General features: G+C 39.0%; 1 protein-coding gene, 5 long non-coding RNA genes, 1 other non-coding gene and 2 pseudogenes across 8 annotated transcripts; 1 reads left to right on the top strand and 8 right to left on the bottom strand.

Annotated features, from left to right (window-relative positions):
- The first annotated feature begins 26,124 nt into the window (after positions 1–26,124).
- Positions 26,125–36,788, top strand: LOC148874449 (uncharacterized). Its single transcript, XM_088961374.1, has 2 exons — positions 26,125–26,286; positions 36,321–36,788. The coding sequence occupies exons 1-2, from the start codon at positions 26,125–26,127 to the stop codon at positions 36,786–36,788; spliced, it is 630 nt and encodes a 209-aa protein (XP_088817500.1).
- A 1,675-nt stretch (positions 36,789–38,463) lies between these two features.
- LOC148874448 (potassium transporter 5-like) lies at positions 38,464–53,779 on the bottom strand (annotated as a pseudogene).
- Positions 53,780–76,629: 22,850 nt separating this feature from the next.
- LOC148874447 (uncharacterized) lies at positions 76,630–78,059 on the bottom strand. Of its 2 annotated transcripts, none has more exons than XR_016101967.1 (3): positions 77,697–78,059; positions 77,102–77,575; positions 76,630–76,911 (listed from the first exon to the last, which is right to left on the bottom strand). It is a non-coding gene; the product is annotated as an uncharacterized LOC148874447 (long non-coding RNA). The 2 variants fall into 2 exon arrangements; XR_016101968.1 differs by having other exon boundaries at positions 76,630–76,908.
- Positions 78,060–79,410: 1,351 nt separating this feature from the next.
- LOC148874446 (uncharacterized) lies at positions 79,411–87,947 on the bottom strand. The gene is made up of 3 exons (XR_016101050.1): positions 82,773–87,947; positions 80,547–82,599; positions 79,411–80,448 (listed from the first exon to the last, which is right to left on the bottom strand). It is a non-coding gene; the product is annotated as an uncharacterized LOC148874446 (long non-coding RNA).
- Positions 87,948–89,296: 1,349 nt separating this feature from the next.
- LOC148874445 (auxin-responsive protein SAUR36 pseudogene) lies at positions 89,297–90,044 on the bottom strand (annotated as a pseudogene).
- Positions 90,045–90,683: 639 nt separating this feature from the next.
- LOC148874444 (uncharacterized) lies at positions 90,684–93,403 on the bottom strand. The gene is made up of 2 exons (XR_016101966.1): positions 92,854–93,403; positions 90,684–90,873 (listed from the first exon to the last, which is right to left on the bottom strand). It is a non-coding gene; the product is annotated as an uncharacterized LOC148874444 (long non-coding RNA).
- Positions 93,404–110,204: 16,801 nt separating this feature from the next.
- On the bottom strand, positions 110,205–112,372 carry LOC148874443 (uncharacterized). Its single transcript, XR_016101924.1, has 2 exons — positions 111,879–112,372; positions 110,205–110,399 (listed from the first exon to the last, which is right to left on the bottom strand). It is a non-coding gene; the product is annotated as an uncharacterized LOC148874443 (long non-coding RNA).
- Positions 112,373–116,713: 4,341 nt separating this feature from the next.
- On the bottom strand, positions 116,714–117,561 carry LOC148874442 (uncharacterized). The gene is made up of 3 exons (XR_016105167.1): positions 117,204–117,561; positions 117,041–117,073; positions 116,714–116,950 (listed from the first exon to the last, which is right to left on the bottom strand). It is a non-coding gene; the product is annotated as an uncharacterized LOC148874442 (long non-coding RNA).
- A 2,780-nt stretch (positions 117,562–120,341) lies between these two features.
- Positions 120,342–120,415, bottom strand: TRNAV-AAC (transfer RNA valine (anticodon AAC)). The gene has a single exon. It is a non-coding gene; the product is annotated as a tRNA-Val (tRNA).
- Positions 120,416–144,179: the final 23,764 nt, after the last annotated feature.

Genomic DNA, 144,179 nt, shown 5'->3' with positions numbered 1-144,179 from the left:
CTTGAGTTCAGACTTATTTCAAACCTAATTGCATCATAATTCAGATTTATTGATGTTAGGTTTTTTTTGTAAGACTGTTCTCAAAAGCTAAGACTTCAGGTCTGATTCTATTAAGAGCCTGAAGAGCAGCCTAAAGATACTAAATTCAGCAATTGATTTTAGATCTGATTATAGTAGATGTTAGATATGTTTACTTCTATTTAGTCTAGAATAGTGTGTAATAATATCTATTGCTAATTTAGCTAGCTTTCTTTTTCATTAATGATCTACTTCACACTTGAATGCTGGTTTTCAGTAATGGAGCTCTGTTTTTCTTGTTTATAAAAAAAGAGAGAGAGAGAGAGAGAGAGAGAGAAAAAGAGTGAAGCAAATGACTTTGGTTTGTCTTATTAATTACTTGGCTTTGTAAATTTTTCTTGTATAGCTAGTAGATTAGGATTACTTACATTCTTTTGAATTGTGAATAGTAGTCTTTTTTTTTATTATTTGGTTTAAATTATTTTTAGTTAGAACAAAACTTCTGATCTCTGTTGCAAGTAAATTCTAGCAGAAGAGGCTCCCACCAAAAGAACTCTTGCATATCTGGAAATTAATCTTCAGGAAATCCTCTTTACCCTTCTCTTTACTTGGTATTTCTCTTGTTGGTTTTATTGTGATCCCCTAACAGTAGGAACATTGAGGACAATGTTCATCTTAAGTGTGGGGGAGTGAGCCCGAGGCTAGGGTATGAGGGCTGAAACCATGCACCCCAACACACATATGCAGGCAATGACATAACCAAAAAAAAAGACTGGAACCCCTCAATTTCATTACTATTTATTTGATGATTTTTTTTTTTAAGAAGGAATTCAATGAGTTGAGGGAGACTGATGTACTTATTAAGTTTTTATTCTTGTGAATAACCCAGTTTGATATATGCATGAGAAAAGGAGAGCTGAATATGCCTTTCAGCATGACTAGCCCTAACTTCCTTCATGTGTATGGAAGCCCTTGATTTCATTGTTAATGGTCAAGAAAGCTAGTGCACATCTGAAGTGTTGATTCTTGAGGTTCAATATTTGCAAAGAAAGACAAAAGCCCGAATTGACTCCGCTATTTTGAGTTGAATAGTAAAACTAGCAGCTCAGAACATGAGTCCTACCACAAGTAAGTGACCAGTGTGAGATGGAGCATAAGATGCACTCACACCAAAAAAAAAAAAAAAAAAAAAAAAAAGAAGAAAAGAAAAGAGAGAGAAAAGTGTGTGAGATGGAGCATAAAATGCACTCACACCGAAAAAAAAAAAAAAAAAAAAAGGGTGAGATGGAGCATAAGATGCACTCACCCTTAGAAAAAAGTAATTGTGGTGACAACCGAGGTTCAAAGGGGCACTCTAAAGTTGAACTCTCATTGAGATTTAGTTACAGATGTGAAACTTAGTGAAATTTGATTATTAACCTTGACAATTAAGGAGCTGATTTATATATCAATTAGGAGTGAAGGCTAGACTATGATGAAATTCATATTCTCCTTTCCTCGGATCTGATACATATCTTAAATGGTAATTTACAAGAATAAGAGTTGAGCACTTACAAAAGTTCCCCGACTACTCAATGCATTTCTATCTTAAAAAGTTCACCAGGTAAATGGTGAGAACAGAAGGGGGGAATGTTAAGTTTATGGCTGATGTCTTTGCTTGAGGACAAGCAAAAGCTTAAATGTGGGGGTATTTGATGAACTTACAATTTATCTATAATTTTTGAGGACTTTAGCATGGATTTTTATGCCGGTTTTATTAATTTTTGCCTTAATTTAGCTTAATGCTAAGAATAAGTTCAGGGATAATCAATCCAAGAAAAGGAAGGAAAAAGGCAAGAAAAAAAGGTTCAAAAAGACCAATTTCAGTCCAGCCCGGTCATGGAAGCAAGAGAGAGCACTTCGGCCCAAAAAGAGCAAGTGAATTCCTTGAGAAAACCCAAGAAAATAAAGCCTAGCTATGAGGAGAATTCGGCCCAGCAAGGAAGGAGCATTTTTAGCCCAAATAACAGCATAGAGTGTAGCCCACATGAGCTCAAAAGCAAGCTAAGTTGTAGCCCAAATAGCAGCCCAAAGGGAGCTAGGGGCGGCAACTTCTAGGAGTTTCTTGAAGAGAAGGAGGGAGCACTCTAGAAGGTTCATGAGGGGTGTAATACACCCCATTCTAGAGGCTTCAAGAAGGGGCAAGAGCCCCCTTGAAAAACTATATAAGGAGGCCTCTAGGAGGGGAGAAAGTTGTTCAATTGCTTGAGAGAAAGGCTCTCCCACTCTTAGAGGTTCAGCCACCTTGAGAGAAGAGAAGAGAAGAAGGCTAGGCGCAAGGAAGAAGAAGAAGAAGGGCTGAAGGAAGTTCAAGACAAGCAAGCTAGAAGAAGAAGGTGAGTTCGAATTGAGGGATTGTGATTCAAAGATTTTTTGTAATAAATCATTTGTAGTTTCATTCTCTTTTGATTTGAATTCAGTTTCTTAGTTATATGTTCTTTCTTCTTTCTCCTTGTTTCCATTCTTCCTTGATGTATTTCAGCTTGTAAAATTTCAGTTCAGCAATCTAATTCTTTTTGATTCATTCAAATGATCATGCATTGTACTTGAAGTTTCTTGAATAAGGGTGTGATTGCAGATCAATTCGGCCAACTAACCTTCAAAACTCAGATCTGAATTCTCAGATCTGAGATTGCAAGATCTGAATTGCTTGAAAGAGAATTCAGATCTGCAAATTTCAGATTGGGCGAATTAATCTACAGCTTGGAATTTCTAGAGTGCTTGAGAGAGACTCTAGGAATTCAGATCTACTATTCAAGAACTGAATTGAGTGCAAGGTTAGAGATAACTTGCACAATTCAGTTGGTGATCAATTCAGATTTGAATTGATGCCTTAGAAGTGTTTGAAGAAATGCATGCATGGGGATTAGATTCTTGCTAGAGATAGAAGAACCGTCACTCATGCATAGGATGAACATGCGCTTGAGAGAGGCTGTTCATGACCTTGGGGTTTCACCAAACCAAGGCTCAATCATGATTCATTCGAATGATCCAAATTGATAGATTGCTGAATTCTGAGATTGACATTTACTGCTTACTCTTCTAACCTGAATTGAAGGCAATTGGATCAATGATTTAGATAGATTTTAATTTAGGATTTCTTAGCTTTCATTAGAGTTTTGATTTATTTGTTGATCAGATAAGAAATGTTCAATTTAGTATTGGTAATTGTTTCCTAAATCCTCGTGGGAACGATACTTCACTCACTACTTTATTACTTGAACGGCTAGTGCACTTGCTAGTGTCACAATGAGCCACACATCAAGTTTTTGGCGCCGTTGCCGGGGATTTGGAGAAACAATATTAGGAAATATTGATCATTCTTAATCTGATCTCATTCAGCATTGCATTCATAGTTGGGTTAATTTGCTAACTTTTTCATTTCAGCTTGGACTGCAACTGCTGTACTCATGTAGTTATGTTTCTTCTTTCTTAAGTAGATTACTTTCTTTTTTTTTGGTTTCAGTTTCATTTTAATAAAGGCATTTTTGATTTCTATTCAATCTTGGTGTTGTTCCCTTCAAAAAGAAAAAAAAAAAAAAGAAAAAAGTTCACATAAACATGAGTGTTGCAGATCTGAGTTGCATTTGGCACTCAGATCAGCAGATTTCAGATCTGCAGCACTCAGCCGAAAAGAGTTGCTTGTGTTTCAGACTTTATTTTTTTTTTTCTTTCTTTCTTTCATTACAAAAAGAAAAAAACAAATGAAAAAAAAAGGGGAGATCTTTTGAACAACAAGAGGAGCAATTGAGAATTCGGATCAGAATTCAGATTTGAATTCACATCTGAATTCTGCTATTGCAGATCTGCAACAGTTCAGATCTAAGTTCCTCTGAACTCAGACCTGAACTGATGAAATTTTGAGGGGAATTGGGTGTCATCACCACCCCAATTCACCCTAGGGTACTTCTACTATTCCCCAAAAACAATTTGGTAGAAATAACTGAAGGTAAGGCAATTGAGATTTCAGATCCGAACTCAGACTTGAGTTCAGACCTGAACTCTGCTATAGCAGAACTGCAATACTCAAAAAAAAAAAAAAATCTGTTCTCAGCCCTTTATTATTATTTTCTTTCATTACAAAAAGAAAAAAATATATATTTAGATAGTGAAAAAAAAAAAAGAAAGAGAAAGAACCATGGAAACCAAGGATTCGGATCAGAACTCAGATCTGAGTTCAGATCTGAGTTCTGCTGTAGCAGATCTGCAACAGTTCAGATCTGAGTTCTCTTGAACTCAGACCTGAACTGATGTAAATTCAAAGGGTAATTGGGGGTTATCTTCACCCCAATACACCCTACAAAAAAATCTGCTATCTCCCAAAAACAATTGGATAGTCATGGTTAAAAAAAAATTCGAATCTGCAATCACCTAGATCTGAACTGGGGTTGTGAACAGAGCAGGATACAGGGCATACTTTGCTGTATTAAATAACTTGTACTCCAACCTATCTGAGCTGATTTGGTTGAAGAAAAGCATATTTAATCTGAGAATTTTTTTTTTTATGCCTCAATAGTTTTAATGCGATGCAGCACCTCCACACAATTCTCTATTTCAGACTTCTCTTCTGATATTGCAGATCTGCAACATTTCAGATCTGAGTTCATCAGAACTCAGACCTGAACCGATGCAATCATGAGGTGAATTGGGAGCCATAATCACCCCAATTCACCCTATTATACATCTTCCAGCCCCCAAAATTAGTTGGATAGCAAAGAAGGGCAATTGAGATCAGAACTCAGATCTGAATTCAGTTATTAATAGTACCAAAAATTGCAATATGTCACATTGCAATCTGATGCATCAGATCTGATTTATGATTGCAGTATATTTCATTGATGCTTCATTGATGTGGACTTGTAGCAGTATACCAAAAATGTGTAAAAATCAGATCTGCATCATTGATGAAATAGTAGCAATGTGTGATGATATCAGAGTGCACTTGATTTCTACTGTGGACTGACTGATGACATGAGGCAATATGTGGACTGATGTTTTTATCCTTTAAATTACTTTCATCCGATCTGATTGATTGTTTGTCTGTGGACTGATGTTTGTGTTATATCTGTAGGCTGATAATCATATATGTGGACTGATTTTACTAGCTTTAAACCACTTGCACCAGATCTGAACTGGATGAGTGTAATATACTGGCATTCAGGGCTGCTTATAGTATATAGTTAGCAGACTTGATTTCAGGTTTCTGCAACTACTTAATTTGAGCCATCATGATTTCAGGTTTCTGCTTTGAACCTCTTGCACATAGTCTTGGATGTCCATTAGTAAAATCAAAGTTTTAGATGACCAGCTCCGATTGCTTTGAGATCTGATCTGAAATTGGACTCAATTCTGTTCTGCAACACTGCTAAATTGCAGCAGTAACAATGCCAAACAGTGCAGACCTGATTTCAGGTTTCTGTAAATTTGTGGACTGAACAGCTTAATATATTTGAGCTAGACAGATTTGGGCTGATATGGACTGATAGAGGCTGATATGAGATCTGAAACAAAACATGGGCTGAACTAACTGTGTGCTGAATTTACAGGTTGTATGCATTGCAGACCTGTTTTCAGGTCACAGAAGTCTTCAAGATTATGAAGCCATACACTTGCATAGCTTACAAACCTGAATCCAAACCTGGCTCAGGTCTGGTTGTAGCCCAATTTAAGCCCTCTGAAGGCACATTGACAATTCAGCTCTGAATAGCAGCCCACAGTATAGCAGATGTAAGTGGTGATGTGCAATAGTTTCAATAAGTATATTCAATTCAGACTCCAATTTTTATGGTTTGTTAATTGCATATTTGAACTCACATAAATTGTATCTGAATTTAGATGCTATAATTAAGGAATGTAAATAAGATTGCTGGTTTGGATTCCCTTTTTAATAATCAAAATCATTTATGATCTAAAATCAGTGGTTATTTGAATGCTAGTAACCACTGATTTCAGTATAAATGACTACTGTAATTTCAGATCTAAACTCAGATCCAAAGGTGACTGTTCTCAGTAGGTAAGTTTGCAGATCTAATTTCAAGTCTCTGCAATTTATTGACGCATACAAGACATATAAGTTGGGACTTGAAATAAGAAGTCTTAAACTCTTGAGTTCAGACTTATTTCAAACCTAATTGCATCATAATTCAGATTTATTGATGTTAGGTTTTTTTTGTAAGACTGTTCTCAAAAGCTAAGACTTCAGGTCTGATTCTATTAAGAGCCTGAAGAGCAGCCTAAAGATACTAAATTCAGCAATTGATTTTAGATCTGATTATAGTAGATGTTAGATATGTTTACTTCTATTTAGTCTAGAATAGTGTGTAATAATATCTATTGCTAATTTAGCTAGCTTTCTTTTTCATTAATGATCTACTTCACACTTGAATGCTGGTTTTCAGTAATGGAGCTCTGTTTTTCTTGTTTATAAAAAAAGAGAGAGAGAGAGAGAGAGAGAGAGAAAAAGAGTGAAGCAAATGACTTTGGTTTGTCTTATTAATTACTTGGCTTTGTAAATTTTTCTTGTATAGCTAGTAGATTAGGATTACTTACATTCTTTTGAATTGTGAATAGTAGTCTTTTTTTTTATTATTTGGTTTAAATTATTTTTAGTTAGAACAAAACTTCTGATCTCTGTTGCAAGTAAATTCTAGCAGAAGAGGCTCCCACCAAAAGAACTCTTGCATATCTGGAAATTAATCTTCAGGAAATCCTCTTTACCCTTCTCTTTACTTGGTATTTCTCTTGTTGGTTTTATTGTGATCCCCTAACAGTAGGAACATTGAGGACAATGTTCATCTTAAGTGTGGGGGAGTGAGCCCGAGGCTAGGGTATGAGGGCTGAAACCATGCACCCCAACACACATATGCAGGCAATGACATAACCAAAAAAAAAGACTGGAACCCCTCAATTTCATTACTATTTATTTGATGATTTTTTTTTTTAAGAAGGAATTCAATGAGTTGAGGGAGACTGATGTACTTATTAAGTTTTTATTCTTGTGAATAACCCAGTTTGATATATGCATGAGAAAAGGAGAGCTGAATATGCCTTTCAGCATGACTAGCCCTAACTTCCTTCATGTGTATGGAAGCCCTTGATTTCATTGTTAATGGTCAAGAAAGCTAGTGCACATCTGAAGTGTTGATTCTTGAGGTTCAATATTTGCAAAGAAAGACAAAAGCCCGAATTGACTCCGCTATTTTGAGTTGAATAGTAAAACTAGCAGCTCAGAACATGAGTCCTACCACAAGTAAGTGACCAGTGTGAGATGGAGCATAAGATGCACTCACACCAAAAAAAAAAAAAAAAAAAAAAAAAAAAGAAGAAAAGAAAAGAGAGAGAAAAGTGTGTGAGATGGAGCATAAAATGCACTCACACCGAAAAAAAAAAAAAAAAAAAAGGGTGAGATGGAGCATAAGATGCACTCACCCTTAGAAAAAAGTAATTGTGGTGACAACCGAGGTTCAAAGGGGCACTCTAAAGTTGAACTCTCATTGAGATTTAGTTACAGATGTGAAACTTAGTGAAATTTGATTATTAACCTTGACAATTAAGGAGCTGATTTATATATCAATTAGGAGTGAAGGCTAGACTATGATGAAATTCATATTCTCCTTTCCTCGGATCTGATACATATCTTAAATGGTAATTTACAAGAATAAGAGTTGAGCACTTACAAAAGTTCCCCGACTACTCAATGCATTTCTATCTTAAAAAGTTCACCAGGTAAATGGTGAGAACAGAAGGGGGGAATGTTAAGTTTATGGCTGATGTCTTTGCTTGAGGACAAGCAAAAGCTTAAATGTGGGGGTATTTGATGAACTTACAATTTATCTATAATTTTTGAGGACTTTAGCATGGATTTTTATGCCGGTTTTATTAATTTTTGCCTTAATTTAGCTTAATGCTAAGAATAAGTTCAGGGATAATCAATCCAAGAAAAGGAAGGAAAAAGGCAAGAAAAAAAGGTTCAAAAAGACCAATTTCAGTCCAGCCCGGTCATGGAAGCAAGAGAGAGCACTTCGGCCCAAAAAGAGCAAGTGAATTCCTTGAGAAAACCCAAGAAAATAAAGCCTAGCTATGAGGAGAATTCGGCCCAGCAAGGAAGGAGCATTTTTAGCCCAAATAACAGCATAGAGTGTAGCCCACATGAGCTCAAAAGCAAGCTAAGTTGTAGCCCAAATAGCAGCCCAAAGGGAGCTAGGGGCGGCAACTTCTAGGAGTTTCTTGAAGAGAAGGAGGGAGCACTCTAGAAGGTTCATGAGGGGTGTAATACACCCCATTCTAGAGGCTTCAAGAAGGGGCAAGAGCCCCCTTGAAAAACTATATAAGGAGGCCTCTAGGAGGGGAGAAAGTTGTTCAATTGCTTGAGAGAAAGGCTCTCCCACTCTTAGAGGTTCAGCCACCTTGAGAGAAGAGAAGAGAAGAAGGCTAGGCGCAAGGAAGAAGAAGAAGAAGGGCTGAAGGAAGTTCAAGACAAGCAAGCTAGAAGAAGAAGGTGAGTTCGAATTGAGGGATTGTGATTCAAAGATTTTTTGTAATAAATCATTTGTAGTTTCATTCTCTTTTGATTTGAATTCAGTTTCTTAGTTATATGTTCTTTCTTCTTTCTCCTTGTTTCCATTCTTCCTTGATGTATTTCAGCTTGTAAAATTTCAGTTCAGCAATCTAATTCTTTTTGATTCATTCAAATGATCATGCATTGTACTTGAAGTTTCTTGAATAAGGGTGTGATTGCAGATCAATTCGGCCAACTAACCTTCAAAACTCAGATCTGAATTCTCAGATCTGAGATTGCAAGATCTGAATTGCTTGAAAGAGAATTCAGATCTGCAAATTTCAGATTGGGCGAATTAATCTACAGCTTGGAATTTCTAGAGTGCTTGAGAGAGACTCTAGGAATTCAGATCTACTATTCAAGAACTGAATTGAGTGCAAGGTTAGAGATAACTTGCACAATTCAGTTGGTGATCAATTCAGATTTGAATTGATGCCTTAGAAGTGTTTGAAGAAATGCATGCATGGGGATTAGATTCTTGCTAGAGATAGAAGAACCGTCACTCATGCATAGGATGAACATGCGCTTGAGAGAGGCTGTTCATGACCTTGGGGTTTCACCAAACCAAGGCTCAATCATGATTCATTCGAATGATCCAAATTGATAGATTGCTGAATTCTGAGATTGACATTTACTGCTTACTCTTCTAACCTGAATTGAAGGCAATTGGATCAATGATTTAGATAGATTTTAATTTAGGATTTCTTAGCTTTCATTAGAGTTTTGATTTATTTGTTGATCAGATAAGAAATGTTCAATTTAGTATTGGTAATTGTTTCCTAAATCCTCGTGGGAACGATACTTCACTCACTACTTTATTACTTGAACGGCTAGTGCACTTGCTAGTGTCACAATGAGCCACACATCAAGTTTTTGGCGCCGTTGCCGGGGATTTGGAGAAACAATATTAGGAAATATTGATCATTCTTAATCTGATCTCATTCAGCATTGCATTCATAGTTGGGTTAATTTGCTAACTTTTTCATTTCAGCTTGGACTGCAACTGCTGTACTCATGTAGTTATGTTTCTTCTTTCTTAAGTAGATTACTTTCTTTTTTTTTGGTTTCAGTTTCATTTTAATAAAGGCATTTTTGATTTCTATTCAATCTTGGTGTTGTTCCCTTCAAAAAGAAAAAAAAAAAAAGAAAAAAGTTCACATAAACATGAGTGTTGCAGATCTGAGTTGCATTTGGCACTCAGATCAGCAGATTTCAGATCTGCAGCACTCAGCCGAAAAGAGTTGCTTGTGTTTCAGACTTTATTTTTTTTTTTCTTTCTTTCTTTCATTACAAAAAGAAAAAAACAAATGAAAAAAAAAGGGGAGATCTTTTGAACAACAAGAGGAGCAATTGAGAATTCGGATCAGAATTCAGATTTGAATTCACATCTGAATTCTGCTATTGCAGATCTGCAACAGTTCAGATCTAAGTTCCTCTGAACTCAGACCTGAACTGATGAAATTTTGAGGGGAATTGGGTGTCATCACCACCCCAATTCACCCTAGGGTACTTCTACTATTCCCCAAAAACAATTTGGTAGAAATAACTGAAGGTAAGGCAATTGAGATTTCAGATCCGAACTCAGACTTGAGTTCAGACCTGAACTCTGCTATAGCAGAACTGCAATACTCAAAAAAAAAAAAAAATCTGTTCTCAGCCCTTTATTATTATTTTCTTTCATTACAAAAAGAAAAAAATATATATTTAGATAGTGAAAAAAAAAAAAGAAAGAGAAAGAACCATGGAAACCAAGGATTCGGATCAGAACTCAGATCTGAGTTCAGATCTGAGTTCTGCTGTAGCAGATCTGCAACAGTTCAGATCTGAGTTCTCTTGAACTCAGACCTGAACTGATGTAAATTCAAAGGGTAATTGGGGGTTATCTTCACCCCAATACACCCTACAAAAAAATCTGCTATCTCCCAAAAACAATTGGATAGTCATGGTTAAAAAAAAATTCGAATCTGCAATCACCTAGATCTGAACTGGGGTTGTGAACAGAGCAGGATACAGGGCATACTTTGCTGTATTAAATAACTTGTACTCCAACCTATCTGAGCTGATTTGGTTGAAGAAAAGCATATTTAATCTGAGAATTTTTTTTTTTATGCCTCAATAGTTTTAATGCGATGCAGCACCTCCACACAATTCTCTATTTCAGACTTCTCTTCTGATATTGCAGATCTGCAACATTTCAGATCTGAGTTCATCAGAACTCAGACCTGAACCGATGCAATCATGAGGTGAATTGGGAGCCATAATCACCCCAATTCACCCTATTATACATCTTCCAGCCCCCAAAATTAGTTGGATAGCAAAGAAGGGCAATTGAGATCAGAACTCAGATCTGAATTCAGTTATTAATAGTACCAAAAATTGCAATATGTCACATTGCAATCTGATGCATCAGATCTGATTTATGATTGCAGTATATTTCATTGATGCTTCATTGATGTGGACTTGTAGCAGTATACCAAAAATGTGTAAAAATCAGATCTGCATCATTGATGAAATAGTAGCAATGTGTGATGATATCAGAGTGCACTTGATTTCTACTGTGGACTGACTGATGACATGAGGCAATATGTGGACTGATGTTTTTATCCTTTAAATTACTTTCATCCGATCTGATTGATTGTTTGTCTGTGGACTGATGTTTGTGTTATATCTGTAGGCTGATAATCATATATGTGGACTGATTTTACTAGCTTTAAACCACTTGCACCAGATCTGAACTGGATGAGTGTAATATACTGGCATTCAGGGCTGCTTATAGTATATAGTTAGCAGACTTGATTTCAGGTTTCTGCAACTACTTAATTTGAGCCATCATGATTTCAGGTTTCTGCTTTGAACCTCTTGCACATAGTCTTGGATGTCCATTAGTAAAATCAAAGTTTTAGATGACCAGCTCCGATTGCTTTGAGATCTGATCTGAAATTGGACTCAATTCTGTTCTGCAACACTGCTAAATTGCAGCAGTAACAATGCCAAACAGTGCAGACCTGATTTCAGGTTTCTGTAAATTTGTGGACTGAACAGCTTAATATATTTGAGCTAGACAGATTTGGGCTGATATGGACTGATAGAGGCTGATATGAGATCTGAAACAAAACATGGGCTGAACTAACTGTGTGCTGAATTTACAGGTTGTATGCATTGCAGACCTGTTTTCAGGTCACAGAAGTCTTCAAGATTATGAAGCCATACACTTGCATAGCTTACAAACCTGAATCCAAACCTGGCTCAGGTCTGGTTGTAGCCCAATTTAAGCCCTCTGAAGGCACATTGACAATTCAGCTCTGAATAGCAGCCCACAGTATAGCAGATGTAAGTGGTGATGTGCAATAGTTTCAATAAGTATATTCAATTCAGACTCCAATTTTTATGGTTTGTTAATTGCATATTTGAACTCACATAAATTGTATCTGAATTTAGATGCTATAATTAAGGAATGTAAATAAGATTGCTGGTTTGGATTCCCTTTTTAATAATCAAAATCATTTATGATCTAAAATCAGTGGTTATTTGAATGCTAGTAACCACTGATTTCAGTATAAATGACTACTGTAATTTCAGATCTAAACTCAGATCCAAAGGTGACTGTTCTCAGTAGGTAAGTTTGCAGATCTAATTTCAAGTCTCTGCAATTTATTGACGCATACAAGACATATAAGTTGGGACTTGAAATAAGAAGTCTTAAACTCTTGAGTTCAGACTTATTTCAAACCTAATTGCATCATAATTCAGATTTATTGATGTTAGGTTTTTTTTGTAAGACTGTTCTCAAAAGCTAAGACTTCAGGTCTGATTCTATTAAGAGCCTGAAGAGCAGCCTAAAGATACTAAATTCAGCAATTGATTTTAGATCTGATTATAGTAGATGTTAGATATGTTTACTTCTATTTAGTCTAGAATAGTGTGTAATAATATCTATTGCTAATTTAGCTAGCTTTCTTTTTCATTAATGATCTACTTCACACTTGAATGCTGGTTTTCAGTAATGGAGCTCTGTTTTTCTTGTTTATAAAAAAAGAGAGAGAGAGAGAGAGAGAGAGAGAAAAAGAGTGAAGCAAATGACTTTGGTTTGTCTTATTAATTACTTGGCTTTGTAAATTTTTCTTGTATAGCTAGTAGATTAGGATTACTTACATTCTTTTGAATTGTGAATAGTAGTCTTTTTTTTTATTATTTGGTTTAAATTATTTTTAGTTAGAACAAAACTTCTGATCTCTGTTGCAAGTAAATTCTAGCAGAAGAGGCTCCCACCAAAAGAACTCTTGCATATCTGGAAATTAATCTTCAGGAAATCCTCTTTACCCTTCTCTTTACTTGGTATTTCTCTTGTTGGTTTTATTGTGATCCCCTAACAGTAGGAACATTGAGGACAATGTTCATCTTAAGTGTGGGGGAGTGAGCCCGAGGCTAGGGTATGAGGGCTGAAACCATGCACCCCAACACACATATGCAGGCAATGACATAACCAAAAAAAAAGACTGGAACCCCTCAATTTCATTACTATTTATTTGATGATTTTTTTTTTTAAGAAGGAATTCAATGAGTTGAGGGAGACTGATGTACTTATTAAGTTTTTATTCTTGTGAATAACCCAGTTTGATATATGCATGAGAAAAGGAGAGCTGAATATGCCTTTCAGCATGACTAGCCCTAACTTCCTTCATGTGTATGGAAGCCCTTGATTTCATTGTTAATGGTCAAGAAAGCTAGTGCACATCTGAAGTGTTGATTCTTGAGGTTCAATATTTGCAAAGAAAGACAAAAGCCCGAATTGACTCCGCTATTTTGAGTTGAATAGTAAAACTAGCAGCTCAGAACATGAGTCCTACCACAAGTAAGTGACCAGTGTGAGATGGAGCATAAGATGCACTCACACCAAAAAAAAAAAAAAAAAAAAAAAAAAAGAAGAAAAGAAAAGAGAGAGAAAAGTGTGTGAGATGGAGCATAAAATGCACTCACACCGAAAAAAAAAAAAAAAAAAAAGGGTGAGATGGAGCATAAGATGCACTCACCCTTAGAAAAAAGTAATTGTGGTGACAACCGAGGTTCAAAGGGGCACTCTAAAGTTGAACTCTCATTGAGATTTAGTTACAGATGTGAAACTTAGTGAAATTTGATTATTAACCTTGACAATTAAGGAGCTGATTTATATATCAATTAGGAGTGAAGGCTAGACTATGATGAAATTCATATTCTCCTTTCCTCGGATCTGATACATATCTTAAATGGTAATTTACAAGAATAAGAGTTGAGCACTTACAAAAGTTCCCCGACTACTCAATGCATTTCTATCTTAAAAAGTTCACCAGGTAAATGGTGAGAACAGAAGGGGGGAATGTTAAGTTTATGGCTGATGTCTTTGCTTGAGGACAAGCAAAAGCTTAAATGTGGGGGTATTTGATGAACTTACAATTTATCTATAATTTTTGAGGACTTTAGCATGGATTTTTATGCCGGTTTTATTAATTTTTGCCTTAATTTAGCTTAATGCTAAGAATAAGTTCAGGGATAATCAATCCAAGAAAAGGAAGGAAAAAGGCAAGAAAAAAAGGTTCAAAAAGACCAATTTCAGTCCAGCCCGGTCATGGAAGCAAGAGAGAGCACTTCGGCCCAAAAAGAGCAAGTGAATTCCTTGAGAAAACCCAAGAAAATAAAGCCTAGCTATGAGGAGAATTCGGCCCAGCAAGGAAGGAGCATTTTTAGCCCAAATAACAGCATAGAGTGTAGCCCACATGAGCTCAAAAGCAAGCTAAGTTGTAGCCCAAATAGCAGCCCAAAGGGAGCTAGGGGCGGCAACTTCTAGGAGTTTCTTGAAGAGAAGGAGGGAGCACTCTAGAAGGTTCATGAGGGGTGTAATACACCCCATTCTAGAGGCTTCAAGAAGGGGCAAGAGCCCCCTTGAAAAACTATATAAGGAGGCCTCTAGGAGGGGAGAAAGTTGTTCAATTGCTTGAGAGAAAGGCTCTCCCACTCTTAGAGGTTCAGCCACCTTGAGAGAAGAGAAGAGAAGAAGGCTAGGCGCAAGGAAGAAGAAGAAGAAGGGCTGAAGGAAGTTCAAGACAAGCAAGCTAGAAGAAGAAGGTGAGTTCGAATTGAGGGATTGTGATTCAAAGATTTTTTGTAATAAATCATTTGTAGTTTCATTCTCTTTTGATTTGAATTCAGTTTCTTAGTTATATGTTCTTTCTTCTTTCTCCTTGTTTCCATTCTTCCTTGATGTATTTCAGCTTGTAAAATTTCAGTTCAGCAATCTAATTCTTTTTGATTCATTCAAATGATCATGCATTGTACTTGAAGTTTCTTGAATAAGGGTGTGATTGCAGATCAATTCGGCCAACTAACCTTCAAAACTCAGATCTGAATTCTCAGATCTGAGATTGCAAGATCTGAATTGCTTGAAAGAGAATTCAGATCTGCAAATTTCAGATTGGGCGAATTAATCTACAGCTTGGAATTTCTAGAGTGCTTGAGAGAGACTCTAGGAATTCAGATCTACTATTCAAGAACTGAATTGAGTGCAAGGTTAGAGATAACTTGCACAATTCAGTTGGTGATCAATTCAGATTTGAATTGATGCCTTAGAAGTGTTTGAAGAAATGCATGCATGGGGATTAGATTCTTGCTAGAGATAGAAGAACCGTCACTCATGCATAGGATGAACATGCGCTTGAGAGAGGCTGTTCATGACCTTGGGGTTTCACCAAACCAAGGCTCAATCATGATTCATTCGAATGATCCAAATTGATAGATTGCTGAATTCTGAGATTGACATTTACTGCTTACTCTTCTAACCTGAATTGAAGGCAATTGGATCAATGATTTAGATAGATTTTAATTTAGGATTTCTTAGCTTTCATTAGAGTTTTGATTTATTTGTTGATCAGATAAGAAATGTTCAATTTAGTATTGGTAATTGTTTCCTAAATCCTCGTGGGAACGATACTTCACTCACTACTTTATTACTTGAACGGCTAGTGCACTTGCTAGTGTCACAATGTCCCATAATGATCAAACACTGCCTGACAAGAGAGGACCTCTCCCTCAGCTGCAAGGTACAGTGTTGCACTCTCTGCTCACATGGATCCTGGGAATTAAAACCTTTTACAAACATTTTGTGAAACCATAATATATGTGTATATCTTAGTATAAATATATTTTGCAAAAACAAATCTCAAAAAGTTTGAAATCAACTGCCAGTAGTTTAGGTTTCCATTAGAGAGTGCATTCCCTGATCATTCACTTTATCCAATAAAGGGGCTGATTCTGTCACTATGATCACCCACTCAGGTGAATTCTCAAACTGCCTCAACATACCCAGATTTTGATCCCCACTAAGGATCTCATTGATTGACATATCAAAGACAACACAATCCAACACATAGTGCAATACCATAATTGAGTCTAGGGGTTAGGTGTAACTTTCTAGTTTTGCCTATTTGTCTTCAAGGTACAGGGCATAATTGAAAAAAATGGTCCGGTTCAGGGTTTTAAGGAAACCCACACTACATGTGCTTCAGGTCTCATCTTGGCAGTCGAGATAAGCCACCCTAACTGACTTGGTAGCAGATTAGTGTCAGATTTGGCAGGATAAGTCTCCTCAAGTCTATCCAATGGCTCTGAAGATTCTAAACTAACATGAACCTTTTAAGTTTTCAGCTTAAGGGTATTACACAGAAACACAACATAATAACATGAATCAATTATGCACTTTATTCATTTACAATAAATGTCAAAGAGTACATCAATCTGATTGGAGCTAAGGGCATATACTGTCTAACACCTGCAATGAGTTCTTCCATGAATGTTAATATCATGAACCTTCAACGCACCAAGTGGCTCACTAAGGAGTATGTCTGGAAAAAGGCAATTTCGGGGAAGTTGATCGAAGAAGGAATCCAAGAAAGTCCGATCGCCTATGTCCCTCCTTGGACCCTTTTTTGTGATACTTCACGAGAAGTGAAGTTCCCTTACACACTGGAGCAGCTATGAGTGCCACAATGACAAAGTCCAAAGATGCATGTGTTGCTTGAGTTGTATGACCGGTCACCATCCTATGAAAACTGGAATTCTTCCTTCCAAAAGATTGGGCTGATATCCATGTCCCCACCATTGGACTTGACACCCATGTCGCTTAACATCTCATCACTCAGACTTTTGGATTCCTACTCGGTCAATTATGTGGTCACATCTATGCACCAGTTACAGGTTAGTAAGATCTCCACAACTCCATTGAAATCCCTGTATAAAACTTATGAAGATTCATCCCGTGCAAATAGTTTGTTCACGAGGTCTATCTTAGTCTCTGGCTCTCTGCCTCTCATGACTTTCTAATTATTAGTAGTGAGAACGAGAACACATCAGGTATGCCTGAGATGGTGAACGAAATAAGATTGCTTCACTCTTGTCACATGAAAAGACTCGAGGGGAAGTATCAACGGTGACATTGTATCAGAGCCTGGCATGGAACCCGGTTTTGAGCGCATGCTTTCTCGACTACATTCAAAGGTTTGATTGTTGGTTGTTGGACAAGAGGAAATGATGGAATGTTTCAAACAGATGTTTGATTCCCTCATGGTTCATTTTGATCAATTGGAAGCTGTCTTCGACAAAGAAGAAGAAAGCATTGTGGTGGTTGATTCTTTAGATAAGTCAATGGAAGATGGAAAAGTGACAATAGAAGTCCCTACAACCTTGGCGGAACCAGAGAGGAAAGAGAAAGATGGTGATAGCAATAACCCTAGAAGCAATTATTTCTGCAAGTTAGAGAACATTGCTTGGGTCTCAACAGATCAATCCTGCAGAGGTACTAGCACTAATGGCGTTTCAACTGATTTAGACATCACTAAGAACTATTTGGGAAATCAAGACATTGATTTTCAACAAGAGCTTATCAGATTCCTAAATGTCCGATTCATTATTGGAGATGAAGATGAGAACATGTACAGATTTGACGCGATCATCTCCAAAGCCATGTTTCAAAACTCAAAAGCAGGGGAGGTGGTGAAGATTGAAAAAGCTTCAAATGATGAAAAGAAAATTGCCTTCAAGATTGAAACTTGCATGTGTTTTGTAGATAAGATGATGAAGGAAGGGGCCATTCTCTAGAACCCACCTTGGACAATGGGAAATGGTTCAATCTCTGTTCAGTTGTACACCGGTTTCCTCCATGACACCATTGACATTGTACTTGATGGCATCTCAGAGAGTGAGTGAGAAACAAGTATTTACTTTTGGTGTGTTGATACTTGGAATGGCCGAGGACAACACTATCAATTCACTCCTAAGATGAAGTTAGACCAAGGTATCTCAAGTGTCCAAGGTTTGAGGTGGCCGAGGACTAGTAAATTTGTCCTACGAGGAGGCAAATGTCAGAGGCCCCGAGTGGAAACCTGAGGTGGAGACTCCGACCATCAAGTTAGTATTGGGAGATGTAGGGTGGACGAGGTCCAAAGTGTGAATGCCCAGACGAGGCTAGAAGAGAGAATAGGAGATATCAAGTGCTTGCTAGAGAGCTTAAGTTCCAATTCCTTACCTTGTGGGGGTCATCTCCTATTTATACTTGAAGTCTCTTGGAAGTAGGTAAGTTTGGACGGTTGGGATGCAGTCCATACATGGGGAGTGTGGCCATCCGAGGCCATTAGGTGACTCCATGCTATTGGCTCATCGAAACCCATCGAGATCTGTCGCGTTCACACCTTAATTGGTTCCGCTCTGAGCTTTGCCACCCAACGCGTGTAGGCCCATGATTGGACAAGACCATCTACACCTACGTCATTTGCCCCCCCTCCCGAGGCTGTGGTGGAGGTCTGAGCTGAGGTCCTCAGGTTTGGACGAAAGGAGTGCATCTGTTGTATTGGGAGGTGTCAATGTGTCATGGCCTGTAGTGGTGTTGACTTATTTTTGTTCTTTGTGGGTTGCCCTAGAGGCTCCTTCAGCCAGGAGGCCTCGGCTTCGGCTTTGAGGTTACCATCATAAGTGAGTGAGGGGAGGCCTTGCCCCCTACCCTGTCTTCGTGGTGGTGTGGAGGCGAGTCCGTGGAGGCCTTGGTCTCGGCTAAATATTCTGAGGGAAGGGCACTTGGGTGCCCGATCTGGTAACTTAGCTGCTTGCGTTGATGGAGTTCATCCTTCTTGGGTTGCGAGCCATGGAGGAGACGAATCTTGGTTCCAGGTCTGGGTCATGTGCGACGTGAGTCTCTAAAATAGTGAGTCAGGGCCATGCCTACGATGGGTTGTTGTGCCGCTATTGTAGGGGAGACGAGATTCGGGCGAACTGGGCCATGTACTCATTGGGTTAGCATGGTTGGATGGATCATCAAGTTGCGATGAGAAGACTAGCGGGTTTGCTCAACATCATTTTGTCTTTCCGAGGCGAGCGATGCATATCAGTCTGCGGATGGGGCTGTAGAGGCGGTTGCTACGTGGCCGTTGGATTTGGTGCGATTTGGACTATCCATTTCTCTTTAAATAGGGGCCTTGGTCGCACATTTCCTCACCGTTTGCTCTCGAGTGCCTTTGCCTTCAAGAGACCCTTGCTTCTTAGAGCCTTCAACTTACTTGCTATCCTTAGAGCTTTCTGATCTTCAGACCCTAGCCCTAGTGATACGAGCTCCTAGATCCCTCGAAAGCAAGCTCCTACCGAACCCCAAACGCAGTCAGCTCCGACCGAGGCTCATCGGTAGCTGAGATCCCAGCCCAACGCCAAGAGGTCGAGGTGCTGGGGGAGAGGGTTTCCCTCGAGGATGTCAAGTGCAGCCGGAGGGGTGAATACTCTCCCTGTGAGAGCATCATGTCATGGCAGCAAGGGAGGCCGAGGGGGAACCTGTTCCCAAGCCTAGCCCGAGGACAGTGGCCGAGTACGCCGCCCGAGGGGTGCACATAGAGCATCTACCCCGCTTGAAGCATGACAAAATCTTAGATTACGACTAGGTGAAGTCCCTAGCTAAGAAGTACTATATCCCTCGGTCCTACAGATTGAGGGTCCCCGACGTTGGTGATTGGCCATGGGTGCTGGAGGAGGGGGAGATTTGCGTCTACCAACATTTACTAGAGCTTGGCCTTAGATTTCCCCTTCATCCATTGATCTCCTAGCTGTTGAAATGGTACGGGATTACCCTTATCCATTTAATGCCCTTAGAACCATTAGTGCCATGCTGGTGGTGGCTCAACTTCGGGATGTAGATTTGACACCGAAGATGTTCCAGGCTATGTTTGTGCCGAGGGCACATGCTACTGAGGACAATGTGTATTACTTCCAGCCTTAGAGAGGTCAACGCCTAGATAACCCTTCGTCTGTTCACAACTGGAAGAGCAAATTTTTCTTTGTTTCCTCTCTTAAGGGTTGGTCATTTAAGTCGGGTTGAGGGGAGATGTACCTAACTGTTGAGAAGTCCAAGCTTGTACTTTGGGATGATGAAGCTGTCGTGATAAGCCACCTAATTGTGTGGGGGACGCTCCGGGCCAAGCCCTTGGTGGAGGCAGAGCTTCCCATGGTTTTTGGGGGGCTCAACTCTGCTCCCCTCGGCAGTAGAAGTCCTCCTATTGGCTCTTTGACACGTCGGCTTTCACTTTACTTGGAGGTGTTGACTCTTTGTTTTTTTCTTGTAGAGATGCCACTTGGCCCGAAGAGGATGCTGTTGGAGAGCGCTCTAGCAAAGAAGAAGACTTTGGACGAGGGGACATTGGGAGGGCAGACGCCGAGGGGGCCTACGGAAGTGATGCCTATGCGCATGAAGAGGGGGTCCGCACCTGATGGGGGGTCACCTCGGCCACAAGCCCCCACTGGTGAAGGGGGTGACCGAGGGAAGAGGCCGATGGAAGGGAATCAGCTGAAGGAGATCAGTAGGAAGAGGCCACCCAAGGCATCACATGCACCTTCGACGAAGAAGCTGGCACACAAGGACCATCCTGTTAACGGCTATGAGCATGGAAAGAGCTCCCTGCTGCTCTGAGGAGGCCTTCTACAAAGGGGCCTGCAATCGGGCCTTCATCCACCCCTCCTTCATTGGAGCTAGCCGAGGAGGGGGAATGCCTTACACGAGTGTTTTGCCCCAAGTGGAACATTCGTGAGGGGGATTCGATTGATGCTGAGGGGGTTGGTAGAGCCTTGATCAAGGGGATGATCCCTCAAGGGGATTGCCTTGGCATGATGCAGACTGATCCCCTTGTCTTCTGGGACTAGAGGTTGGACTTCCTAGTCGAGGTAAGCTTTGTTGATATTTTAGTTTGCTATTTGTTTTCTTTTATTTAGTTTGCTGACGGAGGCGTGTCTGTTGCAGGTCTACCGGCACTACGTCAGCCTAGGGGGCTAGGTCAACCTATCCTTGACCGTGTACACCGGGTCGAGAAGAAGAACAAGTAGCTCTAGGTGCGGGTTGCTTTAGTAGAGAGTAGCCGAGATGAGACCCTCTTGGCTCTAGAAGAAGATAACCAACTCTTCCAGACGTTGAAGGTTGATCTGAAGGCAGAGCAGGCTCGGCTCGACAGGCTTCAAGAGCAGCTAAAGTCTGAGTTGGAGTGTGCTCGCCTCGATGGGGTCGCGTTGGAGGCCTAGAAATGGGCTGCGGAGATTAAGGCTCGGGCAGCGGAGGCCGAGGCACAGGCAATGGAAGCCGAGGTGAACTACCGGGATGCCGTCCTCGTTTGGAGGCAGACGCCGAAGTACCAAAAGTGCTTGGCCGACTATGCGGCAGAAGCCTACCTTGGGGGGATTGAGGAGCCCAAGATGGTGCTGCTGAAGCTAGTTTCAAATTTTCAAGTGGATTTGCTGAGGGTGCTTCCCGACTCCCTCCCAAGGTCATTGCTGATGCTACTGTCGCCTAGGATTCTGTTGCCCCTCCTGCCAAGGGTGGTGCATAGGCGATTGGGTCTCCTGAAGTGATTTTGTACATCTTCTTTTGTAATGGGCTTGTCCTCCTCGTCTGAGGCCACAACTTTTGTAATTGCTGAATATTGAATATTAATGGAATATATTTTTTCATATGGCTTTGTACAAAAAATTATATATATATATATATATATATATATATATATAATATTACCAAGGGGTTTATGCCCCTCCCTTTGAGAGGTCACAAGTAGGCAAAATAAGTTATTTGAAGTGTTTCATTACTTAGACGCTCGCTTTAGGAAGTTAAGGGGCACTGGTCGAGGCCAAGCTCCGCCTCCGATGTGCTCGGGGCCCCTTTTCTCTTCGTGGGGGGGGGGGGTTACCATCAGCTCTCCTGGCTTGCTTTAATCCCTTAAGGGTTGGTTACGCGAGGCCAAGGTGAACCGCCGAGGTGGTTAGGGTTGCATCCCTTTTGACTTGGTCGCACTAAGTGTTGTGGAGCTGAGGTGGCTGACTGTCGCCGAAGGTTGGGGTGAGGGGTGTAATGCCTCGGCTGACCTGGCTCGTCTCTTCTTGGTGAGGTACTTAGGTTTAATTTGTGTGTTTTTTCGTTATAGGCCGAGGGTGCTGGCTGATGCTTGTAGCCGAGGCCCCTGTCTATCCCTGCCTCAATCACGGAGGCTAGGCGGATGTTTGGTTCGTGAAGAACCGTGTGTCCTGGCCGCAACCTAGTTTGAGTGTGGGGGCCATTTAGAATAAGAACATATACACCAAAATATTAAGCCGAGGAGAAACTTTTCACTAGTATTCACTTTTAAGCCAATAGGAGTTACATTCATTGATAGTACATCCAGAGATTTTCTGAGTTCCATGTTTGAGGGAGATTTTGGAATGTCTTTGGCACTTGTCACATTTTGACACTAGCTCGGTTGCATCTTCCAGCACAGTCAACTAGAAATACCCTTGCCTTAATGCTTTTTGGGCCAAGGCTTTGCTCCCGAGGTGGTTACCGCAGATGCCTTCGTGAATATCTCAGAGTACGTACTCACCCTCCTTTTGATGGAGGCATTGGAGGTAGGGCAAGGTAAATGACCTTTGGTACAACTTTCCTTCGAGCAAAGTGTAGTGTGTGTCCTAATGTCGGATTTGCTTGGCCTTGTTCCTATCATCGAGCAATTGCTCGGTTATGAGGAAGTTGACGATGGGATTCATCCGCGATGGAGGGCCGAGCTAATTTCTCCACGTAGACCGTGTGGCTGAGGGTTGCTCTCGAGGTGCTCACCAGCTTGGATCGAGCGTTGGCTCTCATGTTCTTGAACCGTGAGACTTGCTGCAAAGAGAAGTGTTGGAAGTGGCGAGCTTGTTCTTGCACTTTGGCGAGGTACTTGGCCATGCTTTGTTCCTTGGCCTCGTACTCACTGTTGACTTGGTTTACCACCAGGTGGGAGTCGTTGAAGACTTCAAGGTGTTGTGAGCCTAGGTCCTTTGCGAGTTGTAAACCGGCGAGGAGGTGTACTCGCTTCATTGTTGGATGCCGAAAAGTCAAACCTTAGCGCATATTCCACCTTGGCATTGTCTAGAGTGAGGAGTATGAGGCTGACTCTACTTCCTTTGGATTTGGAAGATCCATCAATGAACAACTTCCAGGTGGGCTGAGCTTGTTCCGTCGACTGAGGTCCTTCTTAAGGTTTGTCTTCGAGGGCTTGGCGGAGAGCTCGACTGAATGTCCACTTTGTGACAAAATCCGCTAAGGCCTGGACTTTGATTGTAGGCCTTTGTTGGAACTGGAGGTTGAACTCAGACAGCTCGATAGCCCATTTTGTGAGTTGTCCTGAGGTCTCGTGCTTGGTGAAGACAACTTTGAGGGTTTGGCTTGTTAGGACCGTCATTGTGTGGGCTTGAATGTACGACTTGATCTTCCTGGCCGAGACCACCAAGGTGAAGGCCAACTTCTCCACCTTGGGGTATCGGGTCTCGACGTCGTAGATAAGCTTGCTGACATAGTAGATCGGTCTCTGCATTCTATTTTCTCTAATCAGTATTGAGTTGATGGCCTCATCCTCGGTTGATAGATATAGGTACAAGATGACTCTTGGGAGGGGCCGAGTGAGGAGGAGAGGTGAGGCGAGGTAGGACTTCAATTCCTCAAAGGCTTGCTGACATTCCACCGTCCATTGGAAGTCTTTTAGTTTCTTGATGGCTTAGAAGAAGGGTAGGTAGTAGTCGGCTGACTTTGATAGGAAGCGGTTGCGGTCGACATACAGCTTGGATCTTCTCTAGGTTGGCCTCTATGCCTTGTTGAGTGACGATGAAGCCTAAAAACTTGCCCAACGTGATGCTGAAGGCACACTTGCTGGGGTTGAGCTTCATGTTGTACCTCCGCCAGGTGTCAAAGGTCTTGGCTAGGTCCGAGGTGTGCTAGTCGGCTTTTAGGCTCTTCACCACCATGTTATCCACGTAGGGTTCGACGTTCATCTCCATCTGGTGCTTAAAAACTTTGTTGACAAGGCACTGATAGGTGGCCCCAATGTTCTTGAGGCCGAAGGGCATGACTTTATAGCATTATGTAGCATGCTCAGTGATGAAAGAGGTCTTCTCCTCGTCTTCAGGGTACATCTTGATTTGGTTGTATCCGGAGAAGGCATCCATTAAGTTGAGTAGCTAGTACCCTGTAGTGGCGATTACAAGGTGGTCTATCATCGACAAAGGAAAACTGTCTTTGGGCAAGCTCGGTTGAGGTTTATGAAGTCAATATAGATCCGCCACTTCCGATTAGCTTTTTTACCATAACCACATTTGACAACCAGTTAGGGTAGTGTACCTCTTGGATGAAGCCGACATCGAATAGTTTGTGAACTTCCTCTTCTATAGCCTTCCAATGCTTTGGTGCAAAGTTTCTCTTTCTTTGTTGAATTGGCCTAGAGCTTGGGTCCACACTCAGCCTGTGAATAATGACTGAAGGGTCAATTTTGGTAATGTCAACGGCAGATCAAGCAAAGACGTCAGCATTAGTTCTGAGGAAACTTACCATTTTGGATAGACTTTGTGGGGCTAGGTTGGACCCAACGCAGACTGTTTTCTCGGGCTCGGCCTCGTCTTGGGGAACCGAGACGAGGTCCTCGGCCGGCTAGCCTCGGCTCGTTGGCTCTTCCCTAAGGTTGAGACCCTCGACTGGTAGTGCTTCATTGTTCTTGTCCTTCAATGCTGCCACATAACATTGGCGGGCCACTTGCTGATCCCCCTGAATGGCTTCGACGCCATGCTTGATGGGGAACTTGACGGCGAGGTGGTAAGAGGAGATGGCTGCCATGAGTGTGTGGACGTTTGGCCTCCCAATGATGGCTTTGTAAAGGGAGATGATCCTCACAACTAGGAACTTGTTCATCCTCGTCACTTGCTGAGGCTCTGTCCCTACCATGACAAGTAGGGTGATTTTTCCTTATGACCTGACCACACTGCTGAAGAAGCTGACGATGGGACATCGGCGGGCTGAAGGTGCTTGGGTGGAAACTTCATCTTCTCGAAATCCTTGTAGAAGAGGATGTCGGCCGAAGATCTACTGTCTACCAGGATCCTCTTTACCATGAAATTTTCTACGACGGCCAAGATCACGAGCGCGTCGTCATGGAGGCTGTGACCCCCTTCAAGTCCTCATTTGTAAATGCAAGGGCTTCTTATTGTCTCGGCTTCTTGGGGGCCAACCCCTACATGTTCAATTGCCTGACGTAGGCCTTGCAAGTCGAGGCCGTGCCCTCGGGTATGACGCTGATGATGCTGGTGAGTTGTTGTTGATGTTGCTACTGTTGCTACTGGGAGGACAAGGCCCCGACCTATTCTTTGACATATTGCTTGAGGTAGCCACGATGGGTGAGGGACTGTATCTCATTTTTCAACTCGTAGCAGTCCTCGATGTCGTGGTCGATGCTGCAGTGGTACTTGTAATAGTTTTTGGATTTCCCCTCTTGGGGTTCCTCTTCATCTTCTCTGGCCACTTCACATATTCCTCCTTCTCGACCTACATCAGGATCTGAGTTCGGGTGGAGTTGATTGGCATGTACTGAATGTAAGCGAGGGCCGATGCCAGTGGTTTTTTGTTGTCCTTGTTGTTGTTGCCACTGCCATGGTGGTCTCCGTTCTTCCTCTTCTTCTCTGGGCCTCCGTGATGGCGGTCGACCACTCCCTCTTAGCGGTCACTAGCCAAGGCCTCCTCATCTGCGATTTACTTCTGTGCCTTCTTAAGAAATTCTACCTTAGACTTCGCGGGGTCCTGACTACCGAGCACTTGAGGGCTGAGCCGAGAAGGAGGCCATTGATGGCGGCGTGTATGGAGACCATAGGATTGAGGTATTGGACCTCAAGTTCTTCTTTCTTGAAGCAGTCGATGTAGGATGCAGGCTCTCACCGCGCTTCTGCTTGATGGACATCAAGGAAACAACGCTCTTCTGGCACCGTTTGTTGCTAATGAAGTGGGCGAGGAAGAGACTGGCGAATTGCTCCTTTCCGGGTTATGGTTGAGCTAGTTTTGGATGCCACATGACCGCCCTATTTCCTTGACCACATCAGTGCTTTGTCACTTCACGACCCAGCTTGACTTTGTGGCTACATCAGCATCGCGTCACCTCCGTGGCCCCACCTTATCCCTTTAACCACGACGACACCACGCGATGAGGATAAGAACGACCAAGATAGGAGAGCAGATGGGGATAACTCCACTGGGGATTAGGTCTTATCCTGAAACTCAACGGTTAACCTCATCTCGACAACCCCAGAAGCCTTATCCAACTTGGACATGGATTTCCGGCTATAAAAGGTATCTCTCGCTCAAGGTAAAGGACCCAACTCTGAACTCCCATACCGTTACTTTGTTCGGATCAACACTGCTCTAATTGCTTAGCCTGACCACCCACTTGCTTTCGACTGACTTGAGCGTCAGAGTGCCTACCCGGGGATAACTCCTCGGGCCTCTAACTTCATTCTTGATTCCAAATCTCATTGCGCGGCTTCATCCTTCAACCTCGGCTCCGCCCAACTGGCAAGGATTATCTTACTATGATCTCGGTTCTTGCACCACCTAGGATTGAGAAACATCATCTCCCATGAATCGACTGATTGAGGAGGGAGCTCGGAGAACCAGTGTTAGGCTACCCCCTTGAAGGTTGCTTGGAAAGCCCGACATGTCAGGGCATTGGAGTATCTGTAAAGGAGCATGAGCACCTTGAAACTTTCTAGGTGGTCATCAGGTCGGTCATCCCATCATACATTTCCAACGTCGGTGCTTTAAAGTGCGGGGGGAGAGGCTCAGAGATGATGCCCGTAGTGGAGGCATCAATCCTCCCAGACAGATGGCTCTGACTAGCCGAGGCTTCAACTCGGCTTTCTTTGACTTGGCGAAGCTCGTCCTTGATGACTCCGAGTTGGGTTTGTAGGTCAACGATTTGTTGGACGAGGGGGGATTGTGCCCCATTTCGGTCTTCTCGGACTCGATGGGGGTTGGCCTGAACCCCCGAGTATTCAAATGTGGGGCCACGTCCATTCCTTCAGGCCCGTCAATGGTTGAAAAGGTCTTGAAGGTCCAAAACTTGTGAGGGAGAGGCGCAGCGCTGGCCTTCGGCCCTCAAGTGGGGGCTGTGATGGCCGGATTGTCCGCCTTCATCTTGGGAGTTCTCTCTTTGGTGGCAGTGATGTTGTTCGGGGTCTTGTTGATAGTCACGAGACTGTTTTGATTCTTCCCCTCTTCGGTTGGGGGGTCTTGAGGTTCTCGACGACTAGCTGTCATGTCGGTTGTTGTTCGAATCCGAGGGGTCAGTCCAGTTGGAGTCGGCGGGGCTGAGGGCTAGCGGGTCTATGGATTCGCGTTCAACCTGGGGGTTTGCCTCATTGATGTACTTGGCGAGGTGGTTCAACCGATCGAGGACCACTTGGAGTTGTTCTGTTGTGACTAGGTTCTGGGTGTTTCTGGTGTTCCTTACCATCTCAGCTGAAGTTCAAGCTTAGGAGTCTGTTCTTTTAGTTTTAATTTGAGCATAGGGAAGTCTTAGTGACGTTCCCATAGACGGCGCCAATTGTTGATGCTCGGAATGGCCGAGGACAAAACTGTCAATTCACTCCTAAGCCGAAGTGAGACCGAGGTCCAAGGTGGCTGAGGACTAGTAGATTGGTCCTATGAGGAGGCGAGCGCCAGAGGCCCCGGGTGGAAACCCAAGGTGGAGACTCTGACGGTCAAGTTAGTATTGGGAGATGTAGGGTGGATGAGGTCTAAGGTGTGAACACCCAGATGAGGCCACAAGGGAGAATAGGTGATCTCAAGTACTTTCTAGAGAGGATAAATTCCAATCCCTTACCTTGAGGGGGTCACCTCCTATTTATTCTTGAAGTCACCTGGAGGTAGGTGATTTTGGACGGTCGGGAGGCGGTCCGTACATGGGGAGTGTGGCCATCCGAGGCCCCCAGGTGACTCCACGCTATTGGCTCCCCGAAACCCGCCGAGTTCTACCTTGCGCACCCTGATTAGTTCCGCTCTGAGCTTCGCCGCCTGAAGCGTATGGGCCCATGATTGGACGAGACCATCTGCGCTACATCATGGTGATTTCAAATTGTCTCTGATAGTTAAATGTGTTCTCAACCACATTAACCACAACGACGATGCTGGAAAGGTTCATAAACTCATGTAAAATTGGTTGGTGCTTCCACCGTCACCTTCATTGGTGGTGGGTATAATGTTCTCAATTCTACTGCCGTTACTTGCAATGAGAAACCTCCTAGTGTCCCAATTATTGAAGTCATAGTTCCCAATCCAAGTCCAAAGCGTATGAGAAATACCAATGTTATAGGAGTTAGCACCGATTTCTCAACTTCCTTCCTGAGTTCAGATCCAATCTGAATGATGAAAAGATTTTGAGCTGGCGGTTCCATGATTTATGCATGAGCTTCAAGTCTCATCCTACTTCTGGTGCCAACAGATTGTATGCATACTTTTGGTTGGATACCCAATTGTGGCCGGAGGGCATTTAATTACAGAAATTGTCTATGGGAAACTCAATCCAAGTGGTGGTGCTGCCTGGCTACATAGGAGATCTACACACACTGATCGAGAATACCACCTGAAGTTATTTACAAAAACAGCTGATTGGATTCAACCATGTGTTTGTGGGAAGAACATGGGGAGTCCCATGCATTACAAGGCTGTGTTTGGTTCGTTGAAGCTATTACCTTGAGGACAAGGTCAATTTTAAGGGGGTGGGAATGTCACGGACCCGCTAATGGGCCCCCCATGGGCCAAATTTATTAAAGAAACTTAAGGGAGTCATTGGGGTGGATAAAGTTTGGTTTTTGAGATTTTTGTATCTATTGGGGTCTGTTAAAAGTGATAGGTTGAGTATAGGATTGTTGGGTCACGTTGGGAAGTTATGTGGAGAGTGGTCTAGTTGACGGTGGGATAAGTGGTCAAGTTGTTTAATTTTAGGAGCCAAATTTTTAGGAATCAGTTATTATGCAAGAGTCTATTTAAGTTGTAATTTCCTTCTTAATTAATCATTATGAGAATTATCTTTACAATTGAGAATTTTATCTCTTGGAGGTGTTTCGTCTCCCTTGAAGCAGACGGAGTTCACGTTGTCCCTAACCGGGATCGTGACTGGACATTACATATATGGTATTTGTTTTGACGAATTTCACTTTCTTATTGACACTTCACGTTATGATAACTTGCATGCCCAGATCAAATCTTTTTGTTAATCTCCCAGCATTGTGCCCTAGATCTTATCAATATGTTGTTTAATTTACACAATTTTGGGAGATTAACAAAAGGGAGAGTGACGTTCATCCCAGGGTCAGAATTTTTAGGCCCAAAGTACGGTTGGGATAGGTGCCAATTAATGTTATTTTACAGGTGGGCATTGGTGTATTATAGAGTGGGGGTTTTTCACATTTTGAATGTTTATAGGTCTGTAGTGAAATTCAGAAATCTGCATTGGGGTTGTTCGTACTTTTCTGTAAGATTACGATTTAGCGACACAATTCTTGTATGTTGATCAAGTGACTTTAGCTTTGGATGCTGATGGATCAATCTCTTTTCATTGATCACTTTAGCACCAAGATGACAAATGGTGGGTTTCCTGCTCTCCATCAATATATCACCTTGCAACTTTTAAGGTGATGTTTGATTGCACTTTTCAGATGTTTGAGATCTGAAAATGATGCTTTTCAGATGCCACTTTTGTTTGGTATGCCCTCTTATTAGTAGATCTTAATTCCTAAGAGGTGGAGCGGGTCTTTAATGCGGTCAGACGTAATTCGAAGATGTGTAAAAGTCATAAGTGTCCTCAACGAAATTTAAATATGATATGGTTTGTTTTTCATATAAGCTCGGAAATTAGGTCATTCAAACCCTCATTGCGACCTGAGCGAAACTCCACCGCCACTGCCGCTCTCTCTCTCTCTCATAAAATTATTTTTACTAATTATTAATTATTTTAATATTTTTATTAAAAACTTAATTATTTTTTATTAATTTAACTCGTGTTATTTATTACTTATTAATTCTTTTTATTAACTAGCAATTTTTACAAATTATTTTAATTCTTATTTGTGTAAATTATTAATTATTAATTACTTTAATATTTTTATAGTCATTAATTGTTTTTTTTTTAATTTTAATCATTTCATTTATTAATTAGTAATTTTTAATTATTAGTTTATTATTTTTTATTTGTATTGTTTCAATATTTTTTTGAGGTTAAAAAATAAATTTTATGAGATAATGCAAATTGAACTCAACATTTCCAAATAGTATGTTCTTGGGGTAAAATAGTAAAATTAGTGAATTTTAGATGGTAAAGGGTTGATCAAACACAAACTTATGGATTCAGAGTCTCTAAAAAGTAGAAAAGCACCTATGCTTCTTTTCAGATTTCAGACAAAATATCTTTTTTAACTTTTCAGATCTGGAATTTCAGATTTATCAAACGCCACCTAAGTCTCCCCAACAGTCGGTGATGATTTAAGTGTTGGAATCCATTGATTTCCTCTACATGGTTGGTAGATACCTTAAACCAACATATTTCGATACTCTAGCTCCTTGTCTTAATAGACCTCAATTTCCATCCTAAATGATGATGGAAATTAATCATGGAGGTCTCATGAAGTTCTCAGCTCCATTTCGACATAAATGTAAAGTTTAAGATTTTGAAAGTTGTAACATGCACCAAACATATTGATCCTTTGATCTGATGGGCCGTACTCTGGCTAGATTGCCTTGACTCCTTCAATCTAGGGGTGGCAAATGGGTGGGTTGGGTAAGGGTTGAATACCAATCCACCCATATTGATCCACCAACCCACCATAACCCATCATCAATCCTTATTAAATGGTCATAACCCACCCTAACCCTAATCCATTGTAATCCACCCATATTGACCCACTTGACCCATCCATATCCATCCTTAACCACCCTCACCCATACTAACCCACCTACCCTTACTTATAAATAGAAAAATGGTTCGAGACGGCCCATATACCCAAAATATAAAATAACTTTTGAGAGAGTAATCTCTCTCAAGACTACCACCTCACAAAAACGAGTTAGGTCAACCCATATACCCAAAAACGCAAAAAATGTAGATAAATGCAGAAAATAGTAGAAAATTGCTGAAAATGAAAAAATTACTGAAAATAGAAAATTTAGAAAAATACAAAAAAAAAAAAACAAAAAATGCAAAAAATACTAAAAATTGTAGAGGTCATAAACAAGTACGTGTGTCGCTGACAATACATCCGACAGGATGCTTCGTAGGCTTAAAGAGGAAATGCGAGATAAGTAGTGACGTCATCCATGCCACATCGGTTTAAAAGGGTCACGAAAGGAAGTAGCATACGTGTATTATGAGAATCCTCAGATGAAAGAAAAGTTTGTCCTTGAGATATCTCATAAAACACATGGCGAAACCCTAGTAGTGTTCCCTTACAACTGACACCGGATTCAAGATTCCCTTTCCTAATGGGAATCAAACACTTTTGGCTCATTCCTTTTGGGACCTTAGGATCTCTCCCTATAAATAGGGGCCCAACTCATAATAAGATATTCATTTTATCATTTCATTCACCCTATCCTTCAGCCTACCTCTTGCTCCCAGCTTTCCTTTGTCTTTCAAGGAGACCCCCATAAATAGCCTTTCAAGGAGACTTCCTCCAATGGTCAATCGAGACCCAACGATCACCTTTCACCCCAGTCGCTCCCTCAGTATCCATTCTGGCTAGTCACCAATCCGCCAACCAGATCCCTGTCATCCCTAAACAACTTACAAGAACTAACCCTGCGCTTGCACAAACTAGCCTACCCACTGTTGAACAACCCTGAACCATGCCATAGACCAACTTGGTGACAAAAGCGCTACTTAGCCGTGATGAACTGAAAGAATATGTTTAGGGGCTGATGGTGGAAAACCAAAATAGAGCCCAAGCCTCACTTGTCCTGTAGAAACCCTATTTCGACCGGATCTTATATAAACCTTATCCCACTAGTTACGTCCCTCCTCAGTAGTGGCCGTAGTACGATGGGCAAAAGGGAAGCCCACAAGAGCATGTGAATAAGTTCAAGGATGTCCTAGGATCTTTTGATCTAGATGGAAATCTGAAAGTTAGGGAGTTCTCCAAGTCTTTGACCGAATTGGCCTACACCTGGTTTGTTAATCTGACTGGGTAGCATAAACTTGTAGGTAGAGCTGGCGAAGAGATTTTTGTCCAAGTGCTTCACCTTGGAGTGGAGAATGATGATGGTAGACCTACACAACCTAGAGTAGCTCGCAGGCAAGGACCTCTTAGCCTATGTGATGAGGTTCTAGAAGTTGACCCATTTAGTTTTCGATGAACATGTTACTCAGAAGAGTTTCGTAGAGCAGTGTGGGCAAGGCATGCAACCCACCTACAGGATAGGCATTGAGAACATAGAAGTTAAAACCTTTAGTCAACTACGGCGCGCATTGTCAAGAGTACCACATCCCAATCTACATCGACTTCAGGGTAGTATGGAAAAAATGAAGGCTTACACCGTTAATAGAAAGCCTCGAAACACTGGAGGGCCTAGGTAGGGGCCCTACTATCGCGGTGGAAACCAGAACAAAAGAAACATCATGTTGCCACCACCCCTCCTTTTGCCTGCACCAAAGAGTCATGATAATGAACAAGCTAGTAGAAGACTGTGTCATTAACTTGCCATCACCACTGGCAGGAGTTGAGCCAGACAAGGAAAGGTACAGAGGGAGGTGGTACAATTTTCACCAGTTGCCGCACCACAACTTGATGGATTGTTTCACACTTCGACGCTTGTTCAGGTAGAAAGTAAAGTTCGATGGCTTTGTCAAGAGAAAGCCAGCCCAGGTAGACATGAACCCCCACCCTGCACACACCCAGTAAGGGAGTATCAATGTGGTCAAAGTGCCGGGCCAAGATCACTTGGACATGTTGATACAAAGGTTCGAGCAGAGTGTGGAGTTGCAACAATTTTTCAATAAGTAGGGGGCTAGTGCATCGTCAAGGAGGCTCGCCATCAAGGCACTGGTAGAGACATTCAAAAGACCGTTGGAGCCCCATTGGTCTGACTGATAACATGTGGAGTTTACGTAGGATGACATGTTTTCCACCGATCCCCATCATAACGAGCCCTTATATATCACAACGAAGATAGGGGGTTATGAGATGTGATGATCGATGATTGACCAAGGGGGTTCTATGAATTTGATCTTTGTTCATACCTTGAAATTGATGGATATTCAAAATGAGATCATTAAAGGACTGCCTATGGAGATCATGGACTTTATCGACAATGCGTCTATCACAGAAGGATCCATCGAGTTGCTAGTTGCTATAGGGCCATTCACTATCACCAGGAGTTTCAAGTAATCTCAGGGAGAGTTGCATATCACACTCTGCTGGGGCATCCACTAATACATGGTTTGGCCTTGGTCCCATCAACGTACCATTAGTGCATCAAGGCGAAACACAGAGGACGTGTGGTGAGGATCCCAATGACTCGCATCCATTTCAATAATGCAGAGACTCACCTATAGGACACGATCTATTATACTGAGCTAGTCGATGAGGGTGAAACAAGGGTGAACAAGGTAGAAGGTGTGCAACTATCAAACCCTCTATCGTGCTGGAAAAGAAGAAAAGAATGAGATGCGTCCAAGTTACTGGTGACAACGGAAAAAGCTACTACACTATTGTGGAGGAGTACGAGGATGATGGCGTGCTTGTTTTCTATATATATGATGATAGGAGGCAGGAGTAAGGTGTCCATTCTCCAACATAGAGTTCATGTGGACATTGATGCATCGGTTGAATATCTATTATTGGTGAAGTGATGTCTTGTCTCAAGTTGATAGAGTGTTTGTCTTTGTTTATTGTTAAATGTTAACCCAAACCGGTCGAGTTCTCCAGTTGTGTGTAATGGCATCATAAAAAGAGTCATGAGGTGAGGGGTTGAACGTTGCCCTACATAATGAAAAGAATAGAAAAAATTTATCTCCAAATGAGGTTGGTCTAGTTTGTTGTAATTTCATTTGTCTCCGAAAGGTCTTAGGTGCAACCCTTTCAAAAGGCGCATGCTTGGTGTGCGCTTGATGCACCTTGCACCTCAGCCCAGGCATGTGCCTTTTGAAAATTTGATGCTTTTTTTGCTTTTATTGAAGGAGCCCTCGGACCCCCAAGAACCCATATTTGCTAATGTTTTTGATTCATTCATCCTAAATTCCTAATAAAATATCTTCTTAAAAAGCAATTAAAATTGTTATTTTTTGTGTAAGATCTAAGAATTTAAGACCCTAAGGACTTGTTGGGCTTGCCTCGAGGGGCGTGGCACAAAGGCAGCTCGTAGAATCAGGAATTTAATATGTTTAACATCACATTAGCTACTTGAAGTAATGCACAATTGAGATAAAAAAGAGATTGTGGGTTTTAAATTCTTGAAAATGTTTTATATGTTTGATTTTATATTTAAATTCTCATTTGATTATGCTTTACATGTCATGTTTATGTATTTTAATTTTAGATAATAGGTTTTTTACTATTTTAAAACATTTATTTTAAAATTTAAGTTTATAGTTTTTTATTAATATTATGTTTAATATTTTTATGATTTTTTTGCAAATTTTTTGAATTTTTTGGTACTCTTTGAAAATTTTGGCTTTTTTTTTTAAAATTTCTGACATTTTTTTAAATATTTGCACCTTGCTTAAAAAAGGCGTGTGCCTTACCTTGCGCCTTGTACCTTGGGTGCAAATTGACTCTTGCACCTTTTGTGTGCCTTGCACTTTTAAAACACTGGGTATTCCATACTCATACCTTCTCCATCTTGAAAGGTGTCTTTCCTTTTCAAAAAAAATTCATTTTGGAATCTAAATAACCACCAACTAATGATCAGAGATCCAACATGGCATGATTGATTGTAAGCAGTTGGGGAAAGTGTTCTTCCCAGTCATTGAACAATAGCCTAGAATCTTTGTTATTTTTTAATAAAATGCCGTATGGAATGATGGAAGACAATGATCTGAAGATGTTTTCATTTTGGGTTCAAGTTTTGTATCCATTTTCTATATCTGATCCTTGTATGGGGAAATGTCTTCTATTTACATATAAAAATTGTTGTATGCTACAAGAGGAATGGTGTGATGAATCTGAAGTCCAGATCATCCATCTAATTCTAGATTGTCCATTTGTTACTTCTCTCATTCATACCTTCACCATATCCTACCATGTAATAGATTTCTCACATAAAAGATACCCATTGAACTTTTTGCTTTGCTAAGTGATAGAAAACAGAAGGGGAGCGTGGCTTTTGACATTTGCTGGAGGACCCTTGCATTAAACTTGGCTAGTGAAAAGGGTAAGGTGTTGGGGGCAATTCTAGTCCTGGAACATCTGCTGCCATTTATATGGTGTATGCATGTTTATAGTTAGCTACATTTCTGGAAATGTATCTGGCATTACAACTCAACATCTAGAATGGGTAAGGGTAACATGTTTTCCATTTAAAATCCTTTGCATACTTCTAGTTATTTTGAATGTCCATGAATTTTGAGGAAAGATGATCAAGAGCTCTCTCTTTCTTTGGTGACCAGTTTACCCACCAAAGAAAAGATACTGTCAATTTTTGCCAATTTCATAAAAAAAAAAATTGCATGTATCTCTTTTCTAGACAAGTTTTGGTGTTTTATTTTGATGGATAAAGATTTGAAGAGACAATATAGTCCATGCTTAGACATATTGGGATCTATGCATAATGGGCATTTGTAGGCACCTTTGCTGCATATTTTAATACTCCAAGTTGCTGAAATCTCAATAGTACTGTAGATTATCACATATTTACTTGACACAACATCTATGACCCCATGAGAGAACACACAGATGATCAAGTTGAATATTTAAATTCCAATATTCCTTTTCTTTTAGTATTAGACACATGGTGAATTCGTGTGAATGGTTACTAAAGTTGTCATTAGAGACGATTATTACAACTGTCATTTACAACTGTCTCTTGAACTCATGTACATGTAATCCTCTACATATTTGACATGGAATAGAAGCTATTCATTTCTCTTCGAGCCAAAACCTTTATTCTTATATGGTATCAGAGCTATGGAAAGACTCTGTCTTTGATCGTTGTTTCTTTGAACGTCTGCGTCAATTTCTTTGGTTGGAGATCAATGGCGATGGACAACTTTAGCAAGGGGTGAAAAGTTTGCCTAACCAATGTCACCATTTTACCTTCACCCGTCTAATAAGCTGGGCACCATTCTTGTTTTGTGCCCTTTTAATAGGGGATAACTACCCTACCTGGAAATGAGCCATGATGAATGCACTCTAGGCCAAGAACAAAGTAGATTTCATCGATGGATCCACTGAGAAACTAGACTCTTCAAAAACTATTGAGTTATTGGCTTGGAAGAAATGCAATTCAGTGGTTATCTCTTGGATTTTCAATGCCCTGGCCCGAGAGCTGCACGAGAGCATTGCGTATGTGGAGAATGCTTGTGAGTTGATCTTGTTACAACAAGAAAACTTGCCAGTCTCTATCTATTACACCAAGATGAAAGCAAATTGGGATGAGCTTGCAACATACACAATGACTCCAATGTGTTCGTGTGGAGAAACAAGAAAGGAATTCTTGGCAAATAAGGAGAAAGAACATGTATATCAGTTTCTTCTTGGACTTAGTGATCGATTCAATATGATCAGATCAAGTATACTCGGCATGGATCCGCTGCCTAGCATTGGACGTGTTTACGCACTTGTCTCTCAAGAAGAGAAACACCAAGCACTGGCTAGCAATTAGATTCCTACCATTGAAGCAACAACACTACACGTAGCCAGTTCTTCTCATCCCAACAACAACAAGATTCTGAAAGAACGATTCAAAGTCCAATGCGAGCATTGCAAGAAACACAGACATTTTAAGGATCGATGCTATGAACTTGTGGGTTACCCTGCAAATTGGGAAGTAAAGAAGAAAAATGCGGGGAAGCAAGGTACCATCCTTAGTGAATGAGTTGATGGGTCTGGAAACTCTAAAACACTGGCATTAGTCCAAACTGTTGTAATAACTGAAACTTCATCACCAATTCTTGGTCTCAATCTTGGGCAATATCTTCAACTTCTGCATCTACTGAATGGAGAAAAGTCAAGAATCTCAACAAACTTTTCTGGTAAGCCTTCATAGTCTCACTGCATTTTGTCATCTAATTCTTGGCTTTTAGACAATAGAGCTTCGGATCATATGGATTTTGCCAAATTCAGCCACCAAACTATTCCTTCTCTTGAAGGGAGATCTTGACCAGTACAATTACCCAACGGAAATCTTCTCCCTGTCCATTCTCAAGGAGATGTTTCCATCACAGATGACTTTATCCTTAAGGATGTATTATTCATACCAGAATTTCGGTGTTAGCTCCTGTCAATCAATAAGATTACATCACAGCTAAATTGTGTTGTTATTTTCTTTCCCACATTTTGTATCTTACAGGACCTAACATCCAAGAAAGTAATTTGGGTGGGCGAGATGCTTGATGGCCTCTATCACTTTAGTGCGCCTGTGCCTTCATCACCAGTTGTTCTACATTCCAATCATGACTCCACTTCTAGCCTCTGGCATTCCAGATTTGGACATGCTTCATACAACAAATTGTCTTCAATTCCAGAATTACAGGTTATTGTACCTAGCAATAAATGTTGTGATGTTTGTATGCGGGCAAAGCAAACACACTTGCCATTTCCAATCAGTACCACTCATTCTAGGTTTCCTTTTGAACTCATACATTGTGATATATGGGGGGGTGTGGGGAGCTACAAAATGCCATCCCACACTAGTGCTCGTTATTTTCTTACAATAGTTGACGATTTTTCTCGAGCAACCTGGGTATATTTGTTGAAATGTAAATCTGATGCTTGTGCATTTATTGTTTTCTTCTTTGCAATTGTTGAAACCCAATATCATACCACTGTTAAATGCATGAGATCTGACAATGGAGCTAAGTTCACGTCTCGTTCAGTTCAAGCTTTCATGATGCAACATGGAATTCTGCACTACACTTCCTGTGTAGACACCCCTCAGCAAAACGATGTCGTAGATAGGAAGCACAAACATCTCTTAGAAATGACCAGAGCATTGAGATTTCAACCTGGGCTTCCCATCCAATTCTGGGGCGAATGCATATTGGTAGCTGCTTACCTAATCAATCAACTTCGCTCTTCGGTAATCCACGATAAAAGTCATTTTTAGATGCTTCACAACCGGACACCTTCTTATCAACATTTGCAAAACTTTGTGTGTTTGTGCTATGCAAGCACTTCTAAGCATGGTAGAGATAAGTTTGCCACTCATTCAAGACAATGTGTGTTTATCGGCTACCCACATGGTCAGAAGGGTTATCGACTATATGATCTGAACACCAAGCAAATTTTTGTTTCATGGGATGTGATTTTTTGTGAGTAAAGCTTCCCATTTCTATCTTCTAAGGTAGTTGATACAAGAAACTCATTGGTAATTCAAGTTCCAGCTTCTGATGACGTACTAGAATGCCCACTTGCATCCCCTAACTATGGGCCTAATATTGTCACTAATGATCCAACCATTAATAGGTCATGTGCTCTACTAATTACTCAAATTGATAATCAAATTTCTAGTGAACCAGGGTCTCACAATTCATATGATCCTGGGACCATCACCAATATACCTGTTCGGGTCCACAAACTACCATCTCATCTTAATGACTTCATTTGTCCTTCTCTCCAAACACGACCCACTTTTGGTCTAGCATACCCCATATCAAATTACCTCGCTACAAAAAAATATTTGGCTTCCCATACTTCTGAAATTATTGATGAGACCCTTGAACCCACTTCTTACATACATGCCCAACATCATGAGTGCCGGTGACAGGCTATGCAGGATGAATTACAATCTCTGGAGCAAACTTGTACATGGACTCTTAGTGACTTGCCACTAGGAAAGACACCCAGAGGTTGTAAATGGGTATACAAGATCAAGTGCTGATCTGATGGAAGCATTGAGCGCTACAAAGCTCGACTCATTGCAAAAGTTTACACCCAAACTGAGGGTGTGGACTACATTGACATCTATGCCCCGATGACTAAACTCGTAACTGTACACTGCCTATTAGCCTTGGCCATAGCTCAGGGTTGGTCCCTTCATCAGATGGATGTAAACAATGCATTCTTACATGGTACTCTACATGAAGATATCTATATGTTGCCACCCCAGGTCTTCTCTCTTCAAGTGATACATGTGTTTGCAAATTAGAAAAGAACATTTGTGGACTTAAACATGTTTCATGTAATTGGTTTGAAACCTTAGCGCATGCCCTCAAACAACGTGGATTTGTTCAATCCTCTGTTTACCGTTCACTCTTCACTTTGCGCCAATCCGAGAGTTTCATGGCTATCTTGGCATATGTGGATTATCTCCTAATTGCGGGTGATGATCCAGCCAACACCTCAGTACTCAAGAGCTATCTTTGTAGCTGCTTTCCTATAAAAGACATTGGGCCCCTAAGTTACTTTCTAGGAATTGAGGTTTCTCGTTCCAATGAAGGAATTTTTCTTAGTCAGTGAAAATACGCTCTTGACATCCTCAATTTTCATGATCTGGGCCTCACTCATTCCCAACCAATGCAACTGTTCAACGACAACAAAGCATTTCTCCACATAGCAGCCAACCCCATTTTTCATGAGCGCACCAAACATATCGAAATAGATTGCCATTATGTTAGACAACACCTTCAGTCCCTAGACATTACTACTGCTTACATTCCATCACATTTGCATGAAGGGATAAGAGATCCATCATATGGTTAGCCGAACCCTGTAGGTAGGTTGGACATAATTTCAAAAATTTCTCTCTCTTCCATGTGGGAATCACATTCATTATTTTAGAAACTGCATTTTCAAGGATCAATCTTGAACCCTAAACCGGACCAAATTTGAAACCAAAAGGTAGGAGAGGGATATACCTGATACAAAGTAGTAGTAACTCCCAATGAAGGTGTTCAAGCTCAAGGAGATCTCCAAAGAGTACTCCCACTAAAGATGACACAGTGTAGGGTGGAGCAGAATCAACAGGGTGGTCCTTCAGCAAGAACCTGATTCTTCACCAAGAAACTGATGAAGGGCATGTGAGCATGACTTCAGATCAGTTTTTCTCCAAAAACTGATATCAAGAACCTTTCTTGATCGTTCCTACAGGTGGAGATCGAATTGGCTATGGTGGCAACAGTAGGAGAAGGCAAGAGCAGAAGATGGCATCAGTCCAACTGGAATTGTCTTATCTCTTGAATCTGTAATCTGATAGGTGATCTGGGGTTCTCCCTCCTCCTCTATTTATAGCCTTAAAGAGAGGTTTTCCTAATCCCATTAGAAGTTTCCTAATCCAAATATTGTATTTGGATCTGGACTCTCTAAGAGATAAGGATAATCCCTTATCTTATTTGCAGATAAAGATCAACCGTCCTAATCTTATTAGGAGTTTCCTAATCCAAATCTTTATTTGTATTTGGACTCTCTGAGTGGATAGGGATAACTCCTTATCCTATCCGTTGATCTAAATCTCAGAACCGCCCCTTCTTTAATTAATAATATTAAATCAATTCGAATTGGGCTTTAGGCCGATTAAGTCTATGTGCTCTTTTATCATCCAAACTGCTACCCAGTTGGATATCCTTGTATGGCGTGAGACCCAAACATTGATATATGCATCAGTCACATGGGTTCAGTCCAGCCTCTGTTAAGAGGCTTGGCTGAATTTACTATAGGAAACAGTGAACCCTTGAGTCCATCACCATGGGCTCTTAATGGGCCCAACATTTACACTAAATGGTCCCTGGGTAAAGCCACCTTATAAAAACCCTAAAACTGTGGGCAGATGCAAGATTAGCCCATTAGGTATAACCCTCAATGGTTTTACACTTAACCTCTCAGCCCATAATGATCAAATACTGCCCGACAAGAGAGGACCTCTCCCTCAGCTGCAAGGTATAGTGCTGCACTCTCTACTCACATGGATCCCGGGAATTAAAATATTTTGCAAACATTTTAAAACCATAATATATATATATATATATATATATATATATGTATATGTATATTTCTATATAAATATATTTTGCAAAACAAATTTCAACGGTTGAAATCAACTGCTCGTAGTTTTGGTTTTCATCAGAGAGAGTACATTCCCGATCATTCACTTTGTCCAAAAAAGGGGCTGATTCTATCACTATGATCACCCACTCAGATGAATTCTCAGACTGTCCCAACATACCAAGGACTTGACCCCCTCTAAGGATCTCAATGCTTGGCATATCAAAGACACCCCAATCTGACACCTAGTGCAATATTATAATCGAGTCTAGAGGTTAGGTGTAACATTTCAGTTTTGCCCATCTATTTTCAAGGTCTAGGGCAATATTGGAATTCTAGTCCAGTTCAGGGTTTCAAGAAAAGCCACATTGGATGTACTTCAAGTCTCACCTTGGCAGCTGAGACAAGATACCCCAGCCAACTTGGCGGCACATCAGTGTTAGCCTTGGTAGGATAAATCTCCCTAGATCTATCCAACGACTGTGAAGATTCTAAACTAACACGAGTTTCATTGTGTCTAGTTTAAGGGTGTTACATAGAAATACACCATAATAACATGAATCAAATATGTACTTTATTCATTTACATTAAACGTCATAAGTTACATCATTCTGATTGGAGCTAAGGGCATAACACTGTCATTAGAGACTGTTATTACAGCTGTCATTTACAGCTGCCTCTTGAACTCATGTACATGTAATTAATCCTCTATATATTTGACATGGAATAGAAGGTAATCAATTCTCTTCGAGCCAAGTCTTGTTCTTATATTTAGAGCTGGCTACGTTTTACCAATAAAAGATGAAAAAGAGAGCAATTAAAAAGAATTAAGAGTTTTTGTCTACTACCCCTTAGAAACACTCATGAGTTTTGTTTTTCTTGCATCCAGGTCAATCAGAAGACGCTTCAAGTTTCCAGGAAATAGCATTTTAGTTTTGTATGGTGGACACCAATGTCTCACAATAATGCTGAGCAATTTTTGATCGACTAGTTTCCTTGAAAAAGAAGAGATCTATATGATGCCGGGAATTCCTGATCAATTTTCTTTGTCAATGAAATTCAAGTTGTACTAACATTGAGAATCTGATTAAAGTTGACTTGCATATATGAAAAACAGAGGAGCATCTCATTTGGGTCAACTGAAACATATCTTCAATTTCAGAGTTCAGTTTTCTAAATATTAGATGCATCTTATTTTGTGTCCAAGCATCTAGAAGTGTTTATGACTTATTACATGAATAAATTCCATTTTACCCAAAAAAACAAAAGAAAAAAGTTATGACACACGCATTCTCCACGAATTCTTGCCTGAAGTTCCTTCGGAGGAAATCATATACATAATCTACCACCACCCTCTTCAGCATACAAGAATCCTTACTAGCCCTGACCTCGCTGTGTTCTAACAAGTACACTACTCCAGAGCTTCTTGATTTTTCCAAGAATTGGATCTCTTCTTCTCCACCTCTGTCTGGGACTGCTGCAATTTTGTCATCCTGGTCAAGTCCTTCCAAATACTCCATTCTGATGAATGACTTGAGGTGCTCCATCAACAAATTCTCAAATTCTTCATTCCCTACTCTCCTGTCGCGATATCCATACCATGCTATGCATCTATACATCTTGTAACCTTTGGGTCCCACCCGCCTAAGTGAAAACCTTTCAGCAGCTGGGACTTTGTTCACTGCCAAGTATTTAACAGAGACAAAAACTAATACAGAGTGTATGGCTGGCAGGTTGGTGAGGAAGTGAGAAAATATAGCTGGAATTCCATGAGTCAGTTCTGTGTAGAGAAGCCCAACACCAGGAACTCTTACAATGCCAAGGTCAGAGCCCAGGTTGTTTAGGTATTGAGTTGATACCTTCTTCTCTACTTCAAAAGCATAGTGTTCTGACTGGACATAGTGCCAGACATACATTACAAAGAAGAGACCCCCAGCAAAGGAGAGAGGAAGATAACCACCTTTATCGAACTTATAGAGCACAGAAGAGAAGTAGAGGAGCCCAAAGGAACCAAAGACAAGAACAAAGAGGGTAATAAAATGAAGACTGGTTTGACATATTGTTAGTATTATCAAGATTAGAAGCGAAGTCGTAACCAGCATCACTGCATCAACAGCAATTCCTGTAGGTTTTAAGGAGGAAAAATTAATATCAGCTGATTCATGGAAATAACTGTGCATACGTGTTTATGAACACAACATCTCAAGGCTTTTACCATAAGCATTATCATTTTAGTGGTGTCCTTGAACGATGCAGTGACCACGACACAGGCAAACATAAGCAGAAAGTTTATCTCTGGAATGTAGACTTGTCCTTCATGCTTGTGAGAGGGGGACAACTCGGACACTAGGGAAGCAGCCCAAAGCCACTGACTACTTTACAATAGAAAAGGTTGCAGAGATCATGGTCTGACTTGCAATGACCAATGCTGTCACAGCAGTCACAAACATAGGCCAACACACTGAATCTGTCAATGGCAATCGAAGGGTTGTTTATCAGATACCAAGCTCAAATTGAAGCTTCAATACCTTGAGGCCCTGAAGATGGAAAGGAATTACCTGGAGTTGATTTATAGAAAGCATCTTGGACATCCTGTGGGAACTTGGACAAGTAAGCAGCTTGTCCAACATAATCATAGACCAAACATGGGTATACTAAGCCAGTAAACGCAATCTAAGGAGGAAACAATTCCAAAGGAAAATAAAATTATTTGTTAGTTTATCAGAAAAACAACTATCATTCATTGTAATCTATTCTTCACAAGGTAATGAAGGGATAGGATATCCATCACATGGACACCCAAAGATTGCGGAATAAGGGGCGAATTTCAAAAAATTTTTCTCTCCCTTCAACTGGGAATCGCATTCCTTATTTAGAAAATCATATTTTCAATGATCATTTTTGAACCATAAACTGAACCAGATCTGAACCAAAAGGAGTAGGAAGAGATTATACCTGATACGGAGAAAAAATATCTCTTAATGGAGGTGTTCACGCCCAAGGAAGGATCCAAAATCTGCTCCTACTGAAGATGGCACAGTGCAAGGTGGAGCGGAATCAGCAGTGTTCTTCCAAAAGAACTTGACTCTTCGCAAAAATCAACTCCAAAAGATTGGTATCAAGATAAAATTTTGATTTCTCCCAAGAACTGGAGATCGAACTGCTGAATGCGGCGGCTGTAGGAAGGAGGCGGCAAGAGAGTATTTGCAGGGTGCAGAATTCTCTCTTCTTGTGATCTCAACTCTGAAGACAAGAGTGTGTTGGTTGCATGTCTAAGAGCTGCCGCCCCCTCCTCCTTTTATAATCTCAAAGGGATCAGCTCCTAATCCCATTAGGAGTTGCAAATCCAAATCATATTTGGATAAGAAGTCACTTTAAGTGATAAGGGATAACCCTTATCTTATCTGCAGATTAGATTAACCATCTCCTAATCTAATTAGGAGGCTTCCAAATCTAAATCTTATTTAGATCTTGGACTCTCTAAGTGGATAGGGTCTGGGCCCAATCTTATCAGCTGATCCATCTCAGAATTTGCCCCTTTAAGTGATTAATCAAATCAACACACTTCAAAATGGGCTTAAGGCCCATTTAAGGTTATGTATTCACTTAGCCTTCCAAACTACTGCCCAGTTGGGTTTTCTTGTATGGCATGTGACCCAAACATTGATCTACACATCAGTCACATGGGTTCTGCCCAGCCTTTGTCACAAGGCCTGACCGAATACACTGTTAAGGACAGTGCACCCCCTGAAACTCATCTTATGGGTTCTATGGGCCCAACACTTACCCTAAGTGGTCCCTGGGCCAAACCACCTTGTAACACTCAGGGACTGTGGGCAGATGCAAGATTAGCCCATCGGGTTTATCCTCAATGGTTTTACACTTAATCTCTCAGCCCATAATGATCATACAATGCCCGACAAGAGAGGACCTCTCCCTCGGCTACAAGGAACAGTGTTGCACTCTCTGCTTATATGGATCCCAGGAATTAAAACCTTTTGCAAATCATTTCGAAATCATAATATATATACTTTTATATCTCATATAAAATATATTTTGCAAAACAAATCTCAAATATTGAAATCAGCTGCCGGTAGTCTTGGTTTCCATCAGTGAGAGTGCATCTCCGATCATTACCTGTCAGTATGATCACCCACTCAGATGAATTCTCAGACTGTCCCAACATACCCAGGTTTTGACCCCCGCTAAGGATCTCACTGATTGGTATATCAAAGACAACCCAATCCGACACCTAGTGTAGTATCATAATCGAGTCTAGGGGTCGAGTGTAACTTTCCAGTTTTTTCCATCAATTTCCAAGGTCCAGGGCAATACTAGAAATCTGGTCCAGTTCATAGATTCAATTAATCATACACTGTATGTGCCTAGGGTCTCACCCTGGCAGCTGTGACAGGCCACCCCTACCGACTTGGTGGCACCAAAGTGTCAGCCTTGTCAGGATAGCTCTCCCCAGACTGACCCACTGACTATGAACATTCTAAACTAACACGGGTCTCATTAAGTGTCCAGTTTAAGGGTATTATACAGAAACATACCAAGGGAACATGAATCAAATATGCACTTTTATTCATTTATAATAAACTCATAAAGTACATCATCTTGATTGAAGCTAAGGGCATACAAAACTGTCTAACAGGTAATAGATATTGAGTGAATTCTAAATGAATTAAAAGGTTAAGTTACCAGAATTGATCTTACAGAGAAGTGTCTGAGATCTACAAACATTGCTTCTGTTCCTATTTCACCAGATTTGTGGAGCTAATGTTAATTGCAGTTTTATACAAAATCAATATAATCAGATTTTCAATAAAATTGTCTTTGGTGATCAAATAAAGTTGATCTTTTGCTTGATAGATCTCCAATGTTTGGTCCATATGTGAAAGCTGAAAATATGAATGTTTACCAGTCATACAGAGGACAACTCCTCCAAGAGATACCCAAGCTCATTTTGGGTCTCCATTGAAATATTGATATATGTACACAGGGTTGAAAGCTTTCAAGACTGATGAATCATGGCCGATCAAGTTGAATATTCCAACAATCCCAATGAACAAGTACCATATCAAGATTGCCGGTGCGAATGTGTATCCTACTTTGTGTGTCCCAAATCTTTGAATTGAGAACAAGATCACTAAGATGGCTATAGAAATACTCACCACGATGTCTGGAAGGAACTCATACAAAGAAAGATAAATTAGAGAATGACTAGAGACTAAATTATAGACTATATCAGAAGAAGGTTACTAATGGATATATGTGACCTGTGCTTATACTTGCATTTACTTTCCTCACTCCATCCACTGCTGATAGAACTGAAACAAAGTAAGACTTTCTCAAGTCAGAAAAAGAAAACCCAAATGAAATAGGAGTGGGCCAGCAGCTAGATATGGATTCTTCTAATTCAAAAACCTCTTCTTGACTCATATGAGGTCAATGTAAGGATCCATATCTCTACATGTGTTGGACCTTTTCATAGTAATTTTAGAAGTTGATACTAAGTTATGCATTAAAAGGTGTCTGATAAAAAAGAGATTCCTTTGCCACAAGGTAGGAGGCCATTGAGCTGAAACTTACCATGGCCAACATATGTTGGAGCCATTTGGTTGGGAATAAAACAGCCATCTGGAGGGTTTCTTGTTTACTAGATTTGTTAGTCATTTTGATAGTAAAGGGATCCTCTTTGATGCAATAATAGATAGAATTAGAGAGCTAGGGATGCAAATTGCTGTGAAATGTCCTCATGAGCACCCCGAAGATATACAGGTTGCAGTTTAGATTGGGGGTCCAACATACATGATAACTCTTTGGGCTTGTTTTACAAAGATTTACCCAATATCTAGTTTTGGACTCTTATGGGCCTCACTTAATTCATAACTGTCCAATATGGGATGAAGTACGTAGCGTTAGTCCGTTAATCACTAACAGTGGTTGTGGGTCCAATATTCACTACCCCAGAGTGACTGAACAGAATCAAGACTTAGGTAGCATTTGATAAATCTGAAATCTGAAATGTAGAATCTAAAATCTGAAAAGTTTAAAAAAAATTATTGGGATCTGAAATCTGAAAAGAAGTAGAAATACTTTTCCGCTTTTTAGAGGATCTGAAAAGATAAGATCAATTGAGTGGGAGTAGTTCTCCAACATCAGAAATTGTGAAGTTTACTATTTTATCTTTAGAAATAGACTGTTTGATAATATTATAAATAATAAAAAAATATTAAATAAAAATAGTATTCTATTAATAAACAAATTTTATATTTTTTGAAATAAATTATTATTTATTATTTAATTAAAAATGATATTTATTGATTTATTACTATTAACTAATAATAAAAAAAATATTTGAAATATTACTAATAAACATTTTATGAAATATTCTTATTACTATATAAATATTAATACTAAATATTATTATTTATTTAAATGAAGAGGATATTATTTGCAATTTTATAATAATTATTTAGTAATAATATATTTATTATTAGTAAATAATATTAAAAAAATATTAGTATTGTCATGATTAATAAATATATCATTATTGAATATAACAACAACAATAATAATAATAATAATAATAATAATAATAATAATAATAATAATAATAATGGTTTATTATTACTTTTAATAATAATAATATTATTATTATTATTAGCCACCTTGACAACAATGTTTTGTCTGTATGTGATTGTAACGTACAGAATAACTGTAACCCGTTTATTGGCTGCTAGAGTTCTACAATCTACAATCAAATCTCCTTCCATCATGTATCATGCATCACGAAAGCGTCACTGGTCCCAACCCAAGTCAAATAACTAAGTATCAAAATTTATGGATAAGATATTAGTAGGTGAATGTATTGTCAAGAAAATTGAAAAACAAGAACGCAAAAGATATTTTAGAGATTGAGTCTGAGATTTCCTTCCAATTCAAAAGTGTTTGTTAGCAGCTCCCAACTTATAAGCAGAAAGCTTCATCTCCTCCTCTCCTTGTTGGTTGCTTGGTATTGCACTTACCTTCACATATCTACATATCAACGAGTACATAGCAAAAGTTCCACCTAATGATGGTTTGCGGATGATAGTAACAGTAAAAAAACAGTAAAATATATAACAGAAAAGAGAGAAAAGAGATTAGTAGATCGAGAGAAAAATTCTGTAGATGTATTCTGTTGTTTTTCTCATATATTCGAATCAATACAGAAGAGGGGATTTTATAATAGATGGAGTCAATGAAGGTGAACCGACTTATATTGAACGAAGACTATCATTAACTCACCTTGGGAGCAGAATCGACTAACTTTGGAATTACCTGACTTTGTAAAATGCAACGACGCACATTGGAATGTAGCAAACTTTAAAGAAAGCTTTTGTGTTCTTCGAGAAAACTGATTCAATGATTTTGGGAAATGTGAAGCAACTTTCAATACTCCTCCTTGGTGCACATTTCAGCAATTTCAATCATATCTCGTAAAACTTCGAACTTGCCTTTTGGTAGAGCCTTTGTGAATATGTCAGCTAACTGTTCTTCAGTTTTGCAATGTCTAAGTTCTATTTCTTTTTTTTCCTTCAGCTTCTCTGATAAAGTGATATTTGATGTCAATGTGTTTGGTTCTGCTATGAAATATGAGATTCTTTGCCATTGCAATAGTTGATTTACTATCGCAGTAGATTTTAGTAGCACCAATTTGTGGTTCTCCTATGTCATCAAATATCCTTTTGAGACATATAGTTTGGCTCGTTGTTATTGCTGTTGCAATATATTCTGCTTCAGCTGATGATTGGGCAACTGTTGCTTGCTTCTTTGAAGTCCAAAAAAATATCCCTGATCCAATTGTGAAAGCATAGCCAAATGTACTTTTCATGTCATCTACCGAACCTGCCCAGTCACTGTCTGTGTAGCCAATAAGCTTAGAGTCATGTGTGACTCTGTACCAAATTCCATAGCTCTTTGTACCTTGCAAATACCTTAGTATTCTTTTAGCTGCTCCATGGTGGACTTGACTTGGATTATGCATGAATCTTGATAGTAAACTAACTGTATACATGATGTCTGGTCTTGTAGTAGTTAAATAGAGAAGACTTCCAATCATACTCTGAAATTGTGATTCATTTGCCTTTGGTGAGCCATCTTCCTTTTTGAATGTTTTAGTGTTGTTTAATGGGGTGGAGATTATTTTGCACCCCTCCATTTTGAATTTCTTCAAAAGAGTTTCTGTATACTTCTTTTGTGAGATGAATGTCCATTCTTTTTCTTGAGTTATTTCAATTCCAAGAAAGTAGTGTATTAGGCCCAAATCAGTCATCTCAAATATCTTCATCATGTCTTCTTTAAACTTCTTGACCATATTCTCATTATTTCCTGTACAAATGAGATCATCAACATATAAAGAAACAATGAGAGTGTCATTTGTACCTTGAGTCTTGATGTAGAGTATTGGCTCACTATAGCTCCTCTTGAATCCTTACTCTAAGAAGTAATTGTCGATTCTGCTATACTAAGCTCGTGGAGCTTGTTTTAAGCCATATAATGCTTTCTTTAATCTGAGAACTTTGTCTTCTTGTCCTTGCACTACGAACCTTTGAGGTTGCTCCACATAGATTTTCTCCTTAAGATAGCCATTGAGGAATGCTGATTTTATATCAAGTTGAAAAGTTTTCCATTTCTTCTATGCAACTAGTGCCATCAATGCCCTGATTGTGTCAAGGCAACTGGAGCAAATGTCTCATTGTAGTCGATACCATATTGTTGAGTATCCTTTGGCAACTAGCATTGCTTTAAGCTTCTAGATTGAGCCATCTGAGTTAAGCTTTGTCTTGTAGACCCACTTAACTCCAGTAGTGTCTTTGTCTTGTGGACGATCCACAATCTCCCAAGTCTCATTTTTCTTGATCATTTTTATCTCTTTATTCATAGCTTTTCTCCATTTTTCTTCCTTAAAAGATTCTTCAAAGCTTTTTGGTTCTATGATCATCAAGTTGCATGTTTCATATATTTCCGTTAAGGATTTAGTTCGCCTTGGTGGTGAGTCCGGAGTAGATAGTGAAGCTTGTTCCAGTTCCGATTGTGTTAGCGAACTGATTTGATCACGATCTTCTTCAATTCTTTGACTTGGTAATAGAGGCAAGTTGATAGTCTTTCTTTCAACTTCTTTTGTCTCCCAATTGTATGTAGCATTCTCATCGAAGCTTATGTCTCGACTAATTATGAGTTTTTCTTTCCTTAAGCTATAGACTCGATAGCCTTTTGATTGAGTGCTATAGCATAAGAAAATTCATTTCTCAGTCTTTTCATCTAGTTTGCCTCTTTTCTCTTGTGGGATGTGTGTAGCATATCCATTCGAAAATTCTGAGATGCTTTGCTGATGGCTTGTGCCCACTCCAAGGTTCAATTGGTGTCCTATCTTGCACAGCTTTAGTAGGACATCTGTTGAGCAAATAGATAGCAGTACTTACTGCCTTTGCCCAGAAATTTTTGGGAAGACCCTTTTCCATGAGCATGGCTCTTGCAGTCTCCACAACTATTCTATTTTTTCTTTCAGATACTCCATTATGTTCTGAAGTGTATCCGACTGTAAGTTGATGCTCCATGCCTTCATCTTCACATAACTTGTTGAATACATTAGAAGTATATTTTGCCTCAATCACTTCTTATGGTCTTGATGTTGTGACCACTTTGCTTCTCGACATGGGCTTTGAATTTCTTAAAAATATAAAAAACCTATGATTTTTCTCGCAAGAAATAAACCCATGTCATTCTAGTATAATCATCAATGAAGAGAATGAAATACCTGTTTTGATTATTTGATGGAGTACGCATTAGACTACAAACATCTGTATGAATTAACTCTAGTGGCTCTTTGGCTCTCCAAGCTTTGCCGGATGGGAAGGGGTGTCGATGTTGTTTTTTGAGCATACACCCTTCACAGACATTGTTGAACTCCTTGATAGCTGGTAGGTCACGCATCATGTTCTTCTACTGAAAAATCTTTAATCCATGGAAGTTAAAGTGTCCGAATCTTTTATTCAATAGCCACGACTCGTCCACTTGTGCTTGCATTGAAATATAACTTGCATCTCTCCATTGAATGGGAAAGCATTTGTTTCAGTCATTTTTGTTTTTGCAATTTCAGGGGACTTGTCTTGCTTGTCATAGATTGTGCAAGAGTTTCCCTCAAAATGTAAAGAGTAACATTTTTCAATCATTTGGCCCACATTGAGTAGATTTTGGTCAATGTTGGGAATTAAAAGTACATCATTTATGTATTTCTTCCCTTGTTTGGTGTCAATAACAATAATGCCTTTGCCGGTTGCTTCCATAAAATCGCCATTACCAATTTTGACTTTTGTCTTGATTTTATCAAGACTATGAAAGATGCTTTCATTTTTAGTCATGTGGTTACTGCACCCACTATCAAGATACCAAGTATCATTTTTTTCTTCTATTGCAAAATGACAAGCATAAAAGAGGTTATTTTCCTCATTTTTCTTTTCTGAGAAATTAGCTTGATGTGTATTCTTGAATCTACAAACTTTTTCAACATGGCCAATTTTTTTACAATTATGGCACAGTGGTTTTCCTTTAAACCAGCAATCTTTCTTCAAGTGATTTCTCTTTTGCAAATACCACATGAAGAATACTTGTCATTATTTTCTTTTGGTTTTCCTTGTGATTTTCTCCCATCAACTTTTGGTTTATGAGACTGCAAATTAACTTTAGACTGAAAGGCACTTTCAACCGAATTTTCATTCTGCCTATCACGCCTATTTTCATGTCTCGAAAGAGCCCATTAATTCAGTTGGTGATAGTGTTTCTAGATCTTTTGTTTTTTCTATCACCAAAATTATTACATCATATCTCTCTGTGCAAGAGATTAGAATTTTTTTGATTATTTTCTTGTTAGAAATAGTCTCTCCATAAGCTCTCATTTGATTTACTATTTATTTTACTCTAGAATAGTAATCCTTTGCAGTTTCATTACCCTTCATCTTAAGATTTTCAAAATCCCTTCTAAACTTCTGCAATTTAATAATGTGTATCTTGATAGATTCTTGAAACTCCTCCTATAGTGTATCCCATGCTTCTTTTGCAGTTGATGCGCCCATAATTCGAGAAATATCTCCTCAGCCATTGCTTGCTGCAAGCAGAATAGTGCTTAACAATCCTTTTGTTGATTCTCTTCATAGATCTTCTTTTGATTTGCTGAAAGAGTAGAGATATCTTCATCATTCCTCAACGATTCTCCATAAACTTTGTGACCGAAAATATGTTTTCATTTTGATGGGCCAGAAGTCATAGTTTTCTCCATTGAAGGTTGGAAGAAAAAGGGTGGAACGATTGGCTTCTGCACACATACTATTTAGAAGAAATCTTGCCCAAGAGATTGATCGAACGAGCTCTAATACCACTGATGGTTTGTTTCTATAGATGTATTCTGTTGTTTCTCTCATATATCAGAATCAGTACAAAAGAGAGGATTTTATAATAGATGGAGTCGGTGAAGGTGAATCCTCTTACATTGAATGAAGACTGTCATTAACTCACCTTGGGAGCAGAATCCACTAACTACCTCACTTTGAAAAATACAACGACGCACATTGGAATGTAGCAAACTTTAAAGAGAGCTTTAGTGTTTTTCGAGAAAACTGATTTTTTGGGAAATGTGAAGCAACTTTCAATACCTAATAACAGTTGATGAAATTAATAAGAACAAAAACCGAGTCTTCTCAAACAGAGGTGAATTTTTCACTTGGCCAGAAATAATCTATTAATTAGAAAGCTTTTCACTCGTTATTACCGTCTCCGTTGTCGTTGGCTTGGAGAACTATGGCAACATATTTGAAGAGGGGGAAGAGAGTGAGGCTGTATTAGATGATGAGTGACAGAGCCCCGATTATATGGTTGTGAGTTGAGGTTTGATCGGTGAAGGTTCTCTCAAATACATACAACGGAGATGTTCCGATGTCGCCGAAAACAATTCCGATGCTCTGGAACGCCAGCTTCATTGCAGCAGCCATAGATGCTGCCTGTACGTGAGAGTGAAGCAAGAAAGAGAAGCGGCTCAGAAACTGTTGATTATATATATATATATATATATATATATATATATATAATCTCAAACAGCAAAGCCCAACTTCAAAAAATAAATAACATGATCAAATAACCATGAACCTGAAAGTATTCATCAGAAGTAGAAAAATGAACTGAAATATTATAGACATATATTTCTTTAATTTTTATCTTGCTTGCTAAAGTTCAGACCTTGGTTAGCTTGGTTGCGGTAGACATTCCATAGACCTTAGAGACCTCTTGATCAAGTGAGTCGAGCCTTTGAAAGAGTTTCTGTCGTTTGGATTGGTTTTGGGTAGTTTCCACATCCATTTTCTCTTCTTTGTTATCTACCAAAACAATATTCTTGATCTCCTTTTCCTCCTCCCTCTCCACCATCTCTACCACATTGATGACTGCGTCGTCGTTACAGACTTCTTTTTCCATGGCTACCAGGCAAAGAAGTCCAGACACAACTCCTCAACTCTCAAGAGCTCCCTCCCTCTTACAGTCTTAACTGTTACTTTGCCAAGAAGTGAGGAACCTCTTCCGTTTTTATGAGCCCTCCCAGAGACGTACCGAGTTCATGGGTCAGCTTGTTCACTTGCTCTGAAAACTTTTCAAAATGGGCGAGCTTAAAAATAAATGTCTAAAACTCACAAGTGAGCTTTTATTTTCAAAATACAATTTGCATGACCAAATTGCCCCTGACTGGTGAATTAAATAAAAAAAAGCTCATTTAGGGTTTCTCTCTCATTTTGCCGATCTTCTGTCGCTCAGAACTTCCAGCCCTCAACTCTCTCTCTCTCTTCGCTCTCAAATCTATGCTTTTCTTCCCAAATCAGCAGAGAAGAATAGAAAGGAAGGATTTTTCTTCTTTCTCTTTTATTTATATATATTTTTTGTTTCTTTAGGAATTGTAATATATTGGAGGTGATTTAGATCTTGATTTTGGAGGAGATTAGATTGCTTTCTTCAAAATTTCAGGTCGTAAATACAAAAAAAAAAAAAAATTATTCACCGTTCTGTTTTGACTTCAATGGCATGGCCTGGTTGAAGTGAGGTCTTAAAAAGACAGCAGAACCCAGACCCCAGGAAATCCAATCCAATCCAAAACCCTTCTCAGAAATCATAATAAAATAAAGAGCAAATCAACCTAATTAACAGAAGAAATCAAGCTTCGGTGCCACAAAACTCTGAAGGAGAAAAGAAGGAAGAGGAACAAGGGCAAATAATTTCTTAGATTAGACACATTTTGAAAAGTTACAGTGAGTTTAAGAGAAATGCTAAAAAGTTACGGCGCATTTTAAACAATTTCTAAAAATCAATGAAAAATGTGACCTTTGATCACTTTTAACACGTGGCAATACCTCATTGGTTAACACGTGGCAATACCTCGTTGACAAGTGAACCTGCTCTGCCAGTTAATGACCTGTATGAATGCTCAGTTTGTCCTATTCCAGTTTTCTAATTTGCTTTTTGCTTTCTTTTTTTGGTAGTAGTCTTGCTTTTGCTTACTCGGGTTACACTTTTTTTTTTTTTGATAACTATTACTCCGTTTAGACCAAATAAAGTGTTTCATGTCACGGTACCCTCCTGGCTGGAAACTACAAAAAATTACCGAGATGACTCAGAGAGCTGAGAACCGTTGGATTGGTGCCTTGGTGGGACATAATTTTGGGCGAGACTCGTGAGATGAGAAGGGAATGGGTGGGGGATGACGTTTGTTTGGGGTAGGGAATGACGCTTGAACCTTAACATCCGTTTGGCCATGAGAAAATGAGAAAAAAAACAAAAATATCGATTTTGCCCCCCTCCTAAGCTCCCCTCCCCCATGTTTTGCTTAAAAGTGGGGTAAATTATAAAGACACTTTTGCCCTGTTCACATTTTGGTAAGTCATTTATCCAGGTAAATGCACTTATTTAGGTAAGTGTTTCACAGGAAAGACTTATCCGGGTAAGTGCATTTACCAATGCTCTTTTATTTCCGATGTAAATAAGGTAATTCCATATTAAAAGGGATATTTTTGTTCCATCCAAGTATATACAGCTTTTCCCTAGATGGGAAAGTTAATTTACCCACCTAGGAGATGGGTATCACTTATTTGATCGTGTTAATCAAAAGAAAATGAAAAAAAAAAAACAAAATATCGATTTTTCCCCCCTCCCCCATGTTTTGCTTAAAAGTTGGGTAAATTACAAAGAAACTTTTGCCCCATTCGCTTTTTGGTAAGTCACTTACCCATGTTCTTTTATTTCCCATGTAAATAATGCAATGACCATCTTAGTTATAAAAATTCTATATTAAAAGGGACATTTGTTTCCCATCCAAGTATTGACAATTTTCTCCTATATGGGAAAGTTAATTTACCCACCTAGGAGAACCCAGGAAAATAAACTTTCACTGATCCCCATATAAATATGAAAAATGAACATGGGTTTCTTAGTCAATGGGAATCAAAATCCCCTTGACCAACTTTCCCCCTCTTAAAAAAAAAAAAAAAAGAATGCCCTCGGCGACAAAAACCCCCTATAATTTAATTTTCAATAAAGATCCTCCCGAACTTTAGCTGTTAGATAAAAACTTTCATCAATTAGTGTTCGGTCAGCATGTAAAGCAACCTAGGGACTCCAGCAAGTTTCATAGAGATAGAGACAACAAAAGTTGTATGCACAAGAACCAAATATACATCCATCCAACATAATTGAATTGTATTTTTTAAATTATATTTTTTATTTAAACTGTCAGTATTAAGCAGGTATTAATGTGATGAATAAAAAAAATATAAATACAAAAAGTGTGAGAATTAACCTTTCTTTCTAACCAATTGCCAGTGTCCATTCTCTCTAGCCAAATATAGTTTCTCAAGTTGCAACTCAGTAAGTAATTAAAATATTTAATTCCATAACCTCTAACTAAATATAGTCAGGCTAACAAGGTAGCCCACCATGTAGCCAAATGGGATACTAGCATGGTTTTGAAAATTGGATTGAATCAGACAATCTGACCAATTGACCCGGGAACTAGTAAGGCAATCGGTTCTATTCGACCTGGAAATTGGTCCCCAAAATGGTTTTGTGTCCAATCTAGTTTTTAAAACCTTGATTACTGGTTTTGCTTTGCTTTTGAGCATTCCTCTGTTATTCCTCCATGTTTGCTATGATCTGAGATTTTGATGTATCCCTTAAGGGCCTCTTTTTTCACTTTTAAAGCCAATTTTGCTAGCATTTGGTTATGATGCTGTTTTACATTAATATTTTGTGAAAAAGTATTACATTAATATTTTAAAGCCAATTTTGCTAGCATAAAACTCCTTTTTGGACAAGTGTTACATTAATATCTTGTGAAAAAGTATCACCAATAAAATAGATGTAAAACTCCATCTTTTTCTCCATTAGTATAAAACTCCCTACTCACACCTCCTCAGCCACTGCAGTGGTCATATATCACTGATGGAAAATCACCACCATAAAACGGCTTGATCTATAAGATTTTTTGGTACCGGATCTGAGGAAGGGATGCCTACTAGTCCTTGTCAAATTTTTACGATCTGGTTACTAGTGTTTTCTCATCACTTCTTCTAGATTTTTGGATGTAGATTGAGTTCTTCTTTTACGAGATGTTGATATGTTTTGGTGATTTGGAGCAAAACAGAATGTGGATTGTGAGTGTCGAAAAACGACTAACTTTGCCACTTGGGCTGGAAATGGAGTCGCCAGCCATCATTTATGAAATTGGAGGTGATGGGACCTTCGAGAGTGATTTTCAAAATGCTTTGTTTTAATAGTGACTCCGAAACCAAGGGACTGGTCCAACCAGTCTGGGTAAGACTCGGATGGGAGATGGAAGGGGTTAGGCACCCCTCTCCCAGGTCCAATATGTGGGGCTTACATAGGATTCCAAACAAACACAATCACAAATGCATACTTTTTTAAATGACTAAAAAAATAATAAGGCAAAGAAAATAGAGAACAAAACATCAAAAGAGAATTCCCCCCAAATTAGTAAATTAGTTTTATTTTATTTTTATATTTGTATATTTTTATTTATATTTCTTTTTTTACTTTTTTTGTTATTTTCTTATGGAACCCTATTTATTTATTTATTATTTTATTCTCTTTTTTGAATCTTTTATATTTTCTTTGTTTATATTTTTTTACTTTTCCATTTTCCTTATTTTTTTTAGTTTTATATTTTTTACTGTTTATTAGTAGCTTATTCTTTCTCCTATTACTTAAGTACGGCTGAATCGATTTTATTGACCTCTCCATTTCACTCCTTTTTGCCTAATTTATTTATTTTATTGTTTGATTTTTGTTATTCTTTTTTATGTAATTAAGTTAATTTATCATCCCAGCCTTATCATTCTTCCCTATTAAGCATCTAAAAAAATAAAAGATCCCCTTTGCCCTCATATTTCTTTCCTGTCATCATCTTAAACTAGTGAATGACCCTGTACTAAGAATGGGAATCAATAATGTTAAATTTACATTATGGAATAAATCATGTTAAATTTATATTTATTAATATTTTAAATAATTATTAAAATTTCAAGAGATAGCTTTTCCATAATTATTAGAATATGGATAGTTTTCTTTTGTGATGATACATAGAGGGTTAATGATTAATTGAGATTGATAGAGTATAGGCAGAAGTGGTTGTGGATAAACCACATTTGCATTTTTTACATTTTTTTAGGAATGGATTGATGATGGTGGTAGTGGGTTATGGGCTTTGGTAGCAACTTCTTCAAAAATGCTACATGTCTAACTTTCCAGAAAAAATGAGAAGGCCATGTGTCTAAATGGTGGGGGGTTGTAGCTTGGTAGGGGGTTGTGGGCTTTAGCAGGATTTTTTCATAAATTGCCACATGTCTAACTTTCTAGAAAATGAGATGCTCATTTATCTGAATGGTGGTAGTGGGCTATGGGTTTTAACAACTTCTAAGAAAATATCATGTATCCAAATTTCCAAAAAAAATAAAAAATCCACGTGTCTAAATGATGGGGCTGTAGCCTGAAAAACTTCTTTTAATATATATATATATTAGATTTCTCTCTCTTTCTTTTTCTTTGTTTTTATTTTATTTCTTATTTTAGTTGAAACCCCATTTCTGGTAGCAATCTCATGGGTTAACTTTGGTTTTTGGAGCCCAACAGCATAGGCAATTCATCTATTCACATTCATGCTTTGGTTTTTATTAAAAATAAAATAATATGTAATTACTCATTTACCCATTCTCATGGTAACGTGGCATTTCCAGAAATTCTCGCAACATCATAGACTATTGGCCCCCAACAGCTAAAGTTTTTTCCAACCTCATTGCTTGCGGGAGAATCACAGTTACGGTCTCTTCTCACCCTGATAATAACATGGTTAGTAGAATCCAGGACCTCCCCTCTCAGCACCGAAAGACTAAACAGAAAAAAAAATAAAAAAAATTGTAATTTAAATAAACTTACTCAATGTTGAAACAGACGTATCTAGATTCCTCAAGAAAAAAAATTGTAATTTAAATAAACTTACTTAATGTTGAAACAGAAGTATCTAGATTCCTCAAGTCAATGCCCGCGAAACCAGACGATCTCCACACTTAATCCATTCATAGTAAACACAGAAAACATACTATGGGCAGGTAAAATGGAGCTCACCTGAAATGCGTTGTAGCCTAAGATCGGTTGCTGCAACAGAGATTGTGAGTTTCTTGGGTTTGGATCACTCTCTCAAACTCTCATAATCATCCAAACTAATAACTCGGTTTTGCTGAGCCACTAAGAAAGAGAAATAGAGGGTTTAGCAACGTTTGTCGCTGCTATTCTCAAGCAGTCATAGCTAAGTTGGGATTTCATCCTAAATTGAACTGATGTCGAAGGAGATTTCGTTGAACTCAACTTCAAATTCTCAAGTTCCAAGCAATGGCAGAGGATGATCTCGAGATGGACAGAAATGAAGTGGGCTCTCCATCGAATTCTTTTACTCAGTGATGGAACTTCCACTGTTGGAGAAAAATGGGGTCACTGTAACTTTGGAGGAGAAGCTTTGAAGCGCATCTGAAGACACTGTCTTTAGAACGTTATTTGCCCCCACTCAGTTTTGGTGAGTTTGCTGTTGGGTTACAGGAAAATTCGTTCCTAGGATACAACAGAGCATTGGGCGAGAATCTGCAACCAGCAAAGTTGAAGAGTCTCCAAAGAAACCTTCTATGAGACTATAGTAAACCGGACTGAGAAAGAGAGAGAGAGTGAATTTCGAAATTACGTGTTTTGGAGTCTGATTCATGCTCCTTAAATAATTTGTGAAGAGGTATGAAGAAAAGGTAGGTACTAGTTTAGAGAAGGCACCTTGAACAGTCACAATTTCAAACATTGTGACTGTTTAAAAAGTAGTTAACAGTTAGTGACTGTTAATTTTGAATTGTGCCTCTTGATCACACCCGATCGAATCATGACCATTGATCTCATCAACGGTGATCAACGGTCAATAACGCACCAAAACCAAAGCCACTCATCGCGAGCCACGCGGGTGCAAGCAAAGTGCACCTCTAAAGCGCCGCACATACGCGCGCACACGAGTGCGCGTGCGTTGCTCGGTATCGAATCCCCATACTCTCTTCTACTAATTCTAAGGAGTGTAAATCAACTCCTATTGAAATACTGAAAACAAAACTTACAATTTTCCAATGTGGGACAAGTTCAAAATTGGGTTTTGTTAGAGAAAAACTGATTTTTCAATCAAGTGTGTAGGTGCAATTTCTTATGTAATTGACCAATCAAATCCATTGGATTTAATCTCTTATGAGATTAAAATCTAATAATTCCCTATATTGATTGATCAATTACATAGTTCTTTTTCAATACAAACTACTATGACATAGGAAGAACAAATCCTTCTGGTTGTTCCATGTAAACCTCTTCATTTAAATCACCATTTAAGAAAGCGGTTTTAACATCCATTTGGTGAACAGATAAGTGATTAATGGATGCTAATGCTATGAGTGTTCTAATACTAGTTGTTCTAGCCATTGGTGCATAGGTGTCAAAGTAATCAATCCCTTCCTTTTGACTAAATCCTTTGGCTACCAATCTAGCCTTAAAAGTTTGTATAATTCCATCAGTGTTGTATTTTCTTCTAAACACCCATTTACATTTTATTGGTTTTGATTCTAGAGGCAGGTCTAATAGTAACCATATGTTATTTGACATTATTGAATCCATTTCATCATTTATAGTTTCCTTCCAAAAGGCAGCATCTCTAGAGGTCATAGCCTCACTGTAGGTTTTTGGATCATTTTCAATGTTTAGGACAATATGTATCTTATTTAAAATCTTCTTTCTGAGTTTCTCTGTCATTTTCTATGTGTTCATTTTCTGTAGATTCAGAACACAATTTATTTTCAAAGATTTCAACATCTCTAATTTCAATTATTATATTGGACTCTAAGTCTAGAAGCCTATAGGCCTTGCTATGTTCTGCATATCCAACAAACATACTTTTCTTAGCTCTGAGTCCTAATTTGGTTCTTTTAGGATCTGGAACTTTATAATATGCTAAGCACCCCCACACTTTTAGATAAGCTAAATTAGGCTTTCTTCTTGTCCATAATTCATATGGGCATTTGTTATTAACTCTAGAAACAATTCTGTTATATAAATGACAGGCTGTTAGGAGTGCTTCCCCCCAAAAGTTTAAGGGTGCATTAGCTTTTAACAACATGTAGTTTATTATTTCTGTAAGTGTTTTATTTTTCCTTTCAATCAGGCCATTCTATTAAGGGGTATAGGGAGCAGAACACTGATGTATTATTCTAAATTCTTCATAGAAAGAATTAAACTCATTTTTAAAGTATTCAGCACCCCTATCACTTCTAAGGATTTTAATTTTCTTTTCTAGTTGATTTTCAACTTTAGTCTTATATAGTTTAAACATGTCAAAGGCTTCATCCTTAGTTCTCATAAGGTAGACATAGGTGTACCTAGAAAAGTCATCTATAAATGTTATGAAGTATCTCTTACCTCCTCTAGTTAATACACCATTAAGTTCACAGATGTCAGAATGAATTAGTTCTAGAAGTTGAGAATTTCTCTCAACACTAGGGAAATGTTTGTTAGCCATTTTAGATTTTACACATATTTCACATTTTTTAGTTGATTCATTAATATAAGCAATTATACCAAGTTTGTTCATATTCTTTATGGATTTAAAATTCAAGTGTGCTAATATGTCATGCTATAAAGAGAAAGAATCAACAATATAAGCATAAATTTTTTATTCATTAATACTTAATTTGAACATACCATTACAACCATATCCCTTTCAAACAAACATGGAGAAAATTCAGGAGAGTCAATGTCTTTCCGGAGGTGAAGTTCAACTCTATGCTGCCTCTTCCAGCAACTTTGGCACATGTTTGGTTTCCCATCTGTACCTCCTGGCCATCAGTCACTTTTTCATATGTCTTGAACAAGGACTTGTCTTTGCAAACATGGACTGTGGCGCCTGAATCAAACCACCATCCAGAGGACGATTTTGCCATGTTGACTTCAGTAATCATGGCCACTAGATTGTCTTCTACCATGTTTGTAGACTTGGTTCCGCCTTTGCGATGTCGGCATACTCGAGCATAATGCCCCTTCTTTCTACAAACATAGCAGGATCCTTTCTTATTGTTGCTCTTCTTGAAGTTCCCATCCTTCTTCTTTACTTGTAATGCAGGGTTAGTCTTCTTCGATCCGTTTTCCACAAAATTGACCTTAGAGTTTAGCATACCGACCAGGGTCTTATCCCTACTGTCTCTAAATCGAGACTCTTCTTCTATACGAAGGTGTTGCTGAATTTGCTCCAAGGTAAGTTCTTCAGCCTTGTGCAGAAACTTCTTCCTATAATCCTTCCAAGAGGGTGGAAGTTTGGCAATGATTGCTTCCACTTGGAAAGATTCAGGAAGGATGATGTTAAGGGATCGAATTTTATTGACTATCACCTATAGTTCATGAACTTGCTCTAGTATGAGTTTATGGTCGTTCATGGTGAAGTCAAATTATTCTGCAATAAGATACTTATTCGTACCTGCTTCTTGCACATTGTATTTGAATTCTAGGGCCTTCCAGATTTCTTTTGGAGATATAAGTTCCTTGTAGAAGTTGTAGATTCAGTCTGATAAGGCATTCAGTATGTGTCCTCGGCACAGAAGTGAGTCATCTTCTTGTTTTGCTCTTTCCTTTAGTTTTTCTAAGTCTTTGTCAATGGGTTTAGGAAGTGATTGCAGATTCAGGTCCAATAGATAGTATAAGTTCAGTGTGGTCAGAAAGAAGATCATCTTGTTTTGCCATCGGCTGAAATTTGCTCCATCGTACTGGTCTAGTTGAACAAGATCTTGGTTCATCATCTTGATCGAAGTCATGCTTACTTCCGCCTCCATTGCAGAATAACATTTTAAAAATGTTGGAGAAAAATTGGGTCACTATAATTTTGGAGGAGAAGCTCTAAGGCGCGTCTAAAGACACTGTTTTTAGAACGTTAATTGCCCCCACTCAGTTTTAATAAGTTTGCTGTTGGGTTACAGGAAAATTTGTTCCCAGGATACAACAAAGCCTTGGGCAAGAATCTGCAACCAGCAAAGTTGAAGAGTCTCCAAAGAAGCCTTCAATGAGACTGTAGCAGATCGGACTGAGAGAGAGAGTGAATTTCGAAATTGTGTGTTTTGGAGTCATGCTCCTTAAATAATTTGTGAAGAGGTATGAAGAAAAGGTAGGTACTGGTTTAGAGAAGGCACCTTGAACAGTCACAATTTCAAACATTGTGACTGTTTAAAAAGTAGTTAACAGTTAGTGACTGTTAACTTTGAATTGTGCCTCTTGATCACACCTGATCGAATCGTGACCGTTGAACTCATCAACGGTGATCAACGGTCAGCAACGCACCAAAACCAAAGCCACCCATCGCGAGCCACGCGAGTGTGAGCAAAGTGCGCCTCTAAATCACAGCCCACATGCGCGCGCACCGCGGTATTGAATCCCCATACTCTCCTTTACTAATTCTAAGGCGTGTAAATCAACTACTATTGAAATACTGAAAACAAAACTTATAATTTTCCAATGTGGGAGAAGTTCAAAACTGGGTTTTGTAAGAGAAAAACTGATTTTTCAATCAAGTGTGTAGGTGCAATTTCTTATGTAATTGACCAATCAAACCCATTGGATTTAATCTCTTATGAGATTAAAATCCAACATCCATGCTGGAGTATAGTAGGAAGGAAGGAAGAATCCCACTATTGCAGTGCTTCTGGTTTCCACCACCGTTCGGGTGTCAAAGAAATGAAAGAAAGACGTTCAGCCACTGCTGGTGATCTTTTAGAGATGAAGATGAACAATGTCTGGTTTGTGGTTCGGTGGTTACAAAAGAACAAAAATGAAGAAGAAGAAGAAGAAGAAGAAGAAGAAGAGGAAGAAGAAGAAGAAGAAAAGGAGAGACAGAGAGAGAGAGAGGGGGAGAGAAAGATTGAGGAGAGGTTTTCGCCACTCTCTATCGCTAGAAAGGAGAAGACGGTGAATACTAAAATTCCCTCCTTTGTTGGCTAAAATGAAGGGGTCGGTCTCTTTTAAATGGCGGTAGGGGTGTTTTAGTAAGTTCTAGGAAATTAGTGGGGTATTTCGTAATGTCGAAAAAGTTTGGTCAAACCGGGTTAAAGGGTGGTCCAACCAGGTTTTGGGTGGATGGTTGAGATTTTGGGTTAAAAGATAGAGGGTTGAGATGGGTTTGACAGGAGAGGGGATTTTGTATGTGAAGGTTAATGGGATTGGCCGAAACGAAATCCTTTTAGATGCAGGGGTAAATGAGGATAGTTTTGACTGAAATTTGATAAGGTGAATAAAGGGGCAAATAAAGAAAAAGGTAAATGGGGCGAATAAAGGGTAGTTTTTAGATGTAGAGGTATATGGGGGCTTTAAATGGAATCTTTGTGCGATGAAGGGGCAAATAAAGGTAGATTTGGGTGAAATTTCACAATGTAGGATTTTTAGGCAGTTGAGGTGATTGGTAAGATTAGATTGAGCCAATTGAGCCCAGATTGGGCAGATTTGTAATCCGATGAATTTGGAACCTTGAAATGGAATCTTAGCATGATTGAAGGTTAAATGAAGGTATTTTGGGTTGATATTCATAGGGTAGGATTTTTGGGTATTCTGAGGTGATTGGTAAGGTTAGGTTGAACTAATTGGGCCTAGATTGGATAGATTTGTAATTCGATCAATCTAAAACCTTGAAATGGAATCTTGGTGTGATTGAATGGTAAGCAGAGGTATTTTGGGTTGAGATTTCACAGGTTAGTATTTGGACGTGTTTGGGATCTGATGATGAGGTTTGATCTAATGGTTGAGGTGTAAGTGGGGGTCGATCAGGGCCATCAGATAGGTATCAAGTAGGTTTAACGGTGGATCTGATGGCTCTCGGGGTGAAATTTGGGTTTTTTGGGTGTTTTGGATGGATCGGGAGGGTTTGATCAAGCATTTGAGGTGAATTGAAGGTTTAGGTGGTAGACCGAGCAAAAATTGGATGCTAACATGGATCAAGAGTTAAGTATTGCTCAACTCTAATTCCATGAATATAAAAAGATCTTATTGATTACGCCCCCAAGTGCGCCTAGTACGAGAACTGTTAGACAGTTTTGTATGCCCTTAGCTTCAACCCAATTTGATGTACTTTTGACATTTAGTGTAAATAAATAAAGTGCATGTTTGATTCATGTTGTTTGGTATATTTCTGTGTAAGACCCTAAAACTGGACACTTATAAAGACTCGTGTTAGTTTTAAAGTTCACAGCCATTGGATAAGTCTGGGGAGATTTATCCTGCCAAGGCTGATACTGGTGTGCCACCAAGTATTGGGATGGCTTGTCTCGGCCACTAGGGTAAGACCCAAGGCAAATGTAGTAGGGGATTACTTGAATCCTTGAACCAGACCAGATTTCCAGTATTGCCTTGGACCTTGGAGACAGATGGAAAAATCTGGAAAGTTACACTTGACCCCTAGACTCGATTATGACACATCACTATGTGTCGGATCGGGCTGTCTTTGATGTGTCAATCAGTGAGATCCTTAGTGGGGGTCGAAACCTAGACATGTTGGGGCAGTCTAAGAATTCATCTGAGTGAGTGGTCGTAGTGATAGGATTAGTCCCTTTGTCGGACAATGGTAATGATCGGGAATGCACTCTCTCTGATGGAAACCAAACTGCCGGTAGTTGATTTCAATCGTTGGAATTTTGTTTTGCAAAATTAATATATATATATATATATATGTATATATACGGTTTCAAAAGGTTTGCAAATGGTTTTAATTCCCGGGATCCATGTGAGTAGAGAGTGTGACACTATTCCTTGCAGCCGAGGGAGAGGTCTTCTCTTGTTGGGCAGTGCTTGATCATTAAGGGCTGAGAGGTTAAGTGTAAGATCATTTAGGATAATACCTGATGGGCTAATCTTGCACCTGCCCACAGTCCCTGGGTTTTTATAAGATGGTTTGGCCTAGGGACCACTTAATGTAAGTGTTGGGCTCAAGGGGTCACTGAGCTTTTTAGTGAATTCGGCTGGGCCTTGTAATAAAAGCTGGGCTGAACCCATGTGGCTGGTGTGTAAATCAACGCTTGGGTCCCACGCTATACAAAGAAGCCCAACTGTGTAGCAGATTGAAAACTAGTTAAACACTGAATACTTAATGGGCCAAAATCCCATTACGAGTTGGGCTGATATAATCATCCATCTATGGGGCGAATATGAGATTAATGTTAGTAAAAGGATTGGGCCTTTAACCTTATCCACTATGGGAGACCAAATTCAAACCAGATTTGAATCTGGTAACCTTCTGATAAGATCAGGAGTAAAATAACTTAATTTGCAGATAGGATTAAGATAATCCCCTTTCCAAATATTGATTTGGATTGGGATAACTTCTAATTAGGAGGTTTTCTTAATCAAGAAGAAAGGAGGAGAAATCCAAGAGAGAAATATCAGATTTCAAACCAAGGGTTTTTGAGTAAGCAAGAAAGCTTTCTGCGAACAGAGATTAGATCTCACAAAACTCCAGAGAGAAGAAAAGTTGTTCATCCATCTTCGTCCCAGGAGTTCTCTTCCAGCCGCCGCCATTCCCTCTTGCAAGATTCGATCTTTGCAGAAGAAAGAAGTCAAGAAATTAGTTCTTGAGATCAGTTTTGCAGAAAAGACTGAAGAGGATTCGGTGTTCAGAGTTTGTAGTGGGTTCTTGCGAAGGATCCAGTGTGTAGGACGCACCCTGTTGGTTCCGTTCCACCCACAACTGTGTCATCTTCAGCAGGAGTAGATCTTGGTGTCTTCTTTGGGCGTGAACACCAACTTTGGGAGATACTGTTTCTCTAGATCAGGTATAATCCTCCATTTTTTCTTTTGGTTCAAATCTGGTTCGATTATGGTTCAAGTAGAATCATTGAATATTGTATTCTAAATTTAGGGAATATGATTCCCAGTTGGGAGAAGGTAGGAAAATTTTTGAAATTCGCTGACCCATTCTGCACCTTTCATGGTGTCCATTAGATGGATCCTACCATTCTTTTAGTGGTATCAAAGCCATGGGTTTGAATCTTGAACCAAAAGAAAATCATATCTGAACCTGTGTAGATGGACAGAAGATGTTCTGCGAAGATTTGCATAGATTGTTTTCTTTATTTCAAGAAATTGTCTTGTTAAGGGTGATTGATCTAAAATTAATTTTGTTATATCCAAATTTTATTTAGAACTGTTCCTTATTTATTTTGATTTAATGGACTATTCGAACTTGGAGATCGCAGTGTAGATTTGACACAGATGGTTTGCACACCCTTTTTCCTTTCTATTTTATTCAATTCGGTCTGTAAATAATTATTATTTTTTATTTTTCTAGACTGAATGTATAGTATTTGATCAAGAATGTAATTAATTAATAGAAATAGGATTTCTGCTATTTTTTTTTATTTTCTTGATTAAAGAAGAAGGAAGAAGATGGCGGCGTTGGAGATATGCAGATGGAGAAATCGCTTTCTGCGATTTGTAGTTTGTGAAACTGCAACCCTAGTGATTAACCTCTATTTTGTAGGTGGTGCAACCAGTCCATAGTTAATTTGTGATTGCTAAAAATCAAAATTATTAATTTCAGATCTTTCATGAATTAATTCTTGAATTGAAAATCAGTTTCAGACAATTTCATACTAGATTGGACCAAAACTGTTTGGACCAAATCTGGGGTTCGAAGGGGACTATTTTTCAGTCCATTTTTCTCACACTTTTTGTTCCAAATCTGATATTCAATTATAAGGATTAATTCGGCCCACCTGTAAAGCCTAGTTTTAAAAGGTTAAAACTGCAAAAGCCCACACTTGTGAGAAAAGCTGTATGGGCCGAACTGCTAATTGCGATTCAACCCATACACCTAGTAGACATTAATTGTTAATGTTATGGATTTTAAATGGGCTATTCAATGGGCTTTGCAACAGTTAATTGATTGGATCAGTTCTTCCTTTACATGTGATGTTTGGATGTTTGATGTGCTGCGACCATGGGCCAAAAGCACTTGGCCCATGAAGACTCATTAGTGGCTCTTGCGTGCACCATGGCTGAATGCACATCATTGCCATGGTGTCCCTTAAGGTCATTGGATGACCCCTCCTTTCTTGGTGGGCCCCACAACCTTGAAAAGGGATGCGTACGAAACCCTAGTCGATTAAGGCCCACCAGAAATTTGACTTTATGAAAGTCAGTGGGAGCCACTCTGGTTTGACCTAAATTAGAACTAGGGCGTAATCTCGCTCCCTCCAGCAAATATGAGCGCATGTGATAGAGAGATCCATATGATGGACTCTCTAAAGGCCTTCCGTCATTAGCACAATGGTGGGTTCTTCAGTAACGAGGAAATACACCATAAAATTGGGCTATCCATTTGCTGTTGGATTTGTTGGAGTGTTTCATAAGATGATAAGGGCGTCATAGATCGATGTGGGAGGGGCTTCACCAGAAAATGGGAACTCTCTCACCGTACCTTGGTGTAACCTGAATATGATGGGTGAGCACTCACTGGACAGAAATGTTTACCCGAAAATGGCTCTGAACCTTGTCTGACAGAGGCCAAAGGGAAACTCATCTGATGAGTGGATATGATCCGTCACAGAAAGGTGGTGGGGTTATGTAGTTGAAACAGTTGGCTTCATGCACCCCATGTGATTTCCCACATTTCCAGAGACATTTTGTCGTCTCCGTCACTGAGAAAGGAGGGAAATATCATAGATGAACAAATGGGAATGGAATATAGATTAAAAGCCATACCTATGTAGGTAACTTGAATCAAACCAAGGTTGTGGACTAATGATTTTGCTGTTTTATTAGAAAATGGCAAACGGTCAATTCGCAAAGCTTCTAGATGATAACAAGCTTAAGGGCCCAGACTGTGCCGACTGGTACATAAATCTTATACTGGTCCTAACTTCTGAAAAGTTAGATAAGGTGGTGAAAAATCCTGCCCCGGAGCGTCCAGGCTATAGGGCTTCTGAGGCCCGTAGGAGGGACTACCAAGATTGGGAGGATAAGAACTCCCTAGCCCACTGCTTTGTCATTGCCTCACTAGACAATCAATATAGAGGCAGTTCGATCAGATCGAACTAGCCAAGGACATATTGGACAGTCTAAAGACAATGTATGAAGAGCAGAACCGTTTTACTCGACAGAAGGTCCTGAAACTGTTCATGACCGCGCAGATGTCCAAGGGGTAGAAAGTTCATGGCCATTGTCTTCGGATGATGGGCTTCATTAACGAACTCGAAGCCCTTGGATCCGGGCTAGATCTTGGCACGCAAGTGGATGCCATCCTGAATTCTTTGCCCTCTTCCTTCAATGCATTCACAATGAACTACAACATGAATAAGCTGAATGTCAGCTTCCAAGAACTCAACAATATGTTGCAGAGGGCCGATGATCTACTCAAGAAGGATGAGCCTGTGGTTATGCTTATTGAAGCTAACAAATCGGGCAAGAGAAAGAGAAAGGCAAAGAAGCCCCAAAAGAAAGGTACCAAACCCAAGAAGCAGAAGAAGAACAAGGCATCTGATGCTTGTCACTTTTGCAAGCAGATCGACCACTGGAAGAGGAACTGTCCTACCTACCTGGAATCTAAGAAAGGTAATGTCGAAACTTGTGTCATAGAAACTAATATGTTAGTTACTTCTGTGTCCTTGTGTGTTGACTCCGGGGCTTCAACTCATGCATGTAACTCATTGTAGGGGTTCAAAGTTAGTAGAAGATTGAGTGAAGGCGAAGTGACACTATTTTTGGGAACAACTGCAAGTGTTGCAGCTGCGGCAATAGGAACCGTAGAATTAGTTTTTAGAGGAGTGCTTGTACTTAAAGATTGTCTTTATGTGCAGAACTTGAGAAGAAATTTGATTTCTGTTTCTAAACTGTGTGCTAATGGATATACTGTTTATTTTAGTAATATGATTATTGTTAAACGGAATAACAAATTCATCGCATGCGGGGAACTGGAGAACAGTCTCTATGTTCTACATCTTTCTCTGGAAACTAACTTAATCGAAACTACGTCGGTCGAAAATCCCAAGAAAAGAAATCGTGATACAGTAAATCCCACGTGCCTCTGGCATTACCGACTCGGCCATATCGGTGTTGTCCGAATCACAAGGTTGTTTAAGGATGGTCCTTTGGATTTTCTAATCGTAGAAAATCATCCCACTTGTGAGCCTTGCCTTCAAGGCAAGATGACTAAGCGACCATTTGACGGTAAGCCTGAAAGATCTACAGGCACACTTGACCTAATACATACTGATGTATGTGGTCCCCTGAGTGTTAGGACACAAAATCAACACGTGTATTTCATCACCTTTACAGATGATTTTTCACGATATGGTTACGTATACCTAATGAGACACAAGTCTGAGTCATTTGAAAAGTTCAAAGAGTTCAGACAGGAAGTTGAGAAACAGTTGGGGAGAGAAATTAAGGCCCTTCAATCAGATCGAGGTGGCGAGTATCTCTCTGACGAATTCATGGACTACTTAAAGGTCAATGGGATAATGTCACAATTAGCTCCTCCTGCCACACCTCAGCTCAATGGTGTTTCAGAGAGGAGGAATAGGACCTTGTTGGACATGGTCCGATCACTTCTCGTACACTCAGAATTATCCACATCCTTTTGGGGTTATGCATTAGAGACTGCTATCTACGTATTGAATCGGGTTCCAACCAAATCGGTTCCGAAGACTCCATATGAACTATGGACCGGAAGGAAGCCAAGTGTGAGACACTTGAAGATTTGGGGTTGTCCTGCACACATTAAAAGAACAGGTGCGGGCAAATTGGAATCCAAAACCAGTCGTTGCCTATTTATAGGCTACCCAAAAGATTCGGTGGGTTATCTATTCTATGACCCAAGCGAGCAGAAAGTGTTCTGCAATCAAAACACCCAATTCTTAGAAACCAAATACATACTGGACACCCATCGTCAGGAAATAGTTCTTGATGAGGAGAGCTTAGGTGTAGTGGGAGATGTTCCACAGGCTCCAGGTAGTGACCAACCTAGAAGATCCACTCGGGTATCCAGGCCACCAGTCCGATATGGTTATGACCAGGATAGTTACCTGGTGGAAGCCTTGACTAGTGAAGAGGATCCCGTGACTTACGCACAAGCTATGTTAGACATAGATTCCCAGAAGTGGGTGGAGGCCATGAGAGTTGAGATGGATTCAATGAAGGCCAATGGAGTCTAGATTCTAGTAGATCTGCCCTCCGAGGTAAAAGCAATTGGTTGCAAATGGATCTACAAGAGGAAGAAAGGCCCCGATGGCGGGATTGAGACCTACAAAGCTCGTTTGGTGGCGAAAGGGTACACTCAGAAAGAAGGTATCGATTATGAGGAAACCTTTTCGCCCGTGGCCATGCTCAAATCCATTAGGATCCTGCTAGTTGTAGCAGCATACCATGACTACGAGATTTGGCAGAAGGATGTCAAAACCGTGTTCCTGAATGGAGATCTTAATGAAGATATCTACATGTAGCAGTCGCAAAGCTTCATTGCTGCTGGTCAGGAACACATGGTATGTAAACTTAATAGATCCATATATGGACTTAAACAGGCTTCTAGGAGTTGGAACATCCGTTTTGATTCTACTGTCAAAACATTTGACTTTGAGCAGAATCTGGATGAGCCCCATGTTTACAGGAAGTCCAGTGGGGATAAGATCACCTTTTTGGTATTGTACGTGGACGATATCCTACTCATTGGGAATGATGTAGGAATGTTGACTTTGGTCAAGGTATGGCTATTACAGCAGTTCTCCATGAAAGATCTTGGAGAAGCTTCATATATACTGGGTCTTCAACTCTATAGAGATAGATCGAAACAGATAATTGGATTATCTCAAGCTGCATGGAGTCATTCTTTTCAAGAAGATGTCTCCAAAGACTTCTGAGGAGATTGAGGGCATGAGAGACATTCCCTATGCCTCAGCTGTAGGGAGCATTATGTATGCCATGCTGTGCACTCGCCCGGACATAGCTCAAGCGATGAGTGTGGTAAGCAGATTCCAGGCCAACCCAGGGCAGGAGCATTGGACTACTGTGAAGAACATACTTAAATACCTTCGAAGGACAAAAGAGTTTTGTCTGGTATTCGATGGTAGTTCACTACAAGTTCTAGGGTATACCAATGCTGATTTCCAGTCAGATCTAGATGATAGGAAGTCTATATCTGGGTATGTTTTCATGATAGGATCGTATGCTGTTTGCTAGAAAAGCAACAAACAGGGGTCCACTACAGATTCCACAATCGAGGCCGAGTACATTGCCGCAAGTGAAGCTGCCAAGGAAGCCGTGTGGATGAAGAAATTCATACACGAATTAGGAGTGATTCCGTCCAGCACATCACCCATCCTGTTGTTGTGTGACAACAATGGAGCGATCGCCCAGGCTAAAGAGCCTCGGACTCACTCGAAGTTGAAACACATCGAGAGGAAGTACCATGTACTGCAGAAGATCGTTGGAAGAGGGGACGTCCTAATTCAGAAGGTAGCATCAACGGATAATGTGGCAGACCCATTGATTAAGCCACTGACACAGAAGGTGTTTGAGAAACACGTGGAAAGTATGGGACTCCGGCTTGTACCAGATGGGACCTAAGTGCAAGTGGGAGTTGTTAGACAGTTTTGTATGCCCTTAGCTTCAATCCAATTTGATGTACTTTTGACATTTAGTGTAAATAAATAAAGTGAATGTCTGATTCATGTTGTTTGGTATATTTTTGTGTAAGACCCTAAATCTTGACACTTATAGAGACTCATGTTAGTTTTAAAGTTCACAGCCATTGGATAAGTCTGGGGAGATTTATCCTGCCAAGGTTGATACTGGTGTGCCACCAAGTGTTGGGATGGCTTGTCTTGACCACCAGGGTAAGACCCAAGGCACATGCGGTATGGGATTACTTGAATCCTTGCACCGGACCAGATTTCCAATATTGCCCTGGACCTTGGAGATAGATGGGCAAAACTGGAAAGTTACACCTGACCCCTAGACTCGACTATGACACATCACTAGGTGTCGGATCGGGCTGTCTTTGATGTGTCAATCAGTGAGATCCTTAGTGGGGGTCGAAACCTAGACATGTTGGGGCAGTCTAAGAATTCATCTGAGCGAGTGGTCATAGTAATAGGATTAGTCCCTTTGTCGGACAATGGTAATGATTGGGAATGCACTCTCTCTGATGGAAACCAAACTGCCGGCAGTTGATTTCAATCGTTGGAATTTTGTTTTGCAAAATTAATATATATATGTATATGTACGGTTTCAAAAGGTTTGCAAATGGTTTTAATTCCTGGGATCCGTGTGAGTAGAGAGTGCAGCACTATTCCTTGCAGCCGAGGGAGAGGTCCTCTCTTGTCGGGAAGTGCTTGATCATTAAGGGCTGAGAGGTTAAGTGTAAGACCATTTAGGATAATACCTGATGGGATTGCACCTGCCCACAGTTCTTGGGTTTTTATAAGATGGTTTGGCCTAGGGACCACTTAATGTAAGTGTTGGGCCCATAGGGTCCATGTGATGGGCTCAAGGGGTCACTGAGCTTTTTAGTGAATTCGACTGGGCCTTGTAATAAAGGCTGGGCCGAACCCATGTGGCTGGTGTGTAGATCAATGATTGGGTCCCACGCCATACAAAGAAGCCCAACTAGGCAGCAGATTGGGAACTAGTTAAACACTGAACATTAATGGGCCAAAAGCCCATTACGAGCTGGGCTGATATGATCACCCATCTATGGGGTGAATCTGAGATTAATGTTAGTAAAATGATTGGGCCTTTTACCTTATCTACTCTGGGAGACCAAATTCAAATCATATTTGAATCTGATAACCTTCTGATAAGATCAGGAGTAAACTAACTTAATCTGCAGATAGGATTAAGATAATCCCTTATCCAAATATTGATTTGGATTGGGATAACTCCTAATTAGGAGGTTTTCTTAATCAAAAAGAAAGGAGGAGAAATCCAAAGGAGAAATATCAGATTTCGAACCAAGGTTTTTTGAGTAAGCAAGAAAGCTTTCTACGAACAGAGATTAGATCTCACAAAACTCCAGAGAGAAGAAAAGATGTTTAGCCATATTCATCCCAGGAGTTCTCCTCCAACTGCCGCCATTCCCTCTTGCAAGATTCGACCTTTGTAGAAGAAAGAAGTCAAGAAATCAGTTCTTGACATTAGTCTTGCAGAAAAGATTGAAGAGGATTCGGTGTTCAGAGTTTCTAGTGGGTTCTTGCGAAGGATCCAGTGTGTAGGACGCACCCTGCTGGTTCCGTTCCACCCACAGCTGTCATTTTCAGCAGGAGCGGACTTTGGTGTATTCTTTGGGCGTGAACACCAACTTTGGGAGATACTGTTTCTCCGAATCAGGTATAATCCTCCCTTTTTCTTTTGTTTCAGATCTTGTTCGATTATGGGTCAAGTAGAATCTTTGAATATTGTATTCTAAATTTAAGGAATATGATTCCCAATTGGGAGAAGGTAGAAAAATTTTTGAAATTCGCCCACCCATTCCGCACCTTCATGGCGTCCATTAGATGGATCGTACCATTCTTTCAAGAACATCATAGTCCTGGACCAATATCAACTTAGGATCAATGTGGTCTCACCTTTTGAAATCTTTGAGTCTACTCTACTCTTTGCAATGTTTGAGTAGTTTTTCTATTTTTTATGGCACGTGTGATTATCATGTGACACCAGTAATTAATAAACAAGAACAGAGTAAATCTCAACAAATCACTGGTTCCATTTTGCATCGTTCAGTGAACCGTCAATGTCAATGGTGTAAATATGTATTTACAACCCCACAAACAAATGTAGCCTTAATAAAAATTTCCATTTAGGCTGCGTTTGGAAATCATGCAAATTAGTGTGAATGCAAATATGGGTTAGTTTTGTATTGACAAATTTACCTTCTTGTTGAAGAGACTTTTAGCTGTAATGGATGCAAACATGAATTTCAATAAAGCATATGCTTTTTTTTTTATCAAAAGCCCACTTGAATGCAAATTTACTTCTTTTTTATTGATGTACTTTTACATCTTATTATCAATGTAAATATGCATTAGTTTGTCATTTGTCAATACATAAATGTAATATTGCCAAACACAGGCAAAAGTGAACCAGAGTGCAAATATAACCTGAACCGGAATTTACACTCTATTTGCATTGTTTCCAAACTCAGCCTTATCAAAAAAAATTCCCCGTGAAATTTTTATAATTTTGAAACTTTTAAAAAGAAAACAAGAGAAAGAATTTGTGATAGCCTGACCCAGCCCACGATCATCCCTATATCACACTTTACAAAAAGAGGGGGTTCTACATAATTAGGGCTGCCAATGGATCAAATATTGGTCCAACCTGACCCAATTCAATATGAATTCATTACAGATGGAGCATGTCTAATTCAACCCGATGAATACATTGAACCATTCTAGATTGGTCCAATTCAATGTCTGGACCATCCAATATGTTCAAATTGGTTTTAATTTAAATTGGGTCCAACACAAACCTGGTCTATTGACACCCGTACTCTTATATATCTTCTGTCAATGGTTAGGATATTGGTCCAATCTGACCCAGTCCACTATAAATTCATTACAGATGGATCAGGTCCCGTCCAATCCAATAAATACTTCAGACCATTAAATGAGAATTGGTCCAATTCAATATATCTTATTCGACTGTTCAACCCATTCAAATTGATATTGATCTAGATGGGTCCAATCCAAACCAGGTCCATTGACACCCCTATGTATAATTTACCCTAAGGAAATAAAGAGACAACCTAATATACAATATTCTTATACATGATATTGTCATCAATTTGTCGATAATTTTTCCCTGTAAGGCAGAAACAGACGAAGGTAAGCCATTTTGGAGAGTATTGCAGATAAAGGAAGCGCCTTTAAGGCTTTTATTAAGAAATTAAAAATTTACTCCTAAGTGGATATCATATTTTTTTTCTTGTACATAATGTTAGAGAATAAAATCACCTCAGTTAACCGTTTAGGTTTTATGTTGAATGGTTATTTGATATGGTATCAAAGCTTCTTTGATCAGGTGATCTAGTGTTTGCATTATAATTAATTAAATTTCAGTAAAATATGGATGTGTCTATTTCTAATTAGATGAACTTTTGCTTGATAGGACATGTGTTAGACAATAAAAAACTATTTAAGGACCTCATAGTTGAATGGTTTCTGATACACTAAAATTATGTTTGGTTTGATATATAGAGAATAAGAAAAAAAAAAAATTGAAGAACAAATTTTATGAAATTCCCTAATAACTTTTGCTGAACTTTTTCTTATTTCTATCCAACCAAAGCCTTAATGCTCTTAATTTCTGTACACTGTTTGCATTTGTAGGGTGATCGCTAGTAATGATATATAATGGAAACAACTCTGATCCACCAGCGGATCTTCCATCTCACCACTGAGTTTGATGTATAAAAGGATCCCCATCCTATATTTATGAAAGAAAATTTGGCTAAGAAATGAGAAAACTTTGTTCATTTATTTATATATTTGTTTAACAGACATAGAATGGAGCTCAAATCTGTGGGGCCACCCTACAATGTCCCACAGTACATCCTCGCCGTGTATTAGGAATATCTCCTGATGATAGTATCAATGCTGGTGATGTTATCATTGGGAGATGTTCCCAATATATGGCAAGAATGTGCTTGGGACGTTGTGGGGTAGCCCCCTGTGGGGTGGAGATGTGAACTCCATAGACGGGGTGGAGATAGGGAGTGGTTCCCCATCCTCTTCCCCGTCCCCACCTCTGTAAACGGGGACAGGCATTTCATTTAAAAAAAATATTAAAAATAAAATAGTTTTGGGCCTCAAACATCTCCAAATACAATCAAACATATTCAACTGTAATTTTAAAAATATTAATACAATTTCATTAACTAATTAACAAGAAAAAATATAGAAACTCAGCAGAAATCCCATGTTTTGGGCCTCAAGGCTTTGAAGTTTAAACTGATTTATTGAAAACCTAAATATCTACAGTTAATTTGAAATTATATATATAGCTGATGTCCCCACCCCGTCGACAGGGATGAAAATTTTAATCCCCATCCTCATCCCTGTAAAAAAAAAAAAATCATCCCCCACCTCGAATATGTTTCTTGATCTGCGGGGGTTTCTTCAACACAACTGCTGTATAAACAATCAGTATATTAGAGTTCATATCTGCTGCGATAATCCATCTGTCGTGTAAGAACGTATGCTTAACATATATGAAGCTAGAGGAATTTGATTAATTTATCTAAGCTAATAGATGTATCCAAGAATCTTGTTCAGCATTTACAGACAGACTTGTTGGGCCGAGGCCTAGCCCCTATCTTACCAGGTTATCAACATTCCAATCTAAACTCCAAAGGGAAACTGCCGCCCCTACATGTGACTTGAGGGTTCCCCGTTCAATCACAATCCATTGGTCTTTCTATGGACAAATGATTATCTGGAACAACCGAAAAACAAGTTAACGTATATATTGATTATATAATTTCTTTATAGCACAGTGAGCTTAACCATTCTCAATACAGGGGACATAAGAGAGCTAAAGAAGAAGAGAGAAAATAAGCCCAGTCTAATGGGTACAAGATTAAAACACACCAGCTCAAACAAATTAAAGAAAAAGGGAAACCCCACAACACAAGACAACACCGATACATCTATTGAAGGCATTCATGGAGGAACAACCACCAGTCAGTCCCTTGTTCCTTGCTTGCAAGTTGCAACAACAGTCCATCCCAATTGATGATTAGACTTGAGGTAAATCTTTCTCATCATTGTTGATAAAACCTCGATCGATGATCAGCTGGAACAATCACAGAAACACACATACTCATCAGACGACTGCTTGCTTGAACATGAAGAAGATATGCAGGCAGCTTATCTGTTTGAGAGAGAGAGAGAGAGAGAGAGAGAGAGAGAGAGACCTTATTCGCAGTTGGCTGGTGGAGTGAGTTTGCACTTGGTAGGGAGTTGCATGGCAAGGTCTGGGTCAATGCCGAAGGTGGGCAACAGCAAGGAGTGCTTATAAGAACAAAGGCAAGACAAGTCAGCATCGGACAAAGCCTTGCAACACGCCGGAGTCGGATCGGCAGGGTTTGGCTTAATGACAGCAGGCTTGCAAGCCATTAGGTCATCCTCGCTCATGTTACATAGATTCACTTCCTTGGACCTCGCTACTTGGGTCTCAAATGCTGCCGCCATGATCAGCAGCACCATCACCACCACAAGCTTTCGCTGCATTTCCATCTTAATTTCCTTGGGGCTTCAGGCTTCTGAAGAGATGAGTCGGAGCAATGCAGATGTCTCCTCTGCTTATGTAGGAGATCAGCAAGAACCATTGGTTTGGAGCCCGTGAATGAGAATTGTCGTCATTCACAGCTCACGAGAGTCACTTGGACACCACTCGTTTAATTCCACCTTTTTTGGTTAATATACTTTTTTACATTCCATGGTCATTAAAGCTGCCGGCCACTGGTAATTTAAAGTAGTGTGTCCTGTGGCTCTCGTGAACGGTTTGAAGGGTGAAACATGGTAAAAACAAATGATGGATTTGAGGCTTTTGATTTTCGATTACTATTTTGTTTCTAAGTCCGGTTGGTGCCCACATGTCCTTGTTTTGGAATCCTCAACGTGTATGGCCATGTGAAAAGTCATGGAGAAGCTTGTTAATACCATCCCTACCTATGAATTGTACTATAATACACACTAATTACAGTTTTTATATATTTTATTGTTTTTTAGTAAAAGCAAAACTTTCAATTGTATTTGATATGTTCACAGCAGGGTGGCCTTTCGATCTAAGTTAGATCCATTCAACTTTTGACTAAATCAGCTAGAGGAGTATTTGGCTTACAATGGATTGACTGATCATGTGGTGTAAAACCATGATCATTGAGACATTTGTATGCAGAACTGGTCAATTTGTGATGTTATGCTTAGCCGATGGTTCGACCTTCCTACTTCATAGGGAGGGACGTTGTTGCCATATGTATTAAAAGGCAGAAGGCAAGAGTCACAATGTATGAGAAATTCTTCATTCCTGGAAGGCTATCAAAACTTCCAAACTAAGGATTCTACTCAATTCGGATTGTACAAGATGGGGTCCAATGGTGCGCCCAGTTCTGGCCTAACACATGGCCATGATTGAGGGGGACTTTGGGAAATTCATCAGCTATATGACCTGGTAGCAATAGTCTAGGTTAGAAGATGAGCTGACTAGGCCGGCCTTGACTACATGTCCCTCATGAACCAGGAACTAGATAAGGACAACTAATGCAAACACCTTGGACCAGGTAAGGAATATGTCTCCCATTCAGGTTGGAATTCTATGGTGGGTACATCTCTCCCCCTTTTCTCTATAGATAGCAAGACACCGCGAATAGGGTGTGCACACTCTAGCCCTCTTTTTTCTCTTGTATTTTCACCTAGTCCTTTGCCTTCTCTTACTTTTAACAAACCTAGCTAGCTTAGCTGGGCTTGGGTTCTTCCCATCTTGTTACTAATTACTTGAGAGTTAGAGGGTTCATCCCTGGGGATACACCTCGGGGACTATGATGTTATGCACGTTGCATATCTCTTCAGAAGTAGCTTAATTGGTTTAGATATGAAACAGAGAGAGAAACCAAGAGAGTGTTTTGAAGAAGACTTGTATTGACTTGATGTGTTAACTGAGAAGGAACAAGTATTTATAGATGTTATACAGAGTTTGAGTTATAATACAATTGCATCACAATGGGAGATCAACATAGGATAGTAGAGTCCATAGCAGTTGGGGCTTCTCCCTGAACTGTATCTTTATCTTATCTATATCATGAGAGACGTGCTTCACTGTCTCTCTTACATGCCCCCTCAAGCTGAACAGAGGAACAGACGTTCAGCATGTCTTTGAAAGCAGCAAACCAGGAGTGCGATAGGCTCTTAGTGAAGACATTTGCAAGTTGAGCTTTAGTAGGAAGGTAGCGTGCAGAGAGTGCTTGTTGTAGAAAAAGATCACGGATGAAGTGAAAATCGACTTCCACATGCTTCGTACGAGCTTTGAACATAGGATTTGCACTAAGGCACAAAGCACCAAGATTATCACACTAGAAGATTGGTGGAGAAGGTGATGAAAGGTGTAATTCTTTCAGCAAATATTGTGTCCAAATAACCTCTGTAACATCAATAGCCAGAGCCCGAAGTTCAGCCTCTGTACTGGAATGAGTGATAGTTGGTTGCTACTTTGCACTCCATGATATCAAGTTTGGCCCAAGAAAGACAGCAAAGCCACCAGTGGAGCGGAGGTCATCCGGGCAGCCTACCCAATCCGCATCAGTAAAGGTTTGAATCTGAAAAGAGTGGGAAGGCCGAAGTTGGAGACCATAAGTTAGAGTCCCTTCCAAATACCGAAGGATGCATTTGACTGCACTCCAATGTGTAGTTGTCAGTTGAGAGAAATTGGCACACTTTATTGACTGCAAATGCGACATCAGGTTTGGTAACGGTGATGTATTGGAGAGAGCCAACAATACTTGGGTAAGTTGTTGGGTCTGTCGAGGGAGTGCCATCAGTCTTGGAGAGCTTGCAGTTAACTGCGAGGGGTGTGTCCATGGGTTTAGCATCAGCAAGGCTAGCTTTCTGAAGTAGATCAACAATATATTGATGCTGAGAAAGAAGAAACCTAGAGGATGTTCGTGAAACCTGAATGCCAAGAAAGAAATGAAGGTCACCAAGATCTTTGATGGCAAAGCACTTAGAGAGAGCCAAAATGAGAGAATTCACAGAAACAGGCTAATTACCTGTGACAATGATGTCATCGACATAAACCAAAACATAGAGACTGATTCCTCGATCATGAAAGAGAAAGAGAGAGGGATCACATGTGGACCCGTGAAAACCCAATTGCAAGAGATAAGCATACAACTGGAAGAACCATGCTCTAGGGGCCTGCTTGAGGGCCGTACAAGGCTTTATGAAGCTTACAAACATAACTGGGCCAAGCAGAATCCATAAATCCTGGAGGTTGCATCATATAAATATCTTCATTTAGAACACCGTGAAGAAAGGCGTTGTAGACGTTTAGCTATCGGACTAGCAAGTTCTGAGAGAGAGCCATGGATAACACAGTGTGGATAGTCACGGGTTTGATGACCGAACTAAACGTATCAGTGTAATCAAGCCCATACTGTTGAGTGAAGCCACGAGCCACTAAACGGGCTTTGTAACGGGCCAAAGAGCCATTAGGATTCCACTTGAGTTTGAAGATCCATTTGCATCCAACAATATTGACATTAAACGGAGCAGGTACAAGAGACCAAGTCCCATTTCGAATAAGAGCATCATATTCACTTTGCTTAGCTTGTTTCCATTCAGAAAACTTCTTAGCAGCGGTGTAGGATGTGTGTTCAATTCTTGCAGCCTCAGCAAGAAGTGCTTCAGGAAGTCAATGTCGTGTTCGTCGGGGAACACCACCCGAGGGAACATTAGGAGCACGAAGTAAAACATCTTCTAGGGGAAGCATTTTACGAGGAGGTGTTTCGGATCAGATTCAATGATAGGTGCCCTAGCAGGCCCAGGTGGTGGAGTAGACGCCATGGGTTCAGATGATATTGGAAACGGTGAAGCAGAGTTGGAACTACCTTGAGTGGGCTCGGCTGGAGTTGTAATGGGTGATGTGGGCCCTCGAGTAACCGGCAGCATGGGCTGAGAAGGGGCTGTTGAAGCACTTGCACATGTAATAGGAGTAACTGATGGGAGGTACATGGGCCCATGAACTGGGACTGCAACCTGATAGTGGATGGAACTGAAATAAAGGTACCCATGGGATGTGGGGAATTTGGCGGCGGTGGAGAAGCTTCTGCAAATGGAAAACAACCTTCATCAAATTGGACATGCTGAGAAACAATCAGTTTGCCTGTAGTAGGGAAATAGCACCTGTAGCCTTTGTGCATAGCACTGTAACCAAGAAACACATATCGATTAGATTTGTACTATAATTTAAAACGGTTATAGGGCCTTGGCAGAGGGTAACAAGCACACCCAAAAGTTTGAAGAATGGTATAGTTAGGTGGGCACCCAAAAAGTTTTTCAAAAGGAGAGATATTGCCAGTCATAGGAGATGGGAGACGATAAATTAAGTACACAAAACAATGAGCGGCTTCATCCCAGAACCGAAAAGGGAGAGAGGCATGACTAAGGAGGGCTAAGGTAGTCTCAGTGATATGGTGGTGTTTGCCTTCAGCCATACTATTTTGCTGATGGGTATGAGGGCAAGACACCTGATGAGAGAGACTGCATTCAGCAAAGTGTTTGGAGAGGCATCAAAATTCTCCTCCCTAATTACTTTGAAAATACTTGATTTTGGTAGAAAAGATGTTCTCCACATTGCGTTGGAATTGAAGAAATACGGTAATCACATCAGACTTGCAAGCAAATAGGATATAACCATGTGAAATGAAAGAAATGATCAATAAAAATAGCATAATAACAGTATCTATTATTTGAAGTGTAAGGAGAAGGATCCCATACATCAGACATAACTACTTCAAGAGGAAAATGAGATTGAAATTTCAAAGGTAAAAAGGGTAATTGATGCCCCTTGGCACATTGACAAGAATAGCAAAGAGAACCAGGCATATCATTATTTGCATTAACACCTAATGAAGAAAGGACTTGACAAACCACACGAAGAGCTGGATGGCCCAAAAGGGCATGCCATTGAGAAGAATTGATCCAAACACTGCTAAAAAGTTGAGGAGAGGAACTACTGGATGAACTAGTTGATGAATGAGCTAAGCAATAAAGCCGATTAACATTGGGACCGCGAAGCACTTCCTTCCCCATGGTAGGATCCTTAACAACAAAGAAAGAGGGATGAAATTCAAACACCAAATTATTATCTTTTATAAACTGAGATACAGATGACAAATTCTTGGAAACGGAAGGAGCATGAAGTAAGTTATTGAGATGAAACAAATGATTCTTGTGAGTAAAAGTAGAGTGCCCAATGTGACTAAAAGCCATACCTGAACCATTGCCAACTTGAACCTGATCTGTACCACCATAATCCGTTTGTGATTGCAGGTTGCTGAGATCCGGTGTAATGTGATTTGTTGCACCCGAATCAAGATACCAATTTGGATCAAAAGTTGTAGGAAGCAATGCTGTATTGGCATGATAGTCTTGCGTAGGGGCATTGTTCTGTTCACCATGAAAGGAAATATTGAACTAGTGATGGCAAGTAAGAATAACATGATAGGGACATTTGCACAGTTGGCAAACAACACCATTGTTTGAATGGTCATTGAAATTTGGACCACGACCATGACCACCAGAACCATGGCCTCATCCACCCCTATTGTTGTTGTTCTAGGATCCATGATCACCATTATTGGATCCCCGTCCACCAAACTGATGTGGAATGTTATGACTACCAACACGAGCCATATTGGCTATAGGGGAAGCTGGATCTAAACTAGATGAATGTTGGTATTGCTATTGGAGCCAAATCTCATAAATGATAAGAAGTCCCTGTAGATCTTCAAGAGTGAGAGAATGTGCATCTAATCTTGTAGTAAGTGAAGTTACAAATGATTCATAATTTGGCCAAAGGCCAGTAAGGAGATATAAAATCATATCATTCTCTGAAACAGGTTCGGAGATTGCTACAAGACAGTTAGCAAAATACTTAGGTTTTTGGATGTATTCATGCATAGGGCTCGCACTCTTCTTCAAAGTTTGAAGCTGGAGTTGCAGTTGAAACACATGTGCTTGAGAAGGTGACCCATACGTCTTGGCAAGATCTTGCCACACCATTGTTGCTATTGAAAGTCCAACGACCTAGGTTATAATGCTTTCTGACAAAGAAGAAATGATCCAGCTTAATACGAGCTGATCAAAGCGTTGCCATGTATTTGTAGGGGGGTTATCAATCAACATAGAGGGATTGAGGGGATCATTAATTTCAAAAGGTGAGCAAGCCGTTGAGCCATCAAAAAGGCACATAAGATCATGTGGATTAAAAATGGGAAAGAACTGAGCTTGCTAGATGTTGTAGTTTTCACTGGTGAGCTTGATTGTGGTAGGTAGTGTGTGACGTTGGGCATTGCAGTAATTGAAGTGGTAAGGAATGAAGGTAGGCTAGTATCTGATTGTTGAGAAACTACAACAACATTAGACTAGGATGAGAAACTACCTTGACCATTAACAACCATTGTTGGCTCTAATACCATGAAACAGATAGAGAAACAGAGAGAGTGTTTTGAAGAAGACTTGTATTTACTTGATGTGTTAATTAAGAAGGTACAAGTATTTATAGATGTTACAGAGAGTTTGAGTTATAATACAATAGTATCACAGTCGAAGTATATCAACATAGGATAGTAGAGTCCATAGTGGTTGGGGGCTTCTCCCTGAACTGTATCTTTATCTTATATGTATCATGAGAGACGTGTTTCACTGTCTCTCTTACAGGATATATCTATTCACCTATGCTCGTTTGTCTCCAAATTTCTCCCACCTATCTTATATTTTAACAACAATAGATTGACATTTTCTATGGAAATGAATGAATAAGCTAGAAAACATGCATTCGAAGACTCTCACCCATGCTCACAATGAGTTCTAAACCCTTCTCACTCTTAACACAACTCCATGGCCACAAAAAACCATGTTAACCCGAATAGTTCTAGTCCTTTCATGCGGTAGGTCGAGCACCATATTGTTTTGATGCATTCTAACCGTGACGTACCTTTAAACGGTAACTAGCAATGAGGCTGGGTTCTTGATTCGCTAGATAAATGTTCTAACCACCATGATAATCAAGTTGAATAGTAGATGCCTTACTAGATCGACCACCACCCTTGGTACCTAGGCTCCCAAGTCCACCGTGTAGATGATCCTCCAGCACATGATGGTGGTGTTCATAACCCACCAAGGGACCATCGGTTGGCGGCCTCCAAAACCAGAACAGACTCAGTTAAGGACATTCATATTTAGTCCCCAAAATCGAGCATTCGAGAGGTAAGCCTTGACTAGTAGATCAAAGACATGAAGGCTTGACTTTTGGCAATCAATAAAGGATGGAGGATGTGCCTCAACCTTGGACATGAGCTTTTCAAAGATCCACTTTTCACTTTAGACATTCAAGATGAGCTCCTCACCAATAGCTTAAAAGTGTCCATCATAGACACCTATGATGGCACCAACAACCTCATTGAACACTTAAGAGAATTTTAAGGCCATCATTCTACTCCATAGATACTCTAAGTTGAATATGTGTAGAGCCTTCATGGTCAATTTTAAGGGCGTGACTCAGTAGTATTTTTTTTGGATTGTGGGCTTAGCTTAGTAACATATTTGTATTTTATCTCATAAGGAATAGGATGTACTAGAGGACTTCATCGGCATTTAAATAAGTTTAGCAAAAGATGGAAGAGTTACTCCAAGATTATATCAAGAGGTTCAATGTTGAGGCTTTGGAGGTAAGGAACAACCTTGGTCCCTCCCTAGCAGTGAGTAATATAGTTACAATAGCTACTCTATCGATTTGGCAACACATCAGTGTTAGCCTTGTTAGGATAAACTCCCAAAGTTTATCTAATGGTTGAAAACTTTCTAAGCTAAAATAAGTCTCATAAGTGTTTAGTTTAAGGAGTAATTCATAAAAACATACCAAACTAAATATAAAAAAAAATAATGAACTAATGAACCCTTCTATTGAAACGTAAGTCTTCATATCTTTCCATTTCACTAGAAGTGTAGCTCTCCTATCAAAGTATATAAATATAGTCGACCATGGTGAATTGGAAATCACCAAACCTTCATTCCATTCACGTTTATATATTGTTCATCTATTTTGTGTTTAGATTTTAAATTGCTATCAAAGCCAATGGCTACCAATGACAATAGTAGTACCAAATCTACAAAGGGCTCTAATAGATTGACTTCTCCTCTCAGTTCCATACTTGGATCATTTTTTCCATCCATTTGTAGCATCACTCGTTCACTTCCAATCAAGTTGAATAATGAGAGCTACCTTCCTTGGAAGGTTTAGATGATTCATGTACTGAGAATTCACAAACTGCTAGGATTTGTTAAAAGAACAATGAAGGCACTTCACTAGGAAATCGATGGCACTAATGGCAAGAAGATTGCAAATCCTGAATACGAGAACTGGTTGCAATTCGACCACCTGTCCTTGGATGGATCATCTATTATGTCACTGAAGGCATTATAGCTTAGGTTATTGGTTTGACATCCACAATAGAGGTATGGCAAACTTTACCTACATCTTATTCTTCTATTTCTCATTTATGACTGTTACAACTCAAAAGACAATTGTGAAGCATTAAGAAGAGATCTCAATCTATCTTAGGTTATGTGAAAATGGAAAAGGCTACAATTAATAATCTAGTTGCTAAATCTTAGCCAGTCTCTAAAGAAGAGCTTATTCATTACACTATATCTTTAGACTAAGATCTGAATATGAACCTATCATTACTATTCTTACTAACAAACTTGATTTTGATACTTGGACTATTGATAATGTACTTGAATTATTATTGAATCACGAGGCTTGGTTGGAACAACACAACCAACCAATTTTGAAAATAGTCCATAAACAAATCTTATAGCACAAATGGACATAGTGGTTTTCCTCCAACAAATGGTCATGGTCATGGTGGTAGAGGCTAGAGTGGTTATCCAAATCCTCCTAACATAGCTAGGTAGAGGCAATGGAGGGGGTTGAGGTAGAAGTGCTACATCCTAAATCATTTGGCAAGTTTGTAGCAAGCCAGACCATGGCACATTGACTTGTAGAAGGTGATATAATCTTTCATGTCAAGGGGAACAACAATAAAATTCTACTAAGCCTGCTACATATCACATTGTTGTGAGTTTTGAATTCAATCCCACTTGGTACCTGGATTTGGGTGCCACTCATCATCCACTTCAAACTTCGAGAATTGCAGAATATGTCTGAATATTCAGGTCCTGATCAAGTAACCATTAGTAATGGAGCAAGTTTAAGTATTTTGAACACTGGACCATGTTTTCTTTAGTATACTCATCATAATTTTGCACTACACAATATATTTCATGTGCCACATATTACAAAGAACTTTCTTTTAGTGAGTCAGTTCACAAAGGATAATGATCTATTCTTTGAGTTTCATCCTAACCATTTTTTTAAAGGATTATATGGAGAGAATTCTACTTTGAGGAACCAAGAGAGATGGCTTATATTAGTTTCCTAGTATTGTTCGAGTCAAGAATAAAGCTACAACATTTGTTGGAGAATGTACAACCTTTTTAGGATGGAACCATGATTGGGGCATGTGGCCTTCAAAGTTCTAAGTTAGGTCACTTCTAAGTATAGGTTGCCTTTTACAAGTAAAATTAGACAATCTGTTTGTTAGTCTTACTAAATAGCAAGAAGTCATAGATAACATTTGTCAATTTCTACTTATTGATCTAAGGGTCTATTGAATTTGGTTCATTCAAATGTTTGGGGACCAGGCCCACTTTATTCTAATAAAGGGTTTAGTTATTATGTAATCTTTATGGCTGCTTTTTCTAAATTCCAGTGGTTGTTTCCTATTTCCAAGAAAGTCTAAGGTTATGGATGTGTTTCTATATTTTAAACATCACATCACCATAGAATTGTTATTCTCAACTAAAATCAAGAGCTTCCAATATTCTAATTGGGGTGGAGAGTATCAACTAGGTCAAAATCTTTGTGCATTATTCTCAACTAGGTCAACATTTTTCCCTTTTGATGATTGAAGTGATAAGCCTATTTGGAGATTAAATCCAAAACATGAATATATGATTAAATCAGCTTATAATATCGAAGCAATGAGCTCTTTTAGGGGGTGTTTTTTTTTCTAGATTTTGAGAGGAGGGAAAATTGGTCAATGGAATTTTGATTGCAATTGACCAGAATCCCACGTTCTTTTTTTCAGATTTATGTGGGGACTAGGGAAAGTTTATTTTCTTGGGTACTAGGTAAGTGATACCCATCTCCTACAAGGGTAAATAACTTTCCCACCTGGGGGAAGTTGCCAACGCTTGAATGGGACAAAAATGCCCATTTTAATAATGGATTTTTATAGATAAAGTGGCCATTGCCTTATTTACATGGGAAATAAAAGAACATAGGTAAATGCAGTTACCCATGTAACTTATTGAAAAGCAACGGAGCCTTAGTGTCTAATGTTCATTCGGAGTTTAAAAAAGAATCTATGAGATAAATTGACCTCCAAAAGTGAAATTCTTTCTCAAGTTTTAAATGTGTTTGGTCATCATCTAGATGTGATTCCTAACCTGGAGGTACATCTCTAATATATAAATTGGTGGGCCAAAACTCAAAGTGCAATTTTGGATAATGTGAGAGAATTTATGGTATTATTCTGTAGCCATTGTGGAAGAATAGAAATGATAAAATATTTAGAAATAAGAATATCCCCCAACCATCTTAATTGATTGTGCTAGAGAGGAGGCAATCGTATTTTGAGAATATAACTTGAGAAAAGATGATGGTCCAAGGAAAAAAAAACAAGTTTAGCTCAACTAGGCCCCTTCGGGAACTCATACATTAAAATTAACTTTGATGCATCTAAAAATGAAAATGGTGCTATGGCTACTGATATAAGAAATGATCGAGGCAAGATTATAAATCTAAGCAGTAAAGATAATAATTATTGTTCCATAAATGTTGCTGAGGCATGAGCAGCCCTCGAAGCTCATGTTTTGGTCAAGAATCTAGTTGGGATCAACATCGTTATCGAAAGTGACTCAAAACTGATTGTGGACTGTCTGAGGGGCAGAGATAATCCACGTTCGGTAGTCAAAAATGACGTCAAAGAATTAATACTATTTTATCTGTAGGAGTTGGAATTTTATTGGCCGTTTGGCAAACCTTTTTTGAAAGATCTTCTGGAAGCTCTAATAGTCAAAAGACGATGTGAGCTTTTGCATCAAGATCTTAATATTTTGAAGATCATTTGGTTAAGGTGGGTCTGTCTACACGTCTTTCTGTGCGAAGATGAATTGAATAAAATGTGAAAAGTTCCCTTTGGAACTTCTCGAAAATAGCCCGAAATGAGCTTCCTATGTCTTTTCGAGATTGCGGCTTTCAGTGACTAGATATTTTCTCAACCAAATGGAAGAAAATCAAAACGCGAACTAGTGAGCTTCTAAAAATCTAATAGCCTGCACATAAAGACGTGCCAAACGGGGCTTAATGTTCAATATGCTCACGTATGTGAGGAGGTGAACTTTGCAACTCACTGACTAACCAATGTAGCTCATGACGTGGTCATTAAAATTCATTTGTTTTAGTGATTGTTGGGGGACTTGGGGGAGGGCTACCCCATGTTTGAGTCCGAATTCGGTGGACCCTTCCGTTTACGGTGCGCGTGAACCCTCCAATAGGAGGGTTGCACGTCGCCTCTTCGGCTCTCCTCTATTCGTTACTCTAAGTAACGCTCAATTCTTCGGCGTTTTTATTGTCAGTATGGTTCAACCGGGCAGTAAATCAATCGGAAAGAAGAAAGCCAAGCTTTCCCTCTTCGTTTGAACTCCCTATCTCCCATTTTCACCCGAGCCCTATCTCAAGAACATAAGACCACAGGCGGCGTCCGCATTGTTTCACCGAGCTCTGATGCCTTGCTCTCAGCCGGCGATCTTCGTTTGTACGCTCTCGGACTCAGCTATCCGGCACGGTATCGTAATCCCACCTGGGCAGTGGAACCCATACTCCTCCTCGGCCTCCCTCAACAGGTCTGCGAATAAGGGGTGATTGAAGTAGATAACCGGCACCAAGAACCGATGAAGACCGTCGTCTTTCTGACCCACGTATACCACCATGTGTCCTTTCGGCACTTGCACCGGTTTATCTTCCAATGCCTCCCGATCATAGCGACTGTAGCCGGAGGCTGATGACTTGTTGGAAGAGCAGAGTCCCTTCGCCCCTCGCTTCAGGCAATCACCCAAGTCGCAAATTTTGGATATGGCCTTGCTTTTGCAGCTCGGAGGATCCAACTCCAACCGGCGGTAGTCAGCTGGCTTTCGATTCGGCCTGACTACCCATCTAAACACCTTAACCAGCTTGCGGCCCAACTTGAAACCTCTCGTCTTCCTCATAGTGTGTGCAGTGAGTGAAGAGAAAGATGAGACAAACAGCGAGAGAATGGGAGGTAGACTATGTACCGATATTGTTGTAATTGGCTTTGTTTAGGAGAAAGGCCATAGGTCTGCGATCGACATGGTGAGACGGAAGAGAGTGAGATAGGCTTCAGAGAGAGAAGTGGGGACATTTGACTTGGTAGGAAGAATGAAGTGTGTTAGAGAAGGAAAGCTTCATTCAAATCTTCAACAATCAATTCCCTCGCTGACGTTCACTTGTTTTTAACCTCCAATTTTATGGGGCTTGTGGAGGTGGAGGAGATGACGGTTATGGTGGTATGGCGAGATTCTTTGATTGGACCAGAAGAATAAGGTTCCTCCGCAAGAGGATTACACAGCTTTTTTATAGATGCCAAAGCAGTCAAAACCACGAACGACGAATTAGAATTAGAAAATCGAAGAGAGAGAGAGAGAGAGAGAGAGAGAGAGAGAGAGAGAGAGAGATTGATGAAGCTTTATTAGTTGGTCGGCGGAAGACTGGAGAGATCCATAGTCCGGATATGGGAGAATGGGAGGGAGAGATTGGAGAGCTTGATGAAGATTTTTTGTCTTTTAGCGTCCGATTCAACCAGACGGAAGAAATTAGCGTTAAACTCTGTTATGTTAAGGTTGGTTAAAAGGAGTGAACGTGTATACCTCCTATTGGAGGGTTCACGCGCCCTGTGAACCTCAGGATCCACTGAATCCGGACTCCCCATGTTCTTCTGTGCCCTTTATTTCAGTTTTATCAGGAAAAAGAAAAAAGGGAAAGAAACCAAGCTTTTAATCTTGTAGCAGCAAAGCGTGGCAAATACATAACTAATTATTAATGGAAACAACAAACATAAAAAAGCATGAAAAAAAGAAAAAAAATGGAAAATATCACATTTTGTCTAACGCCTTTTTTGGTGGAAATCTTCTGAAGCCATCGAATCTCCTTATTTAGCAGTCTCCTTCCTGCAGCAGAATATTAAAATGGTTATCTTTTTTTATTCGATAATTAAATGGTTATCTTTTTACTTTTTAATCATAACAAATCAAAGTTATTGTGGGATCGATTTATTTGGGTCTAAGTATAATTAATTGGAGATGTCAACGGATCGGACTAGACCCAACCCAACTAAAAATAGAAGGAATATCGAACATGACCCAACCTGTTTCATATACAATGCACTCGTACTTAAAAAAAGAAACCTATATATAAAGATTTCGATGTTGCGATGTCAACCGGCAGGATTCATCACAAGTCTACAGTGGTCGGAGCATGATCTGAAACCCGGCCTATTCTCTTAACCCAACCCTAAACTGATGGAGTTAGGTCAATTGGGTCCGTCTACCACATAACTTGATCCAATGGCATTCCTATAGACGTGGTAATTGGCTTGGCTTGGGTCAGGTTTTTGCCGATTCAATGCATTTTTGGCTCATTTTGGGTTGGGCCGGTAAAGGCTAGATCCTAAATCCAAATATTTAGCTTAGGTTAGGGTTGATCCACCAGTCTCATGGGTCATATGGTTTATTGTCAACTGGTCATTGACCAAATTAATGGTTTTTTATCAAGAATATGAGTTTAACCATTTGATTCAAATGGTTGGAATGGTTCAACCATCTGGATCAACACAAGTTTAAAAACAGTGGTTTGAAAATAGTGACACGTGACCCGACCTGTTCCAATGGGGTTGGGTGAGGGTCAGCTTCTATTTGGGTCACTATATAACAGATCCGAACCCACTTTCTTGGGTTAGGTCAGTTCAGGTTAGCAGGTTGGATCAACTTTTTGCCACCTCTACATCTACATCCCTAAATAGAATATCAGGTTTTTGTACGAGAAAGATGCACTGGAATAAATCACTTAGTTTGATACTTCAAAAATCTCTGCTTAGTTCGAATCTATGCTTATTGATAACAACTAACAAACATAACAAGAAATAGAGGATACGGCTCAATCTATAAAGAGTACAAATACAAATACAAAAATATGTAGAGTGTAAATTCTTATATTTTGTATTTGTACTCCTACCGGACACGGGCTCTAATATCTCGAGTAAAGCCACCCCCCTCCACATTCACCACAAATAAAGGGGTAAAAAAAGCAGAATCAACATCAATTATGCTTGTGATTATAAACAAAGTTAGGGGTGGAGAAAGAAAGGATTAAATAGGAAGAATATCTCCCTTCTCCAATAAAATAAAATAATTTGTAAAACATTTCACCCCTTAGTTCCTCGCTGTTAGTTTTGCATTATTCGTTAAAGAATTTACTCTTAAATGGGCCAGTTCACTAAATGCACTGCATGAATACAAGATGCATAATTGCACATGTAGTGTAGGGCCATCCAAGAAAAAGCCGAACACCAAAAGATTGACATGACTAATAGAGTAATAGTTCTTTAAGGTCGAATTTGGTTGCAATTTTATTTTATTTGCACTAATACAAATGTATAAGAGTGCAAATGGAAAAAATGCAAATTATTGTTTAGTTTTATTTTGGGTTTAATTTACTTCATTTTTAAAGTAAAAATAGATCAGAATTTACACTCAAATTGCACTACCATAATTTTGTATCAGTGCAAAATTATTTGCATTGCAACCAAACACAACCTTAGCTTTCAAGAAAGGAATAGTTGAGATCTTGCACATTTTAGGCAAATCATCCATCTCCATCCACTTTCTATTGACGGACTGGACAGGTTTCAGCTCAGAACCCTTTGCCATATCTTCAAAATATAGCCGATCTTTTCATTGAACATTAAAACTTAGAGGAAGTCTAATAATTTCACTTTGGAAAAACATCAAGCATGGGGATGGGGATGATATATAGAGAGATAGAGAAATAAATGACAAATCTAGACTGATGGACATGCAGATTGATGAAGACTTGGGTTGAGGCAGAAGGGTTAATGGATATGGAAGAATCAAGTGGGGAAACTTAATTACCTTAACACGTCTTGGGTTGAGGAAGCTTGCATTTCGCAGGGAGCTGCATGGCAAGCTTGGGGTTAATCCCAAGTGAAGGCAGCAATTTGGAGTTCTTATAGGAGCAAAGGCACTTCAAGTCAGCATGAGAGAGTGCAGAGCAGCAGGGTTCAGAAGGCGGAGAAGGCTTTGTGCCAGTTACAGAAGGCATGCACGCCATAAGACTCGATGCAGGCATGTTGCAGATGGTCTGTGAATATGACACCATCACTTCATTTCCTAGAACTACAGCAAGCACGAAGGCCACAACTGTGAGCTTTCGGAAAGCCTCCATCTCTTACCGAATTGAAGCTCCTCTTCTCTTTCCTTCGATCTCCTACTCCTAGTGTTTCGTTGTTTATGTTGCAGTACTGTGCAGCTATCAAGTGCCATATAAATAGGCTACATTCACATATCAAGACGAGGATTTTCTGGAGCCTTGCGCGATTTAGGGCTTTGGGTTTGCCATGAATTAGGTGATGTGAGTATACAGTGGCAACTGCAGTATGGAGTCACGGGCGTGAACTGTTGCAGAAGACGACGTACGTTCTTGGTTTTACTATGAAAAATAATTCTTGGTTTTATTATGGATAATTAAGCCACGTCTCTCGTGCGTGTCACGGGTTCCCCTCAACCCTAACCCGATTCAATCCACGCTTAAAATACATGATTTCCAAACCTGATTAGTAGCATTTCTTAACATATTTATATTTTGAAGACTTCATTAATTTAAAATAAGAAATTGTTTTATAGAATTTAAGATGTTACTTTTCTATTAAAAAAAAATCAAAATTAACATATAAGTAAATTAGAAATCAAAACACTACAAGAATATTTTGTATATATGCAAAGTATTATGACCTAATGGATAAGTCACCAAAAACCCAAAACTGAATAATCAAAACCCTAACCCTCGGGTCAAGTTGGGTTTATCATTTAACCCAACCTACTGACATCTCTAATAACAGCTGAAGTGACTGAATCTAATGGCTTATTACTTTGTCTTAATGAATAAATTGTGCAGGAGGTAGCAAGCTTCTAGCTGAATTGGTATGATTACCGGTAGGAGTGGAAATTGGGTCGGGTTGGATTGGGACTTGGGAACCTGTGAAGTTTTCAATAGGCCTGAATCCTTTCCCGAGGTCAGTGTAATTGAAATTCTTCACCCAACTTGCAGCCTAAAGGACAACAGAGTAAGTCATTGAGTTCAACTATTTTGTCTGTTATCAAACCACTCCTCAGCCTTCACGTGATGACATGTGGGTTATTTGACTTTGTTTTCCACTGGCCTATAATCCTCTCCTTCTGATGGGTCAATGGTATGAAGACAATTTTCAGTAGTTAAGTTCAAATGGGACTTGAGGTTGGTATGACATGAGTAGTTCTGACTTCTTTCGTTATGTGTGGAATCAAGAGCAGCTGGGGTGATATTGGATCTTCATTTGTTTTTGACAAATGGCGAACACACTTGAATGAATTCTTTCTTATTTGAAACTACTGAATGTACACGTATATATATATATATATATATATAATTTTACAATGTCGGTGATACATCAGTTATCAACTTACCTTTCACGTGGCAAGATTAGTTGCAGCGTATAACAAACTGACATAAGTTGTGATGTAGTAGAGATGTGGCAAAGTTCCATAGCCTTGGATTATGTTCTCAAACCAAATGGTAGTTTATGTCATTCGTGAAATACAGGATTGGTGCCAATGTGTGGCTATCGTAGAAAAGTTGAACTGGTTGAGAGCAAGGTAAACCAAGGTCGCGGAGAATACGCTATAATCATAAAACTTCTTCACTGGTGGTAAGGGCCATGGTATTCTGCTTCTAAGGAAGACCAAGCAACAATAACTTGTATCTTTGTTTTCCATTAAATGAGTGAGTTACCCAGCAAGGTAACATAGGATGTTGTTAATTAATCTTTCTTGTGGCGGGGCAAGAAGCCCAATCAGAATCACAATAGGCCCTTAATGTAAGATCATTTTGAACAGAAAAAAAATATACTATGATGAGGAGCCCCTTTATGTATCGAATGACAAGTTTGGAAGCCTGCATGTGTTCTTCACGTGCAGCACTAAGATGTTGAGTGAGGAAATGAACAGGGTAGCTTAATTCAGGCTGAATGATAGTCAAGTAAACAAGTTGGCCAACAAGTCTTCTATCATCAAGTGGTGGACTAGAGTCAACAATGAAATGATGTTGCTCCATAGGGTGGGAGACTATTTTATATTCAACTATGCTTGCTTTAGGTATGATATCAGCAGCATACTTGTATTGATAGGCATATCCCAGCAGAAGAAGTCCTTGTGATCTCTAGTCCAAGGAAATAATGAAGATGGCCTAGGTCTTTAAGCTAACAACATCCATCAAGATATGACTTCAAAGCATGAATTTGTGAATGATTATTACTAGTAATGACCAAGTCATCAATGTTGACAAGAATGGCTACAAAGGAATCTCCCTGTGTTGATGTATAGTGAGAGTAGTCAGTAATAGATTGTACAAATCCAATTCCTTTGGGGTAGATGCAAATTTTTCAAACCAACAGCGAGAAGCCTGCTTTAGGTCGTATAATGACTTTTGTAACTTGCAAATTTTGTTGTTCTCTTATTTGGGGAATCTTGGGGGGAATGATCATATAAACTTATTGGATAAGTCTCCATGCAAGAACGCATTGTTGGCATCAAATTAGTGTAGCTCCCATCCTCGTATGACAATTAGAGACAACAAGAATCGAAAAGTGACAAGTTTCACCAGGAGAGCATAGATATCATGATAATCATAGCCTTCAATCTACATGTAGCCTTTGGCCTTATACCATTTGATTGTTCCATCAGCTTTATACTTAATTTTGTACACCGTTTACAACTAATTGGATGCTTATATTGTCAGGTGGGAGGTCAACAATAGACCATGTGTTGTTCTGTTTTAAAGCAACAATTTCTTGTGACACCAATTTGGATCACAAGAGGCCTGGCTATATGAAGTAGGTTCCACATGGGCTTGCGAACCAATGATGGAGGGAAGTGGGTCCATGCCAGGTGTAGTCACGAAGATGGGATGGTGGGTCCATGCCATTGTCTGACCGGACAACTTTGATTCTTTGATCAAATTGGGTATGGACCATGTTGTAAAAGGATACATGCTAGTGGTAAGTCTCTATCTTATGCTTCAAGAGATAAATCCAAGTGTAGTGGCTGAAATCATTTACAATGCTAAGGAAGAACTGTAGAAATTATTGGGAAGGGGACACATGCATGCTTCGCTCGTTCACATGCATCACAAGAATCCTTAATTTAGGAAGAAAAAGTCCATCAGCACAAACTAATAGTCGTTGAGCGGAAGCATGGTTGAGGTGATTGTGCCATAACCGGTGATGGTGCGCAATCCAGCCGGTTCTAGCTGTCAACGACCTTGTCTCTGACTAGAGCAACAGGTGCCTGAAATGAAGGAGGTGGGGAGTCTCCAGGGAGGAACCTGGTGAGATTGCTCCGAAGCTTAAGTTAGTATTCTCTCAAAGGCAAGATAAAACCAGATGGCGCAAAGTTCACATACCTCGTTCTTAGGGGGTAGAGAGCCTTTTATAACCACTTCGCGCATTCACTCCTAAGCTTCTGTCAGGTCGGGTATGATTACCTCTACACTCCTGCCAGTTCGGGTGTCATCACCTCTGCTAGGGCAGAACCGCCACTACTCTCTTTGTCGGAGCCGTCTTTGTAACTGGAGATGGCGGTGGCAGGTGGCCATTGAAGTGTGGCTGTCAAGCGTCAGATCCCAAGTCAGTCAGGTGCGTCGCCCCTGGATACGGACTCCCTCGGTGTTAGGGACGGTATGGTTGTTCAGTTCGGCGTCCTGGAGGCAAAGTGCTGGAGTGGTGTGCAAGGTGGAAGTCTTGAGTTCGGATAGAGGTGTTGGCCTGAACTGCCATGGGGCAGGCCAGTTCGGGTTGTTGCCCTTTGTGTTCGTAAGGCTCGGGGCCTAAGGGAGAGCTCGCGCTCCTTAGGGGAGTTCGGGCTCCTTGTAGGGAGTTTGGACCGCTGGTTCTTCCTTTCGGAGCTTACGCCTTGGGCGTGCTTCTATGCCGAGCTGTTGCCTTTGCCACAAGTTGAGTGGTTACGAGGTCGGGCCAAATCTTCCTTCATCAATTGCCCCCCACTCCTTGCGCTAAGTGTTTTGCCCTAGCGCGGGGAGTTCCTGAGGTGACGGGTGGATTTGTCATGTACTTCGAACTGGTTTTGACTGATAGTGCGAAGTGCGAAGTGCGCGTTTCGTCAGGATTTGTCCCCCCACCAAGGATGCAGCTACCTATCAAAGACACTTAGAGAAGTATAGGGTGTTCGAATTCCTTGTTGGCCTTAACCCTGAGTATGACATTGCACAACAACATCTTCTTTCCAGGGACAGTGTCACTCTCTCCCAAGCATATGCATTCGTGTCAGGAGAGGAGTGTAGGAGGGATGTAATGATGAAGAATCTCATGACTAATCAGTCTGCAATGTAAGTGTAGGTATTTCTATCTCCGTCGGGATTACCGCTTCAGTGCCGTAGGTGAGGTTAAAGGGGGTTTCTCCTGTGGCGGTTTTTTTCGTGGTTCAGTGAGCCCATAGACCACTTGGTAGCTCATTCACCCACAACCCTTTAGGTCAATCTAGTCGTGCTTTCAATCCGCGGAGGATAGTTTTGTTCATTACTTCTGTCTGACCGTTTGCCTGCGGGTATGCGACCGATGTGAAGTTTTGTCGAATTCTCATATCTTGGCACCATTCCTAAAACTTGGTATCCTCGAACTGCTTGCCATTGTCGGAGATTAGTACCCGAGGTAACCCGAAGCGACATACTATGTTCTTCCAAAAGAAATTCTGTACATTTCGAGTTGTAACTGTTGCCAGAGGTTCAACTTATATCCACTTTGTGAAGTAATCTACTGCCACCACTAGGAACTTCCTTCCACCTGTTGCTGGCGGGAATGGCCCGAAGAGGTCAATGCCCCATTGCGCAAAGGGCCATGGATTAATGAGGTACTTGAGGTCGGCGGTAGGCTGATGGTGGATATTGGCATGCTTCTGACACTTGTCGCATTTTCTTACGAGCTTGACAGCCTCTGCCTTCATCGTTGACCAGTAGTACCCTTGTCGAAGTGCCTTTTGAGCGAGGGCTCTGCCCCCCAAGTGTCCGCCGCACAGACCTTCATGAGTGTCGCGGAGTACGAGCTCAGCTTCGGTAGGCTGCAAGCAACGCAGGTAGGGGAGCGTGTAGGACCATTGGTACATTCGTTCGTCTATTATGAATTATTTGGCTGCCTGGTGCTGCACCCTCCTAGCTGCATTGTGGTCCGCAGGGAGGGTTCCATCTAGCAAGAAGCTCTCAAGTGGGTCGATCCAGCTCGGCTCTGCTTCCAGGACAGGAGCGACCTCCTCTGCCCCACTGAGAATGCTAGGCCGAGGTAAGTCTTCTATGTACACGGTTCTCATGGTGTTATGACTCGTGCTGGCTATCCGAGACAGGGCGTCGACCTCAGTGTTCCCTGACCTTGGGATTTGCCTGATGAAGTGTGACTGGAAGTTGAGCAGAGCCTCCTTTACTTTTGCCAAGTATGCGATCATAGTGAGCTCGCGTGCTTCGTATTTTCCCGTAACCTGGTTGACCAGAAGCTGGGAATCGCTGCAGATAACTATGTGTTTTGCTCTTACCTTTTGCACTAGGTTCCACCCGGCTATCAATGCCTCATACTCCGCCTCGTTGTTGGATGCCGCGAACTCAAAGCGTAGTGCGTATTCCAATTTCATGCTACCTGAGCCGTGCAACACTATTCCAGTCCCGTTGCTCTGTTGGTTCGAGGAGCCATCTACGTGAAGGATCCAGTGCTCTTCATCCCAGTTCGCGTTTGGCCTAACTAGGAGAGATGCCACACTGGTTGCTACTTCACGGGGTTCATACTCTATTGGCTTGGGAGCTCCGGGCTCACCCGAGCTGGGGATCTCGAGCTCAACCAGCCTAGGGACTTTGAGGCTAAACGTGCACTCGGCGATAAAATCTGCTAAGGCTTGGGCCTTAATAGCAGGTCGTGGCTTAAATTGAAGGTCGTACTCGCTAAGTTCGATGGCCCACTTTGTCATCCGACCGAAAACCTCGAGCTTGAGCAAGACTTGCCTCAGAGGTTTGTCAGTCAAGACAATGACAGTGTGAGCCTGGAAATACGGGTGGAGTTTCCGAGCTGCAATTACCAGTGCGTATGCTAGCTTTTCTATCTGTGGGTATCTCGTCTCTGCTCCCTACAAAATTTTACTAACATAGTAGATGGGCCGCTGGACCCGATCTACTTCTTTTATTAGTACCGAACTGACCACCTCATCGCTTGCCGAGAGGTATAGTTCTAAGACCTCGCCCTTCTCGGGCCTGGCTATGATTGGCATACTAGCAAGGTAGCTTTTTAGCTCGTCGAACGCGAGCTCGCAGTCTCGGGTCCATTCGAACCCTTTGCCTTTGATTGCCTTAAAGAAAGGCAAACAGCGATCTGCCGATTTGGACATGAAGCAGCTCAGAGTGGCTATGCGGCCGTTTAGCCTCTGAACCTCTTTTACTTTTCAGGGTGGTCTCATATCTAGGATGGCCTTTATCTTGTCCGAGTTGGCCTCAATACCGCGCCAGTTGACAATGTACCCTAGGAACTTACCCGAGGTGACACCGAAGATACATTTGTTTGGGTTCAGTTTCATGCTAAATTGATGCAGAATTTGGAAGACATAATCTAAGTCTTGTATTAACTCCTGTGAAAACTTCATCTTGACGACCATGTCGTTTACATAACATTCTACTTCCGTGCCAATTAAGGGCCGAAACAGCTTATTCACAAGTCTTTGGAAGGTCGCCCCAGCATTCTTCAGTCCGAAGGGCATGACCTTGTAGCAGTATAGGCCGAAATTGGTTATGAAGCTGGTTTTTTCCTCATTGGACTGGTCCATCCTGATTTGGTTGTAGCCCGAGTAGGCGTCCAAGAAGCTTAGCAACTCATGTCCCGAGGTCGCGTCCACTAGGCGGTCAATTCTGGGGAGGGGGAAGCTGTCTTTTGGGTAAGCTCGGTTCAGGTCGGTGTAATCGATGCGCATGCACCACTTGCCGTTTGCCTTTTTCACCAGCACTGGATTGACTACCTAGCTCAGGTAATAAACTTCCCTTATGAAGTTTGCTACGAGGAGCTTTTCGACCTCCTCGTCGATTGCCCTCTAGCGCTCTGGGGCTAAGTTGCGTTTCTTTTGTCTAATGGGTCTGACTATAGGGTCAGTATTAAGTTTGTGAGTTATAAGGTTAGGGTTAACACCGGGCATATCGGCCACGGACCATGCAAAAATATCTAAATTTTGAAGTAAGAAACTCACCAGTTTGGTTCGTAGAGGCTCCTTGATGGAAGCACCGATCTGTAGCGTTGTCGGGTTCGTAGCCGAAGTTGGGATTGCGACTGTTTCCTGTGTGGGCGAAGCTCGTTTCTCGCCTTGCTCCGTAGGCCGCTCCAATTCGAGGGCGTCGGCCATCTCCTGAGGGGAGGGCTTAACCGGCTTTGGAGCAGGGTGCTGAGGTGGAAGCAGTGGTTGGTTCAGAGGCAGTTGGGGGAACTACTGCTGATAGTGATACTGAGAGATGTGGTGCAGTACTTGGTGCTGTTGGAATTGTTGCATTTGGGCTTGCATTGCCCGCATGCATTGCATCAGGTCGTCAAACTGGTTCTGGCTAGTCGCCAGGGGGACAACAGTTGGTTCAATAAAGGTTGTTTCGACAGGGAGTGGAAAGGGGACATTCATGGTGGGAGGGTTTACGGGTGCCACTATTCGTGGCGCATTCAAGCTGGGGATTCCATCCACGGGAAGGGGCATGGTGAACTGTCCGATGCACACCACAGGGACTTGAAGTTGCTCCCCGATGGTGTTCATCTCCGTGCCACGTTCGGCGTTGCTGGAAGAAGCCATGAGTGTTGAGGTTTTTTGGAAAAAGAAAAGAGGTTATGGGAGGTTTAGAGGGAGGCTTTTAGAAGCATTTCTCATAGACGGTGCCAATTGATGGTGCGCAATCCGGTCGGTCCTAGCTGTCAACGACCTTGCCTCTAACTGGAGCAACAGGTGCCTGAAACAAAGGAGGTGAATAGTCTCCTGTGGCCGGATTGCGCACCATCAGCCGGTATACTCCATTAGTGAAAGAAGACAAGATACTAGAGGATGTATGTGAGGTAGATGCAGGTAGTATATGTCATTGTGCAACTTTCCTTTACTAATCACAGAATGAGAGACTGAGTCATGTATCGCATAACTTCCAGAAGGGAAGAATACAATACATTGTAACTGAGATATTAGCTTGTTGATCGATTAAAGATAATGCAACATAAAGGACGTTAGTGATGGTCAATCCAGGTTTCGAACACATCCTTCATAAGTGGTTGTCAAAGTAGAACCATCAGGTAGATTAATTATAGGTTGTTGAATTAAGGGTTCAGGCTGAAACAAATCCTTATTGGAAGTCATGTGATCTGATGCTCTAGTGTCTAAGATCCAAGATGTTGAGCAGGTAAAAGAATCTTACTAGCCATTTTAGTAGTATAAGACGTTACAGTATTGTTGGTAAGCAACCTCAGAAGTTGTGTATACTGCTCATGGTGGATATCGGCAATTGAGGAGGAGGAATCAGAGGAAGCAATGATGGGATCAGACTGTGCATAGTTGGGAGCTGCTTGAGGACGAGTGATCTTGTTCTTGTTTGACTTACCCTTTTTTCAAACTTTTGGGTAACCAATTAATTCGTAGCAATGATCTTTGGTGTGGCCTTGCGTCTTGCAGTGGTCACACTTGTGTTTTGATTCGATGATCGTTGAACAAAGGCATTGAAAATAGCTATTTCTGGAGTGAAAGAGCTTTTCTATGAAAGTTATGATGACATAGAGAAAACAGAATAGGGATGTGAAAAAAAAAACAAAGGAACCTCCAAGATATTTACAGTGGCGAGGACCGTCACAAAGACAGTGGGAACCACTAGAAAATTTGCAGCAATGAGGACCCGAAAGCAGTGGCAGTGGAAGCAGTGATTAGAGCCTAGACGATTGAGGCTCTGGTACCATGACAAATGGCAAATAGATTTCAGAAATGTGAATTCTTTCTTTTTTATTGGAAACAATTGAGTGTATATATATATACATATATTACAATGTCAGTGATACACCAGTTGTCAATTTGCCTTCCACGTGGCAAGATTAGTTACAGTGTATAACAAACTGATATCAGCTAGCAGTTTTCTATAGACTTAGATGAAGAAATACAATACAAAGTGTTGTACCGAGTGCTTTGTATGAGCAAGGATGAGTTTGGTATCATTGTTGTTTTTTCCAATACAAAGTGGTGAAAAACATGTATTGTGAGATACATGTAGGAAGTGTGTATAGATAATATTAATAATAAAGTGAGGATAAAAATATAAAATTCAAGAGAGAACAATTTAGTTGCAAGAAATAAAAAAAATACGAGAGAATAATTTAATTATAGAAAATAGAGTAAAAAATTACTAACAATAATTAGAAAAGAAAAGTAAAAGGAAAATGAGAAAATTGGACTTATAGGTGGCCACTCCAAATTCTATATCCAAATCCGTTCCTCCATCCGCGTCGGATAGCCACAATCCCATGTACCAAAAGAAACAAAAAATGAAAATAGAATCACATAGAGGAAGAAAACGCAGCTCAAAAGTGCTACATGCCGCGGCAACATGTTTCTGCCGTTCAAGAAGAAAAAATAAGATATAAAACAAAATATAGTGAGAATTCAAGAAGAAAAAAACTATATCTCAGATCAGATGGTCATTTCCTGTTGTGGTTCAAGAAGAAAAATCACCGATTATTGGTTACTTGCCATTATCGTTCTTTCTATTCTTGCATTCTCTGCATAGATGCCGTCACTACACTTCCCAACAAGCAGATCTGGTCTTGTACCTATCGCCTACAACTGCAACGTCTCAAAGTTTTGTGAGTGGTGTTTTGTTTTGGTGTAGGTGTCTCCCTTAGTGGGCGGCAGATGAGATGAGAATAGATTAGGGTTTAGAACTAGTAGTCAATAATAAAAAGAGAGAAAGACGTAAGGGTTTAGGGATGCATAGGATTTCATTAAAGTACTTACACTAGATGGACAATATTAGACATCTACTATAATTGATATCACGTAAAATACCATTAGCATATCATATCTGAGTCGGTTCGGGACAGCTAAGACCAGTCCCAAACCGATAATAGTTGGGACACACAATAAAGAACCAGAACCGATCCAATGGGATAGAACTCTGAATCATAACCAACATATTTGGTTTGGCCGGTTCAGTTTTATTGGGTAGACTCGACTCATTGACATCCCTAAGCCTAGGGTTAGGGATTGGATTGGATTTGGATTAGTTTGGATCCAGTCCATTTGTAAGTGGACTCACATTGGATTGGATCGGGTTGGAATAAATCTAGTCCAATTGGCACCTCTACGTATGCCAAGCTATGATGGCATGCAGGCTGTGGGTGGCATGCCATGCCGGCCCATGGGCCTGAAAATCCAAACCCAGCATGGCCCATCCCATCATGTAGTACCCGACACAACCCGATTTATAGCTCTATCTGTACCATCACGGTTTCATGAGCTTACTAGAGAACCAGCCTGAGCTTTCATAGGAGGCATCCTCACCTCCAAGTTTAAATAGCTGAATCAACATAAAATAATATGTGTGAGTTGCTTAATTAGAGAAAAAAAATAATAGTAAAGGATTCATTAAGAGTTGCAGCTTAACCTAAAAGTAATAAGCACCTTAAAATGAGATAGGGATTTCTACCAAAAGAATAAAATGAGATAGTAACAAAAAATAAATATTTATAGTTCTCAATGGGTCATTCGGTGACTTCATTCTTTTCATTTGAATGTAGCTCATGGGTTTTCCAATTGCATAGGTTGGGTTTCCATGCTTAATGATCATTGAAGTAGGCCTATATTTCATAGCTCTAAAAAATCAATACAAACTTCCTAAGAAGAGCTTTGGTCAAAGGATCAATGAAGTATTTTCTGACCAAAGTTTGAGGATATAACCCCATGAAAAAATTTCTTTCACTATGTTATATTTTAATTCAAATATGCCTATATTTTCAATGTAGGATTTGTACTTTTGCTCGAGCAATAACAACCTACCTATAACAATGTAGTGAAATAAAGGGAACTGATCTCTCACACAGAAAAATTTTGAGATACAATGCGCACCCACACTAAGTGTGGAAGCATAAATAGAAGGTAAAAATTGATTCTAAATCAAAATTCCAAATTATGTCACCAAAAACCTTCTAAGAGAAAGATAGATATAGCAAAATAAACCACAATCTATAGTAAATTTGGGCAAGGTAATGATGAAATTTCAATATTTATTACTAGGTTATGAGTATATCTACTTAACATATCAATTAGTAACATTTTTCAACAATACAACAATTTTCCAATTTCTCTAGGGTATATCAATTAAGATAAGGTCAACCATCCATTTATAAGAATGTTGAAACAATCATAAGGTGAACCCAAAATAAAATGTTATACATTTTGTTTAAAAAAATCAAAGTAATTATTTCTATTAAGCAGGCCACCTATAGCATCCATCATTTAAAAATAGATATGGCATAAAACAAAATGGTAAAATAGGATTCATGTAGTCACCCTTAAGTAGTTGGAATAAATCATAGACAATGATGATGATGGAGAAAAAATTAACATCTTTATTTCACATATTTAAAATATAGTCTCCAACTTATTTTATATTACTATCTTTTGTACTCCAAATAACATTTGTAGTTTTCATTGAAAGATATGTTGACTTCAGTAAATACTTTGTATTGGTATTAATGAAATGTTATAAAAATATGAGAAATTATATGAAGAAGATAAACCATTATTAGGTAATAAAAATACCTTTACTATTATTTAGATGATAGCGAATTAAGATCATTAGGAGTCTTAAGAAATGAAATCAAATTTTTTAAAATTTTCTAAGTATTTATTGATATAATGAAATTGAGAAAATAGTATACAATTATAAAGTATTCATTAATAAAACATTAGCTTTCACTAAGCTTTCCATATTTTTTATATAAAGAAATTCTTAATAAAAATTATAACTTATAATTCTTTGATCCATGATTAACATATCATTTGTATATGATACCAAAAGTATTGAAAACTTATAAACAAATGTATGACCTTATGACAACTTTCACAAAGTATATATATAATACTAGTGGGGGCCCGTGCGATGCACGGGATGGGGCACCCCTCCTTGTCCCTCACCCTCATAAGTCAAGACACTCTACACCATCCCTATCCTGACCCAATGGCAGGGCGGGTTTGGGGTGAGACGCACATTCTCTCTTAGGGATGGGGAATTCCCAAATTTTCCCCACCTTGAGGCAACCACCTAGAAAAATCTAATTTATGGATACTTTACGAATAGGATTATGAGAATTTGGGGGTATTTTAGGAATTGGATTATGACAATGTGGGGGTATTTTATAAATGAAATTATGGGATCCTATGATTATAAGAATATGAGGAAAACCTAGAGATATTTTAAAAATTAATATTAGATCTATGGATATTTTACTAATTTATCGTTAGGTTTGGAGAATTATATGCAAACCCCACCCATAATTTGGGGCAAAAATATTTTCCCTATGCCCACCCCGCCTCTGCCCCATCCCCATTTAAGATTGGAGAAAAGTTGCTCTATTCGGAGAAGGGCAAGGTAGGGCCCCAGTTTTATAGGGAAAATCTCCACATTTCTAATACTTTTCTATGACTAATTAGCTAACAATAAATTAAATAACAATAAATTATAATATTTTATAATAATTCTCAACTCGTCCTCGTAAGTCAAGACACTTTACTCCATCCTTGCCCCAACCCTAGTGGCGGGGGTGGGTTTAGGGTGAGGCACCCATTGGATAAATCCCCAAATTCTCCTTACTTTGAAGCAACCACCTAAAAAATTTAATTTATGGATATCTTACAAATAGGATTATGGGAATTTGAGGGTATTTTAGGAATTGAATTATGACAATTTAGGGGTATTTTATAAATGAAATTATGAGATCATAGGATTATAAGGATATGAGGAAAACTTAGAGATATTTTAAAAATCAATATTAAATCTACGAATATTTTACTAATTTAACATCGAGTTCAGGGAATTATATGCAAACCCCATCCCTAATTTGGGGCAAAAATACTTTCCCTACCCCCACCCCATCTTTGCCCTGTCTACGTTTAAGATTTGAGAAAACTTGCCTGTTCAAGGTAGGGCAAGGTAGGGCAAGGTAGGGCCCTAGTTTTACAAGGAAAATTGCCATCCCTACAATTCTAATAATTTTCAATAACTAATTAACTGACAGTAAATTAAAAAACAATAAATTATAATATTTTATGATAATTTCCAAAAAATTATTGAAATTTCTATTGATTAGTAGTAATTTTTAGTAAATTAATTATTTACAATAACAATAAATTAATATAAATTATTTACTTTTAAGCCTAAATTATTTACTATTAATCAAAGTAAATGTAAATACAATAAATTAATGTAATTATGGTAAACTACATTATTTCTAATTAAAAGTAAACAATTTGTTGTTAATTAATGTAAAACCAATATGGTCGAAGTCAACTAAGTGGTCTATGTGGATAGGCATAATAATTTTCCTAAATTATTTAATAATTGTTTATTGAAATAATAATAATGGATTGTTATTTAAATAATTATGAAACAATTTCTAATAGATTAATTTCATAATTTTATTTTCCTAAATTTTTTAATAATTATTTAGTTGAATAATAATAATGGATTATTAATTAAGTAGTTTCGGAGAATATTTTTTTCATAGATTAATTTCTTAACTTTTAATTACTTATTTAAAAAATAATTATGGGTTATTAGTTAAAGGCTTTCCCTAAATTTTTTAATTACTTAATTTTTTATTTTCCAAGTTACACTAATTTATCGTTTTTTTATAATATAATTAAATTAATAATTTTTGCAAAATGAAATTACACTTAATATAAATTAATTAGTAATAATATTCCTAAAATGTAATAATTTACCTTTTATTTTCCAATAAAACTTAATCAATAAATTAAGTAAAAAGTTAATTATATTTTCTTTTCTAATATAAATTAATCAAAACTTTTCTGAATATGTAATAATTCATTTTCTAAAAAATAATAATTTTCTAAAATTTTAATAAATTATCCTTCATTTTTCAATATAAATTAATCAGAAAAAATATGTAAATTGGGTCGTACCCACACTTCCACAATAACGAATCAGTGGATTATTTGCTTGGATATTTCCCACCAGAAAGCAACGGTCGATCGGTGGAACAACACCTGCCACCAACCTTTTTGTAAAACCAACACCGGCAGCCAGTGTTTTTGTAAAAACCAACCCAAACATCTCATACAAACAACAAACTTTACTTGCAAACATTTCTGGTTTAAATACTTAAATTACCTATTCTATAATTTAGGAAATTACTTAAAATACCCTAAACATTTTTGACAATGGCCAACTGTTATGAACCCATAACAGAAAAATCAAAAAGATTATTTTACCCTTGACTTTTTTTCAAATTCTTAAAATGTAGCATTTCTTCTCCTTCCCGATGTGCCCCTTGCCAAATAGGCTCCCGTGCTGCTGCTGCTTTCTTTCTTCCACGGTTGTGTCTGTGCGTCGTTGTCCTTTATTTCCTCCTGTCACACTCACAAACTCACGTGAATACAGAAAGAGAAAGAGGGAGCTACTGAGATTTCGCGATGGATTCCTTTTCAGTTAGCCTCCTAAAAACCCTTCTTTTGACCTGTACCTGTATGGATCTGTTATTGCATGGCTTTCAAAACCGGATCAGATCGAATGGTCGGACCGGAAGAATCTGACCGGTTCTGTTTTTTTCAAAATCATTTTTTTCCTTAAAATTATTGATTTTGGCCAATAAATCATTGAACCGGCCAGTTAACTAATCCAACCGTTAGAACAGTTTTAACCGTTTTTCAAAATTTAAATTTTTTTTTATTTCTTTGTCAGAACTGACCGACCGTTCAGATCGAACGATTGAACTGTTTGTACCGGTAACCAGATCCCTGACCAATTTGGTTACCGGAACGATTTTAAAAACCATGGTTATTTGTATAGATGTATAGAATAAATTTTATACACGTATTATATATTTAATACTTTATATAAAAACTATAGGCTAAAATCATGACTGGCCTGGCCCAGTCTCAGGCTTATTATGCGAGGTGCAAAAGACTGGCCTGGGCCCTGGCCCGGCCCATGATGATTGCCACCGATCATTTTATACACATATTATATATTTAATCTGTAGCATGCTCCTTGCTGCATATTTCTTCTTTTAACTCTATTATATATTCAGGAATTCTGGCAAAGATTTCTGTTGTGTATGATGATTGCCATCGATCATTTAATGAAATAATTTTTTTTTTTCATAAAAAATTCTATCATTCAGAAGAAATGTCATCCTATAGATAGCAGCATTGGATTCTTAGGAAAAGGCCTACAACAAACAAATGAAAATCTTTGTCTATAGATGTTGTATAATGAATATGCCCTTTACCGACCTTGTATGGGCAGTGGTACTTCATAATTGCATGTAATGTTGAGGCCATTTTCTGTTTATCAAGGAGGAAAAACAAGTATTCTTTCTTCCCCTAGCCCCCATGTGAGGTGTTCATTTTGAGATGACACGTATGAAATGTCGTCATCGACTCTTGGCCCGCCAATCTATTATTCAATGGAGTTGTCTACCTCTCGGCTATAAAGAAACTTTATCAATGTTAAATTCAGTTTTGGGATAAATAGATTGTAGTCCACCTCAGAAATCTGAAATTGCAGCTCCTTCTTAGTCTATTATTACATTCCTCTATAAACTACATCATGTCTGTGAATTTGACATCAATCCATAGATAGGATTCAGTCCATTCCTAGATATCTTAACTCCACCATAGGGGTGGACTGAACTATAAAAACCCCTTTTTGTTTTTGAAGAAATTGAATGTAACATTAATTCATACACTGCATGTGTCTTGCGCAGAACCCTGAATAAACGGGGCAGTTTTAATTTATTATTATTTATTTTAACCAATAAACCGGTATCATAAAAGTGGTAATCAATCAGGTTGTATTTATCAAAGTTCGTTGGAGTTGATTGGTATTTTCTAAGTCCAAATTATGCACAAAGCCTCAATTTTACGTTAATTTTATGCTTAAAATGTCTTTGCGCTAGATTATAATATTTTTTAGAAGCAACTCTTACCAGAGCTCAAGACCCTTGGTTCAATTTAATTTGCTTTGACAGCCCACACCTTTCTTTCAAAAAATAAGGCTCTGTTTACATAAGTTTTTGGTTTTGAGCTGTGGGATGTCAAAGCAAATTAAATTGAACCAAAAGCTTATGTAAATAGAGCTTTATCTTCTGCAGTCTAGCACCACCAATTGGCCTTTTAATATAGATCTATAGGGTGGTGATAACAAGACCGGATCTGCTCCTCACAAGAACACCTTACACCACATGCACATCCTATCATGCATTGGGAACATCTTCCGTACTTATAAGTTATTATTCACAGGAGATGTTTCTAATGCATGGTGGATGTACCTGTGAGGTGCCCTTGGGAGGCGAAGATCCCGTTCTGGTGATGATACTTCTCTTGGATTGGGATTTGCTCCTCACAGAATGCACCTCACACCAACTTAACAGCACAACCTATCAATACCATGTATTGGGAACATCTCCCATGAATAAAAATATACATGTATAGAAAAATGTAAATTTGTAAAATGCAAAACCTTATATTTTATATATTTGTACTGCACATATTTATATTTATGCTCCTTGAAATTAGTATAAATACAAATATGCACTGTGTAAATACAAAAAGTAGTAAGTGCAAAATTTAATAAGAGTGCAAATTCAAATATATTGAATGCATGCAAAACCTTATATACAATATTTTTTCAGCTTGTATTTGAAATATACATATTTGCATTTGCATTTGCATTCTTCCCAAACTGAGCCTAATAAGAAGTACAAAATACGACTTGATAATTAGAGTTCTGAATTGTAGCAAGCCAGCCTAAGTCCTAAGTCCTTTTAATTGGATCCTGGATACAAAGCTCGGCCCTAACATCCCCAACGCATTAACACACACACACCACCATATTATATTTTGGAAGGAAAAATGAAATATGGTAAAATAGATTGAAAAAATAAAAATAAAAACAAATTAAACATGCTATTGCATTGATACTTATTCCAGAACAGGAAGCCAGACTGTAGATCGGTTAGGCACACAAAAGAAAACAAAACAAGAAAATAAAACAAAAACAAAAGAGACTAAGTATTTCATATAAAAGTTTTTATATGCCTTCAGAGTTCATCGTAGGCAAGTTAACTTTGTGCATCTCCTCCCTGTAACCAAAAGCCAAATTGTTATTATTTATCTTTAGGGCTTAAAGTTAATAAGAGATGGAAAGTGAGTATGGTATTTTTTGAGTGCAAGCAGGAAAATAATTAAGAATACCAGAACAAACCTCCCAGACAGAAATGATAGGTGGTGTTGGATTGATTTTTTAATTAAGGCTGTTTTTGAAAACAATGCAAATAAGTGTGAATACAAATATGTAGAATGTAAAACGGTTCATATAAATTGTAAAATTGGGTTAATTTTACACTGATAAATTTATTTTCTTACCAAACAGATTTTTAGCTGTAATGGATGCATACATGAATTCCAATAAAACATATACTTTTTTTTTTATATATCAAAACCCCATTTGAATACAAATTTATTTCTTTTTTTATTGATGCACTTTTACATCTTATTATCAATGTAAATATGCATTGCTCTGTCATTTGTCCATAAATATAGTGTTGTCAAATACATGCAAAAGTGAATCAGAGTGCAAATTTACCCTAAACCAAGATTTACACTCTATTTGCATTGTTTCCAAACACAGCCTAAGGGGGTTGTCCGGTGTAAAATGGTTTTGTTTTAAAAAGAAAAAATAACTACCACATCAATAAAAATATATCGTTTCTAGCATAAGCTATTAGGTGAGGTTCGTTAATAGGTTTTTATTAAGCATGGATGTACAAGCATAAACCCACACCTTGTACTGAAATTAAATTAATTTTAATAAATGAAATCTAAGATATATAAGAAAAATATCTATAGAAGGCAAATAAAAAGAAATGAAGAATATGCATAATTTAGGTGGCTTCTGTAGAGTTTGAATCAGGTCCCAAGACATGACCCCAAAGATGTACGGTTGCAACGGCTGTTAGGACCATGTCTTGGGACCAGATCAGAACTTCTTTAATTTTAGCAACAAGTTGGTACAATTAATTTGTTCCAATTACAATTATTAATAGGCTAAGTAGTATGCAACCCAGTGCAGAATTCTGAATTAGAGCCACCGCATCTTGCCCGTGAATTTAATATCGATTCATGGTAAAGATTCATCCCTTGTATGATGGGGCTACAAAATCTGACGTGGATTGATCAGTCATTCTCCCTTATTAATAATTCAATCTCAGGTTCAGTTTGTCTCACAGGAATAGGGGTTTGGAATGGGTGTTATTTGATTCCAACAGTTGGGTTGGGAGGAATTAAAATCCCATCCTTATTCCTGCTAGAATGATATTCTTCCATTTGAGGGAATGATTATTGTCTGCCCCTTATCCAATTTCCATTCTCATTGCTGTATGAATCAAACAGACTATAGAAATATATCATTTCAATTCTAATTCCGACTGCCAACCAAATGAACCCTCAGTAAATGGACCGGTGCAACAATTAATTACACTTGTGAGGCTGTCTCTCCACACCCCCACCCCATCATTCAATGGAATTTGTGCAGGTCAAAACAAAGAGCAGGAGCCCTTTACCTTAACAGTTGGTTGGTTGAGGAAGGTTGCACTTTGCAGGGAGCTGCAAGGCAAGCTGGGGGTCTATCCCAAGAGAAGGCAGCATGTTGGAGTTCTTGTAGGAGCAAAGACAGTGCATGTCAGCACCTGACAGAGCGGAGCAGCACACAGTCGAGGGTGGGGAAGGGTTCGGAGCGGTTACTGATGGCTTGCAAGCCATCAGATCCTCTTGACTCATGTTACAAATGGTCTGTGAATTTGACATCGTCACCTCATTTCCCAGCACCAGAAGGACGAACACCAAAGCTACGAGCTTTTGGATCGGCTCCATCTCTCAATCTCAGCTGTAAATCTCTCTCCTGGATCGACCTAGCTTGTGCTTTCCTTTAATTTCACAGCCACGGAAGAAGTTTCATTTAAATAGGCAATATTGCTCAAGCTGTTGGCTGTTTAGACGTGCCACGAGCTGGGAAGCCCGTGAGTGAATATTGGCAGCATTATGTAATCACGGGAGTGTTAATATGTAGAATGACTACGACTTTATGTTGATTCTCTTGGGTATATTTTATGAAGACATTTCAGAGGATTTAAGTATTATTTTTCTTTTTGTCTACAGAAAACAACCTTTACTCTTCCCTTGTTTGTTTTATGTAGTTCAACTTCAACTGAGGCTTGGAATCTGAGTTCGTTGTTGATTCTATCTTGTGGTGCATATTGGTTTAAGAACATTTGACTTTTAATGCTGATCATTTGTCCTTTATTGGCTTCAAGGTTTTGATCCCAACTCAGTGGTATCTGATTGGGTTGAGCTCTATTCACCATTTCTGCACTTCAAAATTTGCGAGAGAGAGAGAAGAGAGAGGCGCTTCCACGAAGTATAAAACTTAACACTATATTCCAAGCTCAAACTTGGCACCATTCCAGACTCCAGAAGGCACCAAGTTTCTATTATTAACACCATGGAGAGGAGGTAAACAAACAACAGAAATATGATCGAATTAACAGCGTGTAGCTTGGTGAAATTGGGCTGATCGAGTGAGCACCGAGCTTGAATTTTATCCATTCTCAGATTTCTAAAAGAGTGAAATATGATGGAATTAATGCTTCCTATTCAAGTCTGTCATGCGTACGTGTAGCAACAAGGACGTTACACCTAGTTGTTGAACTAAGAATACAAGAATCGGAAAGACAAGCAGAACAACCAAAAGAAGGGACGAAATGAGACGGAGCAGCATTAAGATTTATCCCAAATACAAACAACCCCAGTACGTACAAATTAGTTTCGTCTTGTTTGGATCTTTAATAGAATTCGCTATGAGATGGGTCACCGTCATATCCAATACAAATGCGCGCGGTCTCACGATTAACATTAATTCTCGTTTCAGTCGGTGAGACCTTGCATCATGCTATCAGATCATAATTTTTTATGACGTGCAGGTCAGAATTTTTTGGTCCCACCGTGATTGTGAATTGATGTCAAATTTACGGGCAGCATGCATTAGTGGGGGGCTATTAATAGATTAGAGAATTGTTATTAGGAATTCTACATTGGGTTGCAGTCTACTTAATCCTAAATTATAAGGATCCTTGCATTATTGGTCACTGACCTGAGCTTTAATTTGTCATAAAGAACTCTTAAATTTTTGGAGTTTTTACTATTCAGTCCATCCTAGAAATATTAATTTTACTGTACAGTAGGAGGTCAGTGTCAGCTCGAAATTGATGACAATTAACGGGTAACTGTTATAGGTGAAAGTGTTTATAATTTCGAATTGTTGTAGATCTTCAGTTTAATTCAGAATTCTGAGGTGCAGTGCAATCTACTTATCCCTAAATTTAATTTTGAGTAAATTTTTTAAACTACCTTTATGGTTTCGCAAAACCATAAGGGTAGTTTAAGAAATTTACCTTTTAATTTTTATGTTGTGACAAATACCATGTCAGCCATTAAATCAATTAACAAAAATCGTTAAATTACTAAAATACCTTACTAATCTTTATTTTCTTTATTTTTACCATTCTCCCTTTAAACCTAAACTGATCGAAAAATATCTTTATTTAATTTTCAACGGAAATGAGTGATGGTCTCTCTTTCGTCAAATCCTTTTGTTGCAAAGGTTATAAGGTTTTGGGCGAGGTCATCATGGATTGAAGGAAGCTCGAAGGCAGCAATCTGATGGAGAGAGAGAGAGAGAGAGAGAGAGAGAGAGAGAGAGAGACCAAATGAATTCATCATTCACTCAAATTTGTATTATAAACCACTAGTAAGAAAAGATGGGTGAGAGAGAGAGACCACTAGTAAGCTTGAAGGCAGCAATTTAGGCCATGTTTGGTTCAATTCTCATTCTTTTTCATTCTTACCCAAGATGAAATTCTAAAATTGACAAGAATGGATAAAAATAGGCAGAATGAGAAAATATTGCTATGAATAAACATTTTTTTCCCAAAAATGAATTCTTTTCAGACTGACAAGTGTCCTATGTTGCTCAATTTCATTCTTCAAGAAAAAAATTGTTCTGGTATTCACAAATCGCCAACCTAGATATCCAATAGTCAATGTTTACCAATTGACATAGATGTTTTGTAAAAGTACTTTCATAGAAATGCTTTAATAAAAGTACTTTCATAAAAATGCTTTTGTAAAAGTACTTTTATAATGGTTTTTTCATAAAAATGCTTTTATAAAAGTACTTTCATAAAAGTGCTTTTATAAAATAATTTCGTAAAAGTGCTTTTATAGAAGTACTTCCATAAAAGTGCTTTTATAAAAGTATTTTTGTAAAAGTTCATTTGTAAAAGTGCTTTTATAAAAGTACTTTCGTAAAAGTGCTTCCCTAAAATTGCTTTTATAAAAGTAGTTTCATAAAAGTGATTTTATAAAGTGTTTTTGCAAAAGTTCTTTTATAAAAGTGCTTTCATAAAAGTGCTTTTATAAAGTTCTTTTGTGAAAGTACTTTCGTAAAAGTGCTTTCATAAAAGTACTTCCGTAAAAGTGCTTTTATATAAGTACTTTTGTGAAAATACTTCCATAAAAGTGCTTTAATGTAAAAGTGCTTTCATAAAAATGCTTTCATGTAAAAGTACTTTTATTTAAGTGTTTTCGTGAAAGTACTTTTGTAAAAGTGCTTTCTCAAAAGTAAACATCTATGGCAATAGTTTTGTCGGAAGAGTTTCCTCAAAGAATGAAATGAGCAAGATGGGGCATTATTATTTTTCATGTGCTATGAAGCTAATTTTTCATTCTAAAAAGAATGTGGCCCTTATGCCACATTTGTTTCCAATGCAAATGCAAATATGTACAATGCATATTTGGACTCGTCCCAGTTCACGAGTGCAAAGTCGGTTCAAGAGTTAGTATGGTTTTTGCACTCTTCTTGTTTGTTTGGAATTTATATAAACTAGGGCACAAATTTGCTGGTGTTTGTTTGAAATCGATGCAAACTATGAGAGCAAATATAAATGCTCTAACTACCTAGTGCACTTTTTCCACTTAATAACCACTAGTCCAAGTGCAAGAAATCTGGACCGTCCATTGTTATGAATTCTAGGTCTCCACCCTAGAATTCATTGTTCAAGCTTTGCTGCCATGCCCCATCTTCACAATTCCTTTTCTCAACATCTACTTCATTCTCACTGCATTGTATCCAATTCCTCTTCTCAGCATCTAGCTGATGAAATGACAAAAGAAACAAACTCTCCCTTCAAGCTCTACAAGCTCTATGTATGTGGTTGCATTTTAGTAGAGCGAAGTCCATAGTTTTTGTTCTATTTTTTAGTATAAAAGGAAATAATTTCGTTGAATATCAATCCATATATCTGTTCATTTGTTAACAAATGAACTTTCAAAAAATGGGTTGGATCTCCCTTAGATTAAGATGATGTAGATTATATGGGCAGACCCATATTTTGTTGAATATCAGTCCATATATCTGCTCATCTGATAACAAATATGAGAATGATAACTATATCACTCCATATCTATTCATCTGTTGGATCTCCTTCCCATTCTTATTCAATCCATTCACATTTCACTCAAACATGAGATATTCTAATACTCCCTAAACAATCTATCCACATTTCCTACTCAATCCATTCATATTTCATTGAAGGTATCGTTAGCCTTCAAACAATGATACCTGATAACAGTTTGCATTCACATTTACTAATCAATCCATTCACAAATCATTAAATGTCATGGCAGCCTTCAAACAATGAGACCTGATAAATATAAGTGACCTGCTAACAACTGATAATTATACAGTGATGAGATCAGTCTATCTGATCCAATAATGAACACAAAGGATAGCTACATGAAAACAGATGATGAAATGTTGTTCTTGCTATAAGTGATCCATAATAGTTGATAAAATCATATTTGATAATGACTAGTTGTAGTAGAGAGTGGATCAAATCCCATAGACACCAAGTTGGATGTTGTGGGTATGGGAGATAGGTTACCCCTATTGTGTATCCTCATGAAATCAAATAAATAAATAAATAAATAAAAATTAAAAAAAAATATTTTCAGAAAATAAGAGAAAAGATGAAAATTGTTGAACACTTGAACTGATTGAATAAAATAAAATAAACGGAGAGAGAAGTTACATTGCATCATCGAATGCAAGACAACAATAAATCCACCACCAAAGAAAATTCAACTAAATTGCTTCAAAAAACAAAAATTCAACTAACTATAAAAGCAAAACAAAAAGAAAGAAAAATCAGGGTTATAAACATATTGAATAATCCTACTGAAAGAAACGCAACTAGAGTCTCTCTCTAGTCTTCATTTCTTCACAGGGCGTCCTCTTATCTCTCTAGATTTGGTTTCTTTTGGTTTCTTTTTGTACTATATATATTCAATTTATAATTCATAACTTTGCTAATGAAGATATCACATATTCAAAGGAAAATATCATATACATAAACCTTCAAAGGGAAATATCACATATTCAAGAAGATATCTTCATGAAACAAGAATCATAATATAAAAAGCAATTAATTAGGAAGCAGAGTAACAAAGAAGAAGAATTTCATCGTGCACGTAGTTGATTGTTGAAGACAGAGCGGAAGATGTGTAAACTTGGCTAGATCTGAGAAAGAATCAACAAAAAATGATGAAAGCCTTTATTAATCGAAGCAAAATACCGGTTCTATGAAGTTCAAGACAGATCTAACATTACCTTGTGTAGATCGAAGTGAAGATCCTCAACCTCCTATCAGATCGACAAGAACCCCGCAACCAGACATGAAAATAGCAAAACACGAGTCAGAAAAAAAACACAAGATACTAATCGCCGACCACCAATGACCATGCCTTGGTCGGAGATGGAGGTGAGAAAGTACCGTTAGAAGGAGGGGGGAGGGGGCGGTGGTGCAACAGATCTCCTGTCACCCGAAACGGCTATTTTTCTCACAAAGTCAAAAGCAAATGCATACCCTAATTACATTGTCGAGCGAAGAGAGCAAGATTGCATAAAAAAAAATCAATGCAATAATGCACTCTTCAATCGATGCATTCCTGTCTGAAAATACAGTTTTGCACTCATTTTCAATGCATATATGTATTGCAAACAAACACTTGCAAACGCGAACCGGAGTACATAAATACCCCAGTTTGACGTTTGTCTCACCAAAAACGCAGCCTTAGCAAGAATTTTGTAATAAAAGACTCTAATGCTATTTATTCTTGGCCATTCTTATCTAGAATGTGAACCAAACATTATATATATAGAGAGAGAGAGTGGAGCAACGCCATCTCTTGCTTCTGTTCCTTCAAACCAATGTACCAAAATCATTTTCAATGCTTAGTCACCCACATTAAATGCTTCCCCAGTCCAAATTTGGATGAGCTCACCCACCGCAATCACCTCTCTCTCCTGAAGCGAACACGAGCGAGAGACCGTGACATCTGTAGTGTGTTCTTCTACCACTAACACCGTAGAAAGCCCATTTCTAGTTCGAGTTTTTAAGAGAAAATGCAAGCCCAGATAATAAGCCCAGATGGAGAAAGCATGGAAATAGTGGTTTGGAGCAACAAATTTTGGGTTTGACTTTAGAGCAAAGAAATGATAGAACGCAAAAAAGAACCAACTAGGTTTAGGCTTTGTTTGACATGCATTAACTTTTTTTGCTTTTCTTAAGCTTTGCATGTCTACTTCCTTTGTCTGCACAATATAAAAACTCTCGTAGATATGTTGCCCCCATCTATTTCTTAGTAGCAAGCAAATGCATACGATGCATGGCTAGGGTTGAATACATAGAAAATTTTGGTTAGATTAAGGTTGACAAATTTGGGGTGGTCTTGATTGAGGTATATTTTCTATGTATAGATGTTATGACGTAAGAACAAATAAAAATGAATAATAAGGGTTATTTGTCTCTACTTTTCTTTTAGTTTTCTATTTAATATATGCTTGTCTTATTGATAAAATTGGAATATATTATGCATGTTATTTCATATTCAATAATTGGCATGTCAATGGCAAGTATATTAATAAAACCCATCCTTTGAATATTAGACTTGAAAAACGTGGACCATATTGGAGATTGAAATAGGTTCCAAATCTTGTAAAGTTCTATTTTTATGATATTTCTGTGGATGGAAATTATCTGATGTTAATTGGTTAACAAAAGTAGATTCTTCCAAAACTTAGAGGATTGATATTTGGGGCTTAGACTTTTTTTTTTTTTATTATTTTTTTGATCTGTTGGGCTATAGGCGATTGACCCATGAGAAATGCTCTCGTCTTCATTTGAACAATGGATTCATTGTAGGAGTTATCTCAATGTATCAAATATGTGAAAGGTAAATGATTATCCATGATCTACTTGGGGCTAAGGAAACCGGGTTCATATAACTCTTAGATACTTTAAGCTAATTTTGGCAGTCGATGGCAAAATGTCTATGAAGCAATCAACTAAACACATAGAGTAGGTTTTAGTAACCACCTAGTTTAGACCTCATCTAGAATTTTGGGTTAATAAATATATTGAACAAACTCATTACTTAGCATGTAGTGTCTTCATTATATCTTGCATTTAAATTGGACTTGTTTAAGAAAAGAACAATGTGTATGACGTTTTTTAGAGGATAAAAAAGCCCATAAGTTGATCCATTCATTCAAACTTGATGAAATACCATTTACAAGAATAGTGTTAAAAAATCTGGAATAATTGAGGAGGTAAAAGGCCGATTCAAAGATAAACCTTGTTTTGCTATCGCATGAGCAGCCTTATTTGCAAATCGATGGATTCTACAACATGACTAAATTTAATCCAATGGGTTCTACAGTATCTTTAATTTCCAGAGAAAAATTATAATTAATATTAAAAATGCAGTAGGTAGGTTAGATTAATTACACACTATTGGAATGTTGAACCACGTTAATGACATCTTATTTGTCTTGCCTGACCGGCAATCGTTCAACTATATTTTCCAACAAAACCGATTGAAACCTCTCTTGGCATAACCGGCCCTTTCATTATGATGGAAGTTAAAGCAGAAGAATACTTTGTGTTCCACTGGGAACAAGTGTCTAAACCCAACATTTTCTCAGCCTCTCATATTCGCCTATTCTGCAGTCATTTTAACATGTCTAAACCCACATTTTCTCAGAGTGTTTTGATGTTTTGATAACAGGGGTAGAAGCAGAAATATGAAACCAGAATCTTCGACGATAACCAATGAACCATTCTCATTTCATTTTTATTAATGGGTGAGACATATTTACACATTATAGGGGGGATTAACCCTTTAAGGCGCGGGGAAATAGCAATGTACACGTGACGTCCACTCCGGTAGTTATGTGGATTAACTTTATTTATTTTACAAGCTTAATTAATTAATATAAGTGCTTTCAAAAAAATTAAATAAAATAAGTAATTTACCTAAACTAACTTAAATAAGTTTACTTGATATAATATCTAAATCAATTTATTAAATGAACTTGTCTGAACAAATTAATTTAAGTTAAAAGATGTTCCCCATTAATTTGTAATATTAATTTTTTGTACAGGTTATGAACTGAATTATTTCCTACTTTAAACAAATAAGTCATTCTAACCTTCATTAATTTCTTGTTGTTTAATTCAAAATTAGTATTTGTTCATCAAAATTGGCGATGCAACTTGAATTGCAGTTGGATTGATTAGACCTGAACCAAAAATAATGGTTAGGTCGGACCTAAATTGCTGGTTTGGCCCAGTTGGAAATATCTTAAGGTTCCTTTTGATTCAATTTAATTTGACAAACGAGTCCCCACCAGTATTTGTTTAAAACTTTTATCAATTATTTATTTATTTAATTTACTACGATAGCAAGCTCTTCATCTTCCTAAATCTGTTCCATGGAAATATTCGAGATACGTGGCATATGATGAACTTTGGAGTGTATACTATTAAAATTAAAATTAAAGGATTGCGGTGAGAATGGATCAGAAACGCGACCCTCCCTCTTTCAATAAAGCCGCATCTACAAATTTATGGCGTCGCCCGGACTCGAACCGGAGACCTTCAGTGTGTTAGACTGACGTGATAACCAACTACACCACGACACCATTGTCACATTTCTCAAGTCTATTCTTATAAGTAGTATATAATACATACCGACAGCTACTAAATCAACCAACGGTTTATCAAGAAGCAATATAACATCGAAAAAATGTATGATGCCCAAAAGATATGGTGCCAAAGAGCTTTGATCAATTAAAACTCACTAATTTTGATAAATATCACTTGATTCATTAACACATTTATGATATCAGTTTCAACTTAATTTAAAACAACATTTTCATAACATGATTAACTCACAACCACTGAATAGGCTTTTTATAGTTTTCAACTTTGCATAAACTGACGTTTGGAAGGGTTGAAGCACATAATTTATGGCTTTTCAAGGTGAGCCCCACATGGACAGTCTATAAGCTTTGTTTGATGAAAATTCCAAGGAGTGTTTGTCAGTCATTTGACGGGATGTCTACTCCAATCTCTTTGAATGGCTTATCTAGAGTGCTTCAAAGCAATTGAACCAACTTAATTGAGTCTTCATCTAAGCTCTCCCCTATGGGGCCCTCATTTAAAGGGTTGTCCACTTCTATCTCTTTGAATGATAGAACAAACCTAGTAGAATCTTCAGTTCAACCCTCTCGAAAGTAAACTGCCCGGTAGATACTTGTCACAGACAACTATATGGTCCAACTAGTCAGGACCTGTGCGTTGAATGGGCTTTATTTATAAGTAAAATTGGAAACAGAGCTCTATGACATTTCCAATTAAGTGGTGTCCATATAAGTTCAATTCAAGTATTATTTTTGGGGGTTATGTCTAATTTATCCAATCACAGTTTAAGTTGCATTTAAGTGAGAGTGCCCAATTTCCTATTCTCTAAATAAATTTGAAAAAGAACATTTTTATTAATTTTTATTGGTTTATTATTATTTTTTATTCTTTCTATGTAAAATTATAAAAAAGCATCCGCTTAGAACAATTCTATAAACCACCCTTGTGTTTTGACACTAATAAAGGCCTCTAATAGTTTTGAGAAAAAAAAGTGCAAATACTTCCTTTCCCTTGACTTTTCCATAACAAAAGCATTAAAGTCTTACAATTGTTAATGCATTATCATACATAATTTAAAGTTTCAACCTTATCCTTTACTAATTTATTTTTCTAGATAGTTGTCAAAGAATAATTCTCCTTTCTCTTCTAGGACAAAATAATGTAAAAAGGCTGAAGTGAAGTAGAATCAATGCATTACATCAGCATTTTTTATTTGGAATGCTAACAAAAGGAAGGCATTTGCATCTTTTTTTGAAACAATAGGGGAGGTTTTGTTAAGGTCAAAACACTGGGGAGCTTCATAGGATTATTGTTAGAAAACCCAAAGAGGTTTTCATAGTTTTCCTTATTTTTAAATGGAATTTAAATTGATTTTGAAATAATTAAACTATATTTAAAATTAATATTTTTTTGTTAATTTTTAAAATAAGTAAAAATTTGAATTTATTTATGAATATTAAGTTTTATTTTTAGTGGAACGTAAGTTGGTTTTTAGTAAAAACTGAATATGTATTATAATGCATAATTGAATTTATTTAAGTATAATTTCTTATTTTTAGTGGAACTTAAGTTGGTTTTAAACTAATAAAATTTAATTATAAAACTAATAATTGTTTGATAAATTTGTATTAGTTTTATATTAATTTTTTATTTATCTTGTTCCTTTTAGGGAAATTGTCCAAAACCCACCATCACTTTTTCTGAATTCTCTTAAATTCATCACAACTTTTCAAAACGTCCAAAACTCACTATGTCAGTGAGATTTTATTTTCTTAAACTCCCCACAACTTTTCAAAATGTCCAAAACTCACCATATCAGTGAGATTTCCTAAATGCGTATTTCATGACTAAACTGTCCCTGAATGGTGAGTCGGCCTGTTAAACAATATTTTTGACCGAAATTCCCTTAAGCGCCCAATCCTATTTCATATATAAGATTCATTACAGAGTCTTTCTTCCATTGGCATCTGATACATCATATATGTATGGTCACTGCTTGTTTGCTTTCTTGGGGGAAAATATGTTATCAGATGTTGTCAACATCTTTGGATGTTCTCGCATGTTGAAATATAGACCAATTTCTAGCATCTCATCCCCCAAACTACTTCTAAGTTCAAACACAAAACATGGATTTTGATGAATAACAACACCTGATTTACACCAAAACCAAAGTATCCCCTCTTTTTAGATGTTAATATTGTATTCACCAATCAATAACAAGCCCATCGAATCTGCCCGGCTCTGCGGTTTGGGTTGTTTTATCGCAAACTACTTGTCAAACTCAACCAGTTTGACCTTTAAGAGACTCTTTTGAAGGTAAGGGTTGGAGGTTTGTCACTCGTATAAAACGGAAACTGAAGCAAGGTCGTTCTGAAATTTCTGATCCATCTTCATTTAATTCCATCCAGACATATACTTGTATGGTCACTGCTTGTTTAATCCTTTTTTACTTTGACTAAATGGCAAAGTGTTCAGAAGATGGTTTCAGCCAATACCATACGGAAAATTTTTAATCGCATTCAGATGGTCACCGGTTGAAATTCTAATACTGGATTAGTCTTGATATATACAATACTACATATAAAATTTAGTCAGTCATTACTCTTGATATGCTTTTTAAGTATTTTGATGTTTATGCTTAGCACCTTCCCATCTTTTCCTTGTAGACCCTTGTAGTCATGCTATATTTCATGCTAAAGTGTCAATTTATATGTTCCTGTCCAAAGGATGATTAACATTGTTGCTTTATATTTCTAATCTTAAACCTCGTTATCCCCCAATAACACAAAGATGAAGGTTAGGGTGGGATCATGATTATCCAGTTATCCCCCAAGAATATAAGGATGTCTCTATTTTGAAAGCTGAAGAAATATTCTCAAAACACTACTTGGTCCAAAATGGACTTTAAAAGAGATGCTCTATCTTTTTTGGAAGCCATTACTAGTTTTGATCTTTTATCTCGCAATGCCGATCCTAGCCTCCCTAAAGTAGGATGGGTCTGTCAGTGTTTTTAGTACGTATTAGACTTCTTTAATGAGTGCAATAAAACATCCAAACATGATTACTCAGTTCTGGATTTAATTGGCAAGGCAAGCTGAATTATGTTGGCAGGGCAATAACCCGACCGTTCTTCTCAGACGATGAGAGAAGTAGCGGCCGGTGAGACTGTATTCCGATTGTTTTTCTTCTCAGACGATGGGAACAGCTTTGATGAGCATCCGACCGTTCTTCTTCTCAGACGAAGGTATGAGAGAAGCAGCGACTGGTGAGAAGTTGTGGACTGTTATTCTTCTCAAACACATCATTTTCTTCAAGTTCTCAAACGAAGGGGAAGCAGCGGCCGATGGAGGAAGAAAGTAGCGGCTAATGCTTGGGTTTTGGGTTGAAGAATGAAGGGTAAATGGTAAATTAATGATACCAATTAGTCAAGTTACCCTTATCTCACTGACATGGTGAGTTTTGGACGTTTTGAAAAGTTGTGGTGAGTTTAAGAGAATTCAGAAAAAGTGATGGTGGGTTTTGGACAATTTCCCTTCCTTTTATTAATGAAATTCTTTTATTATATTAATAAAAAATATTTTATCAATAACAATAATTAATAATTATTTTTATTTTATTTAAGTAACTTACTAAATTATTTTTATTATGGTTGATTAATTTTTATTATTTCCAAATGGAATATAAATGAATTATAATTTTGAATGAAAGTATATTATATAGCATAATAATAATATATCATTGAATATCTCAATTTCAATATAATTAATCTTTACTAATAATTACAGTATGCAAATATAATTAATGTATTGTATGCAATTAAAATGAATATTAGTGGCATGAGTTATTGAAGGAGAGAGTTAATAGCATAATTAATGAGGAGCGATTATTAAAAGTGTTAATGGAAAAGAGGAGAGAGAAAGAGAGGGGGAGGGAGAGAAAGTGCCAAGCTGGCACTTGGCACAAAGACTTTTATATGTTACTGATTCTATTTAGAGAAGCTACTAAAAAAAGGCATTCACAGAGCCATCTAAATGCCCCCCCCCCTCGGTTGCAAGGTTTGAAATTTTGATATATCAGGCATGTGATATCATATTGGCAGATGGCCGATATGCCTTTTTCAAGGATTTTCCCAAAATCTTTTAAACCGACCCCTTGGCATATTTGGAAAAAAAAGGGGGTATTTGAGTGTATTGATACTTTGAACCTTGGTTGGTTGTGGATACATTTTGACCCAACCTTCTATCCACCTAATCCTTATGGTTGTGTTTAGTAAAATGGAATCGGGGTAAACTTTGCACCCTAGTTCGATTTTGCAAGCATTTGGTAAACATGTAATTTTACACCATAAACATTTTACCATTTAATTACATCTATAATCGATGTAATAAAAACATCAAAATTTTTAATGTATTTATTACATCTCTCTCTTCTCCTTCTCTCTTCCTCCGACGAGAACAAAGAGGCGGCGACAGTAGTGGTTGACCGCCGGCGATACTAATTGTTATTTGTTCATCATCTTCCTTCGACGAGAATAGAGAGGTGGCAACGAGAACAACAGTGGGTGCCTTCCCCATGACTGCCCCTTTGATGGTTGCCACAGTGGTGGAGGTAGTGGAACATGGAGCTGTAGGCTGTTGTAGTGGTTATCTATTGCCGCCACTTTCATCATCTTTTCCTTGTTTCAAATCTAAAGATGATAGCTTGTTGCAGAAAAGGGTTTGTCGCTTAGCCTACTACTAGAAGAACATGGATCTGTTGAGCCTGGAAAATCCCATCCAATGAAAGCACATCCTTATGTTTGTGGGTTGTAGCTACTGGATTTTAATCTCATAAGAGATTAAATCCAATGGGTTTGATTGGTCAATTACATGAGAAACTGCACATGCACACTTGGTTGAAAAATCAGTTATTCTCTTACAAAAACGCAGTTTTGAACTTGTCCCACATTGTAAAATTATAAGTTTTGTTTTCAGTATTTCAATAGAAGCTGATTTACACTCCTTAGAATTAGTAGAGGAGAGTATGGGGATTCTATACCGTGCGCACGCGTGTGTGCGACGCAATGAGGCACTTTAAAGGCGCACCTTGCTCGCACTTCGCGCACACCCGCGTGGCTCGCGATGGACGGCTCTGGTTTTGGTGCGTTGATTACCGTTGATGAGATCAATGGTCACGATTTGATCGAGTGTGATCAAGAGGCACAATTCAAAGTTAACAGCCACCAACTGCTAACTACTTTTTAAACAGTCAAATGTTTGAAATTATGACTGTTCAAGGTGCCTTCTCTAAACCAGCACCTACCTTTTCTTCATGCCTCTTCACAAATTATTTAAGGAGCATGAATCAGACTTCAAATCAGATAATTTCAAAATTCACTATCTCTCTCTCTCTCAGTTCGGTTTGCTACAATCTCACATAAGATTTCTTTGGAGACTCTTCAACTTTGCTGGTTGCAGATTCTCACCCAAGGCTCTGTTATATCCTGGGAACGAATTTGCCTGTAACCCAACAACAAACTCAGTAAAACTGAGTGGGGGCAAATAACGTTCTAAAGACAATGTCTTCAGACGCGCCTCAGAGCTTCTCCTCCAAAGTTACAGTGACCCCATTCTTCTCCAACAATAGTAGCTACTCGTTTCAGAATTGGAGACTCTCTCAGTGATCCTCTCCATCTGAAATCAGAACTTTTTGAGGCATTTCCTCGTCTATATTCTCTTCTGATTCTTTTCATGTATTCTCTTTTTCTGCAGTTTGGAAGTACGACTCCTAGAAGGACTCAGTTCTACAAGTGACGAAGGAGGCGTACACAGCTTGCAACACGTTGAACCCAATCATTGCCTACAAGGATGGGAACACCAAGGTTGAGCTCGACTGGTCGGGGCTGTTCTATTTCATCAACGGAACTGAGGAGAACTTCTAGAAGGGATAGAAGATGACCATGGTCATGTTGTTGCCGAGACACCATGGGTTTAGCTCGTTTGCTCCAGCTCCTGCTCTGGTAGTGGCACAAGAGGGACCGATGCTCACAACCGCTCGCAGTGCTCTGTTTCTTGGCCGACCAACAAGGATTGCAATCTCTAGTTGCAGTGGACTTTTACATTGTTCCCAATAGCTATAAACAACTATACACTCACATTTACACTGTTCTTCCAAATGTACACAAGGGTAAAAACAACACAAAACCGATTCAACTTTTGCATTTATCCATCTAACCGTTTTTCATTTACACTGGTGTATTTTTGTATTTACACCTCAAACAAACGAAGCTAAGTGATTTTTGCAAATGGATCAAATGAAATCAGGCATACGAATATCCTAATTTGATTCATCAACATTTATATCTGAATAGAATTTTGTCTACAAGATTTAGATCAGATTCAGATCAAATTTATATATTGAATACTATTAATAAATTAAACTACAAATTATCAAATTATTATACATTGCTAATAAATTAATATAAAAATTACTTCATTAATGAATGAATTGAAATTAACTTCTAGGAGACATGAACTTATGACTTTAGTAAAAAATACAACATGCAAACTAACTTTACTAACAAATACAATATAAAGTAGATAATGACCACCCCATACTTATGGCCTGTTTGTTTCCTGTTAACTCTTATCTCTTAAGAGGTATCTTTTAATTTTAAGAGAAAAACGGTTGTTCGTTTCCTCTTATCTCTTAAAGTGCAATCATACAACTTTTTGTTTTCCAATGATACTCTAATAAAGAAAAACAAAAACTCTAATATATGGGGTCAAAATGGACATTTGATAATTTTTAGAATTCAGAATTCAGAGTTTAGGACAACATTCTCTGCATTCAGAGTTCTGAGAAAAGAAAATTTCCACAATACCAATATACCTCTTAATGTAATTATTGCACTTTCGAATGTTAGACTTCAGAGCAAATGAACAGGCCCTTAGTACTAGTGGGGCACAGGAAAAGCCGTTATCCAATAAGATGACGGAGGGGATTAAAATTGAAGCACAATGGCAATCTAATATTGGTTTTGTTAGTAGAAATTGAAACAGAAAGAGTCTTGTGACATTTCCAATTGGGATGTTATGGTTGAAGTCCAATCCAAGTATTCTTTTTTGTTTAGATGACCTTTGTTAATTGTTATTAATGGTTCAAGTCCAATCCAATTTTAAGATTTGAATTTATATTTTATTAATGAAATTATTTTTAATCAAATTTATTTGAATTAATTCAAAGTAATTTAAATTTGCCCAACTTATAATTAATTAGAGTTGTTGTAATATTATTAAGTGAATTTTGTTACGTAACGTGTGCTAAAGTTTTGTTACTTAATTTTGAATTTATATTAATGAATTTGCAAATTACTAATTATAACAAAATCATTTGACACCTGCAAAGGACATGGTTCAACTCACACCCATTGTGTAGCCTCATGAAGCCTAAAAGAACGGAAAAAGGAAAAAAAAAAAAGAAACTCACACCCATATATATGAATAATTGAGTATTGTATAAGAAATTAAATTATTTCATTTAATTAGTTAACTAAGTTATTAAGTAATTTTTCTTTGCTTAAACAAAAATTAATCTTCAAAGTTTCATTCACATGCTTGGTATTGTTGAAGAAAATAACAACCTAAATAAAAAAAAGTTTATTGTGTTCATTACTTCTAGGGAGATTTTGCTTAACAAAGACCTATCTCTTCTCTCCTCCACCACCGTGCTTTGTACCTTTTAAGTCTTGGCCATGAACTTAGCTTTCCTCTCATCCTTAATTTGTCTTTTTCACATGATGCAAACATATAAAAACAGTAATATTGGCATTCATAATCAATAAAAATAAACATCATATGAAACAAAAATAAAATGTACCATCAAAGAAACTTATAACAATATTGAAGTCCAATAAAATCATATGTTGCATGAAAAAAAAGATGTACAATTTCAAAAATAAAAAAAGAAAGTTTAAATGACTTACTTGTCGGTGGTGGCACAAAGCTTAAAGTAGACAAAAAAAACTTAATAGTCACTAATGTATAAATGCATGCGTATTTGTTGACAGTTTTGTGTATTACCGGCAACTTGCAAGTATATGCATTTTCTTCAAAATATCTATGATATTTAGGAAATTATACATTTTATTGGAAATTTATTTTGCATTTTCAACAAATTCTATCCAAATGTTCATGATAACTATAATTTTTTGGGTACTTCATGATAAATATAATTAATCTGAAGTAAATATCAATAATTTTCATTAATTATTAACTCTAAATTAATTCTATAAGCATTGACTAATAATTATTTATACAATCATCATTAATGATCAATAAATAATTAATTAGATAATTACTTGAGTAATAATTTCTGTAATATTATCAATAAATAAATAAGTTTGTCTAAATTAATTAATTCTTGAAAAATATATGTACTCATAAATAAATAATTAATAAAATATCTAAATCAGCTGATATTTTAAATATTTTAACTATCCTATATGTTTAATGTTTGGGAAGTTTCTGCCATTGTTACGATGGTGAAATGGGAGGTAGAGTGAAGTACCCAGAGGATTGAACCTATATTGAACCGGATTTGTAGTGTTTTATTTTACATTACTTTTAAATTAAACTTAAACTCAATTTAAATTAACAATTTTTACTTTTACTTAATTTTAACATTTTAGTAAATGGTTGTTGATGCATAATTTAAGTTATGATATTATGCTAAGTTTACTATTGTTTAAATTTTTAATAATGTTAGATTTTTTTATTATAAATTAAGTATAGTATTATTGTAATTAATTTTAACAATTATTATTGTAAAAACTAAGAAACAATAACTTATTTTGAATTTTATTTTATTCTAATCATTTTTAAATTGAAAATAAATTTTATTACTTTATATTATAAAATTATCATATATAATTATTAAATTTTATAACGATAACATTAAAATATTATAGATAGATATAATAATACTTTAAATAATTATGAATTTTATTACTTTATTTTATTATTTTTTCGTATTGTATTATTTATTTTTTCTCTTATTAGTATTTTATTACTTTATTGTATTATTTATTTTTTCTCTTATTAGTATTTTAGATATTTTTACTCATCTGGTTTCATTGTTTATGGTTTAACTTAAATTTTTTTTTTTTTTAAGTTTTAATTCAAATATTAATATTTTAATACATTGATGAAAAATTAAATGCATGTCTTTGGAAGGTAGAGAGAGATAGACATAGGAATAGATAGAGAGAGATAGGGATGAGAAAGAGGTGTTAGAGGAGGAATCGAAGTTTATTTTAATGCAACCTTCCTTAGGGCTTAACCAACAAATGGGTTTCCAACATTTCTTTTGATTTGGACTCTCACCACCAGTAGAATTTTTAATACTTAAATAATAATCTATTGCTTTCTTAATTAGAATGGGGGAGGTAAAGATTTATTATTAAATAGCTTCTGATGATGTGCTATCTACTCACTCCCTCATTGTCAGTGATTGGACTCGGAAAAAGTTCTGATCTTGCAATGTTGAGCTGTATTGCTGAGCTGCAAACTGTAAGTCCGAGTTGAGAAGGGCTGCAAAGAAAGAAGAGTTACAGTGCCTGGGTAGGTTTTACCTAGGAATACACTCCAATGCTTAAGTCAATGAGGAGATTTTAGTAAGAATATGTGAGAGAATTCAGGAGCTTCTGTGTGCATACCTTTCAGAGTGATCTTGGGGTCTTTTTATAGCTATATGAGGTTCAGGTGCCATCAGTCAATGCCTCTAAATCTTCTAAGGAGCTATTTCTGCAGTTTGGGGCGTACTGGACTGTCAGTTGCTAGATTCACACGATGGTTACAAGTCACCCACGGGTCTTGTGGTGTACGGTTCGATGAGTTGTTCCTATGGTCGCGGTAACGGTGTTTGTGAGGGTGCAGCATGTGAAACGGTTTTGGACGAGCTCGGAAGGCCGAGCTCACCCTAGCTCGGCTGCATACCTAGTATTGATTGCCACGTGTTGGTTTGTCGAGCTGTCTTGCTGATTTGGAAGTTGTGTTGCTAGTAGCGTCCATATGTCGATAGTTGCATGGGGTGACCAAAATACCCCTCATCAATTGCCCCCCACTCTTGAGCCACTACCTGGAAGGCGAAGAGAGTAGAAGCTTTGGGGCATTTTGGGCCTGTTCACTCTGGCTACCGGTCCAGCTCGCTCCTATAACTGGCTCAGATTGCTTTTGTTGCTAGTTCAGTTCTCTTGATTTGGTTTTGCTCTTTCTAGAATGTTTTGGCACAATCAGTGCAGTTTTGATTGTGTGGGGTGGTGGGCTTTTTGAATTTTGAAGGTGCGCACATCTTCATTTGAATTTTTGAGATGAGCACTAACAGGTTAGGTACATAGGCCAAATTTCAGCTGCAGCCAGATTGTCATGTATTGGCAACGTTGGATTATGGACAGTGTGCTCTTTCCAGTTGTGGTTCTTCATCTGGGTCATCGATTCCTTCACCCGCGAGCTTTAAATATGAGGTCCCTTGAGATCCCCACTTTGTCACTATTTTTGGACTTTTCTGGAGTGATGAGAGTGGTCTGCGAGTAGGTTTTTAGTGCTGGCTTGCTGAGGCGAGCTCCATTTTTCACTGGCGAGCTCTGATTACTTCTTCTCTCGAGTTTGGTCGCTATCATTAGAGGTTCCTTTCTGAGTTTTTTGGTGAGTATTCCTACTGTTTCCTCGTCATGTCTCATAACTCAGCCAATGATAGGGTATCCGACAATGGGTCAGAAGAGGAGTCTGGCTCCTCTGACAAAGATACTTTGGAGTCCTTTTTTGGTGGGGCCTTGGTGGGTAAAGGGGATGAGGTTGAGGCTGCGATAGGCTCATTTGGGCGAACCCAACAGTCCGGGGAAGAGATAGTTGAGTTGTGCCATAGATACGAGATTCCTTATGAGTACCAATGGATCGCACCTGCTTCTAATCATTATCCTTGGGACCACGACAGTGAGGGGCTGTGTGTTTATGAGGAGTCATTGGCGGCCAGCCTCTGCTTCCCCCTCCATCCTTTTATCATTGTTGTGTTGAGATGTTACCAGGTATCACTAGGTCAGCTCGCCCCTAACGGGGTTAGGACGTTGGTCGAGCTGATTAGCTTGTTCTATCACCATGGCTTACCTTTGAGTATCGAGGCCTTCTTGGCTCTAGTGTAAATGAAAAGAGTTTCTGGCCCATTCTGTTTCTACCTTCATTTCTACAGCGGGAGGAAAATTTTTAATTTCCCTAACAAAGTTAGGGGCTGAAGACAGAGGTTCTTTTTTCTTTAGAATGAAGGTGGTTGGGATGTCAGTTCTGCCTGGTACAGTAGTCCTCTAAAAGTTGTTGAATGCAAGGATGACAAGCTATGTGCTGTTGTTCAACGGCTTGCTCTAGTATGTGTTAGGATTAAGGATTTTCTAGCCGAGCTGATGCTTGTGTAGGCAGGTCTGAGCCGTATAGGTAGGTCGATTGTCAAGTTGCACATTGCATGTTTTGTTCAGATCACATATCTATTTGTTTTTTCTTTTTGCTAGTTAGGCAACTGATGTTTCTATTTTTGCAGGCATGGTGAGTTTGGCTTCTATGATGTCTACTAATGAGGAGATGAGGTCTTCTCGTAAGAAGTGCCTAGTTGAGCGTAGGCTATCTAGGGAGATAGTCTCTTCATCGGGGACTCCTCCTGTCGTCGACCTGGAGGGGGAGGGAGACCCGATTTATACTGAGTAGGGCCCTTCTAATCCCCAGCTTGTTGAAGAGACACGAGAGGCGAGCCCTTATGTTTCTAACATCCCCACTTTCATTCTATGCATTATAGACATGAAGGTGATAGATCGGTCGAGCGACACCCGAGTGACACTTCGGATTGGTAGGTGCATACTTCTTCCCAAGGATATACGGCGGTTCGACGAGATGGATATTGCGGAAGCTGGAGCTCGGATGACCCAATGCATTATTTAGGTTTTATCGCCTTATTCTCCATGGCATTTCTTGGTTTCTCTCTACAAGATGTCTTATTTTTGTTTTCGTTTTCGCAAGTGAACTCCTATGGCCAGGCCTTGCTGGATCGTGCTCACTCTAGTCAGAAGGAGAGGGCTAACTTGCAAGCTAACATTGGTTTGCTCAATGCCAAGGTGCAAAAACTCGGGCTAGATTTGGTGGAAGAGCGTGTGGATCACCACTACTTGTATAATGCGAACCTAGACCTGTAGTGCGAGCTGACCGAGTCGAGGTCGAAGTGTGCCTAGAAGATGTGTCCAAGAGCTGAGTAAGCTAGGGATGAGGCCGTTGCCTCTTACTTGGAGTCTCCTGCGTATGAGAAGCAGTGAACGTAAGATGGTATCCCCTCTATGAAAAAGGGATTTAAGTTGTGCCGCCGCTATCTCAAATCCTTGTTTCCCAATCTCGACGTCAGCTCTGTCACTTCACAGAAGGTCCCACACGAGCTCGTCATGCAGGTAAACAAGGAACCTTTGACCCCAGAAGAGGAGGAGGATGGCGAAGAGGGGGTTGGAGGAGAAGACAGCAAGGAGGCTCAGGATGATATCGGTGGTGATGAGTAGTCTGCTCTCTAGCTCGGCCGGTAGCTCTATAGTGATGTTGGTGGTTTTCTCTACTGTTCCAGGGGCTTTATGCTCCTGTAAGATTTTGGGGCCTGCGTGCCCCATATTGTTTGAACCTGTTGAAACTTTCCCCTTTTCTTCTCTCTCTTTCTCTTTTTTAAGTGGCCACTTGACCTGCTTCTTGTAAGGCCGTTTTGGCCCTCTTCTTCTTTTGCCAATGGAAATAGTTGTTTCTTTCAATACTTGTGGTCTAGTTGCTTTTCATTACATGGCTACTTTCAACTGGCTCTGACGAACTTGGTATGTGATTGTTGATTTATCACTACTAAATTGGCTATCGGTTGGTGAGCTGCCTGAAACTCTGTTTAGACATAGTATCGATGCAAGTTGTCCACATTCCATGCCCATGGTACTACCTTACCCTCAAATGCAGATTGGTGACTTTAGCTTATCCGTTAGATAGAGGGTGTGCTACCGAGGTGAAGTTCTACCTTATTCCCATTTGAGCACTCCGGTTCTGAAATTTAATGTCCTTGAATTGCTTCCCATTGTCTAAGATTAGTACTCTAGGTAATCCAAATTTGCAAACTATGCTTCGCAAGAAAAAGTTCTGGACGTTGTGAGCTGTTATTGTTACTAGAGGTTCAGCTTCCACCCATTTGGAGAAGTAATCCACGACTACCACCAAAACCTTCTTCTATCCTTTAGCTAGTGGAAAGGGTCCCAACAAATCTATGCCCCACTGCGCGAATGGCCATGGGCTGGTCAAGTATCTTAGGTCGGTAGCGGGCTGATGTAGGATGTTTGTGTGCCGTTGACACTTGTCACACTATTGGACTACCTTGGTTGCATCAGTTTTCATGGTGAACCAATAGTATCCTTGTTGTAGGACTTTTTGAGAGAGGGCTCTGCCCTCCATGTGTCCTCCGCAAAGGCCTTCATGAATTTCTTGATGGACTTGGCTCACTTCAGCTCGATGTAGGCATCATAGATAAGGTAAGGTAAAGGATCTCCTATAGAGCAGCTCGCCTACTATCACATAGTGGGCTGCTTGTTGCTCTGTTTGTCGAGCTGTGTTTCTTTCCATAGGTAGTGTTTGTGTCTCAAGTAATTGTAGATTGGGTCGACCCAGCTCGGCTTTGCGTCAATTATGTTGGCGACCTCTTCACTCATTTTTTCTATCAAAGGGCGAGGTATCTCTTCTATGTACATAGTTCATTTTGTCGAGTCAATCATGGTTGCAAGTTTGGAAAGGACATCAACCTTTGTGTTTTTTTATCTCGGAATTTGTTGGAGATACCAAGAGTCGAAACTGGAGTTCTCTTACTTTGGCTAGGTATACTTCCATGGAAGGATCTCTGGCTTCATAATCTTTGTTCACCTGATTCACAACGAGTTGCGAGTCACTGCAGATGACTACGTATTTAGCTCCTACCTCTTTTTCCAGTGCCAATCCAGCTAGCAATGCCTCGTATTCAGCCTCATTATTCGAAGCTCAGAATTGGAACTAGAGCGCATATTCTAGCTTTGTATCACAAAGTTCGTATAGCATTAACCCAGTTCCTCTTCTGCCATGGTTGGATGAGCCGTCTACATGAAGTATCTAGGATTCCTCATCCCAAATTGCTATCTCATGAGGAGGGGTGCCACACTGGACGAGACTTCTATTTCTAGCTCTATCAGTTCAGGCAAGGGTGAGCTGAAGGTACACTCGGCAATGAAATCTACCAAGACTTGTGCTTTTATTTCTGTGCGTGGTTTGAATCAGATATTGTATTCACTAAGCTCAATTGCCCATTTGGTAAGTCTTCCTGAGACCTCAGGCTTTTGAATGACATGTTTCAGAGGTCGATCGGTTAGTATCACAATGGTGTGGGCTTGGAAATAGGGTCTTAGTTTCCGAGCGGCTAGCACTAATGCAAATGTGAGCTTTTCTATGTTAGAGTACCATGTTTTAGCAGCATGGAGAACCTTGCTTACGTAGTACACTAGTTGCTGCATTTTATCTACCTCTCTTATAAGGACTAAGCTAACCACCTCGTCACTCACTGAGAGGTAAAGTTTAAGCTCGTCTCCAATCTCTGGCCTGGTCAGCAGGGATGGTGAGCTGAGGTATTACTTTAACTCATCGAAGGAGACCTAACATTCCTGAGTCCTTTCGAAGGCTTGGTTTTTCTTTATAGCTTTGAAGAAGGGAAGGCACTTCCTAGCCAATTTAGACATAAATCGGTTCAAAGTTGCTATTCGTCCCGTTAGTTTTTGGGTTTCCTTAACCGAGTTGGGTGGTCTCACGTCTTTGATAGCCTGGATTTTTCGAGGTTGGCTGCTATGCCGCACTAGCAATGGTGTAACCCAAGAACTTACCTGAGGTTACACCGAAAGCACACTTGTTTGGGTTTAATTTTAAACTATGTTTTCTCAAAACATCAAACACAGGACTTACAACCATATCATCTACATAATACTCCACTTTACTACCGATTAAATCAGAAAAAATAGAGTTGACTAATCGTTGGAAGGTTGCCGCAACATTCTTTAAACCAAAAGGCATGACCTTGTAGTAGTATAGGCCTGTTTCAGTGATAAAGGCAGTCTTCTCTTGGTCCTCTAGATCAATTAGGATTTGGTTGTAGCCTGAATAGGCATCCATAAAACTGAGTAGCTCAAATCCCAATGTCGCATCCACCAGGCGATCTATGCTAGGTAAAGGGAAGTTGTCCTTTGGGCAAGCTCAGCTCAGGTCCGTAAAGTCTATGCACATCGGGTATTGGACTTCTTTGATGAAGCCTACTACTAGAAGGTTCCCCACCTCTTCATCCATTATGTTCCACCTTTCTGGGGCGAGGTTTCTCTTCCTTTGCTAGATGAGTCTAATTGTAGGGTCAACGTTAAGTTTATGAGTTATCAAACTAGTGTCTATACCAGGAATTTCAGCTGTTGACCGGGCGAAGACATCTAAATTATTTAACAAGAAACTTACCAGTTCGGATCACAGGGGTTCTTTTAGGCAAGCTCCAATCTGGAGCATTTTCTCAGGTTCAATTCTGGAGACCTGTATTGCAATGGTTTCCTCAGTGGGGTGAACTCTTTCTTCTATGTTCTCCAGTGGTGGTTCTCTGTCGATATCAATTGTCATCTTGCCCTTGGCCTTTAGTGAAGCTACATAACACTTCTGAGACTCTAGTTGGTCTCCACGTAGCACTCCTATACTTGTATCCGTTGGGAATTTCAGTGGAAGGTGGCACATTGAGACCACAACCTGCAATGCATGTAAGATCGGTCGTCCCAAGATTGCATTATACGGCAATGAGGTGGCCACCACTAGGAAATCATGCTCAAAATGCACCGTATGGGGTGGTGAACCTGCCTTAACCGGCACTCTTATCCTACCGATCGGGTGAACCACCTCACCGCTGAATCCCATTAATGGTATGTCTGTGAGCTGCAGGACAACTTTACTAAGTTTCATCCTCTTGAAAGCTTCTACAAACAAAATGTCTATCGAGCTGCCTAAATCCACTAGAATCCTCTTCTAAAGTTGTTGATCAACTTTACTACTATGGCATCGTTGTGGGGGTATTGGACCCTATGCATGTCATCCTCTGTAAAATAAATTACCTCCTCTTTTTGAGGCTGCCTGCATGGCTTACTACCCTCTTGCTCTAGTTCTCATACTACATTCTTTCCTACTGACGTGGTGCAGCTTACTATTATCAAGCCTCTGGTAATTACATTTATGGTCCCTCAGACTTATCTCTCTTGTGACTGCTGGTTTTGGGGAGCCTGTTCCTACTGTCTGCTGCTCCGAGGCACCTCCCTGCTAGTTCCTACTTTGGACTGATGTTCATCTTTGATGAAGCGCCTTAGATAGCCTCTCTTGATGAGGTCCTCAATTTCGTTTTTCAAGTTCCAACAGTGCTTATGGCGATATTTATTTGGGTTTCGAGTAGTAGGATCTCCTCTCATCTTTGGTGACCATTTTATGTAGTCATTGGACTAGATTTGCATCAAGATCTCCTTCCTCTTAGCATTCAATGGGATAAATACTCTCGTATATGCTGGTGGCATCGGTAAGTGCGGGCCTGATCTTCTGGCTGGCGACCTGCTCTTTCATCGTGGTGAGCTATTGCATCTTCTCCTTGGCGATCTACTCCTCCTTGGTGACTTGCTCCTTCGCTTGGTTTGGCTTGTACTTGCTTTCTCTTTCCTGTTGTGGTGAGCTACTTCATCTTCAGTTTGCTTTCTCTTTCCTGTTGTGCCAGACTTTGTCCCTATTGCTTCTTCCACCTTGATGAAGCGGTGTGCAACGTCAAGAAATTTCTCCATGGTGGCTAGGGAGTTTAGTTCAAGCTTTCATTTGAGCTTGCTATGTTTCATACCCTTCTTTGTTGCTATAAGTTATACCGAGGGGTCCAAATCAGAGACCTGTAGATGCTTCATGTTGAATCTTCAAATATATTCCCTAAGCGTCTCATTCGACTTTTGAATAATGTTGAACAAGCAGGCTGCTGATTTTGGGTGTTTCCTGCTAGTGGCGAATTGGTTGATAAAGAGTTTGGCAGACTAATCCCAAGGTGGTGGGAAATGCTATGCACATGCTGGTGTCATTTGCTCCATGGGGAAGCATTAGGGTCTAGAAGCTATTTGCGTACTCCATTGGGTCTGTTTTTCCTCTATAGGATTCCAAAGTTGGTGCTCAAAAGTTCTTCGGACGCGGTGCTTTAAGAATCTCAGGTGCTAATGGGGTTTCATGTGTTAAGTTGGGAGGTCTTGAGAGGGAAACCACCCTACTGGTTCCTACACTATTATCCCCGTGTTGTGCTTTGCTATTGGTGCAGGCGAGTTTGATTTTTCTTCCTGCATGGTGTGTGCGCTTCTTGCTCTTCTTCCTGGTGCATTCAATGGAGCTGGCAGTGTTGGTCTTGGCAGGAGCCTCAGCTCGACTCTCTGCGAGGGTCTGCTCATTCCGAGCTGTTGTGTTTGCTCTATCCGAGACTTGTATCTGACTGCGCACTCATGGGCGGGGTGGGTCTTCATGATTCAAGTTGTTGTTCTGAGGAGGGAGTCGTTGGCTGATCCTCGAAACCTCCTGGTTATTGTTTGGGACCTGCTGACCATTGAGTGGGATCCACTGGCTATTAAGGGGTTGTTAACTATTGTGAGGTCGGCTGTTATGTGGTATCTGCTGATCGTCGTGCGACATCAACTGATATGGTGCTACAGGGTGCTGCTTTGGTTGGAATTGTTGTTGTTGCTGCCAAAATTGTTGTTGCTATGGTAGTTGGAATTGTTGTTGTTGCTGCCAAAATTGTTGTTGCTATTGTAGTTGGAATTGTTGTTGTTGCTGCCTAACAATGAAGACAAACCTGTTTTCCCGTGACCGCATTTGCTCAGTCATGGTGTACACTCAACATACTAAGTTGTTGAACTGTTGTACGTCCATTACTGTCAGGGGTGCCACAAGTTCATGACTGGAGGTGGGGGAGGCATGTTCACATTGTCTTTGACGTGATTGTTGGCAGAAGGATTGTTTGAGGATGCCATCAAGAGTGGTTTCTTTAGAGAAGAAATGAAAGAAAGGATGAAACGAAAGAAAGGGAACACTAGCTTTTCGTTGTGTTTCCCACAGACGACGCCAATTGATGATGCTCTATCTGCTCACTCCCTCGTGCTAGTGATTGAGTTCGGACAAAGTTTTGATATGGCAATGCCGAGCCATACTGCTGAGCTGCAAACTGTAAGTCTGAGCTGAGAAGGGCTGTAAAGAAAGAAGAATTAGAGTGTCTGGGTAGGTTTTACCCAAGAAGACACTTTGATGCTTAAGTCAATAAGGAGATTTTAGTAAGAATATGTGAGAGAGTTTAAGAGTTTCTGTGCGCATACCTTTCAGAGTGATCCTGGGGTCTTTTTATAGCTATGTGAGGTTCAGGTGCCATCAGGCAACGTCTCTGAGTCTTCTATGAAGTTGTTTCTGCAGTTTGGGGCATGCTTGATTGTTATTTGCTAGGTTCACGTGGCAGTGACAGGTCGCCTGTGGGTCTTGTGGCATACGGTTTGGCGAGCTCTTCATATGGTTGCGGTAACAGTGTTCGTGAGGGCGCGACACGCAGAATGGTTTTGGAAGAGCTTGTGTTGTCGGCGGGCCAAGCTCACCCCAATTTGGCTGCACTCCTGATATTGATTACCACATGTTGGTTTGCTGAGCTATCTTGCTGAGTTGGACACTGTGTTGCCAACAACATCCACATGTTGATAATTGCGAGGAGTGACCAAAATGCCCCTCATCAGCTTCTCATTTTTATTCTTCCATAAAAACCATAGAATAACTATACATTTCTCTTTAACCCACAATCCAAACAATTATCATTGCCTTGCATTGGTTTAGTAATCCTCCACCACCAATCCTTAACTGAGGGATCCCCAATTCCTCATCCCTTGGGCCCTTAAGATTCGACCCCAGCACTAGCTGAACTTGTTTGGCATACGAGAAATTTTTAAAGTTGTGGTCTAGACCCTCTTCACCATGGAAGGCACAAAGAGCTATCAATATTACAACCTCTATTAGTGAGAAACTTCTTGGTAGGAAGTTTATAATTAAGAAGGAAGAGAAAATCTCTCAATTTTGGGTGGGAAAGAATTTTCGAATTTTTTTAATTTCAATTTTTGTATTCAAACCATTAAGATTTGATAAGCACTCCATTTTATAGGCCGATCCAATAGAGAATTTCCCGTTGGTAGTTAATCTCCAAATTAATTTGTCTTCTACATCTGAGGAGGGAATAAAAATGGGTTGGATTTTTCCCATAAGGAGAACGGAATCATGGGCCTTATTAATCTTTCAATCCAAGTTTTCCTCTCATGGTTCTAACCTCATTAACTTTGAGATTTAAATTTTCAATGGAATGAGGGTCCACATCATCACGTAGGGGGTTTTACCAGCCCATATATCCGTCCATAAATTAACTTTAGATCCCTTTCTAATTCTCTGTATCCTATTTCTTTCTTAATAACTTCACGAGAATAAATAAATAAAGAATCTCCCTCCAAGCCTATGAAGTCCCCTTCTTTGCTTTTTCTTCCCACAAGTATGACTTGCTCAATAATTGCTTTTCATAACTTTAACCCAAAGGTTATCATGATCTATCTGGATGTGCCATCCAAGTTTAGCCAAACTAGCATTATTAACACATCTAAGGATTTTTACCCCAAGACTTGGGGGTACACATCTTCTTCCAATTCATGAGATGGATAGGTTTTCAATCCAACGACTTGGTCCAAGTGAAGCCTCATTGGGTTTTATCTAAGTCATCAATCACATTAGTAGGGGTTTTGAATGACCTCATAATAAACTAGGGCATGGTGCCAAGAGAGGCATTAACAGGAGGCAACTTACCTGTTGATGAGGGGCATTTTGGCCACCCGACACGATTGAAGACACGTGGACGTTGTCAGCAATACAGCGTCCAACTCAGCAAAACAGGTTGCCAAATCGGCACACAGGTACGTGGCTGAGCTGAGGCGAGCTCAGCCTGCCGATAACAATAGCTCACCCCGAAACCATTCTATGCACTACGCCCACACAAACACCATTACTGTGGCTGTTGGAACAGCTCGCCGAACTGTGTGCCACAAGACCCACAAGTGGCCTATATCTACCATGCAAATCTAGCAACTAACAGCCCAACGCACCCCCAAACTGTGGAAACAGCTCCGCAGAAGACTCAGATTGCTTGATTGCAGCTGAACCTCAGATAGCTATAAAAGGACCCCAAGATCGCTCAGAAATGTATGCACACTAAAGCTCTTGAACTCTCTCAAAGATTCTCACTAAATCTCCTTACTGACTTAAGCATCGGAGTGTCATCCTGGGTAAAACCTACCCAGGCACTCTAAACCTTATTTCTTTACAACATCTCTCAGCTCGGCATTGCTTGGCTTGAACTTAGTTCGAGCCACATTATCGGACACGAGGGAGTGAGTAGATTTGTGCCTCATCACCTGCCATGGAGAGGGAGTTCCTTTTCCATCTTGCCAATTTATTTACCATTCTATCATGAAGATCCCTATAATTCTCTTTCTTGATCCTTCCCTTTAGGATGTGAGCCCCTAAATATTTGGAATTTTAAATCTCTCTGGGGATTTTAAAAATTTTTGACAAGATCCTTCGAAATCTGTCATGAATGTTTTTTTGATAATATCAAGGAAGACTTGGAGAAATTTGGCTTTTGACATGATGCCAAGGAAAAATGATCCAAGATATTCTTAATTCTTAAATAAGCATCAATGGATGGTTTGTCGAAAATTAGGCAATCATTAGCAAATTACAGGATTGAAATCACCATTCATAGAGATTTTACAACCAATTAGTTTATCCCAAATTATAGATTCTCAATCAAGTAACTAGGAAAAAGCCTCAGCATAGAGCACAAAAATGTATGGAGACAGGGGATCCCCTTGTCTGATCCCCCTTAAGGGAATAATTTTCATTATTCCATTGGGTGGAGTTCCATTGGTAAGGATATGAAAGGAGGTGGATTTTATGCATTCGATCGCCTAAGAGATCCATTTATGGTGAAATCCAAAATTGTGAAGAACTTTTTCAATGAAATTCCATTCAATCCTATCGTAACTCTTCTCTATATCAAACTTACAAGCCATACGACCCTTTTTTTTCATTTTTTTCCTCATGGTGTAAAACAATTTATGCACAATCAAAATGTTATCAGTTATTTGTTTGCTTGGCACATAGGAACTCTATAAAGGGGAGATGATATCCTTAAGGAGAAGTTTGATTCGGTTTGCTAGAATCTTTGCAATAATTTTATAGACCACATTGCAAAGACTAATAGGCCTAAAGTCGTTAACCATTTCTAGATTCTCTTTTTTGGGAATGAGAGTGATAAATATGTTATTAAGGGCTCTACTAATTTTCCGAGAGTGGAAAAAAAGCCCTAACAGCCCTAGAGACAGAATACCCAATATTATTGATTAATAATTTTAAAAAATAAGGTAATCAGTTGTCCGGACCAAGAGTAGGGCTGCAACTTGGGCCGCGTTGATGATCAGGTTAGAGTTAGGTTTGAAATTCTTGAATCCGACCTTAGTTTGGGTTGGGTTAGGGTTGACCCCTTGGGCAACCCGACCCAACTCGAACCCGACCGCCTATAGTACTAGACTACTAGTCTACTAGTCTACAGCTCTACTACATGTCATATATATATATATTATCATGCCTTTTTTAAAGTTTTTCACAGGTACTTGACTTGACTACTTGTCTTTTCCTTTTGTCTTGTAATTTTTTTGTGTGACCTACCTATCAAATAGATTCAAATTATTTGCTTGATCCTATGAATTGTTATTAGTGATTTTATTTTCATAATTTTATGATTCATTATTGTTGATTTCATGAATTTATATTTTTGAGAAAAATTCTATCATAAGTCATAACTCATGATAAATAAATACTTATTTTTCTACTAGATTTTAAGGGATAGAAAGGTTGGGTTGGGCCCAACCCGAGCCCAACCAACCTGAAGTTGACATAGGATTGGGTCAGGTTGAGTTAGGGTTAAAGGAATTAGTTAGGGTTAGGGTTACGGTTGAGTAGGTTGGGTTGAAGGTTGGATTAGGGTTGAGGGTTTAGAACATAGGATTGGGCTAGGGTTGGCCTTAACCCAGCCTAACCCAGCTCGACTTGCAGCCCTAACCAGGAGCCTGGTCTGGAATTGTTTGGAGGGTTTTGAAGATTTTAGTGTTGGAAACCTCACTCATGAGGTACCGGGTCATCTTTACAGGGATACAAGGTTCAATATTATCGATAAACTCATCAATAGCATGAGTACCCTTTGATTTGAGTCTATCCCCATAAACGATGTAAAAAATTTCACTAATACTCCTCTCTTCCTGTGCCTAATCCCCATTCCCATTTCTAACACTAGTAATTTTGTTTCTACATCTCTTAATGGTGGCGGTGGTATGAAAAAAAATATTATTTCTATCATCCAATTTTAGCCACCAAGTCTGTGTTTTTGAGCCCAAAAAAATTCTTAACGGACTAACAAATTATCCAACTGCTTTTGTAAAGCTTTTTCCAAATTGACAAGGGAGGGATTTGCTGGGTCATCGAACAAATCTTGCTTCTTTCGCTTTTTCCAAATTGACGAGGGAGGGGGATTTGCAGGCTGATAACAAAGCCTGCTTCTTTCGATTTTTCCATAACACTTAACTTTGATAACCACGAAGCTGAATCTGCTTACCAAGACCTCACGGGAGAAAATCCAAAAACCAAACCAATAAAAAACACATCATTAACACTAAGTCACTGATTAATAAGATACAAAAGCAAAATAAGAGTAAGAAAGATGAAATCCCATCTTTACTTGTCAATCTTTCATTCAAGAGAGGTAATTTAGGCCATGTTTGTATTAGATAGTGTATGCCCTTAGCTCCAATCAGGATGATGTACATTATGACATTTAATGTAAATGAATAAAGTACATATTTGATTCATGTTATTATAGTGTGTTTCTGTGTAATGCCCTTAAACTGGACACATATGAGACTCGTGTTAGTTTAGAATCTTCACGTCGTTGGATAGATCTGGGGAGATTTATCTTGCCAAGGCTGACACTGATGTGTCGCCAAGTTGGTTGGGGTGGTTTGTCTCATCTACCAGGGTGAGACTTAAGGTACATGCATTGTGGGTTTCCTTGAAACCCTAAACCGGAACAAAATTCCAGTATTGCCCTGGACCTTGGAGATAGATGGGAAATTTTGAAATCTTACACCTAACCCTTAGACTCGATTATAATATTACACTAGGTGTCGAATTAGGATGTCTTTGATATGCCAATCAATGAGATCCTTACAGGGGGTAAAAAGTAGGTATGTTGGGACAGTCCGAGAATTCATCTCAGTGGGTGATCGTAGTGACGAGATCAGCCCCTTTGTCGAATAAAGTGAATAATCGAGGATGCACTCTCTTTGATGAAAACCAAAACTACTGGTAGTTGATTTCAACCGTTGAAATTTGTTTTGCAAAATATATTTATATAAAGATATACATATATATATATTATTGTTTCAAAATGTTTGCAAAAGGTTTTAATTCTTGGGATCCATGTGAGTAGAGAGTACAACATTGTACCTTACAACCGAGGGAGAGGTTAAGTGTAAGACCATTGAGGGTAATACCTGATGGG

The sequence above is a fragment of the Nelumbo lutea genome, chromosome 1 (genome assembly GCF_056320005.1).
Source record: "Nelumbo lutea isolate HS-2025 chromosome 1, American lotus-T2T, whole genome shotgun sequence".
NCBI lineage: Eukaryota > Viridiplantae > Streptophyta > Magnoliopsida > Proteales > Nelumbonaceae > Nelumbo > Nelumbo lutea.
The sequence above is the reverse complement of the archived record's forward strand: the minus strand, read 5'-3'. Positions and strand labels throughout refer to the sequence as shown.

What these genes read in the sequence shown, in the direction of transcription:
- LOC148874449 (XM_088961374.1), top strand. Translation starts at nt 26,125, where the DNA reads ATGAGGATAAGAACGACCAAGATAGGAGAGCAGATGGGGATAACTCCA. An exon ending in AAAGGTATCTCTCGCTCAAG is followed by an intron (nt 26,287 to 36,320) that starts GTAAAGGACCCA and finishes AATGCACTCTAG; the next exon opens with GCCAAGAACAAAGTAGATTT.